Below are 142,688 nucleotides of genomic sequence, written 5' to 3' on the forward strand. Positions count from 1 at the left end.
ATGGCTTTGGAGAGCTGAAGGATCAGCTTTGCTTCTCTCTCCAAATGTAGGGTCTTGTGCTGCAGAGGACTTGGGGGCCTGTGGGGCAGCCTGGCACTGGCTAGAAACAGCATGGGAGAAGACAGGAGCTGAGAATCCTTTGGGGGCCTTAATTTCCTCCTCAGTAAAATGAGAGCTTAGATGCCTTTCGGCCTCCAAAAACAAGTCCTGTTGTGAATAATTCTGAGGCTGAACCTGAATCCTGGTGTTCAGGTGTACTTAGCACAGACTACCAAACCGGCATGAGGAAGAAGTGGTTCTCAGCCCTGGGTTCCATTGCTCCCTAGGCCAAATCCAGGTGGGACCAGACCAAGGGATTTTTTTCAGGCTCTGCAGGTGATCCCAGTATGCAGCCAATGCAGAGAAACACAAGGCTAGAAGGCTGAGGGAATGGGAAAGGCTGGGGTTGAAAGCTGCATTCCCAGATATCCCAATATTACATCTGTAGAATCATCATTCCTTGAGATATTCCTAAAATAGGTTTTGGGAAATGACACATGCAATATGTCCCTCTTGGAGGGTCCTACCATAGAGTAACCTCTTTTAATTCATTAAATTGAGATGTGAACTTGCCTGACTGGTTTGAACATGATAGCCTTCATCCAGTAGTTCCTTAACACTGTCCTATCACTGATCCAAGGTACACCAGGTGGGAAACTCTGGGTTAGAAATATGAAACCAAAAGTCTGGAATCCTTAAATGTCTTTTTGGAAAAAAAAGATCATTGAGCTGTAGGAACGTTTTTGATCCTCCTAAGGAAATGTGAGTTATTGCCAAGGCTTGGTGTGTGTATTTCTAAATTTAAGATTGGGACACTTGTCACTTTATTTCCTTGCAACAATAGTTGGAGGCTCGATGTTTGCCAAGAACTTGGAACTTAGGTGAAAAATATTGGTAGAAGAAGTTAAAACTATTACTACCAACTTAAAAAAATGTTTTCCTCCCAATTTTGGGGATATACATACAAGTTTTACAGGTACCATGATTATCATTTTGGCACTTTTTAAATTCTCTTTGAGTATTATTTAAAGAGTTGAGATTATACCAAACATGCAGTTTTGCAATCTGATTTGTTTTACTTCAGGTTATATCAAAGCATGTTTCCATATCTACATCTCTAGAAAAATCTTCCTAACCATACATTTCGTGTTCATTACCGTGATTTTGATAATCATATCCCCGTTTGTGGACATTTAGGTCATGTACAGTTTGGGGCTGTTTTCAGTGGCATGTGGCCAATCCCGATTATCTGTGGAAGTGGGTATCTGAGCGCTCAGCTAAGTGGAAATCAGACAAACTCACAAGAACAGCTGCTTCAGCCTCTTTCTCTAGCAAAGATTTTACTGTAACCCCCCTGTAGGGCCCAGAGAGTGTGTCATGGGGGCAGTTTCTTCCTGTCCGTCTTCTCTGTGTGCTGTGGGCATGTTCCCATGCAGACAGTGGTGGGGGTGAGGGGACCCAAGAGAACCCACCTGTGTGTCAGTCCTCTTTGTAAGCACCAAGATCTAAAATCCCTGGATGTTAAGACTCCAAGTGGAAGGAACTGAGGCCAGAGAAGAGCTGGAACCTCCTTAGGGTCACTCAGAGCTGGGCTAGAGCCCAGGTCTCTTAGTTCTTCCCTTCCACTGCCCACACAGGGCCAGTGACAGGCACTGCAGCCTCTTCATAGACTTGCAGGATTTGGTGTGGCTTGGGGCAGTAGAGGAAAGGCACAGGGTTCATGGTCAGAATGGGGTTTGTGCCAGGCCAGGCAGCAGGTGGCTCTGGGTAAGCACTGCCTCACTCTGAACCTCGGGCCCCGCATCTGTAAAAGGGGCTGTTATGAGGAGGAAATGGAATCACGGAGGGGAAAACACTTGTTGTCCCAAAGGTGCTGTAAGAGTGTAGCTTTTATGGTGAACCCACAAAAACACACACACGAAAAGGTTTTATTTTTGTCAGGACCTAAAACAAATTGTGAGGAAGTCACAGATGCCGTTCATTCAATACCAGTCAAGGGGACGCTTCTGGGACCCTTCTCTAAGTATGGATGATGTAGAGACAGATTTTATGCTAAAATAGTTTTCTTGCTCCTCTAAGTCTCTCTTCCCACCAGGCAGGAAAAACCCTGCCTGTAGGAAAAACCCAGTTCTGTCTCCCCTGGGCCATCTTGCTGAGCCCTGCTGCCAGAATGAAGATGTAGCCCCACAGGCCCCTGGGGTCTAATGCTGGGGTGCATTCTCCTGCCCAGAGAGTCCCCAGAGTTCCCAGGCTCAGCTGAGGAAGAGGTTAAACCAGTTTTGGAATCTGAATAAGGAACCTTGAAATCTGGCCCTTGGAGCCTGGGGAAATTTGACACCCTCTCTCTTGTGGGCACCTCCCTTACCTGCAGCCCCTGCTGCATCCAGGACCAGGGATGGGCAGGGATATGCAGGGAGCAGGGGGTTTTAACACATTAGCTGCCATGTGAGTTGTGTTTAACTCACGATAGTTTTGAGCCCAGGCCTCGTGAAGCATATGTGACTCGCAGGTCTCTACCTTGGGAGCCACAGGGTGCGCGGGCAACTGAGCTGCCATGCTATAGCATATGTGTTACGTCCGTGATGGGTGGCCCCCTGGGCAAAAGCCTGCTGTCGATTCATGAAAATCCTACTTGTTGATGTTCTTATTGTTACAATCCATACTGACAATTTAATTGCATGTAACAAGTGCACAGAAAACAATAAAAAATAATACATTTTTCATTAAATTAGAAAGGATCATTTTGTTTTCGAAGTTTTTATTCTATTTTCTCAATGAAACACTGTGGCCCCAAGGAAAAATTTTTTTTCTAGTGTGGCAATCGGTGTGTTAAACAATGAAGAAGCCCAACCAGACCAAGTGGGGGTTGGTCCAAAAAACAGTGTGGGGGGCGGGGGCAGAAATAGGCCCCACAAAGAGACCGGTTCTGCAGTTGTTTCAGGGGCCAGTGAGAGAACATGCTTGAGCTGGGCCCCAAGATGCTGGCAGCTCCTCAGTACAGGCCTGGGAGGCCCACCCCATGCCCTACCCGAAGTACCAAGGGGGGCACAGAGGGCATCAGTTTCCATTGAGGCGTGGTAGCTGCGAGCGACCTGGGGCTGCCTTTGCTTGGGTCCTCTAGTGATGAGACTGCTAAAGTCTTTCCCTCCGGGGAGTTTGGGGTACAATCCCTGTATCATCTGGATGTGTCTGCACAGGCTTGTGTGTGAAGGGCCACCTGGCCTGGGAGTGAGGGTGGGAGCAATGGTTGTGGGTTCCCTCCCAGGCTGGAATCCACCTCCCCCTCCCCACACACACACTCATGCTCTGGGGAGTGCCCGGGTTATGGCTCCAGAACTGCTGGCTGAGTGCAAGACTGGACTGGACGTGCTGCATGGTAGCAGCTGGGGAATCCAGGGGTCAAGGCAGGAAGAGTGGAAGGGAAGCGGGAGGGGATGTGGAAATGGAGGAAACAGTAGGGGCCTCCCTCTGGCCTCTAGGCCCTCACTGGTTCTGAAGGAACAGGTGTCTCCTGGGGAGGGGCTGAGTCTTATTCCCACGTGGCTTTGGAATGCCTGAGTGGCATATTAAGAAGACTGAGAAAGGGGACTTAACAATCTATGTGTAAATGTGTGTTAATGCCCCTTCCTCTCCCTGCCACCTTGCCATGCATTAATTCATAAAATGCCCGATTAAAGCCAGACACTGTGTAGGGCAGAAAATACAAAAATAAAAAGCACATCTCTTGGGCCTAGGGAGTCTGGTGAGGCTGCTTGTGTGTGCCTGTGTGTGGTGTGCGTGCATGCATGCGTGTGCCTCCGTGTCTGCGTATATGGGGCAGGAACAGGTAGGTTCAGGGGAGAGGGAAGCACAGAGAAATGCTTCGGTCCTGGGAGCTAAATGTTCTGTTGAGGATGCGGAGAAAGGGTGGACCCAGCCTGAGGAGTGAGGGGGGCATGGGGAGGCTCCAGGACGGGGAGTATCCGAGGAGGACCTGGATTTTGTCAAGAGGAGAAAGAAGCCACTACACATCTGTTAGAATAGTTAAAAAGTGAAAGGAAACACCCTGACAACATGGAGTGCTGGCCAGGATGCAGAGCAACTGGAACGCCCAGACACAAAGGGTGGAAGCACAGTGACGTGGCCACACTGGAAAACAGTTTCTCAGTTTTTTAGTAAAGTTACACATACACTTAGCACATAACTCAGCAATCCCATTCCTATGTGTTTATGCAAGAGAAATGAGAACGCGTGTCTACACACAAACCTGGATGCAAATGTTTATAATAGCTTCATTCATAATTGTCCCAAACTGGGAACAACCCAATGTCCCCTGAGTTGTAGATGAAATAAACAAACCGTGGTGTATCCATACCATGGACTACTCCTCGGGAATAAAAAAGAACAAACTATTGATCCATGCAGCAACATGGACGACTCTCAAAGGCATTTTGCTGAGTGGAAGAAATCAGTTTTAAAAGGTTACATACTGTGCAATTCCATTTCTATGACATTCTAGAAAGGGCAAACTGTAGGGATGGAGAGCAGGACTGTGGCTGCGGGGGTTGGGGGGGAGGCTGTGACTACGAAGGGGCAGCACGAGGGAGGTTTGTGGAGTGTGGCATGTTGTGTGCTGGTTGTGGTGGTGGTTACATGAATCTGTACATGTGTGGAACTCGTAGAACTGTACACAAAAAAATTCTAGTTTTACTGTATGTAAATTAAAAATAATATAACAAAAAGAAGAGGGAAAGGCATTCTAGCAGAAGGAACAGTATGTGCAAAGCCCTTGGAGGCAAGAGGCACTGTTACAAGTTGGCTGCGAGGCAGCTGGGTGGGGACGGCGAGGGGAACCTCTGGGCGATGGGGCTGGGGCAGAGCCTGTGTCATCGTCCTGAGGGCGGAGGGGGCAACAGAAGGGCTTTTGAGCTTGGAGAGGTGGGTTGTGTGTGCGAGTCAGAGAGCTGTTCTGGGGGCCAGGAGGAAGGCGGCTGGGGGAGGGGAGTAGAGTGTCTGGGGCGTCATTTAGGCGGGCAGGACAGAGGTCTGGGCCCTGTAGCTGCCCGGAGGGAGCAGGCAGGAGGGACATGTGGGCAGCAGGACCTCCAGCCCTTGGTGATCTCGAATGTGGAGCTCAAGAGCAGGTCGAGAGTGACTCTAGTGTCTTTTTCCAGTTTCTGGAGGTACAGGTCTCTGTGTGCCTTCCTCCTCTCTTCATCTTCATTTTTATATATCTTTTGCTGTCTCTTTACTAGTTACACTTTAATGTACTCATGATGTAGAAGTAACTTATTTAAAAGTGATACTAATTATTTTAATTCTATAGATTATTATGTTATATTCTTAAGAGCAATGGTGAAATGTTTGCTGTTTCTGTCTTAATCCTCTTAATTGGTTTTGTGCATGTTATAATCATAAAAGCAGCATAGAGATAATTCCCATAATAAATGAGTACATGTTATTTGTGTCACCTGGGCTGCCTTTCCTGTGGTCCTTGCTGCCCTCTGCCAGCCAGTGCAGCCACCTGGCCCCTTCCTCCCAGCCTCCATCATAGGTGATCACTCCTGCTGGGGGGTGGGCAGAGACTGCGGCTGCCACATCCCTCCTAGCCCAGCTCCTCCGCCTGCCGTGGGCTTGGCTTTCTGCTAAGTGGCCGCAGAAGGGGCTGTATCACATGCTGTTTACCTGTGGGTACTTTTTGTTTGGCTTTGAGGGTGTTTGCTTGCAATGAGCAAACAGCCTCTTCCAGGATCATCCGGAGAACTCACATCCTCCCATCTTGGCTGGGACGGCGGGTTCCTGGTTCTGTGTTTAGGAGCCAAGTCAGGTAGGGATTTTCCCAGAAATGCCATCCGCCAAAGAACTGGTCAAAGACAGCAGAGGGGATAAGACTAGAAGACAGAAAGGGAGAGAAAAAAGAGAAGAATCAGAGGCAGAGACGTAGGGGTGTGAGGTGAAGAGAGTAAGGTACAGAGACAAAGGAGACTGGCTCTGGAGAGCCTGTCACCCGTGGGTGCTGTGTGGGACCAGGTGGGCGCTCCCTGCAGCCCGTGAGCATGCCATGTGGCGGGGGCTCCTGGCTGGGCTGGGCATGCTCTTCTGAGCCGGGTTCCATCAGTGGTGTCGCCTGTTGGCAGAGCAGCACTGTTTTCCGCTGGCCTGGCTGGCGCACTTCACAGCTTCACAGGCCCCAGAGCCCTCCTGGTGTCAGCCTGTGCTCCTGCTGGGGAAGCGCTGGCAGCAGGACAACCCTGACTGTGTCCCACTGGCCGGTCTTGCCTCTGTCCAGACTGGTTTTGCGCCAGTGCTGTGAGGTGACATGCAGTGCACTGGGCACTAGGAAATTCTCAAGATACTCTGGCACAGATTTAACAAGTCGGTTTAGTATTTTTAAATGCTTGGTGACATGTTTGAGGTGGGAAGGGAAGTCCTAGATGCAGTCAAATTTGTAATGTCAGAGGGCCATAATCTCAAACAGTGCAGGATCTACAACCCTCTTCATCCTTTTCACCAAAGGAGGTGAAGGAACTGCATCCCCAGGGACATGTGATAACCTTTGCCAGCCAGGAGAGCGGAAGGAGGAGGGCTGGGAGACAGGGTTGGGGGAGAAGCAAAGAGCTTGTTTCCTGGGAATCCTCAGGGGAGGTGTTGGGCGGATGGGACGTGTCCTCAGGGTCACTTTCTGCCTCCTGCTCTGCAGGATCTCTTCCTTCTAGGGCTCCCATTCTGTCTGTCTGGGCTCTCCTTTTAGGGTTCAGATGCTGTTGATTCTTTTTGATGAATGTGGGGTTGAGGTAGGATTCTTAGAAGCTTATTCTTTTAAATATTGTTGCTGCTTCTCCTCCTGACCTAATTATAGAGGAACTTTTCATTGATTTTCCTTTTGGGCCTTATAGTGTTTTGAAATGCTCTTTTTGTATCTCCCTTTCTCTTTTTTAACTATAAGAGCAATACTTGCTTGTCGTGGAAAATCCCGCCTGCTTTTGGGTCTCTTTGGAGGGGTCTCTGGGCCGTGCTCCCTGTGTTAGAGCCGCAGCACAGTCAGCGGCACCTGCCAGGAGGGCTGCATGGTCAAGGTCCCTGTGCATTCGCCCTTGGAGGTCAACTGTGGACCGGCTTCCCAGAGTGCTGCTCTCTGGTTGCTCCTGGAGCAGCAGCGGTGACTGTCTATGGCAGAGGGAGGCAGGACAAAGGGAACCCAAATCTACTGAATTTGGTTAGCAGAGAGGCCTGCCATGTGCCCAGGCACCGTGTGAGCACTGGAGTGAGATGAGCACGCCCCAGGCGCCCTGGGGGAGGCTGGGGGAGCATGGGTGCAGGCCTACTCCATGACTGGCATCCCAGGTGTGATGTTCTGTGTCCCAGGCATGTTGTCCTGTGGGTCAGCTGTGTTGTTCTGCTGGCTAGGTACGACTCTACCTTTTTTGAATAAGGAAACTAGGGCTCAGAGGCGCCTAGGGCCTTGCCTGAGGTCTTGTGGCTGGGAAATGGGGTCAGGAGCTGCACCCAAACCTGAATGAGACCAGGCCAATATCTGGGACCAAGGGCGAGATGAACACGTATGTAAATGGTGGGGGCAGCTCTCTCATTCTTTTCACCCAGCCAGTTGGAGGAGGTCTGGGGATGCCTGGAAGGATACCTGAAGTCCCTTGGACATGACAAGGTAGAAGCAGTGGAGGCGGGGGACCATGCCTGCTATTCACACCCTCTACACAGAGTCACACGGACATACACGCACTCGCTCACACACATCCACTCACTCCGTGCACTTGCATACGTTATTCACATGCTCATACATGCAGCCACACCCTCACACAGACACAGACACCCACACTTTCTCACACACACTCACACACCCTTGCACATGTGCACACCCACAGAGAGGCTGCAGAGGTGCTGCCTGGGCTCACAGCGCCCAGCTCTGAAGCAGGAGTGTTTGGCAGGGTGGAAGGGCAGGAGCCAGCCTCGAGCTGTGCCCAGGCTGTGGTGGAGGCGCTGGTCCTGCTGCCTAGGTTCTTGGGCCCAGGGGAGGTGGAGGCTGCAAGGCAGTTTGAGGACTGGAGGCTGGGATGGCTGTTGAATGGCCACTTGGATGCCCATGCCTATGCTGGAAGCAGGGTGGGCGGGACACACGGGCCTCTTTCTGCAGGACAGAGTGGCTCTGTTGTCTGTGCACACAGAGGCTCAGTGTGTGCCTCCTGGGAGACCTAGACCCCAGGTCTGGGAGTGGCCACTGGCAGGGCTGCTTCCTGGGCAGCAAGGGCCCTTGCTCGCAGCCTGCCTGCCCATCTGGCTACTGTCTGCTCTCAGAGTCAGTTACCACGTTCTGACCCACCCCCCTCTCCTGGCGCTAAAGATCCTTTCACAACTACAAAGATACTATTGTACCCCTTTCTTTCAGAACATTCTGCCTTGAAACTCTAGCTAAAATCCTTTCATCTCCCTTTTGGCTGTCTGGGCAGGGACACCTGCACAGTCACTTCTCGAGGAGTCAGAAGAGGCCCCTGGCTCCTTGTTCACGCTCACTTATCCCCCTGGCAGTGGTCCAGGGTGACTGGTTTAGACTGTAATTGTCACAATACCTTACTTGGTGCCGTCTTAAAGCATGAAAGGTTCAGAGGGTGAGTTCTAATCAGAACTGAATTCAAACCCTGCTCACCACCTTGGGCAAGTCAGTGAACCTTTAACCTCTCAGCTTCAGTTTTGCTGGAAGATAAGAGGGGCCCCTCGAGGGCACGTATGTTCCATGCTGTAATGGGCATAAAGCATATTGCCTGATAGTCAGCACATAGTAAGTGCTCAGTTATTGGGAGCTAGGCTAACACGTTCCTTAGACAGCAGACAGGGCTGGAGACGCAGCAGGGCCTGGACTGCTGGGACCATCAATAGGATCCTTCAGTGCATCAGGAGGGGCAGGAGCGGGGAAGCCTCGGACTCTAGCTGCACGGAGGGTTTTGGGGTGGGCATGTGTGCTGCAAGGGGACTGCCTTTGTATCAGCCCTGCGGATCCATCTTGTGATGGGGAATTAGAGAAAGAGGGAATCAGAGGAAGGGGAAAGGTGTACCGAATCCAGGGGTTCTTGACCCCGGGTCCATGCATAGAATTTAGGGAAGCTCTAAACTTGGTTAAAGAAAGTTGCACCTTTATTTTCACTAGTCTCTAAGCGAAATTCAGTCTTTCTTCAATCATGAATGTAGACATTAATCACAGTAGTGTTAGTAAGAACTGTGACTGTCACCAAGAGAAGTCGCAGATATCTTATGTCATGCCAGTGGATGCATGTGCTATGAAATATGGTCTTTACTCATTGCTGCTTTGAAAGTGCATTTGTTTTTTTGTTTTTGCTTTTGAGACAGTCTCACTCTGTCACCCCACATAGAGTATGATGGTGTCATCATAGCTCACTGCAACCTCAAACTTTTGGGTTCAGGCGATCCTCCTGCCTCAAACTCCCGAGAAGCTGGGACTATAGGCATGCACCAGTGCACCTGGCTAGTTTTTCTATTTTTAGTAGAGATGGGGTCATGCTCTTTTAAGTAAGGCTGGTCTTGAACTCCTGAGGGAGTGAGTTCTCAAGGGATCCTCCTGCCTCGGCCTCCCAGAGTGCTAGAATTAAAGGCGTAAGCCACCGTGCCCAGCCTGCATTTGTTATTAGATATATGAATAGATGTTATTATTTAATGTGTTAATTAAGAAGCACATATATGATTATATCACAAATTTATTTTCTGGACTATTTTGATAATTGTATTTCTGTGTAATTGATTACCTTTGTAACCTGATGGGTTTCACTTTATACGTTAAACACAAGCATCATGAGAAGGTTCCACAGCTTTACCAGTGGCCAGAAGGGTCTTTGGAACCAAAAGCCTTGAGAACCCCTGGCTCTGTGCAGATATTCGTCAGTGTGACCTGAATTTTGGAGAGTACCAGAAGCCCACTTTGCCTGCAGATGTCTTTCCTCAGCCTCCACCACAGGGCCTTTAAAAAATAATCTTCAACAAACTTGTAATGTATGCGAGGCACTGTTCTGAATACTTTCCCCTCAATAGTAGTAACAGCATATTGTATTGTATCTACAACATACCATGTTGTTATGGTACAACAACATAACAACAATGCCAAAGCATTGGTCTTTGTAGCTTTCTTATTCATTGTCTCACCGAATCCTTAAGACCTTTCAGGATTGGGAGCCCATTAGACCCATTTTAGAGATGAATAAGTAGAGGCTCAGTGATGCTGAGTAATGGCCAACTCATGCAGATCATGGTATAAAGGACTTCAAGGTGGGCCGTCCCACCACAATGTGATGTTCTTTCTACTCAGCCACCCTGAAAGTTCTCATGCTGGGACTCAGCCTTTTCATTTTGATATCTAGTCTTTGCAGATTTTCTGTTGTTAATAAAAGTAAATGTCCTTGGAAATTAGCTTGTTGCGTAGAGTGTTGCCCTGAGGGTCTGGGCCCCAGGAGCATCTTGTGTAGACAGAGGAGAGAGAAGGGCAGGGCCGGAGTGGGAGGCCCTGGAAGGGGCTCTGGCTGGATTAGGGGAGGCCTGGGCAGGGGATAGCCCTAGGGGAGGTGCGAGGGCAGGAGAGTTGGTGGTGGGTGTTGGAGCCGGGTGGGAGGATTGGGAAGGCAAGTGCTGGGGAGGACGCACTGATATGGAGGGTGAGCTCTGAAGCCCAATTTGACTCTGTGCATTTTGCTCAGGGAGTCTCTAAAGTACATGTGGGGGGCTGAGGGAGCCCCCATTTCTGGAAGTGTGTGATGCAGTTCACTGCTTGGGACTGGGCCAAGAGGGCATGTCGTAGACAAACAGAGCATTTTCTCTCCGTCATGAACAGAGAGACCTCTCCTCTTCTCTGACTCTGAGAGCATCCGTGTGGTACTGCCAGGCACTGCCCATTGTCTCTTGTCTTGGACTGCAGCTTTCTCCCTAATTTCTAGAAGGCAGTAGCCCCAACGCACATCATATCACCCAGCAGCGCCCAGCGCAGTGTGGATGCAGAGGATGTGCGCAAGAAACATTTTGGTCAATTGGTAGCCTCCTAAATCTCTCCAGAGTGGTCCAACAGAACTTTCTAAGATGACGGAAATGTTCTGTCCTGTGCTGTCCAATATAGTAGCCACTACTCACAGGTGGCAATCGAGCACTTGAAATGTGGCTAGTGCAACCAGGAATGGAAGTTTTTAATTTTCATTAATTCAAATGCAAATAGTCACGCGTGGCTCTCATATTGGTTAGTGCAGCCCGGCCAAGAGATGCACAGGGAAGTGGTGAGGGAGCCCGGCTCCATGGTGATGGAGCCGGGTAAGTGACTGAAGTGGGCTGAGTGAAACGGAAACAGATCTGCCTGTGCTCTGTGTTCTCGAGTGTCACTGAGCTGTGGTCAGAGGAGTGTTCATCTCCTATGAGAAAAACAATAAGGCAAAGGCGATGCTGAAGGCAACTGTCCTTCCCCATAGATTCTGGGAGGCGACAGGGAGTGGTGGGGCTTGTGAGTGCAGGGAGCACGTCACTGGGCGAGAGCCACAGCCTACTCCAGCCACGTGGGAACATGGGCCCAAGGTGTGACTAGAACCTCCCCTTTTTCAGGGGAAGCTGAAATCTGGATTTTTATGTGAAATATCCTGGATTTCAAACATTGGCTCAAATTTATTCAAAATACTTCAGGCCAAACAGAGCACATCTGCTGGCCAGATTTGGCCTGTGGATCTCAGTTTATAAACTTCCCCCAGGTCTAACCCTGTGTGAGTCCGCACCACCTCCTGGAGACTGGGGTGCATCCAGGGCAGTTTGTCCCGATTGGCTCAGCCTCCCCTGTTGTCACGAGTTTGGTCAGAAGAAGGGGAGAAGTGTGTCTGGAAGACACAGACCCGCCCCTCTTGCCTTCATTGGGGCTGTCTTGGCCTCTGAGCAGCCAGAGAGTAGAAATTTCTGGAAGATTGGAGAGGAACAGCTCAGACAGAAACTTGCTTAATTTTTTCAGCAGCAATCCCCACCCCCTCCTGACCCAACCCTACTCCCAGGTCTGAGAGAAAAATGTGTGGCTGATAATACAAAAGCAGCCAGAGAAAATTTCCAGCAAATGACAGGGTCTCCGAATTCCATCCGCCTGTGGTGTTCCCACACTGGTGCTCTTGTGAGCTGGGACAAAATGCTAATTCAGCTGTGGATGTGGAGAGGGCTCCTGGGGCCAGCAGGGCAGAGAGGCCCCAACTGTAATCAGCATAGAGACTGTAGCAGCCACCAGCAAACAGGGAGGGGAGATAAGGGACCCTGTCTAACTAACTCCCTCCCATCTCGGGAGCAGGAGGAGGGTTCACACTCCCAGCTACAAGGCATTTGTTCTCAGCACCGGTCCCAGCATCCCTGCCACAGAAGCAACCCCACGGGCATGGCTGGAAAACTGAGATCATGGTCATAGCCACAGTACTAACGATAGCGAACACTGATCCAACTTAGCTGCCTTGCGTGTCAGACCTTGTTTTTAATGCTTTACCTGCAGCGCCTCATGTAACTCTCATGGTACTTAGAAGAATGATCTTTTTTTTTTTTTTTTGAGACAGAGTCTTACTCTGTTGCCTGGGCTAGAGTACCGTGGTATCAGCCTAGCTCACGGTAACCTCAAACTCCTGGGCTCAAGCAATCCTCCTGCTCAGGAAATATCTGCTCAATGAATTAATGAATGGTCCACCCCACGAGGGAGGTGCTGTTATGATCCCCATTGTACAGATCGAGGCCAAGGTCACACAGCAAGGACACCGTGGAGTTGGAATCAACACCCAGGCAGCCTGGCTCTGAGCCCATGTGTTGGTAACAGCTGCACTAGGCTGGGGATGGCAGGAGGCCCCAGGGCGATGCCTCCTTCCCTTCTGCACCCAGAGATGGAACCTATCAGACAGCTTGGGGACTGGAGAAAGGTCATGATCCTGTAGGCAGGGACTGAGTGGGGCTCCCTGGGACCATTTGGATATCAGATGCTCAGTTCCTGGCTCAGCCTGTGCCCCGTGGACCTTGAGCCATCCACATTGAGCCTGCTGACTTGCGCTCTCCCTGGAGAATGTGCACAAACTCTAAGAGGCCATTGGTCTTTCTAATGACAAGTAGGTCACTCCATCCTTGGAGCAGAGAGCTGGCAGCTGCATGTACCAAGGGCCCTGTGCAGAAATGCACATTCCATGCTCCCTTCGTAGGCTGAGCAGTAAATCAGAGCTGATGCTGGAACTTGGACTGGAATAATGTCCCCTCTCTGCTGGGGCTGAGGGGCCCTGGGATGGGCACCCCCACTAGCTGCTGTTCCTCAGTTGGGGCAGGAGGTGAAGAATTTTCCTTCCTGCCCACCCTCCACCCTCTGCAAGCCACACGTTAGGTGACATCTGCAACTCCTTTTCAGAGAGTCACAGCAAAGCAATTTTGTGTGTGAAGTGTCTGGGGATGGGAAGGGGGTCTGGGATCGAGTGGCTGGGTCTGAGGGTGGGAGACCTCAGCAAGTCTTGCTGCTCTCACCTCTGGCTTCTGTTCCCTGCTCCGTGTTGGCCTGACTTTGCTGTTTTTCAAGTGGAAGGTGTTACATGTGCAAGCTGCTATTTTGTGTGCATGAGAGAGAGGGAGAGAGAGATCTGGGATCCACAGAGACAGGGGCAATCTTCATATTTGGAAAGAACAGACTCTTTTCTAAAAACGTGTCTCCCAAGAGCCTCCTCTCATCCATGGACTGCTCTGACCCTCACTGGGTACAGAATCCCCTCCCCAGCTGTACCTCACATAACAGCTGTGCAGGGGAGCAATGCTCCTCTTCCTCCTCCTCATAGCTGACATTTATTGAGCATCTACTAGGAGTCTAGAATAATTGTAAGCATTTGACAGTTATCTCATTTAATTAGCATAATTGCCCGTATTGCTGTGTGTTAGGCTGGTTCTCCCAGGAGACCTTGAGACAAAGCTTCCAGTGCAAGCCGTTTATTTGGAAGGGGCTGCCAGAAGAGGGCAGTAAGGAGGGAGGGAAGGAGGGGAGGAGGGAGAAGGAAGGGATGAGATTGGCCAGGAATGAAGCCAGTTTGGAAGACAATGTGTGCGCTATCAAACTGCCACGCCTCCCTGCCAACATATACTCCAGGCTCTGGACCGAGGTGGTGCACGCCGGTGCTTCTCCTCCACAGGCACCTCCACGTGCAGCAGCCCCCTGGGTGGAAGTGCTCAGAAGCCTCGTCCTGGACCAGCTGTCACCCCAAGCCTGTCTCCCTGCTGCTCCTCCTGTGGCAGCAGCAGGGCTGGAGGAGGAGCTTGTCTGCCAGGGCTTCCTGGCTGGGTCCACAGCTGTCCCCTGACATCCACACTCCATTCCCGAGGTGGACATGCTGGACACGGCCCTCTTGGCACTCTTGCTGCCAGGGCCCCCTGCCCCCGTGGCCAGTCTCTGCAGCAGCGGGGGCAGGGGTTGCGTTAGTTTCCTATTGCTGCCGGAACTACCAAATTTAGTGGCTCAAAACAACACAAATTTGTTCTCTTATGGTTCTGGTTAGAAGTGCAAAATCAGTTTCACTGGGCTAAACTCAAGGTGTCAGCGGCTCTAGGGGAGGATCCTTTTTATGGCCTTTTCCAGCTTCTAGTAGCTGCCTGTATTCCTGGCTGGTGCCCCCTTCCTCCGCCTTCAGAGACCGTCATCTCAGTCTCTGCTTCCGTCGTCCCGTCACCTTCTCCTCCTCTGTATTTGTATGTGCCTCCACCTGCCTGTTATGAGGACACTTGTGATTAAACTTAGAGCCCACCCAGGTAATCCAGGACAGTCTCTTCCTCTAAAGACCCTTAACCTCACCACATCTGCAAAGCCCCTTTTCCACATACAGTAACATGCACAGGTCCCAGGGATTAGGACCTGGGTGTCTTTGGGAGGCATTACTCAGCTTTGCACAGGGGTAGTCCACCCTCTGCCTTGAGGACCAGAGTTCCTGGGAGTGAGGGTGGGCTGGGGCTCTGTGCTTCCGGGCCGAGTGAGACCAAAGTGACCTTTCAAATGCTTTCCCACTGCCATCTACCAAAACCAGGAAAAGCAAGCATTACTGGATATTTAGCAAGTAACTAGTGTGTTCTGCCACTTCCAGAGTTAGGTTTTCACTCTTCAATCAAATTCCTCCTTGAGTTCATGGAAAGACGGGGAGTCATGGAATCTCGGGAGGAGGAGGCACTTGGAGAGGGCGTATGAACAGGGGACACTCACCGTGGGGACCCCTGGGCCAAATCAACCAGATTCTCCAGACTTGGCCCTGGATGCTAAAGCGAGAGATGAAGGAATCTGGGGAATCTTCTCTCAAGTCTGCGAGACCATGCATTTTCACAGAATCCCACCTTGCATGTCAGGAGGGGAACATTCTGTGGTCTAACGCTGCATGTCTTTGTAGCACTCCTCCGTGACACTCCAGGGCAGGAGGATAAGATGAAGCTCAGGTCCTCAGGAAGGCAAACAGGAAAATCACACTAATACTTTGTTAGTACTATCCTTTCCTTAGTTGTTTGGAAGTGCTGCTCCCGTGGGATTAACTGTGCAGTCATTTGACAAGTGGCTGAGGTTGTGGCACTTCAGTTTTAGTTGTAGTTGGGGGCAGGATGGGGCATGGGGGACAGTGAAGACCAATTTCTCCTACTTGCTAGTTTTGCCTTTCAAAGTCTTGGCCTGCACTCATTTCTTTAATTAAATCTTACATTTTCTTGAAGACAGGGAAAATTTTGTTCTTTTGGGACCCTGGTGGCACCATCGTGATCTGGTGGAGATGCCCAGGTGCTTGTCACAGGGGGGAAGTGGGCGTGGAGCCCATTTTCCTGCCTAGGAGGAGCGCTCTGTCCTTGGCCACCCCTCTTCATCTCTGCCCCTCCCTGTCCACCAGGTTCACCAATCCAGATGTCCCAGTGCTGGGGACACCCAGTGCCGGAGCTTCCCCTTGGCACAGCTCTGTCTCCCCAGGCCCCGGCTCTGTGGACTAGTCCAGAAAGCCTGCCTGGGCCCCGTGCTGTAAGAAGCTGCATTTCAGGACACTGAGGGAGGAGCGAAACCCTTCCAGCTCGTGCTTTTCTTGGTGGAACTTGGTGATACATCATCCGGGAAAGCGATCATTCCTTCTAACACTGGATGCCACAAAATCCAAACAGCGCGTGGCCACATCCAGCCTGGAATGCGCTTGGCCTGGCCGCAGCCGGGCAGGAGGCCAGACCCAGGCGAAGGGCCCAGATGCTGTGAAATACTGGTCTGTGCTCAGCAGACTCGCGCAGGCGTCTGCAACACAGGCACAAGGACACAGCGCCCGCCGGACTGTTTGCAGCACAAAGCTGCAGATGGGAGCTGAGGGGGAAACACCGGCTGACTTTAATCCCTTTCAAACGAGGGGAACTGAAATCCACGGTGAGGGGCTATAGCTACTGACTTCCAGGAACACTCAGTGTTTCCAGGAACCTCAGTGAGAAATTGGAGGAGGTGAGGAAGGCAAAGGAGAAGTGGGACAGGGGGGCCTCTGGGGGTGTGGTTAGAGAGCTGGCATTGGGGCCTTGGGGGCAGCAATACGTTTCTGTTTGGTGGCCAGTGAGAGGCAGTGCAGCTGGCTTTGGAGAAAGGACTTTGAGGGCTGGGGAGGCTTCCTGTGGGTGGCATCCTTGTCTTGCCCTTCCCCTTCCCCGCAGGGTCTGGGGTCCGGCCTGCGGCCCTGTCTCCTCAACTGCCCTCCTCCCGCCTGGAATTATCTCCTCAGGGCTTCTTGGCACGAGGCAGGTCTCTGACCACCCCACCTGCGGCTGTCAGATGTGGTACTATGCGTGATTTCAGGCATCCACTGGAAGTCTTGGAACATATCCCCCACGGATAAGGGGGACTAGCGTATTACATTATGATCACTTTCCTTTCCTGGGTACATTTCTGTTTCTTTGTAGCTAATACTGTTACCTAAAGCTCTGCACTTGTCCTCGAGGCCTCGTCAGAAGAACCAGAACAAGTGGTTTGAGGAGAAGAAGAGAGAAGTTTATTACTTTGCTGGCAAAGGAGGACAAATGGATACTCTAATCTCAAAATCCAAGTTTCCTATACATAAGCAGAAATACTGAGCTTTTGAAGGGAGGGCCCTCAGTTCTAGGCTATTGTTGTTAATGATTCTAATCGTCCTATCTCCCATCTCTGCCTCTGTGGAAGACAAAGATGACAAAGCTGTGACCTCCGCCCACCTGGGAGGCTGGTCCAGACTTCCACCAGGCCTGCAGCTGGGCCTGGGATGGAGCCACAGGGCCTGGATGGGGCCCACAGTTCAGCTGAGCTATCTCCTGTAACACAAAGAACAAAAGACATTCCCCTGCCCTTCTCAACCACCTGCCTGAGACAGGGATGCAGGCTTCAGTTCTGAAAAACAGTGGGGGAAGTTTCAAAGAGACAGAAAACATCTTTTTGCAGTTTTATTTCCAGGCCATTGCCTCTGTTACATATTCCCCACTATCAATTTTACACTTCCATATCTATGGGAGGAAGGGGACTAATCTGTTACAATAGTTGTCTCTTTTTGTTTCCTTAGTTTTTTACATATACTTATCCCAAGTCAAATTCCTCCTAATAGACTTGAGCACACATCAATTTTACCTTCTTAGGAGACTCTGTGCCCCAGGGGCTTTGGCCTGTCCCCTTCTGAGCTGGCTGTGCTGGTTTGCTGCACAGCTGTGGCCTTAGGGGTGTCCCTTCACCAACATCCACAGTGTCGTGTCTTGTCTTTTGTGTTGGATCTCCCATTTCTGCATCCTGTGTCTTCCTCTTTGTTGGTTTTCCCCTTGGTTTTAATGGAGTAATTTATGCAATAGCTTATTAAAAATGACCCAGAAGGGGTAAACCAGTTGACACGTTATATGCCTGAAATTGCCTTTATTTTACCCTCACACCTTATTGATAGTTTGGCTGAGTATGGAATTCTAAGGCAGAAATCATTTTCTGTCTGATCTTGAAGGCTTTGCTCAATTGTGCTCTAGCCTCCAGTGCTGCAGTAAAGGAATCCAAAGCCTTTCTGATTTTGATTACTTTGTATCAAACTTGCTTTCGCTTCTCTCTGAAAACTTGTAGGGTATTTTCCCCAGCTTTCTGAAATTTCACAATGATGTGCCTTGGTCTCTCTTACCTTGGCTTCCCAAACAGAGCCCGAGGCAGAAGGCTTATGTGCTGTTTTCTTGCTAGGGTTGCGCAAGCTCAGGGAATACCCAAGGAGAAGCAGGGAAGCAGGAGAGGGGATGTGGGGATGCAGTATCAAGCTGGCTGCTGCTAAGTGCAATTGATTGCGTGTTCCTATGGACCTATCCAAGAAGCTGCATAAATTGAATTCAGGGCCACTTGAATTTACCTGTTGGCTTCTATCTCCCAGTGATCTGCTCAACATAAATTTTCCTGCTTCCGGGTTGTGCACCTCTCAGTGTCACACGCCTGTTAGTCATAGGGGAGCAGGTGGGAGGCACAGCACTGCCAAGTGGTGAAACTTTGTCAAGATGGGTGACCCCAAGTGGCCAATGCTATGGAAGCTTTTGCCCTTAATGGCTGCAGCAACCAGCCGTCTCCATGACTGTGGAAACATGACGTGGTGTTGCTAGGGGCTGATCCCACCAAAACGCAAGTGTGTGGGTGGGTCGTGGGAGGTTGCAGATAATTGAATTCAATGCCATTAGCGTCTCATTTTTAGCCATGGTGTTGGATACCTGGGGGACCCTTCCAATATTTCAATGTTCAGTTAATGTTCAATGTTCTCTTAAAACTCCTGTTTTCAGTGTAGTCCCCCTGCCCTCAGTTGTGCCAGGTGTCTCCCAGCACATAGATTCTCTGGCCTTCTCTCTGCATGGGAAAACCCTGGTCCCTTGCTGGGTGGAGGAGGGCAGTTGCCTGGCTCCCGGTGTGGAATAGGAGATCTGGGTGTCTAGCTTTTCTTAAGTAGATTCAACCAATCCTCTTGTTTTTTATTCACCTTCACCACCCCCTCCAGAGGTACCTGGTGGCACCAACTCGTGTCCTGTTGGGAGCTCTGCTGGCGTAAATCACGCTGAGTCCTGACCTTCTGCCTTCTGATCTAGGTTCAGCTTTCACAGGTCTGCTGAGGCCGTTGCCACTTGCTCGCCTGCTTTCCAGCTTCCTGGATCTTGCATATGGCTGCCTCCTCTTCTGTTCTCTTTGTCCTCGTGAGTTCTTTAAAAATAAGAATGCTTTACCGTCATTTTCATGAGGGTTCAGGAGGGAAGAGAGGGAATAGCAGGTGCCTAGTCCGCCATGTTTAGCGGAACAACAGCACTGCTTGTCTAAGTCAAACTGTCTGGCTCCGAGCCTGCCCTCGCCTAGGTAACCCAACATCAACCAGACAGCCCAGCTCAATTTGCCCCTAGAGACTCTGGTTGGCTTTCGAAAGCAAAAGCCTCCTTATTTTCTCCTGGGGCAGAAGGAGGTTGGCTTCCAGCTCTCCAGGTTTGCTTGCTTGCTTGGAGAAGGGAGGCAGAGAGGGACATGGCTCTCGTTGTTTGAGGCTTCCATAATAACAGGGACAAAACTGGGGTTAATAAACTGTGGAGGTAGCGAAACCTGTGTTGAATCCAGCTCTGCCACTTAGCTACGAGGCTGTGAGAAAGTGACATAAGCTGCCTATGCCTCAGTTTCCTCGGCTGCCCAGTGCGAGGGATGATGCCTCCCTTTAGGGAAGTCACAGGGGGCAGAGGAGCTGACATGCGTCAGGCACCCGGCACAGGGGACACTCCGTAATGCTGGCTACAGTCAGCGTCTTGGAACCCCCTGAGGGAGGACCTCCATGCCCAGCCGCGGGTGCCCACTTCTCCAGTCCTCTTCAGCCCAAGGCCACCCGGCTGGACGGAGCTCTGTGCCCATGGTTGTGAGGAACTGCGCCATGAGCCCCGCACTGCAGGGCCCCTTTATTCCCGTTCAGCCTGCAGGCTGCCCAGCTGATCAACTCACTGAAGGAAAAAGTAAAAATTCATTTTTCCATCTCAGATTCCAAGGGTAGCTTTGTTTTAACCTTCCCGAGGGCCAATCTTCCAGGCATTTTCTGGAGAGCCCTGCTGTCCGGCTGCCAGGCATCTGCCCAGGGGGACTTTAACCCTCTCCAGGGCTCTATTCTAATTTACAGAGCAGCCACTGTGCAGAAGTCTGCTGTGCTGGGCTGCAGGGCGAGGAGGCCGAGGTCACTCCTGTGGTCCCTGAGCAAGGGATGGCTCCGAGCAGGTGCCTTGGTATCAGTTCCTGAGACCTCCTCATGCTCGTTCCTCTCAACCGTGGTTGGCAAGTTCTCAGAGTGTGGTGGCCTTAACTCTTAACCAGCCAGTTCACAGAGGCAGAGAGTGAGGCCGGGGTAGTAACTTAAAGGAGGTGCTGGAGTTCCCAAGGATCTCGGGGGTTTAGTAACCGTGGGATTAAATGATGGCACTAAGTGGTAACTATACAAATACATGCAAGCCCTGTTCTTAGCACTTTACATATTAATGTATGAAAACTCATTGAATCCTCACAGCAACTCTTACCATTCTCATACCCATTTTTCAGATGGGGAAACTGATGTTAAGTGACATGCTTATTGGTGACAGAGCTGGGGTTTGGACCTAGACAGTCTAGCTCCTGTGTATACTTCAGTGTGTCCTTCCAGATACTGCCTTTCTGAAGTGGGTGTCTGTAGTTGTTGAAGGATCATGAACTGTGTTGTCTCCTGTGTCTCAGCTGGTTCCAGGTTCTCATCTCGTGTACTAAAGAGACAGATCCAGGTATTTCTCAGGTCTTCCAAAGCCGCCTGCCGGCACTGCTTCCCCAGGTCAGATGGGAGCACTGGAAATGCTTCTGGATAAGCCCCCAAGGGCCTGAGCTAATCCTTCCCCCGCAGGCCCCCGCGTCCCCTGGCCCAGAACTGGCTCTTGTGTGCTGGGAAGGGCTTGGTGTCTGCAGACTGAAGACCCGAGCTGGAATCCCAACTCTTCTACTTAGTTGGCGTGTCACCGTGAGCAAATTACTCAGTCTCTTTGACCCTCAAGTTCCTCATCCGTAAAGCAGGCATGATGAGAAGTCCTTCCTACCTGCCAGGGTCGTTGTGAAAATATCTGGAGGCAGCATTCCCGAAACAAGCATGCGCTGCTAGCAGACCTTGGTGTGGTCCTCCCCAGCGTTCCATGCTGTGCGAACCCTGTCCCTCAGTCTCGGAAAGAGAAATGGCCGGCATGCAGGCAAGGCTAGTCTGTGGGAGGCTTTGGAGTGGGCAGAACTGGTGTGGGGAAAATGACTGTATCGTCGATATCTTCTCTGTGGGCCTGTGGGTTGCTTGAGGGCACGGGCTAAGCGTCTTGCACACTGCTGTCGCTGCTTCCTGGTCCAGGGCGTGGCATGAGGGCACTGAGCAGAAGGACAGGATAACACTGACGCAGCAGGGTGTGTCGGGGGAGCAGCCTCGGTGCCACGCTGTCCCTGTGCAGAAGCTGCCTGCCTTCTGCCCCAGGTGCCTTGGATCCCCACACTGGTTCCCTGAGGGTCCCCAGAGGGCCTGGCGTCATATGCCTTTCCTAGTGTCCTTCACTCCACAGTGTCTGCCAGTCAGTGTTGGGTTCCAGGCAGCTGTAGGTGACAGCTCAGCCGCCAGTAACAGAAACCACGCGGTGAACGAGGGGGTCTGAGGGGTGAAGCCAGACGCAGCATCGCCCGGCCAGCGCCTTCTTCCTGCCAGGCGGGGACTAGAGCGATAAAGCTTTCAAGTGCTCCTGCTTGAGGCCTTCTCAAAGCCCCACATTTGAGAAACACCATTACGTAAAAACACCATTACAGCATTTTGTGTTCTCCCATAAAATGCAGGGAAGTGGGCTGAGAGAGTTAACATTTCAATATCTATTAATGTTCTTGAAAGATAATTTTTATCTTGGCCGACGCGCTGAAACAGCTTTATAAATTGCTTTCCTTATTTCATGAGGGTGTGGAGAATTCATTTGGATCACAGGTTTCTGCCATCTCTAAATTTGACCTTCCTCTCTGTATTGTTTTCAAAGCTGGTGTTACCTGGTTCGTGTCTCCCGGGCACCCCCACCCCGCCCACCTTGGCCCCGCCAGAACCGTCACTTGCTAAGAGTCCTTCTCTTGGTCTTCATTTCCATCCCCAGCACTAGCTTCTGCCGTTTGTTCACCAAGGAAGTCTCCATCACGTGACGAGGTCACTGCATCCCTGGTGTTAGGTCCTGGAAGCTGAGTGGCAGAACCTGCGGGACAGCCACCGTCAGGCCACGGATGGCTCCTCCTGCCACACTCGCTTGGGGTAAATGAGATTCAAATCTGAGCCTGGGGGGAGTTCATATTACCCCCTGCCAGGTACCTTTAGCCCACCCCCCAGGAAACCCCCTACAGTCAAATATCTATTGTGCTTTAACTGTTCACAATACTTTTCTTTAGGTGTATCAAAGGGGACATTTCCTTGGGCAGATTAAGGAATGGTGAGGAGTAGACCAAAGAGATTTGTAATGTCAGTAGGAACGTTTTCTGTCCTTAAGAACCCACTGTGTGGGCTGCCATGTACGAGGCTGGGCTGGCTTCTTGGACTTAGCACCCACCGAATTGCTGCAAGTCCAGGCAGTGGGAAGGCACAGGAGGGGCCAACGGGAACACAGGGGGAGAGGCAGTGTGAAGGCACAGAAGGTTGAAGGAAACTGCAACAGAAGCAGCAAAATCCTAGTTTCCTTTCCCGTGCTTGGCCCCTCCCAAAACTCACCTCAGTCTTCCAAGACCCTGGAGTCTGCCCTCATCATTGTGTGGCGAAGTGAAAAGCGCCTGCACGTTGGGAACAGTTCACATCCCGCCTGCCACTTACTGGCCGTGTGCCCTTGAGCAGGGCACTTTACTTCTCTAAATCTGAATTCCTGCAGTCGTAAAATTACCATACTGGCACGTGCCTGGTAGGGTCTGAGGGCGCCTGACACTGGTGTGTGCTCAGCACGGGGTCACTGTCACTGGGATCTGTCAGACTCGCTCACAAGTCAGACGTGCTCAGTGCCCTGGCGTGTGGTCTGGGGAATGCTTGAGCTGGGCCTGGGGCACCATCTGGGTCTGGAACGAGCAGGAGGCACAGACCCTGCCTAGAGTTAGGGTCCAGCCCTGGAGCTAATTTGGGAATAACAGATTATCGGAAAGCCGCCTCTGATGCTCTCTCTCAAATATGCCCAAATTTGAGAGTGTGAAATGGTGGCACTTTCTCAATGATATTCTATTTATAGAAATAAATAATAAAGTCAGACAAGAGACATAATAAAGTTATTTTCATTTTGAATGACAAACACATAGCCTGAAAACATTTTTATTTTCCCTCAACTACTTTGCCCTGATGCAAAAAGGTTGCCACGCACCTACGATCTCATTCAAATCTCATTTTACGGAAGAACTGACCCGTCCTGAACAGATAAGCCCCCCTCTGAGGGAAGGGCCCATCCCTACGACCCAGAGCAGTCTTTTGGAATGAGGGCTGGAGCAGGGGCCTTAGGTGGCAGCCCTTTCCCAGGGTGGCACAGCAGCTGGACCAGCTGGCTGTGGAGCCAGACTGCCTGGGGACATGCCCTGGTGCTGCCCTTGACAGTGGTGTGAGCCTTGGGCCATTCCGATGCTCTATGCCTTGTTTTCCTCACCTGTAAAATGGGCACGATAATAATACTCGTACCTACCTCATGAGACTGGCATGAGGAAGAAATGAGTTAATGTAAGTAAGGTTCTTCAAACATCTCAGGCACATCTGAGTGCTGAATAAACGTTAGCTATCATTCCTTTGGTTTTCTTTCTTTTTGCTGGAAATTGGCTGGGCCAGAAATCATAGGAGCAAAAGCACTTTCTTGTCGTGAAGTTGCTGATGTGGAAGGAAAATCACAGTCCTCCGATGGAGCTGAGCAAGGGAGGCTGGCTGGCTGGTGGCTTTGGAGACAGGCCGCCCGGGGCTCTGCCCACACTGGAACAAACAGCCCAGCTGCCCAGGGCCCAGCAGCTCTGATGGGGAGAGGGACGCTGTGTGCCTGATGGGCTGTGCCTGTTGCCTTTGTCCCCAGAGCATGTGTCAGTCCAGCTCCCCGACGTGGGGCCTGACTCTGGGAAACCAAGGCATGCAGGGCTCCGCCAGGTCCAGCCTGCAGTTACTCACAGGACTGTGACATGTGGTTTTCATCCAGCCCTCTGAAATCTGCCCCCGTATCCCCTCTCACCCCAGCCACCCCAGTGTTGTTATGACAATTATTAAATTACACTGTAAAAACATGGAACAGAAACTGCAAATTCCAAACTCTTTGCCAGTCTCACTTGGAGTCTGAGTGGTGATGAAGCAGTGATCAGTCAGAGGGCTGCTTAGAAGAGGGCAAAGGTCAGGGAAAAGACCTAAGGGGGTTGTCACAGTGACAACTCCAGGGCCAGAACAAACTCGATTTTTATTAAACACACACACACACACACACACACACACACACGCACACCGGTGACACATGGCTTCTCTCTGACCCTTCTCTCTCCCAGAAAACTCCTGAGAAACACGTCACACGTGCTTTGCACTTTTGTGTGCTCTGGCAGGGAGAAGAACATGTGATCTCTCTGTCTTCTGTCTTCTCTGCCCAGCTTGTTATCCCGTTGTCCGTGGCGTTTTGCTGGAGGACCAGATTTTTGTCAACTTTTCTGATGTCCGGTATTAATAGCCGGGGAAAGATGACTGGGCCTCTGGCTGCTCGGGGACTCCAGTTGGTCCTGTGCAGCCAGCCGGGGTCCTGTTGCAAGCACTGGCAGTGTCAGGGTGCAGATAGGGTGGTCTGGGGAGTGGAGAGCGAGGCAAGATCTCGACTGGGTTTCCCCAAAGTGGAAGAGCATTCCTGTCCCTGTGACCCCATAGAAATGAGAAAAAGTCTCCCGCTGGCTATTAGAGTAGAAACTGTAGTAAACTCCAAGTGCCTGTTTTTCAAACTGTCTCTGTGCAATGGCCACCAGCTTGAGTTGGAAGTTTTCAAAAAAGTCCTTCTCAGAATACCTCCATTTGACAGAAGGCTCCCTCCATGCCATCTGCCCGTGTCATGGGGAAACTGGTTCAAGGGATAGATCTGTAACCAGGTGGCACTGTCATCCTCATCACAGCCATTTGTAGTGACAGCACCGTGCTCTTATTAGGGAAGGGGGGATGCTACGCCTCATTGCTAAACTGTCTTCCTGTCATCTGACCAAGGGCACGCACTGAGCCCAACAGAGAGCATCAGAAGATCTGTATTGGTTGGGTTTTGCCCTGATAATGCTGCATAACACACAACCTCACCGTCTCAGTGGCTTATGAGAGCATCTGCATATATTGTGGCTACACGGGTGTGGGTAGGCTGGGCCCAGTGGGCACGGCTCGTTGGCTCCAGGCTGGGGTTGGGTTCACATCTGCTCCAGGTGCCTCACCTGGGGCAAGCTCCTTTCATGGTGACGACAGGTTTGCAAGGAGGCAAGCCGAGCCACACAAGCACGTATAAAGCCTCCAGTAGGACATGGCGTGTATGTCTGCTCACACCCCGTTGGCAAAAGTCAGTCGTGTGGCCAAGAGAGTAGGTGGGGAAAGCAGACTCCATCTGCTGTGAAACCATGGCAAGGTGGGGTGCAGGGAAAAATTGTGAACAAATAAGGCCATCAAGGACACTGCCCTTCACTTCGTGGTTGAGAGTGGTCTTCTACTCTCGTGGAGGCAATGGCGGGGAGTTTGGCACTCGGGCTGTCCCCTGTCCAGCGCAGGCCCCCAGCTTCTCAGTGGACTCCTTTGATCACGACTCTCCTGGCTTCCTTCTCACAGTTGCTGGGGCATCTCAAGCCACTTGGCTGGAGCCTCCTTTCCCTCCCTCCTGGCTCCCCCTCCTGGCTCCCCCTCCGGCTCCCCACCCTCCCACAAGCATTTCAGGCCCGGCCGTTCCTTCCTGTCCCATCCTGCTTGTCCTGGATGGAGCCTCCGTACAACAGTGAGACCTTTCTCACTGCCCAGGTGGCCTCCTCCTGGCTGACACTTGTGGTTTTACGATGAAACACCTTCTCTTTCTGCCCCTACCTTGAGTTGTACTCCCAAATATCCCTACTTTTTACTCGGACTTTATAATGTGCCAAACCCAGGAAGAGGACTGGGTATTTTTCAGACCCCAGAGAGTGTTCAGAAAGTGGAGGGAGAGAAACCCTGATCCCACCACTCATGCAAATGGGCCAAACCTTGCAGTGGGTCCTTTACATGCTTTGACTCGTTTATTTCTCATGCCAACGCTTGGAGGGAGGAAGTATCTCATTCTCCCCATTTTATAACTGCAGGAACAGGGCAGGGAGGTTTTGTGACTTTCCCATTGCAAACCAGCTCACAGGGCAGATGCAGAACTCAGTGGTGTCTTCCCCACAGCCTGGGCATCTGTGTTTCTGGCTACCTACCCCCGTGTCCACTCCTCCTCCTCTGCAGCTGAGGCACATGTGACTGTTGGGCCAGGGGCATCTTCTCTGAGAAGGGAAGGGGGAGTCTTGGGAAAGGGGTGGGCAATGGGGACTTGCGGGGAAGGAGAACTAGAGCAGATATAGGGCCAGACAGGGAAGGGGCTCCATCTCTTTCCCTCTTGCCACGATCATCAATCATCGCAGGGCAGAAAAGACAGGGTGTGCATATCGGATAGTGGGAACTGGGGAGGAGGCCGGCAGGCCCAGCTGGCAAGTGTGACGTGTCAGGGTCAGTTTGGGTCCCACCAGCAAACTTTCTAGTATATTCTGCATCTTTCCCCTTCTTTTTATTTTTTTTCTTCTAATTCACTCTTTATTATTCAGCTGAATATATTTCTTCAGAGGATGTTTTCTCAGTTTGATCAAAGCTGCTTTTCTTTCCCCAAAGCTTTGCTTGGGTGGCCCTGCCCGGGACATCTGCTCACGGCCATTTCGAATCTTTTTCTCTGCACAACTGCCAACTTTCCCCAGGTTTTCTGAAGCCAAGTAAGGCTGACAGAAAGATCAAAACAGCCTGTCTTCTTGAGACATTTTGAAAAGATGATTTATTTTTCCCTAGTGTTATCTAATACTTTGAGAATACAGTTTATGACTCCAACTTGAAAACACATTTTTCATTTTAGAAGGAAAAAAAAAAAACAAGCAAACTGGTCTATGGCCAGTTCTCCTTTTAGTATTGATTTAGAATATTAACATGATGGCGTTCATGCCAGGTGTGTGGCCCTGGCCAAACATTAGCTGGGCCTTTCCATTTTCTCAGCTGTGAAATACAGACCGTGTAATTCCTGTTTCCCTAGGTCGCTGTGAGGATCAAAGGAGACAGTGCCTGTGATACGATGGAAAGTTAAGGGCAATTAGAGGGAATAGGACCCAGCAACGTCCCTCTTGGTGTCTCTGTAGAAATCCTCAGATTTTTCCCAGAGGTGCATGTACTGGATGTTCAGTGCAACACTGTCTGCCATAATAAAAAATTGGAGACCATCTAAATATCCTTCTGTTGAGGAATGGGCACATTTCCACAGTGAAATATTACGCAGCAGTTAAAAAGCAAAGTATTATAACTATATATGGACAAATACGGAAAAAGCTTCAGAGCATATTGTTACATCAACTGTGATGAGGCACAGTAATCAGTATAGCTCTGTGAGCCACAGTGAGGCCATCTTGTATGCAGGCTAGTGCAGCCATCTTGTGTACGGACTCACTGTTGTGTAAAGTTAAAAAAATTTATACAGTGATTAATTTGTAAGTGATTGTTTAAAATCATTAGGTGTATAGTTACATTGTACTACACTTGGCAGTTCCTTGGGAACATGTTCCTTGGATGTTCCACAAGGAAATGTTCCTTGATTTGATGGATGCTCTTTGCTTCTGTAAGTCTGCTTGCTTATAAATTATTATAATCAACATGTTTTTTTAGCCATATGTGTATTGTTAGTGTTGTTAATGGTAAAGGTATATAACCCCTGCTCACTTTAAGCTTGGGGCCATTCTCTGTCTCTGGACTTTCCCAGAACAGGGGGTGGTCGCTGGCCAGCTAATAAAGACTCCTAATTTGGCTCAATTCGGTCTTTAGGTGGTCATTTCTCGCATCTTAGGCTACAACATTTGGAGGCCCCAGCGAGATCCGCCCTTATACAGGGCACCTGGTGACCACTGGTGTCTGGGACCTGGTGCGGATCGCGTGCCTAGCCTAGGGGAGAGCTCCTGAGAGACGTTCCTCAGCCCCAGGCAACAGCCAGACCACGGTCCGGCCGCTGACACCCCCAAATTAACAAATTCCCTTGGACGAGTCTTCTGGATTTACACCGGCGAGTGTCTGGTTTATCTGTCTCTGGTGAGCCCATTTTGGTGTTCTTTGGGAAGGCTGGACGCAGCTAAAATCCCAGGAACAAGCCCCAAGGAGTGAGACGTCACTCGGGGTTCTGGTCATTGTTTTCGGACTTGGAATGCTGTTTTGGCCGAGAGGCTGAATCAGCAACTATTTGGTACCATGCCAGATAGCTTGGTTTTTCCGAAAACTTCAGGATTTTGTTCTATGTTGGTTTGTTACTTGTGGTTGATTTGTTTTATGTTACTTGTTGTTTGGATACTAGTGTTGTCTTGTCTCCCCTCCTAACTGTCACCTGTATGAGAGATGTGAGAATGTTATAGCCCCACGGCTGAATAGCTACGGAGTTTGAGTGGGTCCTAACCTGCGGTTCTGTGGCGACGTCGTACGGCATAACGGTGACTCACCCTCTGAAAAGAGCGGTGACCTGCCCGGGCTTTATACGGGAGCACCTTCAGCCAAGACGCGCCTAAATCTCCGCGAGGGGAGCAGCCAGGCGGACACCTGAAAGTACACCCCACCCTATGTGAAAATCTGTCTCTGTGTCTTGTCTTTATAAAAACTTTATAGCATGAAAGAGTGTACAGAAAATCGTGCTCAAAATCCGTATGCTGCATAAGTTTAAACTGAAACCTGGTAAAGTGTGGCTCTTATTGTAACAAAAAGTAACTGTGAAAAACAAAAGAATTTTGCCGGTTGCCGCCTCGTCGGCACCTGTTTCACCTAGCAACAACTCTCATTTGTCTCCTTCTCCTCCTAGCCAGTAAATCTACTAATTTCTCCTTCTCTCTGTTGCCATTCCAGTCTGTTACCTATGGGTTATAAAGAATTCATTGTAAAAACTGCCCTCTATCCAAGGGGGGAACCACCTCCCGCTCCGGCGCTGAGTCACTGGTATTCTTTTAGCCCAGCTTATTGCCCAGATTGCCAGTTATATTTATTAACCACAGAACAGGGTCAAGGAGTGCCTTTGTGGGTTTCTCGACAGCAACTACTGTCCACCAAGTACGGGCGAGTGTTCTTGAAGAGTCTCCGGAAGCTGCCGACACCTGCTCTGGTACTGCTGTGAATTCTGTGGCTTCCTTTAGCCTTTCCTTGATTTTACTTTTTTCATGATAGGTTTAGTCTACTTGCTACCAGGCTTTTGGCCCTGGTGTTTGGTATAGGACTTTATGACATAGCTCCTAAGAAAATGGAACAGGTTCTGTTGATGCTGCTATACTAGACTATGATAGGCTCGGTCCTCCTTTTTAAAACTCTTTCTTGGTTACCCTGTTTAGACTTTTGCCCTCGATAGTCCTTGTTTTTCAGAAACACGGGATCAGGTTCCTGGCCTCTGTAAGGTAGCCACCAGGCGACAGGCCAGGACCAAGGATTCCTGAGATCTAAAGATTATTCCCTTTTTTCCTCAGAATGGGTCAATCAGGGTCATATAAAAATTACATGCCACTTAATGTGTTTTAAAAAACTTCGAGAAACTTTCAGGGTGATCATTTGTATGCTTTTAAATTATATCCATTCATTTGTACAGATGACAACCCCAGCCTCAGCCCCAGACACACGAGCTTTGGTGGCAGACTTTATAGGCTACAAGCTGAGACAAAAGGGTTATGTCTGTAAAACTGGCCCAGAGAAGGGCCCAGCGGCTGACCCACTGCACCTGGTTACATACAACACGTCTTTCCCTCCATGCGCCCAAAGTAGGACCCAAACGAGGAGCAAGGTAAGGGGGCTCTCGATCAGTATCGCCAGACCCTGCTCGGGGACATACAGGCCGCAGCTAACAGGCCAACTAATTTATCTACGGTAAGCAAAACCATACAGAGACCTAAGGAGTCTCTGGCGGTGTTCCTGGAATGCCTTTTTAAAGCTTACCGCCTGTATAGTCCCATAGATCCAGAGGCACCAGAAAATAGACATGCCATTAATATGCCTTTTCCCACTTCGTCGGCCCCTGATATTAGAGAAAGCTACAAAAAATAGAGATATTAAAAAGTGCTGTCTGAGTTAATAAAATTGCCCAGAAGAAAATAGACTGGTTACATACTTGTCTAACAGTTTGGACCTGTAGTATCTGGCTGGCCAGACTGCTTGTGGGCCATTGCTGCAACACCTGTCCTGGCAAAAAAAGCCTCTAAGCTCACTTTGGGGCAGGACTGTGTATCATAACCCCTCACTCAGTAGAGGCTCTAAAAAGCCCACCTGAAGAATAATGGCTTTCCAGCTCACGTATAACCAAGTGCTGTTGCTAGATTCCTCCGCCCAGGATTCACTTACTAAAGACAACTGCTCTTAACCCTGCCACTCTACTGCCGGAGGATAAACCGGCCGAGCCACTGCATAACTGCCATGAGATATTAGAGTCACTGGCCAATCTGAGAACAGATCTCACTGATCAGCCATGGCCAGACCCTGATAAAAGATTATACACAGATGGAAGCAGCTACGTGTCTGAAGGAGTCAGGTATGCAAGAGCAGCTGTGGTCACTGCTGACCAGGTTATCTGGGCACAAGCTTTGGGACATGGGACTTCAGCCCAGAGAACAAAACTTATAGCTTTGACCCAAGCCCTGAGGTGGGGAAAAGATAAGACTGTTAATATCTACACAAATAGTAGATATGCCTTTACTACAGCTCATGTGCATAAAGCACTCTATCGAGAGTGGGGCCTCTTAACCCCAGAAGGCAAGGAGATAAAAAATAAACTTGAAATATTGGCCCTATTAAAAGCAATCTGGTTACCAAAAAAGGTAGCTATTATTCATAATAAGGAGCATCAAACCACTGATTCCCCAGTGGCACGGGGAAATGCTTTTGCTGACACAACAGCCAAAGAGGTCGCACAAAAACCAGTGGGGCCCCTCCAGATTTTCCCTGTCTTGCCAGAACGGCTCTTACCACATTCACCAAGCTACACAAAAGAAGAAGTTAAAATTAAAAAAACTCTAAAGACTAAATCTGATGCAACAGGCTGGGAAATTCTCCCAGACAACAGGGTCTTGGTCCCTGAGAGCCTGGGGCAGAACTTAATTAAACAGATTCATCAAAGCACTCACCTTAGACGCACAAAACTGACTGAGCTTCTTCAAAAAAACTACTATATCCCCCAGCTTCATCAGATGGTTCGGCAAATAACGGCAAGATGCCCCACCTGTGCGCAGGTAAATCCAGGTAACGGCATTAATCTTCCCCTAGGAACTAGGTTACGGGGCCAAGCCCCAGGAAAACAATAAAAAATAGACTTCACCGAAGTAAAACCAGGTAACTATGAATACCGGTATTTGCTTGTGTTCGTCGACATTTTATGGATGGACAAAAGCTTTTCCTACCAAGTCAGAGACAGCACAAATGGTTGTGAAAAAGTTAATGACTAAAATTATTCCCAGATTTGGCCTCCCATTAGCATTGGGGTCCGACAATGGCCCGGCGTTTATCGCCAGAACAACTCAATTGTTGGCCCGGGTGCTAAAAATTGATTGGAAACTACATTGTGTCTATAGGCCTCAGAGTTCAGGACAGGTAGAAAGATGAATAAGACTTTAAAGAAAACACTAAATAAACTAAGGTTAGAAACTGGCGAAAACTGGATGAGCCTCCTTCCTTTTGCCCTACTAAGATCTAGATGTACCCCTTATGTAAAAGGACTAACACCCTATGAAATCATGTTTGGCCGGCCTCCCCCTCTCATCCCCAAATTAGGGGAGAAACAGGTCGCGGAACTAGGGGACTCAATACTCCTTAAATCCCTACAGGCTCTCCAGTCAAACATGAAACACAACCACAAAATGATAAAGGCAGCCCACCCCGGGCCTTCTAACCTTCCTCCTAAGCAAACTGTATTCCAGGTGCAGCCCGGGGACCTTGTGTAGATCAAAAAATTGCAACCAGCGACCTTGGAAGCAAGGTGGACCGGACGACTGCCAGTAATCCTTTCTACACCCACAGCCGTTAAAGTCGCCGGCAAGCGTCATTAAATTCATCATTCCCAAGTCTATTGGTTCCCTTGTAATTCATGGGACTATGAGATCACCACATCAACCTCTAAACTATACCTGGGTGCTCACCCAAACGGTTGATAAAACTATGGTAACTCACAATTCTACCATATCACAGCCAGTTCTTCATTTTGACCTTTGTCAGCTGTTTGGGTATAACTCTTTACAGATAGGGCGGAAAATCCAAAGCCTCCAATATTATGCTTGCCCCTCCACTGGGCCCCCACGTTGCCAAGTAAAAGGCCATTACTATTATGCCAAGTGGGGTTGTGAGACACTGGCCTCTTAAAAAAAAAAAAAAAAAAGATACAAAATGTTAAACTCATAATATTACACACCCATTATCACCATATGTATAAAAATAAATCAAAGATTTGATTTCACGTAAAAACCAGTGGGGAATGTGATGAGGCACAGTAATCAGTATAGCTCTGTGAGCCACAGTGAGGCCATCTTGTATGCAGGCTAGTGCAGCCATCTTGTGTACGGACTCACTGTTGTGTAAAGTTAAAAAAATTTATACAGTGATTAATTTGTAAGTGATTGTTTAAAATCATTAGGTGTATAGTTACATTGTACTACACTTGGCAGTTCCTTGGGAACATGTTCCTTGGATGTTCCACAAGGAAATGTTCCTTGATTTGATGGATGCTCTTTGCTTCTGTAAGTCTGCTTGCTTATAAATTATTATAATCAACATGTTTTTTTAGCCATATATATATTATTAATGTTGTTAATGATAAAAGTATATAACCCCTGCTCACTTTAAGCTCGGGGCCATTCTCTGTCTCTAGACTTTCCCAGAACAGGGGGTGGTCGCTGGCCAGCTAATAAAGACTCCTAATTTGGCTCAATTCAGTCTTTAAATAGTCATTTCTCACATCTTAGGCTACAACACAACCAAAGCAAGTTGTGGAATAGCCATCTCCTTTGTACTAAAGATAATGACCACATATAGTAGGCTGAGAAATCCCCCCCCCCAAGTGATATTCACATACTAATCCCTGAAGCCCGTGCATGTTATCTTATATGGAAAAGGAATCTTTGCAGACCTGATTAGGGCTCCTGAGGTAGGGAGCCTAGCCTGGATCCTCCAGGTGGGCCCTAAATGCCATCACACGTGTCCTTATCAGAAGGAGGCCGAGGGAGAGTTCACACCAATAGAAGAGGGACCACAGAGGCAGAGATTGGAGTGACGTGACTATAGGCCACGGAAGATGGAAGAGGCAGAGCACAGACCCTCACCTGTAGCCTTCGGAGGAAGCACAGCCCAGCTGACACTTTGATTTTGACCCAGTGAAACTGATGTGGAACTTCTGGCCTCCAGAACTGTGAGAGAACACATTTCTGTTGTTTTAAACCATCAAGTCTCTGCTCCTGGGTTAGGGCAGCTACAGGAACACAGCATATGCGTACGCTATAATGCAAAGCAAAGAAACAGGCCTGGGAAGATGCACACCCAAGTTGCTAACTGTGGCTCCTTCTGGGGAGAGGAAGGAAATGTTCACATTTTGCTTTGATTTTCTTAGTATCATCTGGGTTTTTAACAGTGCGTGCGTATCTATGCATGTATTACTTGTGTGTGTTTTTCAAAATATTAATAGTAATAAAGACCAAATTAGAATCATATATAATCAGGACAAAAATCTAGGATCTCACTTCAAAAGGATCACCAGATAAAGGCATAGGGTGACAAGGCATCATTTGTCTTACAGAAAAGGGGTTCAGTCCCACTGAGCACCCTCAACTGCACCGTGCAGAGAGCCCCTCTGCTGTCCCTTGGAAGGACAGAGGCTGGGCACTTCTCCCCTGCAGTGTGGCCCCTCTTGGTTGACGGTTGTCACCAGAGGTTTCAATCTCTCCGGTGCCTGCTGGCAGAGCAGGCAGGAAGGCAGAGAGTGACTCGGGCCCTTGAGGTGGGAACTGGTGTTGTGTGCAGGGGGATTGTCCACGTGGGGGCAGCTAGAGTTAGTCAGGGGCTGCGGGGCGATAACATGAGTGTATTTACTATAATTTTTTATTTTCTGTATTCTTGATTCTCTGGCATCTGGGGCCTTGTGGACTCAGGGAGGGACTGCCCCTCCCAGGGTTAGCTGATTCCTCGTGATAGGAAGTGCTCTGAGCATGCCTGTGGTGCGCAACCAACCTGAGTCCAGACCTCACCCGCCTCCTTTCATCGGGCTCCTGCAGTCGGTCCCCTGCCCTATCACACCTGTAGCCCAGAGCCCCCGAAATCATTCAAACTAGCCAATCCTATGCCTGCTTGGTGCCTGCCTTCCCTTGCCCATCCTCGCTGTGCAGACCACAGTCCGGGCTCCTGCCCATATGTCCACTCCCTCTGGCTGTTCAGCTCAGCTTGGCTGTGGCCCTGTGTGGCGTGCCATGCCTCCTGTTTCTAGGGGACTATAATTGTAATCAAAGCTTCTTCCATGGCAATCATTTTCATGTCTATGTGTCTTACCATACTTGCTTGCAACAAATCCTGGGTACATTTTAAAACAGTGGGGCACTGAAAACATCTGCTATAGGGGGGAGGGGGCCCTGGAGCCCCAACCAGGGAAGCACCTCAGAGATTGGAGGAGCTCTCCTCACCAGCAGCCGTGCCATGCCGTAGGCCGGGAACAGTGTTTGCACCTCCCTGCTAACCCCTGTTGTCTGAGGGCTTGTTTTCTAGAGAGCGTCCCATGTGCCAGGCACTGTGACAGTCTGGATGCAATGGCAAATGAGCCAGTGTCCCGCCTGCGTGGAACAACCGTTCACAGGGAGGGACGGACATTCACTGACTGAATACAGCATGGAGTGACAAGGCTGTGCTCAGGGAGGAACAGCGTGTTGCAGGAGCACACAGTGAGGGCATCCAACCCACTGGGGGGGTCCCAGGGAGGCTAAGCTGAGACCCGAGCATGAGAAACAGGAGGAGGGGACTATTCCAGGCAGAGGGAGCAGCGTGGGTTCTGGGGACAGAGAGGGTCTGGCCCTGTCCAGAATTGGAAGAGGCTCAGTGTGGCTGGTGCAGTTATGCATTCAGAGCATGTCAAAAGAGGGTGTGATGCAGCGCGTGCGAGGAGCAGGAACAGGGGTGAGCAGACAGGTAGGGGCTGGTGCAGGTGTGCGGGTAAAGGAGGGGGCGCCTGGGCTCAGGGAGTCGCTGAGGGGCCCGAGAGACGTTTACTAGGAAAAATCTGCAAGACTTGGATGTATGGGGCAGAGGAAAGGTGGAATGAAGGTCAGGCCTAGATGTCTGGCTTGGACAGCGCCCCCTTTTAGCCAGATTGGAAAAGGAGGGACATATTTGGGGGAGTGAGTGGGCTGGTGAATATATATAAAGTGGAGAACTTCTAGGTGACCTAGTGGTCCCTGCGCCTCTCCTGACTCTTAGAAATGGAACTGTGAGAGGTGGACCACCGCACTTCCTGCTCCCTGACACCCTTCAAAGGGCCTGAGGGTGTTCTCCCCAGAGGGGTGTTGCTGAGTGCTCAGTGCACCTGCAGACTGCACCCAAGTCATGCAAAGCCGGTGAACAGACCTGTGGAAATGGGTGGGGGGGCCAAGTCTCGGCATCCTCATCCTCAGGGTTGTCTGGGTGCTGTGGCTCCTGAGCACAGAAGCTGGAAAAAGCTGTTGCTCCGAGGGCTGCTCTAGTCACTGCGCTCGCCAAGGGCTTTCTTCTTAAAGGTGCGCCACTGAGTGCTGCTGGCATGCTCGCCTCGTCCTGGAAACCAGCCGAAAGCCACAAAGAGAATGGACAACAAAAGGCAAATTCCTTTTTCAGCAAACTCAGGAGGCAGACAGCAACATACTTGGGAAAGCAGTGTAAACAGCAGCCAGTTTCCTGCAGGAGCAATGTCGGAAAAAGTGAGAGCAGAGGAGAGAGCCCAGTGTGGCAGGGCCCAGAAAGCACCAGGAAATACACCTGAAGGTAAGCGACACACCTGAGGCGCAGAATCTCCACCTCTGCTTGTCTGCAGAAGAGGTGTGGAGATGGGGGTGAGTTGGCAGCCCAGTGGCCCCAGCGGGACTGTTAGGAGACGGATACATAAAGAACCATGCTGACAAGCCGTATTTGCAGGACACAGCCCTGCTGTGGGGTGGATGAGAAGAGAGCATCTGCACCATGAAAACCAGCTGATGCCAAATTCTACCCGGGTTCTGCAGGAGCACCTTTCAGTGGACTGGTCCAACTCATGCAGTGAAAGGAGTTCGGCACCCAGACAGAGACACGATAAGAAAAAAGGACACAGGCCGGGTGCGTTGGCTCACATCTGTAATCCTAGAACTCTGGGAAGCTGAGGTGGGAGGATCGCTTGAGGTCAGGAGTTTGAGACCAGCCTCACCAAGAGTGAGACCCCGTCTCTCCTAAAAAAAAATAGAAATTAGCCAGGCAACTAAAAATATAAAATGTTGGCTGGGTGTGGTGGTGCATGCCTGTAGTCCCAGCTACTCGGGAGGCTAAGGCAGTAGGATCACTTGAGCCCAGGAGTTTGAGGTTGCTGTGAACTAAGCTGATGCCACTGCACTCCAGACTGGGCAACAGTGAGAATCTCTTTCAGAAGAATCTCTTTCAGAATCTCTTTTGCTTCTGAGTGAGGCCTTTACTTTGGAAATCTGTTTTCTGAGCTCCATCATAGGGAATTAAGAGCGAAAGAACCAGACCACCAAGGGCACACAATCATGAAGGTAATCATTAGGACCAAAATGAAAATTTCCTAAATACTACAAGAGATATACACCATAACAAAAAGTGAAAAGAAAACATAGTGAAAAACTTCAAAAATTATAAATACAGAAAACATACCATCAAATATTATGAAAGAACTGAGACTAAACATAAATGGCGCTGTATCAAGTAACATAAACGGGCTAAACCCACCTAGTGAAAGAACATGGGGCTATTTGGGTAGAAGTGTGTGTGTATGTGTTTCTGTGTAGCGGGTGTGGAGCACACAAAGTCCTCTCCTAAACCCCCGCCCCAGGGTGGACCATGAAGGAAGACCCCAGGCAGGTTTGAAAACCATTTCTCCAGCCCATCCCCAGTAAGCAGGAGAAAGAGTCTAGATGAAATCCAGGTGTGGGGAACACAGGTTGTCCAGGAGACCACACAACTAACAAGGACAATATTCTCCAGGCTTTGTCTCCCTGGAAGCCCTGGCTGGAGTCCGGGAAATCAGAACCTGCCCCCACCCGCTCTCCCCACTGCTTATTCGGCTTGCTGGTTCCCAGCTTCCCCAAGCAGGGTGTCCAGGCTGGGGGCTATGTACCCTGGGACATAGATGCACCTGCTGGCTTCACAGCAGCAAAGTGCCTTGGATGTCACGTGAGGGGGGAACAGGTCAGCACGTGGGTGCAGAGACCAGAGGGGATTTTCCCCGTGGCCTCCTGCCCCCAGGTGCAGGGGTGGGAGGCAGTTAGCTTAGGTGGTCCTTCTAAGACAGCTTCAGGTCTTAGAACCAGGTGAGTGGAAGGCACTTACTGGCCTTCACACATCACCCTGGTGTTGACACATCAGGCTGGGTCTTGGGGGACCAGCCCAGAGCTGCAAGGGAACCTTTGGTTTTCACGGTCTCACTGCTCAGGCCAAGGTACATGACTGGGTCTCCTGCTGGTGACTGGGCAGTGGCAGAAAACCTCACTCATGTCAACCCTCTTCTCCAAGAGCCACCCTCGAGGGCCAGACTGACGCATGGGGTGGTGGTGTTCCTCTCGTGCAACTCTGCCCCCCGTAGATGCTCGTCTTGAGTGGGTGGGGCAGGAGGGGATTCAGGGGAGCCCTCAGGTGGGTCAGTCCACCTCCAACTGCCCACCGAGAGCTAGAATCCCCGGATACTGGGGGAAATGAGGCCTTAAACTCGCCCCTTGTAGATGAGGAAGCTTGTCTGAGAATGAGGTCGCACGGCCGACACAGACTGCAGCCTGCTGACTCCTCGTCCAGTGCTCTTTCCACCACCACACACTGGCTCCTGGCGGCTGAGGTGCTGGATGCAGAGTGGCCAAGAGCCATTAGTGCACCAGGCATGGAGGCGCTAAGAGGGAGATGATGGCCTCGTTTCCAGCAGACGAGAGGGGCTGCGAAAGGGAAGAATCAGCGTGGAGGACCTGCAGGTGGGAGGGGCCGTGGGATCCTTCTAGGCACCGCTGTAACTGAGTCTTCCCCCTGCCTTGTGATTGTCTTCTGATATCCAATGTGCTGAGAAGAGACATGTGTTGGTTCCTGCAGAAACTGCCACTGGCTCGTAAGGGACAGCAGACACAGACAGATGAGGAAATGCCCAAGGGGCCATTCCTCCAGGCCAGTGGTTGCAAGGAAGGAGCTGTCTAACAGGGACTGAGGAGGCTGAGAAAGCTCTTTTAGTTGCGTAGGGAAGGGAACTCGGAGATGATCTTAATTAGGCCTCTGGCTGCACGTAGCAGGGGCACCCGCGATCCACAGCTCACGTGTCGATGGAGCTCGGGTTTACGTGGATGCTGCAGAGTCCCATGGAGCCCCAGGCAGTGGCTGCCGCTGCCCCTGGGCCTGGCTCGGGACTGGAATCGGCAGCTTGAGGAAGCCGGGCAAAGTGCTCCCTCCTGTTTCCAAATCTGGTTTCTCTGTGTGACTGTCTCCTTCTCTCTCCCTGCAGACCGGCTCTCATCAGAATGTGACCCATGCCGCAGTCTTTAGCTGAGTGGCCATGGGCTCCTGCTCTCGAGCTCTTGAGCAGAATAAGTCACCTTGGCTGAGTTATCACAGCCCATGTCCCCAGGGCTGGGGTGGGCAGGGAGGGTCTACTGGCCCAGTGTGGGCCAGGGGTCAGGGTATCTGCACAAGTGTGGCTGCTGGGAACGGTTGCAGGGGAGAGAGGTGGCACTTTTGAGAGAAGCTGGGGGCTACTCCTCACCCACAGGTGTCCACTACAGAACTCATCCTGGACAGTCCCCTTTTGTCACCTACAAGGGATCTTTTCAGAATAGCAAGCCCCTGTGAGAAAAAGGAACTCTGATTTGTTTTGTTGGCCTGGTTTCCTTGATACCTTTTACAATCCTGTTCACCTGTGTGCCTTTTCTACGTATCCCAGCAACTTGCCTCCCACTGCACAGAGTATTAAAAATCTCTGAGAAATATTTGGCAAGTTCAGTAAGCTTAATCTGGGGAGAGTTTTGTGATGTGCCCTGCATTTCCCATTCGTTGATTCTCATTTCATGCCAGTGCTGTGCTGGTGGGTCTGTCAGAGTAAAGGCGCCCAGGGAAGAGACGCTAAACCACAGAGGCTTAATCTGCTCCTGGCAGCTCTGTTCCCACCTGGCCACGCAGGCACCCACCCTCCTTCCTTCTCGTGGCTCCGCGGTGCCCTAGAGCTGCGGCTGTCCAGCGTGAGCCCACGTCAGAACCAGCTGGAGAGCTTGTGACAACACAGGCTGCCGGGCCCCTGTTTCTGATTCAGTAGTTCTGGGGTGGGGGCCGGAGAATTTGAATTTCTAACAGTCCCAGGTGATACTGATGCTGCTGGACCAGGGACCATGTGTTGATAAATCACTGCCCCTAGGGCAGAGCTGGTGCTGCCACACGTGTGTGCCAACCTGCAGGGAAGTGATGGTTGCCAGGGCAGCCAACTTCCCCTTAAGCGTGCGGGGCAGACAAAAGTGGGGGACACTCGTGCTAGTCAGAGACCTGGTCACATGGTCACACTTGGCTGCAAGGGAGGCTGGGCAAAGTCATCCTTAACTGGGTGGCCATGTGCCCTGGAAAAGGGGAAAGGGCATGTTTGTGGGGGACAACTAGAGGTCTGCCATAGTGGGTGCCCAGAATCAAGGGAGATGGAAAGAGAGGCACCAGCACGTGGTGGTGCGGGGACAGATGTGGAAAGAGTCCCGTGGTGCATGGTGACAGTGTCATAATGGCAGGTTTTTCAAAGGGAGAGTGGGGAGAAGCCGAATTCTGTCTGCAGGTGACCAGCCCGGGAGGCAGAGCACGCCAAGCTTTGAGGCACGAACGCAGTTGGCCGTGGTTGCCCATTTCCTCTCTTGAAGGCAGCCAGTGGTCACTCCACCTGGGCTGTGCCCTTCCCACTCTCTCCTGCACCCGGGACAGTCCTATGTTCACTGTCCCTGTTGTTTTGTGGGTTGGGGCTGATGTCTCTCCCAGGTCTCAAACTTTCTTTTTCCACCCCGTCCCCTAGGCGTCTTGGCTCTGGAGAAGGCTGCGTGGCAAGAGGCGGCCAGTGATGGCATTCTGCCTCCTGATGACCCTGTCTGCAGTGGCTGTCACCCGCTTCCCTCCACAGCATCCATCTGGCAACCCAGCCCCTGGTCCCCTGGAGCTCCAGGAGGTGACGGATGTCCCTGCCCCCCATGTCCGGCAGGCTTTGAGCTCCAGCCGGAGGCAGCGGGCAAGAAACCTGGGATTCTGGAGAGGCCGGGCTTCGCCCAGGAATTCCGTCTCGGTCTGTGCTGAGGAGCAAGGCCACAGAGCGAGAGTGGACAGAAGCAGGCAGTCCCCAGGAGGGGACAGTGGGCCTCCAGGGAGGGTCAGGAGGGACATTACTTTGGCAGGAGATCCAAGACTCAGTACCCAGCATCTTGTGCTCCTGAGGGAGAAGGAGGTCAGAGATCCAGGAGTCAAAGACCTGGGCCACCCCTGGCACGGTGGTCCCATCCAGGAGACGCAGAATACCATGGGCACCCAGGTCGGCGCACTTCTAGGGAGAGACGTGGCAGCCTCACCGGCCTCGACAGCTGCTGCTGGGCTGCCCCCTGGGCGCTACCCAGAGAAAGGCAGGGGTCTGCCGGGAGGTGAGGACAGACCATCGCCTGGTGGGCGACAAGCAGAGCACCCCACCCTGGCCTCAGGGACTCGTCAGTGGCCTGGCTCTGTGGGGGAGCTGCAAGGGTCTGTATGGTGTGACGATGAGACCCCTGGACTGTTGACCAGCTCGAGGACTGGCAGGCAGGTTCCCCCATGGCTCACAGAACTCGACGTGCAGACCCTCCGGCTGTTGGCCCAGGGGGAGGTGGTGGGCAAAGCCAGGGTCCCCGCCCACGGGCAGGTGCTGCAGGTCGGCTTCTCCACTGAGGGTGCCCATCAGGACCTGTCTCCTCCCAGGCTCAGCCGACTCTGCTCCCAGGGCCTCTGTGGCCTGATCAAGAGGCCTGGGGACCTGCCCGAGGTGCTGTCCTTTCACGTGGACCGTGTGCTGGGGCTGCGCCGGAGCCTGCCTGCTGTGGCCCGGCGCTTCCACAGCTCCCTGCTGCCCTACCGCTACACGGATGGTGGCGTAAGGCCTGTCATCTGGTGGGCACCTGATGTGCAGCACCTGGGTGACCCGGATGAGGATCAGAACTCTCTGGCCTTGGGCTGGCTGCAGTACCAGAGCCTGCTGGCACATGGCTGCCACCAGCCCAGCCAGGCCCCGTGCCTGGGCATCCGCCACACCGAGTGGGGACGCTTGGCACTCTTTGACTTCCTGCTGCAGGTAGGTGGGTTTGGGTATCGGGGTGGAGAGGCCTGAATTGCTCATCAGAGGTTGGATGGTGACTGTCCCCCAGTCCCGGTCTGTTGCCCACCCAGCACCTGTTTTTGTAATTTTTCTGCCTCTGTTTATTTATCCAGTGGTGTGCTAGAGCCAGCCTACGACAGCTCACAGGAGCTGATTGCTAAAATTTTCAGGAATTTTGTGACCTGGTTGCAAAACGTGGGCATTACTAAAAATTAAATTATGTAAGCTAACCAATAAATTATATCAGAAATAGGGGCAATAAATACTCAGAACCCATTACTTCCTAATTAGTTTACTACGTTTTTACTTATTTACTTACTGATTGATTGAGGCAGAATCAGGCTCTGTCGCCCAATCTGGAGTGCAGTGCAGTGCATAGCTCACTGCAGCCTCCAACTCCTGGGCTCAAGCGATCCTTCTGCCTCAGCCTCCTGAATAGCTGTGACTACAGGCACGCGCCACCATGTGGTAGAGATGGGGTCTTGCTCTTGCTCAGGCTGGTCTCCTGAGCTCAAGTGATCCTCCCACCTTGGCCTCCCAAAGTGCAGGGATTATAGGCGTGAGCCACCGCACAGGCCTATTTTACTATGTTTTGCTAGTATCTGTGCTCTTGCAGTTACTTCCATACATTGTATCTATGCAGTGAATACTGTATAAGGCTGTGCTCCTGCCCACGTCTTGCCAACTCCACATTCAGTCATGTTGGTAGGTTAAAATTGATAGCTCGCTTGATACCTTGCTGCACAGAAATCAGCAAATGCTACAAATCAGGACTCCCCTCTACCCCCAGAAAGCCGATTATTAGACATTTACTAGCACATTGCTATTTACAACTTTATCTCTTTCAATCAACAAGGATTCAAGATGGTTGTATAATTTAAAAAAGAAAGGAGAGAGGGAAAGAGAATGGGAGGGGGAGAGAGGGAGAGGGAGTATGCCTGGGAGCTGTCTGGGGCTGAGGTCCCAGAGGCAGGAGTTAACCCTGCAGTTGCTGGGTGAAGGGGAAGCGTGGGATCCTACAGAAGGGGCTGGGCTGTCAGGACACAGGGCCTGACTGGGGGTCTGCAGGCATCGGCCATTCACTGACGCGCCTGTGAACAGTCAGTGTGGCGGTTCCAGTGTGTGTGAGCTGCATGTCGGCCGTGGGTACACATGTGTGGAAACATGGCCAGAAAGAAACAAAGACAAAAAATGAAGAGAGCTCAGCAGGGGCGGATACGCACACTAAGTGCACAAGGAGCCCGTTACTGAAGGAAAAGTCAACGTTAGCTCCTAGGCTCACCTGCGCAGGTGAGTGGACAGGCCACAGGACAAGATTCAGGGCCGCCACCAGGCAGCCAGGAGCTGATATGCTGTGTTTGGTCCACATAGGGTTGGTTCCCAATGTATTTCAGAAAATTCTTAGACAACATATAATACTTCGGAGTTTTCCCGTCAAAGTGCAGCGTTGAATAATCGGGTGGTTTGGTAACACTGAGCCTTCATCCCCACACACAGTCGCCAGCCTGCACTGGGCAGCCGCTGCCCCCTTAGAGGCGGCTGTACTCACCTTTCGGCCACAAACCCTACCTCCTTGTTGTCCGACACCCACCTACTCTCCCCCACCCCTCGAATGTCACCCCGTCTGCCTGCAGATACGTTTGTTTCCAGTCCCGGGACGAGCGGATGTCCTGCAGTCCTGCCAGCTCCTCCCGTCTGCGTCCTGCGGCTGCCTTGTGGAAGGAGCCGTGGCGCCTGGTGGTCTGGAGTGTGGGCTGTGGCTTCGGACAGACCTGGGTTTGAACCCCCCACCCCCAGGCCACTTCCCACTACGTGCTTCTCAGCAGGTTACTTGGCCTCTCTCAGCCTCACTTTTCTGACCTCTGACATGGGACCGGGCGTCCCAGCCTCATCTCCCGGGGCCTGACCATTTTAGTGCTCGGTAGCTCCTGACTGCTGGCACCTGCACCCGCAGGCTTGCCCGTGGCCTTGTAGCCTGCTCCGCCCTGCGTGGGACATGCTGGAAGTGCAGGGGCATTAACACCCTCCAGGTAGGGTGACCAACCGTCCAGGTTGGGAAGGAGGGTTTCCCAGATCATGGGGAAACTTTCAGTGCTGAAACTGGGACAGTCGTGGGCAAACAGGGAAGGTTGTTCATGCCGCACGGGGAGCAGCCCTCAGCCAGGACCGGTGGGAGTCGGTGTGTAAACGCCCCATACACACACTCTACACGCCTGCCAGAGGTCCCTGAAGGTCCTGAAGCCCAGTCATCCGTAGTGGTCACTGCTGGCCTTTCCTGTCTCACCATGTTTCTTGGAGTTAGCTCCCATATACACTGCTGTCATTAAATCCTTGTCTCAAGATCTGTCTCTGGGGGGCCCAGCCTATGTCAGACGATGACACTGACCTTGGGTGGTTTCTGCACATGAGATCGTTCATGTAATACCCTTAGTACAGTGCCTGGCGGGTAGCACGCACCCAGTAATAAGCAAGCACTGTCCCCAATACTTCACAGGAATTAACTCATCCAGGCCTCACGGCAAAATGCGAGATACTGCACTTATCCCTATTTTAAAGTTGAGAAATTGAGGCCCAGAGAGGATAAGGTATTTACTCAAGGTCACAGCTGGTGGACCGATGGGCAGCCTGGATGATCTGACTCCAGAGCTCACTCTCTGAATCAGGGTCACTGTCCAGCTGGCTGTGAATGAGGGCAGGGAAAGGGGGTGCTTGCAGGGACACCCGGGGCCCTGAGATCTGAGGCGCAGCCCCTTGCAAAGCCCCAGTCTAGCCGATGTGCTCGCATCTGCTGTCTGCTCCACACAGAGCCCCTCTGTTCATCTCTGGGGTTGCAGCATGGGGCTCTTCCTCAGCTGCCAAGCCCTGCTGTGGGACAGAAGTTTCTGCAGCCAAGGCACACACAGGTTGGTAGTGTGGTCAGACCAGACTCAGCTGGGCTCATGCCACCTCTTCCCTGGTTTGCTGAACGCCAGTCAAGTCAAACACCCCTGTCTGGCTAAGGCCACCTTCCTAGAAACCACTGGCAAGTTGGAGAGAGGCAGGGCCTTAGAATGTGGGTTTCCCTGCACAGGAACCTGAGATTCCTTCTGGTGCGGCGCTGGGTACAAACTCTGTATACAGCCCACTTGGGTAGGTATGCTTGCTCCTTGGTTTGGTTCTACCCTACACAAACCCTTGTTTTTCTCTGTTTGTGCATCACAGTATTCCATTTACCCAGATACAAAACACACAAGCACCATGCACACATCACTTATAGCCCCATAAATCATACTCATGCTTCACAAATCCCACATAATGCTTTGTATGGGTCAGTGATTGCTGAAATAATGCTGTGTAACAAACCTCCTGAAAACACAATGAATGGCTGAAAGCACCAGCTCTTGCTCCAGCATCTGCAGGTGCCCCGTGCTGTCTGCGCTGGGCTCAGGGCTGCTCTCCATTTCTTGTTCAGGGCCCAGGCTGCAGGGGCATCAGTACCCGGGCAAATTCTTCTTATGGGGAATGGAGGAAGCCCAGGAGTTCCACCAAACCGCAGAGCGCATTTAAGTCCTCTGCCAGCGCCACGTCTGTTGATGTCCCATTGGCCAAAGCACGTCAATGGCCAAGCCCAGGGGCAAGGAAGGGAAGTACACTCTGGCCAGAGTGGAAGCAGGAGAGGAGTGAGTATGTGTTGGACAGTAATCAGATCAATCATCCCCCACCAAAACACACATTGTGTGCTTATACATGAGCCTTTCATGCCCACACGTGCTGTAGCCACCTACACACGGACACCATTCCCATGAACCACACACCCACATGCCCTCCATGTGGTGCCCAGACCCTGTTGGGGCCTCTGGGGGAGTGTGCAGATGTCTCAGAGTTGTCACACGCAAAGGGCAAGGAAGCTGGGCTGTTCACCCCCTAACTCCCAGTTGTCATTGGTTGAGGCCACTCCCAAGGGCGCTGACTTCCTGGCATTCAGCATCCTCCTGTGGTCAGGAAGGGGCTATGGCAGAGAGCCAGGGTTTGTTGTAGAAAGCCATTGGCATGTGTGGGGATATGGGTGGGACACCAGCACTATCTGCTAGTCATAATGGGTGCAAAGTCAAAGATACATGTCAACTGGTTGATATGACCAGGATAGTGTTATAATTAATAAACTAGATTTCTGAGAAAGATGAAGTACTAATAGTGAGTAGGATATCATCCCACCTCAACCCTGGCTCTGTCACAGGAAGAAGTAAGACCCAGGGGGAGCCCATCACTGCTGGATGGATCAGCAAGAAGTTCTTTCCACTCTAATGGACAAAAAGCATGTGTGTGTGTGTGTGTGTGTGTGTGTATGTGTGTGTGTGTGTGCGTGCGTGTGTGTATGTGTATGTGTATGTGTGTGTGTGTGTATGTGTGTGTGTGCGTGCGTGTGTGTGTGTGTGTGTGTGTGTATGTGTATGTGTGTGTGTGCGTGCGTGTGTGTGTGTGTATGTGTATGTGTGTGTGTGTGTGTGTGTGTATGTGTGTGTGTTTGGGGGAGGAAAGGGCTCGAGAAGCCCTATTCTGCTTAATGTCAGGGGCCACCTGCAGCCAGAGTTGTGCTCATTCTGGTAAAAGGTACAAAGTCCTTCTCCCTTGGGACAGTGAAGATGGTGATGCACAGCCCGGCTGTGGCTGGGAGGAGCTGTGACCAGCAATCTGCTCCTGGGGGGCTGTGCCTGGACCCCAGAGGGCCTTCTACCCAGAGGCCAGCATGGGGGAGGAAGTGCTTGGGCATTTGGCACATTTCTTTCCTCTCTTTTCAAGGGGTGTCTTTTCTCTCAGGGGCGTGTGATTGGCTGGCCTGGGTGGGTGGGCCGTGGAGCTTTCAGACTGTGAGTTGGTAACGTCAGCTCACAGAAGTAAATCGTCTGCAACTTCTTCACATACCTGAAAGCTGGGACCCCAGACAGCCTCAGCTGCCACTATCCTGGTCCCAGCAGTGAAGTGTCCTTTCTTACCTGGACTAACGCAACAGCGCCTTGTCTCCCTGCCTCTACCTACGTCCCTCCAATCCAGTCTCCTTACACAATTGCAAGTGATTGTGTTGGTTTGGGTTCCCCGGAGACAGAGGCTGAGACCAGCTTCCAGCCAGGGATAGTTTACCTGGGGATCCCAGGAACACCTGCAGGGGACACTGGGGAAGTGAGGCGGGAGGGAAGGGGCCAATAAAGGGTGTGCTGTCAAGCTGGTCACTGCTGTGGGCCACTGGGGCTTACTCCCACAGGACAATTCTGGGAAACGGTATAAAACACGCGTTCAGAGTTAGGCCACCAAGAAGTGAGGGCCTGGGGTGTTTGCAGCCAAACCCCGTCCACCTTTGGTTGAGGCTGCTTCTGGAGGTGTTAGGTGCCCAACATTTGCAGGCCTGTGGGTTTGCCTCGGCTTGGAGGAAGTGCCCAGGCAAAGCCATACAGCAGCCGGAAGTTAGAGGGAGAGCTCTGAGTTCACACACACTGGTCAGTGCAGGGAGCACACCTCTTTTGTAAATCAAATCATGTCACTTCCCTGTTGAAATAAGGACAGGCCTTCTCAGTGCCTGCAAGACCAGGTTCTTCGAGTGCCCACGTTCCTGAAGGACCCGTGTGACCCAGCTCCATCTCTTGGCACCAGTTCCTTCATACACCCAGCTCCTTGCAGGTGCAGGGCCTCTGTCCCTGCCTGGAGCCCCTGCTCTGACCTGCCTGTGACCCCTCCTCAGGCCTCTACTCTCCTGACCTGCCCTCCCCCAGTACTGTCCTTTCTCTTTCATGGCGCCCTGTTTCTTTCTGATTCCCTTACAATATGTAAATATTCATTTGTTCACATATTTACCCCGCCCCCTCTTTTGCTCACTACCACATCCCCAGCACCAGCCAAACCCTTGGTTGCTTCTAGATAAGCACTTGTTGAATGAATGAATGAATGAAGGAGTCAATACATGAGCTTCCGGGGTCTTTGTATGATTTTTCTTCTAGGTGCTGCTGTGTTCTGCTTCCTGAAACAGTACTTCCTCCTCTAGACCAAAAAGAATCCCAAGACCTTCTACATTTCTTTCAGAGTCCACTGTAAAATCATAGAGGGAAAAAACATGACAATCATTTGTTGAGCCCCTGCCTCTGGCAGGTAATTAACTTGGGCATCCAGAACAGAGGACAACGTCTATCAATGCCCAACACTATTGCAGCACTTTGCACGTGTTATTGTACAACAGCCACAGGAGGCAGGCAATATTTTTAGTTCCATTACACAGATGGGAAACTGAGGCTCAGAGGGCTAAGGAACCTGCCTACAGTTACAAAGTCTTAAGTGTGGGAGGTGGGATCTATTTGCAATTTGGCCTCTTTGCTGCACCTAACTGACTCCAGAAAAGTTATTTCTTGAGTCTCTTCTGTGAGACTGGCCCATTTAAGTCATTTGTGATACCATGTATGTTCCTTGTGTTGAGTCCAAATCTACGGCTTCAGTTCTTGCGTGTCTCTTCTGGTTTGGTCTTCTGGAATGTCAGATGCTCTGTCAGTTAGAAAGGAGCCCAGATCGGAGACCACTGCCAACCTCTGGGGCTTCTAACTGGAGACAGGACATATAATAGTAGCTAATATTAATATTTGCAAAGTACATACACCTGCCTGGCAATGTCACTGAAGTCCCACAGCAGGCCCCAAACATGAGTGCCACACTCCTCCCCCTTGTACAGACAGGGCAGCCAAGTATGGAGTGAAGCCACCTGCCTGGGCAACTGCCTTTAAAGGTGACATTGAGCATCTTTTCATATGTCTAAAAGCAGGACCTAGAGTATGGTGAGGTGCGATAGACAGGATTCCATGATGGCCCCTGGCTTTCCCACCTGTCTGGCATAAAGCCTCTCCCCTTGAGTATGGGCGAGACCTGTGAATATGAGGGAATGTTACTCCAGGGATTAGGTTACTGATTAGTGAACTTTGAGTTAATCAAAAGGGAGATCATCCTGGGTGGGCCTGACTTGGTCTTTAAAGAAGGTGAAGCATGTGAGAGTCTCCTGCCAGCCTCAGGGAAGAAAGTAAACAGACATATTAGTCATTGCTTATGGGGAGGGGAGATGAGGACCCCAACCTCCCTGAGGACCTCAGTTTTACAGCTGCAAGGAACGGTGTCTGCTGGCAACCTGCACGAGCTTAGGAGAGGCCCTGAGCGACTGTGAGATGTGGCCTCGGTCTACACCTTGATGTTAGCCTGGTGACACCCTGAGCAGAGAACCCAGCACAAATGTGACTCCTGACTCACAGAGACTGCGCAATAGTAAACGTGTTCTTTTAAGCCACTAAGCTCGTGGTAATTTCTTATGCAGCAACAGAAAATTCTTTCATGATGCAAGGGAGGTGCCCAAGGTGCAAAAATTTAAGAAGGTGCTCACTCAGGTGCTGACCATGCATGTGCACAACCCTGAACGTGAGTGCCTCCGATGTTTTCTCACCCTGGTCTTGTTTCTATTTAAAAGCCTTTTAAAACTAAAACAAAAATACTGTCTATATTCTTTACCCAATTTTCTGTTAAGTTGTTGGTCTTTTTCTTAATGATTTTAAGAGCTTTTGATAGACTAAGGAAATTAGCCTTTTGTTTTCAGTGTAGTGTAATATTTCTCTTAGATTCAATTGTCATTAAGCTTCGTTTATAGTCCTTTTGCTGTGCAGAACTTCTAAAAAAATTTTACATTGTTAATATGATCAAGCTTTACGTTATATTTTAAAAGGCTAGCCTCACTTAAGGATGATTTAAGCAATTCTCTCATGTTTTTCATATATCTTTGATCCATCTGGCAGTTATTTGGGGGTGATAGGTGTGAAACAACTATTTTTTTAATATGGCAACCCAAATTTCCCAGCACCATTTGTTGAATAATCAATCTTTCCCCCAATTTGAAAGGCAACCTTTACCCTATAGCCAATTTCCATCTGTATATAGATAGGTCTATTTCTGGACTCATGTCTGTTCCAGGAAAGGGTCTATCTATATGCCAGATTCACATTGTTTTAATTACTGAGCTTGATATTTTTTGCTAATAACTAGCAAGGTTTGGTCCTTCTCCTTGCTCATTTTTAGAATTTTCATGATATTATTGTATAGTTTTTTTCATATGACACTTAGAGTCAGCTTGTTACTTCCTTCCTCTTCCCAAATCATTTTGGGAATTTATTGAAATCAAATTAAATTTTTGTGGACTAACATAGAGAGAATTTGCATCCTAAAGTATAGAGCCATTCTAGCCGAGAACAGGCTGTGTTTCTCCATTGATTCACGCTCCTCGGAAGACCTCGATGTTTTCTTCAACTGGATCTTCACTTTCATGCAGCGTTATTCCTGGGTATTTCATCTTCTGGCTGCCATTGAAAATCGGATCTTTTCTTCTGGCTGGTAGTTCTTCATATGGAGGCTGTTATTTCTGTGTATTAATTTCGTTGCTGGCCACCTGCTAAGTTCGCCTTGCTTTCAGCAGTCGCTCAGTTTATCCTCTCGGGCTTCCCCCGTGTGCCATCGCCTCGTCTGTAAGGAATGGCCTTGTCTTGTCATGTCCTCTTCCTTCTGATTCTCACTTCATTACATGTGCTGGTGCCTCAGGAGCAGTGGTAAATATTAATGGGATGAGGGACACGACATGTGTCTTGCAGGCTTGGGACGATTTCTAGTGTTTCCCCATTAAACGTCATGCCAGCTTTTGACTGACGCCGTGATGGAGAACCGTTCATTATTCCTGCTTTGTGAAGAGTTGTCATTGCCAGGAATGGATGTGTTAATGTCATTTTATCAAACGCCGTTCAGGGACCCATGGAGGAGATCATATTTCCCCTCTGACTATTGATGTGGGGGCTGTCTGTGAAAGGTGTGCTCACGGTGCCTCACCCTAGATTTCTTGGTTGGAACCTCCATTGCTGTGGTGGATTCATCATTAATGGCTGCTGGGCTTTGTGCTGACGTTAAAACGCAGAGGGACCTACGGATGTCTTTTTAGATAAGCTGCAGTTCTCAGTCCGGCTCCTCCAAGCCCATCAGCTGGTGTATTCACCTGCTTCCCAAGCTGCTGCCCAGACTTGCGGCCCCTGGCTTGGGTAGATGAGGCCGTCCAGATGGTCTTTCCCTGAAGCCTCCAGGGAAGATGTTCAGAAACATAGGGAGCACAGCAGGGTGAGTCCTCAGACTCCTCAGCCCTCCTCCCCCATGCTCTGGCCTCCCCAGAGCTTCACTGAGTTCTTTAACAGCCAGCCAGTGTGGGCCAGCTGCCCTCCATGGAGAGAAGTGTTGGGCTGTGAGAAGGGGGCTTGGCTGTCCTCCTGCCTCCAGCCACCCTACAACTCTCTGACCCCCAGGCAGCAAGCCTGCCCAGCCAAGAGCCTCCCTTTCCACCCTGAAAATCCCAGGCCTGTGACTTCTTCCAGGTTGGGGAAGTGTCCCCTGGGGGCATGGGCCACTGTACAGCATGTGTTACTGCAGGCTGTTCTGGAATCTACCAGACCCAGATTGGGCACTGGCTAAGGAACCCCAGTCTTGACCAGGAGCCTGGGAGGTCTGGGTAGAGAACTTGGGCCCCCTCATGCCCTGTGCTGGGCTCCCCCTGGCCCCTCCCTCCCCCACGGCTGGGCCTGGTGCCCCTCCTCGGCAGATTGCAGCATCTTGTCCCACCCAGATGTCCTGTTGGTGGGTCACGGAGGCTGGCCTCGCCTGACACCTCCCTAGGCAGGGATGCAGGCTGTGGTGCTCAGGCTTTCGGTGACCAGAGTCCTCATATGAAGACTCTGCTATGTCCTTCGTGCTGTCACTCAGGCATGTGCTTTGTTCATTGTTCATTCTCGCATTCAAAAAACTTCAACCATGTCTCTGGTTGTGTTAACCGTGTGCTGGGTGCTCGGATCAGATTGAACCAGGTCTTCATCTTTGCTGTCCGGGAGCGTGTAGTCTCTGACGCCAGAGAACATGTGCCTGCCGCACTGTCTGACTTGGTGGTCATGGGTTCGACTGCCAGGTTCAAATCCAGGTGCCACTACTTCCTAGCTATGTGACCTTAGGCACAGTACTGGGCCTCCGTGACTCGGTTTCCTCATCTTTGAAATGGGGATAACGATGGTGTCTACCTCCTGGCTGCTGGGAGGGGCCAAATGGGTTATGACATGTAAAGAGACGGCCCCTGGCACAGAGTAAGGGCTGTACAGTGGCTCAGCTAACAGTAAACAAGACCTGCAGTTCACAGGGTTATGCCAGGCTGCCAGGCTGGCTCAGAAACCAAAACTACAAGGATTATCATTTTTTTCTTGGTAAATCTCATTTTCTCAAAAAGCGGAAGAAAACGAAATCCTGAAGAAACATGGAAATGAAAGTTAAGCTTGGTCTTGATGGGCTGCTGGTCTGTTGCTGTTCAAACTTAATTTCTCTTCCGTAGAAGAAAACCAACCAGACAGCGTGGCAAGATAATCAAAGCGGCCAGTGTGCCGGCCACGTCCTTCCTGTTAAACATTCACATGGGAGCAGCTTTGGGGAAGCCAGCGCTGCACGTAGCATAGGAGCCAATATTCCTTGCAGTTTCCTTTGCAGATAAACGCTGCCGCGAGTCGAAATCTGCACAGAACGGCCTTGAGAGGAGATCCAGGAGGGTTTGGCGGGAGCCAGGGGTTTGGCTGGCTCTGCAGCAGGCACGAAGCGAGATCCAGAGCAGGGACTGGTCTCCAGTCTTGCTGGAGCTGCCCTGACATTAACTCTCCCAGCCAAGGAGAGCTCAGCAGGTGGGTTCCTGTCTGTCTCACAGACACGTCCATGCTGCAAACACTGGGCTTGCACGTGGAAGAGAGGGGCCAGGCCGTCATAACTCGTACTTCATGCCAGGCTCTGGTTCTCAGGTCTTCAGGGCTAGATGGGCCAGGGTGAGGCCAGCAGTTCCCGGGAGGGAACCTCTGACCTGCTCCTCTTGGGGCCAGCGACAACTGAGAACTCTCCATAGCAACCACCCCTATCTCACAGACATCATCATCCCCTGTGGGCCTCAGCACAGCCCCATGGGAATATCACTGCCCCATTTTCTTGATCATAAAACTGAGGCATAGCATGATTAATACCTTCCTCAGGTCACATAGTTAGGATGACAGAGGAGCCAGGATGCAGCCCTAGATTCATCTGGACTCCAAACCAGCACTCACAAGCCAAACCATTACCTACAGTGTGGCCAATTCACCCCAACCTGTTTTTAGAATGGTTTGGAATGGCTTTAGCATTTTTAAGTGATTGAAAAAGATTGAAAGAATAATAATAATTTTGGACATCTAAAAATTGTATGAAATTCAAATGTCAGTGTACATAAAGTGTTATCGGGGCAAAGCCACACCCACTTGTTTATGTATTGCTGTGATGCATACGATAGGTACTACAGTGGCTTGGGTAGTCATGGCAGAGACCATGTGGCCTCAGAAGCCTAAAATATTCACTCTCTGGTCCTTTCTAGAGAAGTTTGCTGACCTCTGCACCAAACCACTGTGTGGGCAGCCTCTGCAGTGGTCTTGCTGAGGATGGGTGTATATGAAAGCAGGGAGTCGGATCTCCCTAAGTTCAAGGACAATATGGAGAAATATGGGTGGTGTGATACTGGCTTTAGTGGATTTACAGTGAACTGGAGGGCCGGGAGGTCTCTGGTGCTGCAGGGCTCTGTCTTCAGCCCGGTCCTGGCAACGTGTGCAGGAGCAGCCTGAATGAGGGCATCTGCGCTGTATGGGCCCCAGCCAGGTGCTCTGTGCTCCTTCCTCACAGAGCCCTGATTTGAGTCCCCTTCCACGCACGCCTGGTCAGAGGCCCTGGGTTTGGGAGTCAGCGCATCACCATCTTCCACTGGCTGCTATGAGTTCAGGGATGAGCGTGTGTCCTCATTAGGCTGAAGGGAAGGACTTCTAGTTCACCATTTTTGGGAAAGATTCCTTCTCTGTCTCCAGCCTCCCACCCCCTTCTTCTCTCTCCTGCTGGACACAAACAAGGCAGCGGCCACGTGAAGGCTTCCTAATACGGTACCGAGATGTTGCTGCCATTGTGAGTGTGAAGTGCAGAGTGAGAAGCAGCAACACAGAGCTGCTCGGTGCCCCCTGCCTGCCTTTCCCCAGGCCTTCCCGCTGGAGATGACCTCCGTTTTCCTTACATTTTAAGCCATTTGAGTCAGGTCTTTCTGTTACTTGTGGCTGAAAACTCTCCCACGATATAGTGGCTTACTGGCCTGGATGACAGGGGACCTAAAACTGGCAGGGGCAGGGGAAGCAAATGCCTGGGACAGCAAAGCAATCTGAAAAGGATTCAATAGGCTGCAAAGAGAGATCAGAGGGAAGATGGCGTCATGTCAAATGTAGAGTCCTCCACTAAGGGCCTGCGAGTCAGAGCTATGAATGCACAGTGATGAGGTTCTGGCTGGATGGCCGTATAGGAGACGGAGACTCAGGTGTGTTGGTTTGGGGCACGCGCAAGAGGTGGCAACAGTGCCATGGGGTCGGCAAAGACTTCTGCGCTGCTCTGACCCGACCCCCAGCTGGAGTGCCATCTGGTACTAGGTGCTAAGGTACAATAAGAATGTTGAGCAACAAAAGCCTGGACACGTGACAGCAATAAGACGGTGCAGGGTTTCTGTGTAGGTTTGGGGTCCCTGAAACGCAGACCCTGAGACAAGGATTTGGGTGCAGCAGTTTGGGAGGTGTCCTAGGAACCTGGTGAGCAGATGGGGAAGTGAGGGAGGGAAGGAAGAAAAGCCAGTGAAGGGTTTAGTGATGAGCAGGCTGCCTCTGTGGGTGGTGGGCTCCACCCAGACGAGGGCCCCTGGGAGATTGAGTAGAACACTCACTACTGCAGGACGCCCTTCCCCTGGGGGCGGGGCTGGGATATTTGATATTTGTACACTGACTCTCCTAAGTCATTATTTGAAGTTTGCTCCTGCAGGCACCAATTTCCTGGCACTTTCAGCCTATTGCATGGGTGGGCTGAGCCTGTTCAGGGGCCAGAGAGCACCAATAGATGTGGGGACTGTATGATGGGGACCTTGTGCAGGCGAGCCACAGGTTCACGGTATCAGAACCTAAGCATGTTTAGCCTGGAAGGGAACAAATTCAGGGGGTGCATCACGTGGAGGGAATTTGATTCCAAGCAACAGACTAACTTTGGTTGATTTAAGAAAGAAATAGTTTATTTTTGGTAAAACATTAAGGGCTTCAGAGAATCGGGGGAAAAAGCCCCAGGAAGCCTGGGGAGTCAAGGGCAGGATGGAGGCAGCTTTGCTGAAGGCTGGAAGCTTCCAGGAGGGCACATCTCAGACCCTCAGACTCCTGCTGCTCCGAGCTTCCCTTCACGCTCTCCCATGCGAGGCAAGTCTTCCCGCACCTGGACGTCTGGAGCTCTCACCTTATACCCTAAGCACTCATCAAGGTGCTGTATCTAGCAGGTTTCCTTGCTAAGAGGGAAAAAGAGGGAGTCTTCCCAGCTCGCCCTTTCTGTTCCTGGCGGCCACTCCCTGCTGCTCACCACCCTCCTTCCTTTCTCCCCAACTTCCTCGCACCTCCCAGGCCTTTGCCACGCTACCTCCCTTTCCTGTCCTTCTGGACACAGCAAACGCGCCCGGCTCCATCCCCAGAGGACTCTGCCACTCCTGCACTTAGTCCTCTCCATTCTCAGCCTCTGTGCCTGATGCTCACAGCAAATGATATCCCCGGGGGTCAGCTCTAGGGGCAGACCCACGAGTTGTAATTCCTGACTTGCAGGCTGTGCGCCTGCCTTCTAAGAAGGCAGCGGGCAGGGGATTCCAGGAGTGCTCAGGTCCACTCTGAAGTGCCGTCTGTGTGTCTGTGCAGGGCATGGTGGTGAAGCGCCTCAGAACTGACCCCCACACACTGAGGATGCCTCCTCCCTCCCCGCTGGCTCGGGCTACTGCAGGGTGAAAGATCTGTCTGCTTGGAGCTGTTGAGAAGGTCACGAAAGAACTCACACCTCCCAAAATGGGAGGAATCCCTGATGCATATTTGCTGCCAGAAGAAAAGTGGAGCCGTGTGCAGGGCTCCCTGGGTAGAGGGACAGATGGCCAGCACTCTGTGGCCTGTGAGTGCCAGACCAGCGTTGAGGAGCAGCGGTTTAGGTTAGGCAGTGGCACCGGGTGGGAATCCTCGCTGGCCCACGGCCTGTGCAGACAGCTCCCAGCGCGCAGAGCTGGCCAGAGGGGAGAGCAGAGGCCCCACTGCTGGCTGGAGGCCGGCAGCAGAGCTGACCAGCGCAGAGAGCCTCCCGGTCACACAGGGAGCAGCAGGTCAGGTGGCCTAAATGTTGGGCGTGGTGGGGGCAGGTGCCAGGCCACCCCCCTCAGAGGCTGGGTGTCTCCACAGGTCCACGATCGCCTGGATCGCTACTGCTGTGGCTTCGAGCCTGAGCCCTCGGACCCCTGTGTGCAAGAGAGACTCCGAGAGAAATGCCGGAACCCGGCCGAGCTGCGGCTGGTCCACATCCTGGTACATCTCCTCCCCTCATCTCCCTGTCACCTCAGACCTGGGTCTCCCTGTCACCTTCAGAAGATGCTGTGAACAAGTTTCAGAGACCATCTGATGCTGGGGTTCCCCAGCTCTGTTCTTGTTAGCAGCGGAACCCCTTGCTTGAATAATATGGCCAAGAAGCCACAACATATAAAACTGACAAAATGGACCTTTAGGAATATGGTTAGGTGGAGTGTGGGGTGGGGGCTAGAGCCCTGTTTTCACTGTCCCCACTGCCCCCTAGAGACCCCGGGGAGCCCCTAGGGCTCCTGGAAGCAGAGTTTGAGAACTGTGTGTCTGGTCAGTGTCCTCATTGTGCCAGTAGATGAGGAACCCTGGCCTGCCTGGGAGGGAAGGGAATTTCCAAGGCCACATGGCTGGTTGGGGGCAGCATTTGGGCATGAAACCGAATGACAGCTCCCGGGCTGGTGCTGGTCAGAGAAACACTGTGCAGCCGCCTGATAAAACTAGCGCCCAGGGTGGGGAGCGATGTGCTGTGGCCAGCAGACAGGGCGGGCAGGGCAGAGTGGCCACTGCTCTTGCACAAGAGGCGAGGTGCTCCCTGGGGGGAAGGGCTTGGCTCTCTCCCCCCGCAGTGAGCCCTGTGTGCCCCCAGCCTCACACTGGCAGTTGCTCTTGGACAGCAGCTGTCAGCCTGGGGCCCAGGGCTGAGCTTGCAGCAGGCCACACCACCCAGAGGCCAGGGCTGTCTGGTGGCAGGTCCTGGTAATTCTCATCCCTTGTCACCAGAGCCATGTCTCCTTTTCCCTGGTCACAGGCAAATATTCCAGGAGAGGTAAAGCCTTTCTCTCCACCGTTACCCCTGGAGGGCAGGCATTTCACAGATGCATAGGACGGCAGTTTTCAGAAGGAAGAGTTATCAGGGTTGGAGAAAGGACATTCCTGATGTGTGGAGGGGCGAGGAGGGAGGAGAGGCAGAGACAGTGGAAGCCGGCATCCTGGAGACAGAAGTTCACAGTCTCAGCCTCGGTCACCGGTGGGGGCTGTGGGGAATTCCCACGGACTGTCGGAGAATCCGTGGCAATGGCGTGTGAATGGGGAGGGGGCCAGAAGCCACAGCCTCCCGTTCCCAGCCACACCGTGTTCTTTAAGGAACTGAAGAACTCTCTGTGGCTGATTTTAGTTTTGACAGGGTTTAGGAGACTCTCTCTCTCCGGTGGAGACAGAGTGTGGTCAGGGCTCGCTGAGCGTAAAGGACAGTGTTGTGTGTTCTGGGTGATGCCAGGGGATACCCAGGTGTGCAGGCAGAGGGGGCACAAGGGGTGGCGTGTGTGTGCACGTGTGTGGGCCGACAGCCCTGAGGAGCAGGCCACCTCGCATCTGAGGATTCCTTCTGTGCTCCTCGCCCCTTCAGCCCCCAGAGCAGGAAGGTCCCTCTGCCTTGCAGTTCAGCAGGCGGTGCTGTGGCTCAGCCCTGGGGGTCGAGGATTGAACTAGCCCAGCTACTTCTCAGCTGTGTGATCTCGTGCAAATCGTTTGACTTCTTTGTGCCTCTGTCTCTGAAATGGGGCTAATACTAGTGCCCACCTCCTAAGGCTGGTGGGAGGATTAATTGACATGATGCCTGGACGCACTTTGCACAGGACCCGGCACGGGGTAAGCGCTCAGCCGTGGGGACTGTTTGTGGGGTGGATTGTGGGACCGACAGCTCAGGACCTCCAGCCCCTTCACCCTGCCTGGCCAAAGGCGCCTACTGTGCTGCACCCTCACCCACCTCTGTCTCTGCCCATCTTCCCCCGAGGTCCGGAGCAGCGACCCGTCTCATCTGGTCTACATCGATAACGCCGGCAACCTTCAGCACCCCGAGGACAAGCTGAACTTTCGGCTGCTGGAGGGCATCGATGGGTGAGGGTCAGAAGGGTTGGGTGGAGGTTCACGGGCTTGATGGCCCTGCTGCAGACCGTGGGAACTTGAAGCATGGCTCCCAAGCAGCCCACCGTCCATCGGACAAAAGTTGTTGGATCTGTGCTTCAGGTAGCAGGGGAGGCCAGAAAGCTGAGAGGGGATACAGTTGGCAGCTCCCCCAAAATCCAGAGGGTTTCCTGTGCCTGCAGAGCACCAGCTGCACTGCTGGGGGGTGGGAAGTGTAGCCCTTCTTTCGCTCTGGGTGGGAGCGCTAGCCTGGGAGCGGGCACCTCCCTGCTCCCTCTGGGCGGGCAGCTCAGCCTTCCTAGGGCTCCTCTGGCCCTGCATTTCCCCAGTGGAGCCCGGGAGCAGGACTGATTTGCCCCGCGTCTCTGTGGGACGGGACCCATCTGGCAGCTCTCCCCTGCTTTCACAGCACAGCCCGTGGAAAGGTCCTCGGGGAATGAGCTAGCAGGTGCGGGCCTAGGGAGAGGCAGGCCAGCTTTGCCAGGGTTCCTCAGCTGTGCTCTGGCCACGTGGCTTGGCCTTTCACTGAAACTGTGAGATCCCTGAGAGTGCTTTTCCTTCCTGTCGTGGGGACTTTGCTCCAGGTTTCCCGAGTCTGCTGTGAAGGTTCTTACATCAGGGTGTCTCCGGAATATGCTGCTCAAGTCGCTGCAGATGGACCCGGTGTTCTGGGAGAGCCAAGGCGGGGAGCAGGGGCTGAAGCGGGTCCTCCAGACCCTGGAGCGGCGAGGACAGGTGCTGCTGGGACACATTCGGAAGCACAACCTCACAGTCTTCAGGGACGAGGACCCGTGAGCCCCCCCACAGCCCAGGCAGGGCTCTCACCTCACCGGTGGGGCGCCCCACAACACAGCCCTGGGTCGATGAGTGTCTGTCCTGATGACCACGTGTTCTTGGGGTCTTCACCCATCTTGTGCACAAATGGGAAAAGCCAGAAACCAGAGGGGCACATGGATGTTTCACCTGGTTGGGATGGTGGAGGTGGCGTTGGGTTTTTAATCTCAGTGAGTTCCTTTCTGCTGCCTTAGCTCTGGCTGTTCCTCCCTTGCACCAATAAAGACGTTAAAGCGTGCTCTGTGCACTGCTTCAGATACTGTAAAATTGTGCCTTGCACGTGCACATGGACAGCTGGGCAACGCTGTCTGTGCAGAGGTGTGCAGATGTGTGTGGCACGCATGCACGCCCACACGCGACACATGAGACACACCTCATAAAGAATCTTCATAGAATTGTACTTGTGGCCCAGAACCGCTCTGGCTTAAAGTAGACTCAGGTCTAAGAAATGAAACATGGAGCATTTGGCTTTACAGGCTTTAAATTTTTAATTCTTACTCGTTGTTTTTTGGTTTAAAAATTATAAAAGTAAGACATGATCACTAAAAATAAATTCATAAATAACAGAAGCATATAAAACAAAAAGTGAAAGTCCCAGGAACTCCCTAGAGGTGTGTATGTGTGTATGTTATTTACACTCACACTACATGCAAATTAAAAAATAATAAAAGTGGGGTCATGCTCTGTCAACTCATTATGTTTACTTTATTTCCTACACTCTGCACCAGCTGTCTGAATGCACCTAATTTTTATTGATGAAGGCATGGAATTCCAGGGCATATTTTATTTAGCTGTTCCCATAATAATGAACACTTAAGAGGCTCCAGTTTTTCACTAATTATAAACAGTGCTGCCAGGAACGTCATTGCATGGCATGCAAGTACTTCTGCAAGCTAGATTCCCATAGTGGATTTCTGGGTCAAAGGGATGGACATTCTTTATTGTGAGAGAAACTGCCAAACTGCTCTCTGAAATGATGGTGTCCATTTACATGTCTACCAGGAGGGTAGGGGACTGACCATTTCCCTACACCCTCACCAACAATTGATATTCTCGGATTTTTTTGTTTTTTATCCATCTGATAAGGGAAACCTATTTTAAAAACTGCATTTCCAATACACATAACCTAAACATCTGTACCCTTGTAATATGCTGAGATAAAAAAAATTAAAAAATTAAAATAAATAAAAATAAAAACTGCATTGCCTTAATCACTAATGAAGGTATCTTTCCACTTATTTACCAGTCATTTGTATTTTCTTTTCTTTTAAGATGTTTGTCCTTTCCTTGTTAATTTATTGGTGATCTTTAAATCTAATGCGTGTAATCAGTCTTTTCTCTGTTAGACATGTTGTAAATGTTTTCTTCCAGTCTGTGATTTGTCTCTTAACTTTGTTCATGAAGCCTTTTGCCAAGTAGAAAATGTTAATTTTCATGTAGTCAAATTTGTTTATCTTTCCCTTTAAATCTTCCAAGTTTCACGGCTTCTTAGACAGGCTGTCACTACTTGAAGGTTATTGAAATAATCTCCTATGTTTTATTCTAGTACTTATACAGTATTTATTTTAAAGTCACTCTAAATCCATATAAAATTTATCTTTGAGAATGGTGTGAGTCAGAGATCTAACGTAAGTTTCATGTCTCCCCAAATGGATAGTCAGTCGTTCCAGCATCATTATTCAATAGTCTGTTCTTTCTCTACTGCTCTGAAAATATGCTCTCATCATATACTAAGTTCTCATATGTACAGGGGTCCATTTGCAAACTTCTGTTTTTTTTTTTTTTTTTTTGAGACAGAGTCTCACTCTGTTGCCCGGGCTAGAGTGAGTGCCGTGGCTTCAGCCTAGCTCACAGCAACCTCAAACTCCTGGGCTCAAGCGATCCTCCTGCCTCAGCCTCCCGAGTAGCTGGGACTACAGGCATGTGCCACCATGCCCGGCTAATTTTTTGTATATATATATTTTAGTTGTCCATATAATTTCTTTCTATTTTTAGTAGAGACGGGGTCTCACTCTTGCTCAGGCTGGTCTCGAACTCCTGACCTCGAGCGATCCACCCGCCTCGGCCTCCCAGAGTGCTAGGATTACAGGCGTGAGCCACCGCGTCCGGCCGCAAACTTCTGTTTTGATATATTTTTTCAGTTCCTGCATGAATAGAACACTATCTTAATTAAAGTTACTTTATTCTTTTGCTATCTGGTAGGGTGAATTCCCACCATTTTATTCTACTTTCGTTTTGTTTTTCTTTGCTATTTTTGTGCATTTGTCTTTAATATGACAATGCCAGTCCATGAAGCATGCCACCCCTCTCCCAGTGTCCTCAAAATCCCATTGGAGCTCTGATTGGGATTGTGTTGGATTTATAGATTAATTAGTGGGAAGCTGACATTTGAATATTGAGTGCTCCTCTAATTCAGCGACTTGGTTTATCGATCCACCTATTTATTCTTTGATAATCTCTAGTAACATTTTAAAGTTCTCTTCAACAAATAAGCTCATTTAAAAGATATTTCATAATTTTTACTGCTATTGAGAATGAGTTCTTTACTTCATTAGATTTTTTTCTAGATAGATTTTTAAATGCATATCTTAGAGTTTTTAAGTAGAAAATGATACATCCCAATAATGATGATTTTACATTTTTATTTTACAAATGCGTGGGGGGTGTGTGTGTATGGACACCTCTCATTTATTTCTGTTGTCTTCTTATTTTGGTTGGAATCTCTCTGGAGGAAAGTTGACTAATAGCAATAATAGCAACCATCTGCATCTTCGTCACCATTGATTGTTATGAGGTTTAAAGAAATCATTTCAGATAAATATCTTTGGCTGAAAACTGCTCTGGGGACCTGGTGGAAGAGGAGAGGGCACTGTAGAATAAGTTCAGAAGCTGCCTACAGGGTCACCTGGAGTAGGGACTGTCCGTGAGGGGTGGCGGTGGGGAGAGGAGCAGCAGGAAAGGCTTGGCGGTGCAACCCAGACTGAAGCTTGGCACGGGGACTCCAGGTGTGGGGTAGGAGGGCCAGCAACGATGGCGAATGAGGTGGGACCAAGCCATCCCATAGGGTTTGGACACCAGACTCAGGGGGTTTGCTTGCCAGGGGATTTGTCAGTGGGATTTAATCAGGGGAGACAGGATGTAGGAAGACAATCAAATTTTCTGCACACACAGAAATTTGCTATGTCTCCAGCATTATCATCGGCAAAGGAATGGTGATTTCCTGCCCTGTGCTCCTGGGGATGGCTGCATTCCTTTCTGCATTCTCTGCAGCCTAGTGGGGAGGACTGATAATCCAATTCCACACAAAATGAGGAAGGATAAGGTGCTGGGCCACAAGCAGAGGGAGGGGACATGAGGGAGGCCCTCAGAGGAGGGGACTTGGGAGCCGTGGCTTGATGGATGTGGCACTAACCGATAGTGCATCTCATAAGAGCTTCCCAGGTGTGGGCCAAGCCTGTCATGCACATTGGTTTACTTAATCCTCCAAACAAACTTAGGAGGCAGGAATTTTATTATTCCCATATTACAAATGAGGAAACTGAGGCCTTGAAAGGTGAATTAACTCACCCAAGATCCTGCGGCCGGGAAGACAACCCAGGCTCCCGCCCCTGCTCTCCTTGCACACTCCGTTCTCGGTCTGATAAAGCGGACAGTCGCCTTTCAGCTGCCACAGCCTGCCAGAGTGACTGCCTGCTGCACCCTGGAGTCATTTGATCCCTGGGTCCCCATGGGGTGTCCAGAGGCCACATCCACAGCTCAGCTCTGTGTCTGGGCAAGTCAGACCTTTCTTTGCATTTCAGTTTCTTCAACTGTCCATGGAGGTAAATGAAGACCTCTATGCCTTACCTCGGAGCCTCATGTAAAAAACTCTTACTACAGTCATCAATTATTAATAAAAAAAATTATAGAAACTCTAGTATTTGGGGCCACTTTCTCATGCCAATCTCTTAGCTAAGTGGTTTACCATTGTTAATTCTTTCTAGTCCTCTCAACCAGCCTAATAAAGTGGATACTGTTGTCACCTCATTTTACAGTGGAGGAACTGAAGCACAGAGAGGTTAGTTGACTCACCCAAGGTCACACAGCTAGAAAGCAGTGGAACAGAGACTTCTCCCCCCTCTCCAGCTGATTGTTCTTTTTGCTGATGTCCTTGAGGATCTAATTTTGATGTTGGCTGTCTCCCCTGGTGCTTTGTTTTGTACAGTGGATACTCTGGCATGTGAGCTGGTACCCTGGGTGGAGGCGCCTTTCTCTTTGTTCCTTTGTGGTCTCAGGAATCACTAGATGGGGTGAGTCTTCCTGATTGCCTGGAGCCCTTGGCGCATGCAGCGGGGTAAACTCGAGCCTCAAATCTGTGCAAACGCAGGAATGTCGCTACCGATTTCCAGGAGATCTTGGATTCCCCCCAACCCGGCAGCCCCCCAGCTCCTGCTCTGGCTGCAACAGACCTGCTTGCTTGTTGTCTAGCTTTGCTGGGAGGTGAGGGTGCAGATTTTTCTCATCTGCCCTTTCCTTGGGGGTCTATCCATCAAGTTCTATCTCTTTTCCAATGTCTTGCCTCAGCAGGGCTCAAGGCCTGGTGTCCTGTCCCCTCATGCCCTTAATCTGAAAGCTCCCTCCTTTGCAGAGCCCAACGGCACAAGGACGGCCACATTCCATTCCTCCTTGCCCTGCTGTCAGCTCTGTCTTCAACATGTGGCCTAGAGAGTTTCCCTTGTCCTCCCGTGGCCCAGCCCAGCATTGGCAGACCTTACACAGCATATCTTCATTTCACATGATAAAAGCATTGTTGGGTTCTACAGCTGGACCAGAAATCGTGCCTGTGTGCGTGCTGTCCGTGGATCCCCCATCCCTGCTCTGTGCCAGGCACTCTGACAGGCACGTGGTACTCAGAGATATTAAAACTCACCTAGCCCAAACCAAACTTCCGATCTGTCCCCCTCAAACTCACTCCTGCCTTCATCCCCCTCCCCTGGTTCAGTAAACAATGGCTCCATCCTTCCAGTTGTGTTGGTCAAAATGTTGGCCTTGGCCTTGACTATTCTCCTTCTTTCACACCCCACATGCAATATGTCAGTTCTACATACAACATCTATCCAGCATCTGTCCCTTATGCCAGCCTGCACCCCAAATCCCACAGTTAAAGCCACCATCCTCTCTTCCCTGCAGTGGTACAGCCACTCCCTACCCCGGCGCCTATCCACCAGCATCCTTTCCCTGCAGTAGCGCAGAGGTCTCCGTACTTGGCCCCTGCAGTCTTTTCAAATGTGGGTTCACTCTTGTACCCCACTGCTCATAACCTCACAATGGCTCCCTTCTTTCTCAGAGTAGAAGCCCAAGTGGCCAACAGGGCCATGTGTGACCTGAGTCCCCGTGCCCCTTCTCCTTCCCATTCACTCACTGTCCCACCCATACGGGTCTCCTCACTGTTTTTCACACACACTGGCTGTGTCCCTGCCTCAGGGCCTTTGCACTTGCCATTCCCTCTGCCTGGATGCTCTCCTCGTAGACATTCACTCCTCACCTCCTCAAGTCTGTACTCCATCATCATAGAGTAATAAATGCTACGATGAAAAGATAAAGCAAGATGAGAGGGCAGAGATGGCAGGAGGTGGGTGGTCAGGAGAGGCCTCTCTGAGAAGGTGAGTTGTGAACAAGCAGTGAGGAAGAGGCCATCTGGGGAATTGTGACTGAGTCGAAGGGAATAGCTAGTTCAAGAGCCCAGAGGCAAAGAGGCCAGTCTGGCTCTCAGGGAGGAGACGAGGTCACAGACAGGTGTGTTGGGGAGTGGAGAGTTTGAGTTTGGCTGTGTCCTGAACACTGATGATGGACATTGAACCCGGGCTGATCTGCCTTTGGAAAAGCCCCACCTCCCTGCACCCCCTCGATGGGGATGGGCTCCTGGGCCTGATCCCTCCCGGCTGCTTCACAAATGGGAGGCTGTCAGCATTTTAATTACAGCTCCCAGCTCTCAATGGTTTACAACTGAACCATAACACAGGCCCTGGGCAACATGTGGCCCCTCTGAGTGGTTTGCTTGCTCACCATTTCTATATTTAGTGCTATTAATGCCTGTTGGCCAAGTTTTCAGAGAGAAAAAGAAGGAGGAATTGCAGGGAGGTGGTTAAGGTTTCTGTTTTGGTTTTGGTTTTAAACACACAGACCTATTTTTCAGTTGTTTTCTGAGATTATTTCCCAGCCCTTAAAGACTAAAGGGCAGCTGTTGGTGTATTCTGTGATAGTGCTCACTTCTAAGCAAGAGAGCCTAATCCCTTGCAAAGCTGCCCTCTTCTCTTTAAAGTGTGTGGGTGCTTCCTGGTGAGAGAGTTGGGTTTAAAGGACACCCCGGGCTGAGTGTGTGGCTAAGGGACAAAGGCATCAATTACTTCATATTTCACATGATACGGGCTGGGCTTCAGGCCAGGTGTTCCCACCCCCTCTGCCTGAAGATGGGATCCCCTCTGGGACCTCCAGCCAAGGGCTCTGCAGGGCTTCTCAAACTTCAGTGTGTCCGTGAACCACGTGGGGAGTGTGTGGAAATGCAGCTTCGGATTCCGTGTGTGGGGCTGGGGCGGGACCTGAGATTCTGCATTTCCAATCAGTTCCCAGGTGATGCGGATGCTGCCGGTCCAGGAACCACACTCTGAGCAGCAAGGATTTCAACCAGCGCTGTCCAACTGAAATATTATATAATACAAGCCACACGTGTAATATAACATTTCCTAGTTGCCACATCCAAAAGGTAAAAAGAGGTGACATTAAATTTAATAAGATATTTTATTTAATCTAATTTATCCCCAATACTATCATTTCAATATGTAATCAATATAAAATACTGAGATAGTTTACATTTTTTTTCTGTAATAAATCTTTGAAATCTGGCGTTTGTTTCACACTTACAGCACATTGCAGTTTAAACTAGTGTCATTTCATGCACTCATGTGGCTGGTGGCTCCTGGTTTGGAGGGTGCACATCTAAATATGGCTTGAATTACCTCTGGTGATGGGAAGCTCACTACCTTCTGGGAAGTCTACTTCATACCTGCATGATCTGAGTTGGGAGTTGACCGTAGGACTAGCTGGGGAGACCCAGCTTCACTCTCTGGGTCCCGACGCCAATTGGCATTCTCTGTGAGTCCAGAACCTCACATCTCCTGTCCTCAGGTAGGACCCAGCAGCCCTGAGATGGCTTCTGTGGTTGTTCTTTTAAAAAAATTTTTTTTTTTTTTAAAATTTCAGCATATTACAGGGGTAAAAAATGTTTAGGTTACATGTATTGCCTTTCCCCACCCGAGTCAGAGCTTCAAGCCATGTCCATCCCCCAGACGGTGCACACTGCACTCATTAGGTGAGATCTTAATCTTTGCTTTTCTTTTTGAAGAATGTGGCTCGGAGATTCTGAGTGATATCCTCAGGGAGACCCAGCCAGGAGGTGGCAGAGCTGGGACTAGAAGTCAGAACTCTGAAACTTCTTCTCCCTCTGCTGTAAGAGGCTGTGGTTCCTCCAGTGTGACATGGTTTCAGGGGACCTTCCAGGTCCACTCATGCTCCTGCACACACATTTCTATTTGTGGGGTAAATTACATTTATAGATTTGCATATGTTGAACCATCCTTGCATCTCTGGGATGAAGCCCACTTAGTCATGGTTATTTTTTTAGTAAGCACCTGAATTTGGTTTGCTAGGATTTTATTGAACATTTTTGCATCTGTATTCATAACAGATATTGCTCTGTAGTTTTCTTTTTTTGTTGAGTCCTTTTCTGGCTTTAGTACCAGGATGATATTGGCATTGTAAAACATGCTGGGCAGGATTCCTACATTCTCCATGTTGTGGAATAACTTCTGCAGGAGAGGCACCAGGGAGTTTTTATAAGTCTGCTAGAATTCAGGTGTGAAACCATATGGTCAAGGACTTTTTTTTCTAGGAAGGTTTTGTTATTGCTGCTTCAATTTGAGATTGTGCTTTCAATACCTTTGGGTATATACCCAGAGGTGGGATTGCTGGATCACACAGTAATTCTCTTTACTTTTCTGAGAAACAACCGTACTATTTTGAACAGCAGTGACACCATTGTACATTCCTTCCACCAATGCACAGGAGTTCCAATTTCTCCACATCTTCGCCAACACTTTTTTTTTTTTTTTCCCCCCAGACAGAGTCACATTCTTTTGCCCGGGCTAGAGGATTGCCCTGGCCTCAGCCTACCTCACAGCAAGTTCAAACTCCTGGGTTCCAGTGATCCTCCTGCCTCAGCCTCCCAAGTAGCTGGGACTACAAGCACTTGCCACCATGCTCAGCTATTTTTTTTTTTTCCGCATTGAGCTTTTTAATTCATGGAATTTATGTTAGTCCTTTAGAACCCAATGCCCATGTTTCAGTTCAGAACTGTCAAGCTATTCAAACCGTCTTCTTGGTGGAAGTTCCTTGGAGGTCTTGTAAATTTATCTTTGACCTGTTGTGAATCACGTGACTTTTGACTAGATGTCCTGCTGCCAGTGCTGCCATCAGTGACCACTCTCCAGCCATTACTGTGCCACACACAACTCGGGCAAGCTGCCGGGCATTTTCCCCAGGATTGTCTTTGCATGTTCCTTGAACACCCAGCATCTGCAAACAGGCTTGCTGAGGTAGCAGGTTGGTCCCACCACCCACAGTTCCTATTTCTATAGATGGCATGGCGCAACTGATACACAAATCTTCATTTGTGGGACCGTTCAGTTTGAACTACCAACATTCTGTGCTGCATCCTGTCCACAGGCAATGTAGATAGCAGCGACAATGTTGGCCGCATGCGCGTTGTAGCCTCCGATGCTCCCGGCCATGGCAGAGCCCACCAGATTCTTATTAATGTTTACCTCAATCATAGCTTCTGTGGTAGTCTTTAATATTTCTCTGACAACCTTGGCTGGAATGACAGCTTCACAAACAACAGACTTTCCTCTTCCTTCGATCCAGTTTATAGCAGCAGGTTTCTTGTCAGTACAGTAGTTACCATTAACGGCTAGAATCTGCATTTCGGGGAAATACTCATGAAGTTTTGAAAGTGCTTTCTCTGTACCCTTTGAAATCATGTTCACCCCCATTGCTTCCCTGGACCTGGACTGGAAACAGATATAAAGGTTGCGCCCAGCTATACTCATATGAAGTTTCTGTAGATGTGCAAATCTACTGGTGCTGCCGAATGCCTCCTTTATCACCGTGAACCCTTCAGGGGTTTCAAGCCAGGCCTTCACTTCTGCAGAGTCACAAGCCCGAGGAAAACGCACTACTGGGCCACGAGTCATACCATCGGCAAGGACTCGGCTGCTGGCACCTCCACCAAAACCGATTGCTCTGCAGCCTCTGTTAGTGCTGGCCACAAGACAACCTTCTGTTGTTGCCATTGGAACTTGAAATTCATTTCCATCCAAGCACAGACGTCCTGCCACTCCAACAGGGATGGGCATATATCCGATAACATTCTCACAACAAGCTCGCATCACCAGAGAGTAATTATAATCCCTGTAAGGTAGGTGCTGGAGAGAAGAAAGTTCTGAAAGCTTTTTGGAAAGTAACTGTCAGCGAATAGATACACCTTGTTCATGGGTTTCCATCAGGGTTTCCAATTTGTAAGCTGGGATCTGCTTAGCATTGATTAACTGGATGATCTCAGCATCGCTAAGAAATTTTGCACCTTTCTCTGGATTCCCAAGTATCTGTATACATTCATCATTAGGCCAAGCCTCCTTGGGAAGTTCAATTTCAGGTTCCTGTGTTGCCAGTTCTGATGAAGTATTGAGTAAGGCAGAGTCACCAACCACAAATGTAGCTCTGTTTGAGGTGTCAGTTTCAGCCACTAAGGTTTTTATAACCTCAACTTTTTTTTCTTGGTTTACCCCTGTCTCTTCCTCCACTGAATGGAATTTCTGGTTCTTTCTGACCAGTACAGGTTCGAGTCTACAACAATTGTCTGGGACTTTCTTTTGGGTCACTACAGGAGATGTGATAGGGTTTTTTAATGAGAGTGTAGATTCTGTCTCTGCTTGTTTGAAAAAAATGTACTTGACAGCCAGAAGGAGAGCTAAACTTAGGGTAATAACCTGTTCAACGTCCATGCTGATCATTTTAGAGAGAATTGCCATAGGGAAACACTTGGTTCAATTCTCTTGGACACATTTTCATCCAGTCCTAAAGAAACTTTAGAATTTTCTGCCGTACTGTTTTGAGGAGAAGGATCAGCTATCCAGCGACTGTGACTATGAACAAGAACCAAGCTTTTGGATGATTTTACAGTGGTCTTTATTGTGCTGATCCATATGTAACACTGTTCTGAATACTTCCTGGAGGGCAGGTCTTGTCTTGATGAATTCCCTCAGACTTTGCTTGTCTTAGAAAGTCTTTATTTCTCCTCATATAAGAAACTTTGTTTCGCAGGATACAAGATTCTAGGCTGGACAGTATTCTGTTTGAGAAGAGTGAGAATGGAGCCCCAGTCTTTTCTGGCCTGTAAGGTGTCAGTTGAGAAGTCTGCAGTTAGTCTGATGGGTTTTCCTTTGTAGACAACCTGCTACTTTCATCTTACAGCTCGTAGGAGGGCCTCTTTCATGGCTATTTTGGTCAATCTATCATGACCGTGTGTCGTGGTGTCTTCCTGTTTGGAATGAATCTCCGAGGAGTCCTTTGAGCTTCTTGTATCTGGATATCTCGATTTCTAGCAAAGCAAGGAAAATTTGCTCTATTATATCCTCAAAAAGTTTATCCAACGCTTGTGTATTTTTTTCTTCACCCTCAAGGATGCCTATAATTCTCATGTGAGGCCTCTTCACATCATCCCACATTTCTCATAGGCTTTGCTCTTTTCTGTTATTTCTCTGTTCCATCTCTGCAACTGATGACTTGTTTAATTGAAAGGTGTTATCTTCAATCCCTGAGATTCTTTCTTCTGTTTGATCTACCCTATTCTTGAGGCTTCCCATTGTCTTTTGTAATTCTTGAATACATTTTTTATTTCCAGAACTTGTTTGATTTTTCTTTAATATTTCAATTTCTTTAGTGAATTTTTCTTCCAAGCCCTAGTTGGTTTTTTTTCTGTGGTTTCTTTTGTGTTGGGTATACATTTTCTCTTGCATATCATTGAGTTTTCTTACAATCCATATTTGAAATTCTTCTGTCATTATAGTGTTCTGAACTTGGTTGATATCTATTGCTAGAGAGCTGGTGTACCCCTTTGGGGGTGTCCTTTCAGTTTGATTCTTCATACTTCCAGAGTTCTTTTGCTAATTCCTTCGCATCTGGAGCAGCTATTGCTTCTTATCTTTGGATTTTTGTTTAGATAATGAAATGCCCAGTTTAGTCTCTGAGCCAGTAGGTGGTGTTTGTGCGTGAGATTCAGTCACACCCTGTGTGGTGAGTCAGCAAATGCAGTAAAAGGCCATGCAAATCAACTTCCCTGTCAGTAGGTGGTGCTTGCTGGGAGGAGGAAGCCGCAAGTTTTTGGGGTCCCCTAACCAGTTCTTATTCCTCTGGAGAGGCACTCTAGTGCCTCAGGTGGTGGGTGGAGTCCTGGGACTTCCAGGTGTGTCCTTATTCTCCAGCTCAGCAGGGGGAGATAAGGGAGTGAGGCTGGGTGGGGCTGAGTTGGAAGAGTCTGTGGTCAAGCTCCACAAATGCTGTTAGCAGGGGTCAAAGGTCTGTTCTCTGCTTCTGGGCAAAGCTGCCAGGAGGGGCTGAAATGGCCCCACTAAGCCACAAGGTCTGTGTGTGGGGATGGGGCTATCTGAGACCTGCAGTCTGGAGCAGGCCTTGGCCCTTTCCAGCCTCCCCTATTCCTGGGTTTCTGCCAGGTCTCTGCTGGCAGGCAGGAGCTCAAGCCAGCGGAGCTCCCTGACTATGATATGAGGTGGGAGGTTCCCTCCCCAGGATCGTGGCCTGAGCTGGGAGCATGGCCCTTTTGTGGCATAAGGGTTGCCTCTTGAGCAGGATGCAGCTTGGACTCACTCTGATCTGCCCCTGAAGGCACATGTACCTCAGGAGACTACTGCTTCACAAGTACTCCTTCAGTGCCCCTGGGCAATTCAATTGGGACTTGGTTGTACGGGATCTGGCCTGCAGACCTGTCTTCCAGGCCCTGGAGATCAATCACGGACCCTGCCAAGGAGAAGAATGCTGGTCTCAAGTGACCCATGGGGTACCCAAGCTGGATCAATGTCTCTCTCTCTCAGGGTTTATCCCATTCTACTGGAGTCACCAGGCAGGCAGCACCAGGAAGGGCCAGTGTAGGGAGCTCACAGTCCGAGTACCCCTCAGTCTGCTGCAGGGCCCCAAAAGGAAAGGTCCCATTCTCTGTGGATGCCGCTGGGTGGTGGCTAATTCATCTCTTTTGGCAGCCACAGGTAGGAGAGGAAAAGGGGAGAATGAATTAATATGGCGTCTGGTGATCGGCTCGGGTCTGTGGAGTGGGATGTGTCCTGAGGGAACTGGGACCCCCCCCCCCCCCCGCCCTCCCCTCCCCCCGGCTGTCCCCAAGAGGCTCACTGGCAGAAGCCGTTTCTGGGCTGGTGTCAGCAGGTTTTTCCAGCAGCTCAGGACCCCAGCAGCAGTTCAAGATGCAAGGGAGGGGAAATTTAATGACTCCACCTACCCTTGCCGTTGGTCTCCAAGCCTCTCGGGGTTACCCCTGCCGATGCCTTTTTCCTTCCAGTTCTGCTCGGCAACATCTTCCCGTGGAGTCTCCTGTAGCTTCAGGGACTCTTCCTTCTGACCCTCATCCGATCTATGATTATCTGGCTGTTTGTGTTTTTCACTTTCATCTAAAATATTTCCTTCTTGCAGAGACACTCCGGCTGCAGGTGTTTCTCGTCCAACATCCTGTCTCTTTCCCCGCCCCCGCCTTTGAGGTTTTTGATGACAAATCTGATGATGATTGTGTGGGGAAATTATGATGACAGTTATCCTCCTGGCAGCTCTATAGATGTTAATAATGGAGCTTATTGTGTATCACATGCCGCAGAACACATTTTGATAGTGTCATGATGTCAGCTATGTTTCAGCATCACTCTGACACCAATCAGAATTTAAAGTAAAAGAAATGGAATATTTCAAGTATAGACATTATGAGGTCTTTAGGAGCCTAAAGATATTACAGATTTTCAAACTGCAAGGAAGACCTTGCTAAAATAACAGAAAAATATCCAATCCCCTAATTTTGTTATGACAGCTAAAGATCAATCCTGTGAGCTCTCTCTCCTGGCAGGCAACCTGCTGGGACTCTGTTTTCACAAACTTCAGAAAAGAGCCAAAAGAAAGGAAATGTACATCTTTCTGTCCATATTCACCAGCTCCCAGCCTTTAGAATTTGTTTCTATAGCCTGAGGTGTTGTTGAGAACCTCCCTGACCAGAGGGCAGGGGGTAACCTCCAGGCCTTCATTTCCTGCCCAAAACCATATCTCAGGGCAAAACTCACATGCCCTATAATAAACCTGACTACATTTCAGAGATTACCAAGTCTCCAGGAACAGAAGAAACAAGAAAGACAGACAACTTGATGTCTTTCCACTGCCTGCTAATTACTCCCCAACAATTACTATTTTTCTTTTTGTCCCCATAAAAGCAGAAAGCCGCTTGGCCTTGCTGCTGGCATCTCCCTTCTCTTTCTTCGGGATGCCACTTCATCTCCCTGCTCTCTCTCCCCTTCTCTCTTTCATTCTCTCTGTCTATTAAATTAATAGCTCTTAAAATTGCTATATATATGTATTAAGGAAAACAATTTCATATTTCTAAGTTATACATGGTATTAAATTTATAGGTACAGTTGCATGAAGTATCATTCACTTTTATTAACTTCAGTGTTTTAGAGGGTTTTCATACCGGTCTATGAATGCTCTGAATGCTGCAGGGAAAAAGAAGCACAATCAGTATTTTATTTTTTTTAGATTTCTCAATTGAGTTAGCCTGTCCTGTCCACACACATAATAGCATTAGCATTTCATCTTATGCTTTGTTGAAATACTTTTAATCCAAACTCTCAGTAGAAGTTAAAGCATATGCGTAAGTGGTTAAGTCTTGTCTAGTCTCATTCATCTGCCTCAACATGCTTTATTTCATTATATTTGCATACAAAATGTTTTGATTTCAGTTTTGTAAAGAGGATACGATTTAGCATACTCGTGTTTGTTCAGCTGTCCATCTTGCACCGTTAATGCAATGCCTTTCTCTCCCATTTCATGTATTTGTATCAGTGTCCCCAAATCTGCTGCATTTTAACTCCATAAAAAGAAAATGTGATTTCGTATTAATATTTTTGCTGATGAACTCAATATTTCTGCACCAATCAGCATACTTATATGCATGTAGTTGTCTGTACAATTGTTCAACATCAAATTACTTGTTTACTTTATGTCAAAATGTCTATAAAATTGCCGGCATTGTTCTCCATTTCAGTCTGGTAGAATAAGCGAGATAGAAAATAAATGTGTAAATGAAAAAAAAAAAAGCTATTAATTTAATAGCTTCAGGAAGAGTTGGAAGAAGAGGCAGGCAGAGAAGGCAAGGTTAGAGAATTTTTGCTTCTGAAGCCTTTATTTTAGGGTAGTTTCTTAGCCCCATGAACATGATATTACTTTACATTAGACTGAAAACAAAACAAAACAAAACAAAAAAAAACACAAAACACCAAACTTCAGCACCAATCCTTAACACCTCATATGTCACAGAAAGCTGTAACATCCTTTTTTTTTTTTTCATGAGGATCAAGATTAAGCTCTTGGCCGGGCGCGGTGGCTCACGCCTGTAATCCTAGCACTCTGGGAGGCCGAGGTGGGCAGATCGTTTGAGCTCAGGAGTTCGAGACCAGCCTGAGCAAGAGTGAGACCCCATCTCTACTAAAAATAGAAAGAAATTATATGGACAGCTAAAAATATATATAGAAAAAATTAGCCGGGCATGGTGGCACATGCCTGTAGTCCCAGCTACTCGGGAGGCTGAGACAGGAGGATCACTTGAGCTCAGAAGTTTGAGGTTGCTGTGAGCTAGGCTGACGCCACGGCACTCACTCTAGCCTGGGCAACAGAGTGAGACTCTGTCTCAAAAAAAAAAAAAAAAAAAAAAGATTAAGCTCTTTAAACACAATCTAAATAGTATCAAAAGATTTTTTCTGAATTTGGGTATAAACTTAAGTACATGTATTTCTAAAGGAAACCCTGTTTTGAGATTCTCTTTGGATTTTAACAATCATTCACTTTTTACCTTAAAATAAATTACTATATAACAAGTAACAGTTTAGGAATTTTTTAGGCAAAAACTTTGTTATAGCAACATACTGTACACATAACTGGCTAGCCTGTAAAGAGTAAGACAAAAATGGACAAGATCAAGGGAAAACTAAAGCTTCCAATTTAAGATCTTCTAACTACAACTTCTAGGACAACTTTGAATCCCTAACAGTACTGTTGATGTGACATGACAGTGAGTTAGAAACCTGTTTTGTGTACCTTTCTACAGACATTGTATCAGTGGAAAGAAATACTATCTGCAGTTAGGACTAAAAGACCAAATCCAAACATTTTCATAAGCCTTTGACCATAAGTTTGTTTTTGTGCTCTACTTGGTGTTTTATTTACTGTAATTTACTGACAGTTAGGCATGTTTACATTGTTAATCACATATGTATTTTTTGTTGGTAACTCAGATTTAGTGGTTATGATTGGACCAAATATTAAATTTACCTTATCAAGAATCATACAAACACAGATCATTTTGTCTTTGGCTGAGTTTATAGTATTATAACCTTAATTTCAAATGCTGACATCTCAAGAACATAAAAAATATCCAGTAAAACCCAGGCAAAAACAAATGTATGCTGAAAAATTGAAAACATTTTTACTTTTACTTTACTTATACCTTTTTATTTTTAAAAATAATCCAGCTTACTTAGCAAAGATTACTAAATTCATGTGAACCATTTGGGTTTGTTCAATTAATTTATGAGTGCTCCCTTATATTTAAGCCAGTCCAGAACCATGTAAGCACGAACATGTAATTCACGGACATACACAAAACATACCTAAACATATACACTCACACACAAAAAGCTCTAATAGATTTTACCCTAGAACTCTAGCCATGAGATGGTAACACAACTTACCAGTCTGTAAAAGACAGTTGGATCCAAATTTCTTCCCATAAAACTGGAACTTGTTCACATGGCAAATTTTAGTTGCCCTGATTAGTAACCTAGTTAGGCCTGGGAATCAAAGTTTTTGGAAAAGTAGTTTCCATGGCAGTTTAATTTTTTAAAAAACCTCTTTTACCCTTTTTGTTCTTCAGTTCAAAATTAGTTTTGAATGTTTGCATTTGAACTACAACTGGCAGCAGGATCTCCAGGTAGACTTCCAATTGTAAATACCATAAACGATGAGTTATCTTAACATGAACAGAAAAAGTTAGCAGGTTTTAGAGTAGCCAGAAAAGAGAAATAGCTTGAGAGACATTTTGATTTTATAGTGATAGGTAGATCATTTGAGTTCTGAATTTTCCTTGATGTGTTTTGCCCGTCCATAAACACTTGTGCACAGGGTTGGCTATAACCAGCTGGAGCCCTAGAAAACCTGGCATGCCTTTGAACCTTTTCATTTACAAAAATACTTGCAAGAAGAGGTGCCACAAACCAACTGGGGTGCCTGAAGGGGGTCATTCTGCATGTCTTTCCTCATTTTTAAAGGATTTTTTTGCATTTTTCTTTAAAAGAAGCAACCAAACTATAGTCTAGGGTTAGGTGTCATGGATCAGAGTGTGCTGATTGTGGGTGGGGTAATCAGTGTTTCACCACTGAGTTGGTCCCACCCTCTTACATGTCTCAGTTTCTCTCTTCTGGAGTCTAGTACCTAAGGGAGGGCTCAAAATGTGGAATGATGAGTTCTTATATGTGTTTCCTGGATGAGTCTTCTTTTAATTAATTGATTTGGGGTTCCCTATAGGGCCACTCATGCCTCGGGGAATCACTCCAGGCAACTCCCACTCAGGATCCAGGTGACCCAGGGCTGCCTTTTGGCTGGGAGGAGTAAAATGTCTTCGGAGGTGAGAAATTCAGTCTCTCATTTATCTACACACAAGACAGTTCAGTTTCTTCTTTCACAAATGCACAGAAAAGCCAATTGAGATTAAATTTTGGCAGGAAAGACAATGCAGAAGACCCTTTAGAATGCACCTCCAAGTCTTAAATTGGGATCCCAAACAAGAATTCCTAGGAAAAGAACCAGCTCAGAGTAAACGAAGACCATCAACTAAAAACAAGAGGTCCGGAGCTCAGGAGGACTTACCAGTTCCACCAATGAAGCAGCTCAGAGCTGCAGGGCCCAGGAGGGCCATGCCAGTACCTGGCACCGAGTACAGGCTACTCCTGTGGACATCCTGAGTCTTCTCTGAGCCCCACGTCTGGGCACCAGTCTTGTCAATGGAAAAAAAGCCAAAGTCTGTAGAATAATTTTAGAGATTTATTCTGAGCCATTTGAGGACCATGACCCAGAGCCACGCCCAAGAAGCCTTAAGCAAGGGGACTCACTGTGGTTGGGTTACAGTTTGGTTTTATACAGTTCAGGGAGACAGGGGTTACAGGTAAAGTCATAAATCAATACATAGAAGGCATACATTGGTTTGGCCCCAAAAGGTGGGCCATCTAGAGCGGTGACGGGGCATGGCTAATAGGTTATAGATGGGTTTAAAGATTCTTTGACGTGTAATTGATTAAAGACATGCAGCTTTGTCTAAAGGCTTGGAATGTTTTAAGATAAGGAAGTTTGTTAATCAGAGACAAGTTACTGGATATATATCTGTTGTGTAAATTGAAGACCTACAGGTGTGTCTTGCTTACACTTAGGCCTGTTAATGGGTTACAAAGGGTGTCTCCAGGAAGGCAGGGGGGCATGATGAGGCACATATGACCTCCTTCTCATGACAGGCAATGTAGTTATAGGACACCCCCTTGGCCAAGAGGGCGTCCATTGAGTCAGCCGGTGGAGGGGGTGGGGGGAGCCTTAAGATTTTATTTTAGTTCACAGCAGTTTTGCAGCGATCACTGAATTTTTGTCCTCAAAAGATACAGGATCTGTGTGCCTGTGGGACCAAGTGCACTTTCGTGGATGCAACTGTCTCCAGTGTCAGGACATACAGAGTGATTGCTAAGGGAAGCAAGAAAAACTTCAAATTAAACCCTTGCTTCCTAACAAAGCCAATGTGAAAAAGAAAACAGAAGCCACCTAGAAAATGAGATGTGTCCAAAACAAAATTATGTGGAGGCGGAGGAAGAAAACACTACGAAGTTGTCTCACACACATTTCATCTGACTTTTATCACCATTTGTAATCAATTTCCAAGGCTTCATAATACCTTTTAACTTTAGTTATTCAACCTACTAAACAAGTCATGGCTGTGTTGCCCCATTAGAAGGAAGAGTGGAGACTCTTTTGATGTTGATAAGAGAAAGAAAAAGGAGTCACCTCAGGAGAGGAAAGTGTTCTGAGGAAACACCTGGAGCCTAATGGTAAGAAGTAGTGGTGATACTTTGTCACTTGCCTTAACCCTTTGAAAGGTTCATCAAACCAGAACATAGAAATTCATGTAATTAATGAATATGACTTTTCTCTTTAAAAAACCAGAAATTTTTCTTTACACAAAAAGAACAGAAATCAGTGATGTTTTATTATTCACCCATTTAGGTCTGCCTCTTGGCCATCATTCTCCAGTGGCTTCTGCTTTCTGCAAGATGAAAAACGAAGTCATTATAGTTTCCTACCTGACATTATTTTTAAGTGCAGCACTACAGGACACGTTTCAAGTAACAACATTCTGGTTTGCAGATGAGGTATCTAGATTATTTTAACAACCTCTTTCTCCCTAAGGTTCATCTCCTACATTTTTGAGTAGATTCTTCTTCCCTATTTTTTTTCACTCATGATGTAAAGAGCTGTCTATGCAACCTCTGGGCCAAAAAGACTCCCCTGGAGAGATCTGATCTGAAATGCATGAAAATGCTTTTTAAAAGCTATTTTGCTTTCATTTCTGTAAATAATAAAAAGAGGGTCACCACATGCCATTATTACATAAATTAGTATTTTGGGAAATTAATGTTTTTCAAATGATCAAGATTTCCTTTCCATTTCACAACTCAAGGTACAAAAATTAATGTTGGTATATTGCTTTTCACTTTACAAAGCACTTGTAACCTATATTGGCAGCCAAAAGCAAGTCTAAAGGTAAAAACGAATACAGAAGCTTTCTATTAATAATTTCAAATACAAAAATTTGCACACTTTTACTTGGTCAATTTCCTGTCTCTTGCCAAAAACAATCACCTATCAATCAGTTGACGTAAAGCAGAAGAAAAAAAAAGTTGGCAGAAATCATCAGTGCTCCTTCAAGTGTTGGAAACTGTGTTTAAAATATTATAATTAACTTAAAATATACATTAACTACAATTTCACAGTCATCACAGACCTGACATGAATATATTCCCAATAATCATGAGAATTTGTTTTATTGCTTTACTTCACAGATTTTTCTGATAGCACAGTTGTTTTTCCATTTTGAATCAAAGTTTAACATTATCTATCAAATATTAATGATTAGCTTTCCCCTTTTTTCATTCCTACTCCAATCCATCAACACAACAAAAACACATGAACACCCCCTCCCCCATATATACCTTCTAGGGGAACATGTGTTTATACTTTTCAGGATAAAGAAAACTTAGTCCATATTGTTCTGTTATGAGAATCTTCCCAAGGCTACAGCAACGCAAAGTAACCTGAGCCAGGATAACTTGCTTTGCCTTTTACTTCTGTTATCTGGGTTAGCAGCCAGTGGGTACTTGGTACAGGGACACTACAATGATATGTGTTAAGTGTCTACATGCCAAATGAAACTTTCCTCTTTCTCTCTTCCATCTGCCTAGTAAAAAAATAGATTGATATAGATGATAGTTGATAGACAGGTAGAAAATAGGTACAATAAGCCACAAGATTTCTCACCAAATAACATCTTCCTAATCAGGCATTACTATGTGTCAGGTCCCATGAATTAACACAAAGTCTATAAGGTTGTAATGTTAGCTCACATTTTTTGAGCATTAAAAAGAGCCCAGGCACTGGGCTAAGTCACTCATGTGTGACTTTGATCCTCACAGCAGCCTTATAAAATGGGTATAGCTATTTCTCTTGTTTTGAAGGTGAACAAGTAAGTTTTATGTAGGTTACATATGTAACTCACTCAAGTCACACACCAGAATGAAGACCACAATGCCTATGTCAGAGGATTAAAGGAGCTAATATATATATGTAAATTGGCTGACAAAAGCAATGGCATTTAGTAGGTTAGTCCAAAGTTAAGTTCTTCTCTCTCCCCTTATTTTAAAATGCTACCCTGAGAAAGAATACCTACCACTTTTGCAAGTTTCTGTAGTGATTTTCCAATCATTATCTTACTGCAGTAGGGCAGCTTTTACTTCTCCTGTTTCAGAAACAGGAGATGAAGCAACCTGCTCATGTTCACAGGTAGTACAACCGAGACCCAATCTAATTTCAAGGCAGCAAAGGGTCTGTTCTTCAGGAAGGTATTCCCACACAGAATAAAATTGCCATGGGAAAATTTAAAATACAAAATATAAGCTCCTGGGGTGAAAATCAAGTTATTAGTTAGAAGTAAATTATTGCCAATTTTCCTATAAACACATGGATAAGAGCAGAGGTTGAGAACCAGGAGAATATTTCAATTCTGACTTCAGGGACAAATTTGGATGGCTACTAATTGTTTGCTATTATAACTATTCTCACTATATTGTACATGTATTGTGATAAATGTTATTAATGATGGATACAGCCAGAACTCTCCTACTCCAAATCAATCATGCATCTGTAGAAAAAATGAGCAAAAAAAATATTTCAATGTCATGGCTCCTGTTTTATTTTGATTTTTTTAAAGACTTAGACCTGCAGAACCTAAGAATCTATAGTGCTCAATATTCAAAGTCTAGAATGTCACATTTTATTGGTTTCAGTTGCTCTTTAAAAAAAATATAAACAGAATAAATCAATCTGCATTGGCATCATTATCAACAGGCCTAATCTATCAGACTAAGGAAATTAGCTTTGAGGAAATTCTCATTTTACCTTTTTGATAATCCCCTTCTTTAGGTTTCCTGATTTTAAGTACAACACTTTTAATCTTAAAAAATGTTATATTTTGCTATCACCATAAATTTTTCAACAGGAAACATAAGTAAATCCCATGATCCATTGTAGTTCTTTCTTATTTTACCCAAGGAAGCCCTATTGTCAACTTCTATGTCATTATTTTGCACATGCTTATCTTCTCATATACAAATACTAAATTAACCCAAAGGCAAAGCAACAGAAAAAGATATCATTTTCAAAATTTAGCATTCTCCTCCTCCTCCAAATCTTCTTTTTGCCTCTTTTGTGATCAGAAAAATCAATAGCAATAATACAAGGTTTCACAGGGATCCCCTCCTCGACAAAAGAGAATGCTCACATTACCTAGCACTAAATCAAATAGAATATGCCCTTAACAATTGTTCAGTATATTAAAGCAATATAAAATAAATGAACAGACTAAACTACAGTCAGTTCTCCACTCATCTTTTCCTCCTGGTTGGCACAACAAGGATTCATAACTAGAAACTTCAGAATCTAGAACAGTGCAATTTAGTTTCCACCTTGTGTCTTCTGCTCTGCAAACTTCAGAAAGTCAACTAACAAGACAGGTTTGAATGATCCTTCTACATCCATCTATTCTCAAGAAAGAACTGAAAGGCAATAGAATACCAATCCGGAACGTTCTATCTCCTTAACAAAATGATCTATTGAGACCGTGGGGTAAAAATGAGGCAGGAACACAGGTCAGCCAACCTAATAAGGCCAGAAGAGCTCAGAAGGACGAAAGCTTCCAGAGAATTGGAACTGTGGGCCCTACAAATAAAGTTACTTCACAAAATAATTCAAATGTATTTGAATCTCCCATATTTGGATCATAATATGTGATGACATAACAACAACAAAAAAAAAATTTAAAAAGGCATTGCTGAAGGGGTGAGAGCCAGGGCTGGATTTTAGGGACAGCAGCACTGGGTGACCGCTCACTGGGCTGTTAAGCATAAAGAAAATCCACACTGGGGAAGAAAGGGATCCGGTGGAGGTGAAGGGCCCCTCTTGTCTCCAAGGCTCCAGGCCCTGCTGCAGCTCACTCTACTGTGGCTCGGATGCCTCTGAAGGCCGCGGGCTGCTTCTTGCCGGCTCCCACCTGGACCTGTGAGTCCACCACTGGCTGACCTCCCACTTTGTGTTGACAGGATCTGGGGAGCTCTGGGTCTTCTTGCTCTCCACTGTAAAGGCAAGGACACATTTGAAGGGGACTCTCAGGTATTTTGAAATGTGCAGGACATTCTCGTTGACGCTTGCCACCCTGCTGTGCGGCAGATGTCCAGGCTTCTTCCTCCTGTCTGTCTGAAACTCTGTGCCCCGTGACCAACTGCCCATGCCCTCCCTCTGCCATCCCCCAGCCTCTCATCACCATCTAGCTACTGTACTTCTATGAGGTCAGCTTTGCAGATTCAATACGTAAGTAAACTTCACATTGTACCCCATACATGCAACTATGACTTCTTTATTCAAACTAATATCAATAAAACCATAACAAATAAAATAGATTCAGGAAGGGTGGCTGGACTGCCCCACTTACTTGCTCTTGCTGCTTCAGCTGTCCACATTCCCTGGCACCACCTTGTTTACCTGTCTGCAGCAGATCTTTTGGGCTGGCAGATACAGCACATTCTCAACATAAAGCTGGGAAATCTAGTGAGCCCTTTCTGGCCCTGGCACTCCTAAGAGGGAGAGTTTGAGGTCTTCCCTTCTGGCTGCCCAGCCTGGAGACTAGTGGCTTTCTTGGATGTTTCCTGGGGAGAGGTGTCTCCTCCTTGCTCTTCCCCATGGCTGCTGGTGCTGTGGGTGGAGGGGAGGCCATGGGGCCATGCTGGGGGGCTTTTCTGGGTTCAGGACTCATCTGCAGTCTGGATAGAAGACTGGCAGTCACTGTGGCTTTCCCGGTCACCTCTGGCATCTCCTACTCCTTGATCCAAATGCCCCTCATAATTTCAGGAAGCGTGGGCCTCTCCCAGGTCAGGAACTTCTTCAACAATGTTTTCAATTCTTTAGAAAAGAAAACAGGTGTCTCATACCTTCCATGGGTGATGTTACTTTTAAGTTCTTCCCAGTTGTCGCCATAGAATGAAATACTCCAGGCTGTCATGGTGTAGAGGACAATACCCAGGTTCCACATGTGCAACTCCCATCCCGTGTATTCCTCACCCAGGAACATTCCTGGGGCACAAAACAAGGAGTTCCACAGAAGGTGTCCAGCTTCTTCCCCTCACTGAATGTCACGGCAAAGCCAGAGTCAGCTACTTTGATGTTCTCCTTCTCATCAAGAAGAATGTTGGTGGCTTCAGGTCCCAGTGAACGATGTGGTTCTTATGGCAGTACTGCACGGCAGCCAGGATCTGTGGGAATTTGGCCCAGGCCTCCTCTTCCTTCAGGTGGCAGTGTCTCGCTATATGCCATAAAAGATCCCTGTCACTGGCATACTCTGTGACTAAGCAGAGGGTGTCTTCATTCCCCACGACATCCAGAAGCTTAAGGATGCTCGGATGAGTCAGGGCCCTTGTGGCTTTGACCTCCACTTCCCAGACTGGGGACGGTCCGTTTGGACACGATTTTTATGGCCACCTGGGTCTCAGCAGGAACATGCTGGGCCAGCATCACCTTGCCAAAGGTGCCCGAGCCAATTCTCTTGAGGAGCTTATAATTGTTAAGCTCCTCAGTGGATGAACTGGAGGCCACGACCTGCTCCATGGTCACCTCTAACTAACTAATGAACACTACCAACTACACTAACTAGGCTAACAGTACTAGCAGTACTAACTATACTAACTACTCTGACAATACTAACTATATGAACTACACTAACAATACTAATAAATAATCTAAATGGGCTAACAATACTCATTATACTAGCACTACAAAGAAACAATACTAAGTAAACTCTCCTAACACTAATAAAAAACAATATTAACCATGGCATGCTAACGCTACTAACAAACAATACTAACTATAGCATGGCAGCAAGACTAACAAACAGTACTAACTATCCTACGCTAACACAACTAACACACAATGCTAACTATACTGACTACACTAACAATGCTAACTAACAAGGAAAAAGCAGTCTCGCTACAGTCAAACTCCACAGGTCACCAAAAAGCAGCTTCCTGGGCAATAAGGCCCAGCCAGGGGCTCACACAGGTGTTGCTAGTTGGATAACAACGGCTCTTTATGAGGTCAAAGCAAGAAATGGGCCAATCACGGCTGGGTATAACCCACAGTGGTTTTTTTTTCCTTTTTTGGTTGCAAGAACATTTTCCTTTTAAAGAAAACAAGTGTTTTTTGTTGACTTGGTTATAGAGATTGATATTTAGTTTATTAGAAATTGAAACCTATAAAAGGCTTCAGGGACCTTTCCATTTATAGTTTGAAAATCTGTAATAACTTTAGGCTTTTAAAGACCTTATAATGTCTATACTTGAAATATTCAATTTCTTTTTCTTTAAATTCTGATTGGTGTCAGGGTGATGTTACAACATAGCTGACATTATGATTTTCCTTTAATTGTCACTGCTGGGGCAGAAGGAAATGTGTCAGGGCCAGCTCTGCATCTCTGGACCCAGCCAGCCTGACCCAGAATGAGGGAGAATAAATGGCAGATGCCACAACCCAACCCTGGGCTGTAGGTCGAGCAGGGCTGACTCGGGATGGCTCCGACCCCAGGTGCAGCGAGAGGTTCCATGAAGGCACGGACTGTAACTGTTTTGGTTCCGAGGGATAACACTGCACCCCATCCTGGGGCAGATTTAGGGATGAAGTAGGGCCCAGGACCACCAACTGAGGGCCTCCCAGAGTGCTAGGATTACAGGCATGAGCCGCCACACCCAGTGTCAAAATTTGGGTGTGAAACCATGTGGTCTGGGATTTTCTTTTTTATTGCTGCTTCAGTTTCAATATTTGATATTGCTCTGTTCGGGAATTCTATTTCTTTCTTTTTGAGCCTAGGGAGGCTGTGTGTTTCTACCAGGTTCTCCATTTCCTCCACATTTTCACATTTATGCACATAGAGGTTTTCATAGTACTCATAGATGATATTTTGTATCCATGGTATCATTTGTAATTTCTCCTTTTTCATTCCTGATTGAGCTTAGTAGAGTCCTTTCTTTTCTGCTTCTCATTAATCTAGCAAGAGGCTAGACATGTAAGAGGGAAACATGTAAAAAAAAAATGCTCCAGATCTCTAATCATTAGGGAAATGCAAATTAAAACCACAATGAGATGTCACCTAACTCCAGTAAGATTGCCTTTATCAAAAAATCCCAAAGCAACAAATGCTGGCGAGGATGTGGAGAGATAGGAACACTCTTATACTGCTGGTGGGACTGCAAATTAGTGCAACCTCCGTGGAAAAGAATTTGGAGATACCACAAAGAGCTACAAGTAGAACTACCATTTGATCCAGCAATAGCACTATTAGGCATCTACCCAAAGGAACAAAAGTCATTCTATAATAAAGACATCTGTACTTGAATGCTTGTGGCAGCACAATTCAGCACAGCAAGGATGTGGAAACAACCCAGTGCCTGTCAATCCATGAGTAGATTAATAAAATTTGGCATATATATATATATATATAATACACACACACACACACACAATGGAATACTACTCAATTATAAAAAAACGATAGTGATCTAGCACCTCTTATATTTTCCTGGACAGAGCTTGAGCCCATCCTCGGAAGCGAGGTATCACAAGAATGGAAGAATAAACACCACATGTACTCGCCATCAAACTGGCACTGACTGATCAACACCAAGGTGCTCACACAGTAGTAATATTCTTCGGGGGTGGGGGTGTTGGGGGTGGGTAAACTCACAACTAATGGACGCGGTGAGCGTTGTAGGTGGGGAAGGGCACGTCTCAAATCATGGCTGGGATGTGGCAAAGTCATAACATGTAACCAAAATGTTTGTACCCCCATAATTTCCTGAAATAAAAAAAAAAAAAAAAAAAAAAAAGAAGAAGAAGCGGCCCGGGGCTCCAGGGTCCGCGCAGAGAGGGCTGCAGAAAAGGTTGCTCCCACGCCAGGCGGCTGAGCTGCTGCGGCCCAGACCGCCGCTCTCACACCCGCACCGCCACCCGGCGGCCCACTCTGGAAACGGCGGGCGAGCCCCTTGGAAACGAAAAAATTGACGGAATCCAGATAAAGTCTGGGGCTGAGTTAATAATAATGTACCAATGTCAGCCTAGTTTTGACAAATATAACATAGCAACGTAGGATGGTAACGATGGGAGAAGCTGGATGAGGGTGGATGGGGAATCTCTGAATGACCTTTGCAACTTTACTGTAAAATTGTGTCAAAATAAAAGGTTTATTTTTAAAAATGGGTGTTTAGGGGCAGGTAAATTCTCCTTTCTAAGCCTCAGTGTTCTGAGGGGAATAGACTCTTCCAGGCCAGGATGAAGAAATGTCTCTGGGGTCAACAGATGCTGACCTGTGCATGTTGAGATGGGGGGGGGAAGTAGAGGGGGAGCAGAGCTTGCCCCTCTGCAGGGTACCTTGGTCCTACCCGGGGGGGCTGAGCTGCACTTTTTCTACCCCCTCCAGGTGGGCCTTGCGGGACTTGTGGCCCAGAAAGCACCCACAGCAAGTCCTCTCTGGGCCTTCCAGCTCAGACTCCTGCAATCCTAATTTGGGAGCAGGGTGAGTCCTCAGACTATTTTAGCGGCACAAGCAGAGTTGTGGGAGCCCAAACACCTGCGCTCAGTCCTTTCCCTTCCAGAAGGCAGCCGACCTCCTTCTCCCCTCACCTCTCTGTCTTTCTTTTTTCAGGGGCTGCCAGGCTGAGGAAGATTCCGAGGAAGGTTCTCTGGGACACTCTCTCTTTTAGGTTCCTTCCTGAGCCCTGTCCTGGGGGAGCGTGGAGATGGCAGTGCTGGTGCCTAGCTCACCAGAGTCCTCCCAGCTGTAATTCAGTCTGCTGCCTCAGTTCCCTGCTCTGGGAGGAGGCGCAGTCCCTGATGTCGTCTGGAGCCTGCCTCACGCCTCTTCACAACGGGGAAGCTCCTCACACAGGGGCCGCAGCACAGATCCTGACGGGCCCGGGGAGGCCGCGGCCTGAGCCATGGCTGATGGACAGTGGACCTGGCTGGGACTTGGTCTCTATGACTAGAAAGTGGTGGCAATAATGAATGTACATTAACTGCTTGCATTGTTGTTACAGCAAAATTGACCGGGAACGGAGCGAGAGGCAGACTGAAGTACAGCAAAACAGGTTTTATTACGCCGGCGGGCTCAGAGGGGACTCGCCACCAAATTCTGAGCCCCGAACAAGAGTGTAACGGTCTTTTATACATTTTGTTTTTAGGGAGGGAACGGGTCGCGGTGGACAGTTGCAACATAGTTATCTTCAGCGGGCCAGGGTCAGCCGCCTTGGTTCCTGGTACGGAGTTGCTGCAAGCAGTTTACAGAAGCGAGAGAGTGAGAGCTGCCAAGGGAGATGGCAGGGTGGGGGCTTGTCAGTGGGTTTTCTACTTCATTATGGCAACAAATCCTGACCCCAAAGCTTGGAGAAAGATGACTTTATGGGTGTGAATGTCAACACCTGTGGGAAGCGAAGGAGCCAATCAAAGTGGGTAAGTTCTTTAAGAGAGGGTTGGGCACGGGCGAGGGTTTGACTTGAGGGCCTCCTCGGGCTGGGGCACCTCCTGCAGCCTCCTTCTCCGAGGAGGGCCCATGACTCTCCCTAGGAGCCACGTTTGGCCCTCTTCCCCTGCCCCCTCCCAATTCCTGCACCCAGCCCTGGCCTGTGACCTCAGCGTTGTGATTGGCATTAAAGCCAGCCTCCCTTGCCACCAGCAGCTGTCACAGAATTGTGGGTGGACGCCCGCCTACAGGGCTCCCTCTTTCCCACCAGTTCTCTTTCCTGGCCGGTCAGAAGAACTCCTACCTTCTCTCCCCCGGCCATGTGGGAGTGCCCACAACAGCTTCATTCCTGCCCACCCCTGCTCCCCGCAGGGAGCTCTGCCTCGCCCCCAGTGGACAATGCCTGTAGCCCTCCCATCTGGCCTGGGCCAGAGCCCAGATGGCACCGAGGAGGATGAAGCTTGGGGCCTAGCCAGCAGACCTTATTATCACCTCTGGCCACCTGCCTCTGGCTTGGCCAGGCTGCCCCCTGAGCTTTCTGCTACCAGCTTCCCGGATCCCTGGAACTCTCTTAGGGGCCCTGGACTGCCGTCTGATGTGGTCCAGAATTTAATCAGAGCAAGGAATGGGAGAAGGCTCTATTCCCCTGGCCCTGGCAGGGGAGGAGGAAGGAGGAGCTGGCTGTGTCCTGAGAGCAGCTGGGCCCCAGAGAGGGTCGGAAGGCAGGGCCAGGCCTGGGAGGGGCATCGCCCTAGGGCCAGGCCCCTGTGTGCTGTGACTCCCCCAACAGTGCGGAAGAGTTGACCTCTCTGCCCCGAGGCAGTGGGTAGGGGCGTGAGTGAGACAGATTGTGCAGCCTTGGCTCTCAGCACCCATTGGGAATGTTTGACCTGAGTTTTCGTTTGTTTCCTTATTCCTCCTCTGGACACCTTCAATGTTCCTGCTTTATCAACCATAGCTAATTTTGATTGATAGCAATATGCTGGGGCCCCCGGATCATAAGGGCTCAGTTCCAGTATGGGAGGAGGGTGGATATTGGCAGAACATTCTGGGCCTTTCTTGGCCCTGTCTTCCCAGCAGGAACATGCAGATTTCTAGGGGAGCGTGGTAGGGTGTGGCGAGGAGGGCACAGCCCCTGGGGCTTATGGCTTCCTGGACGATGCTCCGGCTTCACCTGGCTCCTGAGCCTCAGTCTCCTGCTCTGTGAGGTGGGCGGGATGGTCACAGGACTTGTCCCCCGGGGTGGCTGAGGATAGAACAGTGTTCAGAACAGCGCCCAGCCAGGGCCGGTGCTCAGGTGTTTACCAATGTCTGCCAAGCAACTTTGCTCCTTCTTTTCTTTCTTCTCCAGAGCCCAGGGCCCAGCCTCACACACCTATCCAGCTGTGACTTCGGTGACCATGAGACTGTCCAGTTACAAATATCCATCCCTCTTCTCTCTTCCCTCCCTCCTTCCCTCTTCAGCCATTGACAAGGGTTGACGTTTGAGGGAGGAGGGCATATTTCCAAGAAAGCTTTGCTCTGCAGGGTCCGGGGGGTCTCCCACGGGGGCATCTCTGACATATCCCAAGCAAGGACAGTAGCTTTGGGGAACGGTAAGGAGATTTTTCACAAGGCTGAAGTCATCTGTATGCCTTCCAGTCAGTGGCTTTTAAAAATAAACTTTTTATTAATGCACAACATACATATAGAAACCTACACAGTTAATATTCAGACAGCTAGATGAGTTGTCACAATATGAACACGCCCATGAAATCACCACCAAGTCAAGGAAAAGAAACATTACCAGCTCGTGAAGCCCCACTCCTGCCCCTGTCAGTCACTTTCCTGTCCCTCCTCTCCGAGGTTAACACTCTATCTTATGACATCACAGGCACTAATTTTACCTGTTCTTGAGCTTTACATAAATGCAGCCCGGTGGCAGGTGCGCTTTTGTGTCCGACCTCTTTTGCTCAACATTGTATTTGTGAAATTCAGCCAGGCTGTTGGGGTAGCAGCAGTTGGCTCATTCTCTTTCCAGGGTCCCCAACCTATGATGAGGTGTATCATTATTTCATTATATATTATGATGCAATAATAATAGAAATAAAGTGCACAATAAATGTAATGTGTTTGAATCATCCTGAAACCATCCCCCCTACTTCCCTGGTCTGTGGAAAAATTGTCTTCCATGAAAATGGTCCCTGGTGCTAAAAAGGTTGGGGACCGCTGCATTACATCTACCACACATGGACATTTGAGATGTTTATGGATAATGCCCCTATGAATGTTCCTGTTTATGTTTTTGTGTGCACGTGGATGCATTTGTGCTGGGCGTACATCTAGGAGAGGATGAGTCTAGGCAGTGCTGTGCTGGGGCCGGCTCATTCTGGCTCACGAGAGCGGGCTGTTAAATTGTCAGGAATTTGCAAAATTTTGACGCAGTCTGAACTTCCCTCCCTTGCATGCTTGTGGCTCGTGACGTTGCCTATGTCTATTGTACCTACACGGTGGGAGCGTTATTATATGGTACTGCCCACCTCTTCCCAACTCCACATTCACTGACATCTATCCAAGTCGGTAGCTTGAAATTGGCCATATGGGGAGTTTTTACACCACAGAAATTGGCAAATGCTACAAATTAGGGCTTAATAGATTTATTGTTTTATTGATTGTCTAAAGTTAGACTTAGAAAGTGATAGAGAAAATGCTAATAATGCAGATTAAACTTATAAGTGTGTCATCTCTATAGCTGTGACATTGTGAATAGTACCAAAAAACTGAGAAAGTGATTCTCCATTATCAGAAAACTATCACCTGATTCAGGAAAAAAAGTTGCTCATGTCACTAGTGAATGAATGAAGTTCTGATGTATGTGTGTTGTTTCTCCTTCATCTTACTCCTTCATATAAACAAAAATATCAATTTTTAAAAATTTTAATCAATATTTTTCCAGTATTCATGCTGGAGATATATTCTCAGAGATGGTTATCAAGCACCTAACAGCCCACGCTAGTCATAGGGCACATTCTGCTTTAACTGATACTGTCAAAAGGTTCTCCAAAGTGGTTGCACTGATTTTCACATCTGTTGGTAGGTTTTTAAACAAAGTTCAGCTGTATGTTGTACTCCTGTCTCAGGACCAGCAGTTTCCTAGCCACTAAGGCTAAGGCTAATGGAACAAGCTGACACGGGCTGGCTGGTGATTATCAGCAAAGCCTCCCATAAGCAAGCGCTACCTTCCATAGAACCACTTGTTGAGGTGTGATCTGGGCAGGGCAGTGAGCTGCAGGAAGGAAGAGGTTACGAGGGTGCGGCCGCTCAACTTTGTGGAGGGGGCTGCACCCAGATGGCCCTGAGAGTTGGAGTGGGCAAGGGAGGTGCCAGTACCAGGGTGGGGACAGTCTGTGAGCGCTGGGGGGCAAGGAGTGTGGCTGGTCAGCAATGGCCGTCAGCAGTGGCGGAGGACAGAGGCTGGGGCACTCCCACTGTCCAGGGCTCCTGTCCTTTATGCATCAGCCCCACGACCACCTGGAAAGGGAGCCTGCATGGGCTGTCCTGGGGCGGTTCCTTCATTTGAGGAAGCTGTGCTCCCTACTTACGGCTTCTGTCGTAGGTTTAATTCTCATGTCTTGTATGCCACTGCTCAGATATAGTCTCAATAAATTCTTTTGTGCACTGACACCTGTGGGCAATGCAGAGTGGCCCGTAAGATAATGAATCAACATTGTCTAAAACTGCACACCAACCCTTCTGAGGCCCGTGAATATGCCATTGTCCTCATAGCCAGGACACACATTTCCTGCTCTTTCTCTCAGGTAGAGGCCATGATGAGGTCAATAATCAACTACAAATAAGCTTTAGTTATAAAATTCCCAGAGCCAGGCCCAGTGCCAGAAGGGGGTTGCACAGAGAAAAGCTTCAGCCCCCCTCTGAGTCCACGAGCCAGGAAGGAACCAAAGGGCAAGAAACAGGGCAGGGGAGTGGCAGGTTCCTGTAGCCGACAGCTTGAAAGGCGGGCTGGCTGCACATTCCACACCACAGGCACTTGGTGGGGGGCAGCAGAAAGGGCAGAGTCGGGCGATGAGGAAAGCTGTGGAGTCCAGACTCCCAAAATGTGAGAACAGCCACAGACATGCTACAGAGTGCTCTAGAACCCTGGGAGCTGGACACAGCGTTTTGTGTGAAGGGACACCTGCATTGTCCTGGGGAGAAAATGGGCTCATGGTCCAAAAATTAAAGCATGAACCTTCCATCTAAAACATCGCCCCAGTTCATCAGGAAGTAGCTTGATGGCTACGTTGCCCTTCCTCCCGTAGGTACAGAAGGGTAATACTGACAGTGGGGATAGGTTACAGAGGGAACCGCCTAATAAAAAACACTGGCAAAAATGTTTTCTATCTCTTTAAAACCTTCTCAGCCTTTTGGAAAACTAAAACCTGCATCCCTGCCTCAGGGCAGGGGAATGTCTCTCGTTCTTTGTGCTACAGGAGATGGCTCAATGGAGCTGTCCTGGCAGAGGTCACAGGATTGTCTTCTGCAGAGATGGAATGATCAGAATCATTACTCACAGTTGAACGACAACAGCCTAGAACTGAAAGCAGTCCCTTCAAAAGCTCTGTATTTCTATTTATTATTAGAATGATGGCATTTTTAGACAGGAGTCTTCATTCTCCACATTTGCCAGCAAATTAATAAACTCCTCTTTCCTCCTCCTCCAGATAAAAGTTCTAGACCCCTGCCTTTACCTTTCGTAGCACCAGTGCCAGTCTGAACAGTGATCTCGCCGTGATCAGAATGGAGCTTCCGCCCCCCCCCCAACTCTGGCTCACCTGCAGTCTTCTCCTCTCAGTTAACGCTTCTCAGGCCGAACACCTCGGCACCATCCCCAACTGCTCTCCTTCCTACCCCACACCCTCGTAATGCAGGCAAACCCCACGACCTCCACCTTTGAGAAATGTCTGGAACCAACCATCTCACCACTTCCCCACTGCCACACCCTAGTCTAAGCCACTCCATCTCTCTCCTCGGTCACTGCCGAAGCCCCACAGTCATGTCCCTGCACCCCCTTCCCTCCCTCTCCATCCATTCTGAGCCCCTGCACGGCTCCTGCCTCCACAGAGCAGAAGCAGACGTTCTTCTGCACCCACAGGGCCCCACGGTTCCTGGTCCCTATACTTTCCCAAGTCACTTGGTTCCAGCCAGGCCCACATTGTGGAAGCTGCTGGAAGATGCCAGAGCGGGGCAGTGTGCGACTTTCCCCACCTGCCGCAGGCCAGGCTGCCTGATTGAAGGGAACCTACTAAGTACAAGGAGACAGGAAACCTGATTCTACCTGGCCCCACCAGGGCAGATCTGGGCAGGCCACATGCTCCTTCTGGGCTCAGAGAACCCATTTGTAAAATGGTGTCAAAGGAAATATTCTTTTCTGAGAGCGTCTGATTTTCTTGGTCAAATTATTTCATAGGAGGAACCTCAAGCCAGAGTATTTCCAAATATCCTGGAAATTGCTCATTTCCCTGACTCTTTCCTCTATTTCCAAATAGCCACCAGGTTCTGCTTCATCTCAGGCCCCCGGGCTTGCTCCCTAGTTCCTCATTCTGTCAGTCACCTTCTGCCCTTATGTCCTCACCTCAGCCCTCTAGCATCCATCTTGCGTCCTGCTGCTGTCTCCTTTTCAGGCTGCGCCTTCTGGGATGACAGGGAATGTGGTGAAGAAGCAGGTGGTTCTGGACTCACCCCTTGGTGCTGGCACCCTCCAGGGAGAGGCAAAACTCGTTGCCCGCCCTTGTCACCAACATGGTGATCTTCAGCTCCTGGGGGAATGAGCGAGTGGCCACATGGGTTCTGGGAAGTCTTCCCTTGCAGCCCAGAGAACCCTGGAGTGGGGAGAGAGAAGGTGTTGTGCAGCAGAGGCAGGGCTGAGAGTCGGGAGGGAGCCGGCGGGGAGACAGGTGAGCGATCGTGCCAAGAGGAGCCATTGAAGCTACAGGGAGGGGCCCTCAGGAAAGTCTATGGGGCCCAGGGAGGGGCGGGGTGGTGAGAGACACAGAGAGATACAGAGAGAGGATGACGGGCAGAGAGAGATTGAGAAAGGGGGGGGGTTCATAAAAGAGAGAGAAGGAGAGAACCACAGTCACAGACAACAGGACAGAATGCGGAGGGGGGCCAGGTGGGGCTGGGCACCTAAGGACGGCAAAGACAGATGACCAGAGTCAAGGACTGGAGCAGACTGCTCAGTTCAGCTTCAAGAAGGAGACTGTAGGGACAGTGGCTCCTGCTCTGCCCCCAAGTCCACCCTGCAGGGTGACTTGCCTCTGCTAACACCTTCCTCGTGCTGGATCATCATGCACCTTGAGCCTGTGGAAAGGGACCCCCTCGCAGATCCTCAGGGCTCTGCATGGTCTGGCTCACAGTGGGGATCAGAAACATCTGGAAACAATAACAATGATAGTTAATATTTACTGAGTTTTCAAAATATGGCTTGCCTTTGCACTGAGCGTCTTATGTAAGTTACTTTGTTAAATCCTAATAATCTCATGAGGAAGGTACTTTTACTATTCCTATTTTCACATGGGGAAACTGAGGCTCTGACAGGTTGAATGATATGCCTAGATCTGGGAGGTGAGGAAGAAGTGGAGCTGGTTTCAAACCAGTCCCATCACTGTCCCTGTCTTTCAGGCTCCAGGCTACCTAGTCCATGAAGAAGAGGTGAGGGAATCCCCTGGGATGCAGGTGTTGCACTGGGACGTGCTCAGAAGAGCCGGGCTTAGAAGAGCTGAGGGAGGGGAGTGCTGGGCTCACGGAGGGCAGGGGAGGGAGACCGTGACTCTGGAGAATACAGAACTCTTATCGCCAGTAAGAAAAAGACAGAGATGAGCCAACTGATCAAAAAATGGACAAAAGACATTCCCCAACAGAACGGCTAAAATGAAAAAGACAGAGACAGGATGTGAAGCAACTGGAATTCTCAAATATGTTGATGGGAATGTGAATTATTACAACTAATTTTGGAAAACTGGTAGAATTTTCTAAAGCAGAACACATGCATATGCTGTGAAATTCCATTCCTAGGTATATGCCCAGCAGAAATGAATACATATGTTCACCTCAGCACTATTGTAACAACCCCAAGTTAGAAATGATCCAGGCTAGGCACAGTGGCCCACATCTGTAACCCTAGCACTCTGGGAAGCCGAGTCCAGCCTCAGCAAGAGTGAGATCCTGTCTCTACTAAAAATGGAAAGAAATTAGCTGGGCAACTAAAAATAGAAAAAATTAACCAGGTGTGGTGGTACACACCTGTAGTCCCAGCTACTCAGGAGGTTGAGGCAGGAGGATCGCTTGCGGCCAGGAGTTTGAGGTTGCTGTGAGCTAGGCTGACACCACTGCACTCCAACCCTGGGAAAGACTCTGTCTCAAAAAAAAAAAAAAAAAAAAAGAAATGACCCAAATGTCTATTACCAATAGAATAGACAGATAATTCTGGTACATTCACATAAACAAAGACTATACAACAATGAGAATATAAGAATCGTTTCTTCATGGAATAGCATAGGAGAATCTCATGAAATTTTAAACAAAAGAACTCAGGCACAGTCCATACAATTCCATTTATAAAAATTTCAAACACAGTAGAAATTAATATATTGTGTTAGACATCAGGATAGTGATTCCCTTTAGGGTAGTGATTGGAAAGAGGCATGTTGAGGGTTTCTGGGGGCTGGTGATGTTCTAGTCCTTGAATTGAGGTCTGTTTCATAGGGAGGTGTTCACATTTTAAAACTTCATCAAATTATACATTTATGACTTATGTATTTGTTGTGTTATGTATGCATATGCTTGTTATACTTCAATTAAAAGTTTGCTTTGAAAAGCCAGATATTACCATATACAAACTCGATGAGCAATGTAAGTTTGACTTGGCATTTGGAAATATAATAAATTGGTACAATTCATCACAAAAGAGAAAAATCCAAATGATTATCTCAATAGATGCTGAAATTCAACATCCATTTATGTTTAAAACTAGGTATCTAAGGGAACTTCCCTAATCTACAAGTCTACAAAAAAACCTACAGCAAGCAGACGTCATATTTAAGGAGGGAAACGTTGAAAGCTTTCCGTCTGAGATCAGGAATGAGACCCGGATATTGTTATCTTCATATCTACTCAACATTGTACTGAAAGTCCCATCCAGTGCAAAACGATTGGAAAGGAAGTAATTGTTTTGGAATTACTGTTTTGGAACAATTGTTTCCAAAACAATTGTTTTGGAAACAAAGCTTCCATTGTTATGTTTGTGGAAATTCCCAAGTAATTAGAATTTGTAAGTGAATTTAACAAAGTTGCCAAACATAAGGATGATACACAAAAATAGATTATATTTCTAATACTAGCAGATATTATAAAATGAAATAAAAATTAGAAAACAAAAAAAGAATGATCTCACAAACAATGTTGAATGAAAGAAATCAGATACAAAATAATATATATTGTATGATTGATTCTATTTATATAAAATTCAAAACTAGGCAAAAAGTAGACTAGTAGTTTAGTAGCTAGTAGGATAGTAGCTAGCTTTGGGGCAGGGGGAGGCTGTGAGATTGGGTGGAGGGATAAGGGGGCTTCTGGACATTGGTAATGTTTTCTTTCTTGACCTGGATGGTGGTTACACGAGTGTTCTCTCTGGGATAATTTGCTCAATTGTACATTTATGTTTTTACATTTTTCTACCTGAGAGTTTTTTTTTTAAAAGTTAAAAAAGATTACTTGGCCAGCTTGAGTTACTGATCTTGATCTCTAATGGTCAGTTCGCTGTAGCCAGATCAAAAGAGCCATGTGCTTCATAGGGTAGCCTTGTGCAGGGCAGTAGGGCAGAGAGAGGTGGTGTGTGTGTGTGTGTGTGTGTGTGTGTGTGTGTAGGGGAGGGCAGGAGAAAATGATTGACATTTCATAGGCAGTTTCCCCGAAGAATCATAGCGTTCTCTCTCTCTCTCTAACAAACAGGCCTCATATGAGTTAGAGAGTATTTCCTCTTATAGTTTTTGGAAGAGGTTGTGTAGAATGGGTGATAATTTTTTAAACATTTGATAGAATTCAACAGTGAAACTGTCGGAGTCTGAAGATTTATGTTTTGGGAGTTTAAAAACTACAAATTCAATTTATTAAATAGTTATACAGCTATTCAAATGATCTATTTCGTATTGGGTAAGTTACAGTAGTTCATTCCTTTGGAGGAATTGGTCTTTTTCATATAAATTGTCAACTTTATGCGTGTAAAGATGTTTTCATAGTCCTTGAATTATCCTGTTGTTGTCTTCAGGATCTGTACTGATAGCTCTTGTTTCATTCTTGATATTGGTAATTTCTCTCTTTTTTTGTTTTTGTTTTTGTCTTACTAGAGATCCAAGGAATGTGGTCAGCCCCTTGAAGCTGAAAAAGGAAAAAAAAAAAAAAATTCTCCCAGAGCTTCCAGAAGGAAATCAGCCCTGTGTTCTTAGTCCAGTGAGACTGATTTCGAAACTCTGACCTTGAGAATTATCAGATAACAAATCTGTGTTGTTGTAAGACCCTATATCTATAATCTCTGGGTTTTAATGTGGTACTTAGTGGGAGGAATGGGAAAAGATGTGTCCACTCCATCTTGATCCAGAACCAGGAGTGGGACATGCTGCTTTTAGGTGCTGCTGGGCTCCCAGGCTGCGGCTCTGTTCGGTGGAGTGCACCGCTGCAGAGCAGAGCACAGCCCAGCCGTGTTCAGCACAGAGAGGGCATTAATCCAAAGGGGGAAAGAGGATGCGCTTCCCCAGGGACAGACCATAGCGAGAAGAGAGGAGAAGCAAGGGGGACCGCTGTCCGCTGTGCGTTTCTGAGAGTTCCCTCAGGGGTGGGCTGCAGTGGGGAGGCGAGGGACAGGGAGACAGGTCAGAAGCCGAGGCCGGAGCCCAAGGTCATCTCATAACCAGGGAATGGAAAGCAGCAGGTGGCACAGAGGCAGGATGATGGGCCCCAGGTGACACAGAGTGACTGGAAGAGAAGAGGGAATGGGTGAGGACACACAAGTATGGGACTAGAGAGACTGAGCGTCCGCCCCCCGCCTTCCCTGAATGCAGTGAGGAGAAGGCCACGGGAGGGGTCCAGGAGGGAGGAGGAAGACATGGAGAAAGAGCAGGAGGGACAGGTCCAAGCAGAGAGAAGCTCTTTGATTGCTGAGTTTCCTTTACAGATGGGGCAACATTGGGCAACATCATTGGCTCAGAAGCATTGCTCTCCTGTGCCCCCAGCTCCCCACACCCTCAGCTTCCTCCTCATCCCCCAACAGCACTCGCTCCAGGAGGACAGAGGCCAATTAGGTGGCTGAACTTCAAGAGCCTTTTCCAAAATTGATTTTTCTGGAAATTAATGCTCTCTGGAGGAAGTCTTTGCACAGTCAGGACCAAGATTTGCTCAGTGGATCAACAAAAGGGAGTGTCTTGTTCCCCGCTCTGCCCCTTCTCTGTCTTTTGGCTGGAACCCACAGGAGGTGACCACGAGAGGACAGGATGCCCTGGAGAGAACTCTGGACTAGAACTCTTCGCAGCACGCCTGCCATATGCCTTGGGAGGGTGTAACTTCAGTAAAGACACACACTTATGGTTATAAATGTCACAGCTCATGGCAAACACCTCCTAAAGTCATCTGAGTTTGTGCTCATTTCACTTCTGGTTTCAGCTGAACCAGAGTAGAGGGAGGAGTGGGGAGGGTAGAATCTAGAACTGGGAGGGAGAGGGAAGGGAGGGGAGGGGTGGAAGCGAGTGTCCCTGGAGACTTGTGCCAGGAAGGAGCAACACGGAGAGGTCCCGAGCTGCCAAGGACCCCCTGAAGACTCCAACAAGCCTCTGATTGCAAAAGTAATCAACTAAGGTGACAGCATCTCTGGCCTTGAAAGGGGGACATGTTAGGGTTTGGGTCTGTCCCCAAGGCCTCCAGCCTCCAGAGTTCTCCCAGCTCATCACTGGCACTGCTCTGGTACTCTCCTGGCACCCTCACTCCTTGTCCTTGGAAGCTGATGGGGCTATAGAAGAGGAGGCCCTTCAGTAGGAGAAGTAGGTCCTAGCTTCCCTGCAGGAGGGTGCTGAGTGCTGGGTGACAGAGAAATCTCCTCTAGCCTTTCCATCCTCAGGACATGACAGGCAGACGCTGCACAGCTCTCCAGCTTCTACTTAACTCTCCATGTGCCTTCACGCAGAGCTTGTCCTACTCCACTCTCCATGCTCACCTGGTCCGCAAGCCCTGGGGGAGGCTCTCCCTGGGGCCAGACCTTACAGAGATGCATCAGCCACAGTCCTTCCCTCCTGAGCTCAGAGAGAGAGGACGGGCATGGGGACAGGGGCAGTAGTCACAAGTGCTGTGCTAGAGCAAGGCCAGCCAGGGTCGGAGCCCTTCCAGTGGAGAACATCCACGGCACCTGCAGACACACATGTTTACGGGAGCGAGCACGAGAGAGGGAGCCAGGGATGAAGAAAGAAGCCAAAGAGAGGGAGAGAGACAGAGGAGAGGGAGAAGGCAGGGATTAGGGCAGAGACACAAACAGAGAGCAGGACAGCGTAAGACTCAGAACACTCTCGAAAAAGTGGGCCCTGGTGGCAGCATGTGCTCTGTTAGAATGAGGGGCACGTGGGAAAAATGACTCCGCCACTCTCGCCTCCAACGCCCCAAGCTCCTGGCAGCCTGGTCAACATGCTCTGCACACTGGACGGCAACTCCCTGGGTCCACATAGACCCTCCTGCTGTACCAGATGCCCCTAGGGTGGGGCCACTTCCCTGGACCCTTAAGCTTGGCTGAGGATTTTGCGCACAATGGAGGCTCATGGGTGTCTGCAAATATCGACAACGCGCCTATACTGAGCATTGTGTAAGCATCTCAACAGCAGGAGGACGGTGCCTGTGAGGAGCGAGCCCAGAGGGGCGCGGGGTCCAGGTGAGGAGGAGGGGCAGGAGGGGCTGGGAGGCGGAAGAGGAAGAAGAGGCTGATCCGAGAGGACCTCTGTGGGTCCTTTGTAAGTTGGGCAACATTTGGCAACCATGCATATTGGTTAACAAGGCCGCTGTTTTCCTGGGGCTGCCCTTCAGCTGAGCTGCCCTCCTGATGACAGGTCCCGCCAGCGACAGAGACACGCCCAGACTCTCCAGGGCCTTCGGTTCTGTTCAAGAGGCCAATGTGGGGCCGAGCGTCAAGGCCTTTCTCTGGAAGTCATTGTCCCTGTGATGGAGTCCTGCAGGGACTTGGCTTGGTAGAGACGCAGGCAGCTCTGCATTTCTTTCTCATTCTTGCTCATTTTCTGCCCCCTCTCCAGGGCGATCAGCAAAGGAATGGTCAATACCAAGACACCAAGGGCCCTAAGGGGTCACTGGATGGGGTCTGGGTGGATTTCTAGACCAGCTGGTGAGGGTGGGCAGTCACATTGCCTTAATCCACTCATCTGGGGAGAGCTCTGATGAGGCGCCTCATGGCAGAAGGGGCTGGACAGTGCCTGGTTCACCGAGGGGTTCAGCCCTTGCTAGCTTTCCTTCCGCTGAGATTCACAAGAGCAGGCACATCCCTGGGCCCCAGTATCTGCATCCGGAGCTCCCAGAGGGCTCCTGGGTCCCGTGGAGAGAAAGCTCCTGGCCGCGGGCCTAAGGGGAGACTTGGGGCAGTTCCATCTCTATAGCTCACTCACTGTGTGTCCACAGGCAACCCTCAGAGTACCGGTTTTTAGAATGGGAACAGCGACTGTCTTAACCACAGGGCTGCCATTAGAGTCACATGAGACAAAGTCACTGACAGCTCTCTTTAGAGTTAAAAGTGCCATCCAAATGCTAAGGATCATTATCTTACCTCTCTGCTGGGGATGGCACAGCCAGCACACACAAACAGGCCCACACTAACATGGGCACTGCATGGCACCAAACAGTGACCAACACAGGCGGTGGTGTGCTGGTACACTGGCCCTCTGCTGGTGGTGGTGGCGTTTACTAATTTCTGTGGTGTAAATACATCATGACTGATACCAAGCTACCATCAGTTCTTCCGCCACAAAATCCTTAAATACTTAACAAATGGCTCTCTCCCAGGTCAGCAACCTCATACCACTGGCAGGGACAAGAAACAAGGTCTGGGGTTTCCTGTTGGCCAGGCTTGTGTCCAGATGTGATGGATGTCTTGGGAACTTCTTTTCTCCTTTTTGGCATCTAGAGCCGGTTCTGCCCAGATCGCACACTTCCTTACCAACACTCCTCTTGGGGTTTGAGGGTAAAGGATTCATAGAGGGTGCAGTATGGGGTTTACTAGTGTGTGGCTTGGCCAGAGACTGTTGCCCTGCTGATGGAGCTTGGGCCCGGTCACAGCCTGCTATCTGCAAAGGCTCTCTGTGCAAGTTTTGAGGGTGGGGGTGGAGTGGAGGAAGAGAAGGCAGTCAGCCCCCACACCTGCCTGTTAAACACCAGCTCTTGCCACTGCAAGGCCGTTTGCACAGCAGCTACCTTCTTTGTGCTCCTTGTATTCATGCCACTGTCCCAGCATCTGAAAACCTTCATTCTACCTTCTTGCAGGCTCTTCAAAATCTGGCCAAGCTCCAGGCACGTTGGAGATGCCCTGTAGATCAGTGTTAAATGAATGAATAAATTAACGAGTCCATGTACACAGGTTCTGGGGTGGCCTGGCTTAACCAGGTCTGCCCTTCACTGCCCTTCAGACCCGACACATTGCAAACAGGATCCTTTGTCCCCCTCCTAGCGTGTTCCTCCCCTCATTCATTCATTCCTTCAACTGATATTGATCATCAAGAGCCCATAACATGCACAGAGCTAGCTGGTCAGCGAATTTGAGGATGCTTCTGTTGCTCTTTGTCTGGTGAGTTTGGTGGAATGTAGTAGGAAATATGAGAGAAGGTGCAGGGCTGAAGGGAGCCGGTGACTTGCATTTTAGATACATTAAATTTAGGTGCCTCCAGGACCTGCAAGAGGACCTGTCCAGAGACAGATGGACATAAGATATGGAGCTCAGCATGGAGAAGGAGGACTTTGTTGATCCTTCTTCCATCAAGAGGTCCAGGCCAGAAAGCCCAGAGTGAACTTTTGTTGTCTCGGGTGCTCAGGTAATTGGTCACTGGGTACATGCTCCCAAGCTTTTACTTGGCTGTTTACTGAGTACTCTACCTGCATAAGTCCTACTCTTCATTCAGGTACCCAGGTCAAAAGCTCTTCCTCACACTCCTCTGGGGCCCTTGTGATGGGATTTGGTCATTCCTCCTCTGTGCCCCCACCCTCACTTGGTTTATGCTGCTTGGCCTAGGTGGCTTGTGTGATAGAAGTGTGTGGCTGTGCCTGTGTCTCCTCCATTGTGCTGTGAGCTCCCAAGGGCAAGGAGACTCTTCTTCTCTGTGTCTCTCGTGGCTTCCGCCAGTACTGGCATGAATGAATGAATGAATGAATAAATGTTGGTATAGGTCAGTTGAACCTCATTTGTTTTTCTGGGCAGACCCATCTCCTACATCAGCTTCCTCTGCAGATGGCCTTGGGGACTGCTCTGCCTGGGTCTAGATGCACACATTCCTGCCCTGGGGCTGCGCCATTCCCAGAAGGCACAGCAGGGAAACATTCTGCCCTGTTGCTTTACTGTTCTGCCTCCAGGACACCCCTTAAGCTGAGCCTCTTGGTTGTGGCCCTGGGTTCTCTGTGTTCTTGCCAACACTGTAATGTACTTAAGAGGGTCTAAGACCCTCTGACCTCCCCAGCCATCCTTTTTCTAATTTGCACTCAGAGATAGAGACATGGGTTGTGGTGTTTTGTAATTGTTTTATAATTATGAAAAAGCAAAGCCTAGTTGCTAATTTAGGTACGAAGAAGCTTCAGCACTCCTGAGAATTAGTCAATTTTGTATTTCTTCAGTACTTTTGAAATAGTTTATTGCAATTATTGATGAAGACAACTTTTAGTGTTGCAACATTGTGTTTCCAAACAATGAGAGAGACCCTGACTCTGTTACCCCAAAACCCAGCTGGTGATTCCAGCACCAAACCCCAGACCCCGCTCTTGTGCCAGGCAAGTAGGATCCCTGATCAGCCCCGACCCGTGTGCTTTGGCAGGATCCGTGCCCAGGGATGGAGGGGCCCTGCAGCCTCCTCGATGACCCCCAGGCTCAGGCTGGGTCTGCTTCCTGGCTGAGTGCCTGCTGCATGCTCGCCCTTGGCAGAGCTGGCTCCCTGCGGTACTGCCCACCTACTCCAGGAAATGCTTTTTAGTACCAAGTAGTCTAAACAAAGAGCCAAGACCAGTCTTTCAGGACAAGCAGATTTCAGTGTCACATATTGGCCAGGCTGACCTGCCAAGAGAGGTGTCCAGGTGACCTGGACTTCCCTCATGGTTCGGACCTTACTTCCCAATAACTCTTGGGCTAAGTTCACATCCGTACACACAGGATTGCCTTGTTCTTTCTGAGGCCCCAGCATATCCCAGTGCATGCATGGGCACCACACTCTGTATGACACCCTCCAGAGATGGCTTAGTGACATGCAGTGGTGCCCTGGAGACTCTCGTACCTGAGCTGTCGTGCATGGGAGTGTATTTACAAGATAAATTCTTAGAAGCAGTGTTCTAGCTTTTGAATTGAAAAATGGCTTCCCCCCAAATATGACATTTATGCCATATTTATTTATTTATTCATTTATTTTTTATTTTTTTTTATTTCAGGAAATTATGGGGGTACAAACATTTTGGTTACATATGATGACTTTGCCAACATCCCAGCCATGATTTGAGACGTGCCCTTTCCCCCCTTACAACGCTCACCGCGTCCATTAGTTTTGAGTTTACCCACCCACAAACCCCCGCCCCCAAATTATATCACTACTGTGTGAGCGCCGTAGTGCTGATCAGTCAGTGCCAGTTTGATGGTGGGTACATGTGGTGCCTATTCTTCCATTCTTGTGATACCTCGCTTCGGAGGATAGCATTTATGCCATTTATTAAAATGAGGTTCCCATTTCCCACCTCATACCACCAACACTGGAAAACAAAATCACCCAAAATAAAACAAGCTTTAGGGCATCTTTCCCACTGGCAAATGAGAGGACATGGAGCCAGGACTGGGTGGCAGTCATTCCCCTCAGAGGGCCCTGACTCTGTTTCCTGGAAGCTGTATCTCCTGTCTCAGCAGGGCAGGAAGAGACCTCATGGGCATGGGACTGGACAGCCTCTGTTACCCCTGTCAGTTGTCCCCAGGCTGCTGCCAGGCGTAGTTGAGTCCTTTCTAGAACTCCCAGCTCTCTGCTGAGCCAAGGTGGAAGTGGACCCACCTGCCCTAGCTGGCTCCTAAGCACTTACACACTTTCAACACTTTCTGCTAAAGAAAACAGCCTCACAGGTCAAGGCGATCCACCAATAAAGACACTGCTGTGTCCTGCCCTCTAGAAGGCACTGAGATCAGAGCAGGGACAAGACTCAGGGGCTGTGACTCCCCACGGGCTTGCAGACTAGAGAAAGAAGGCAGACGCAGGGTAACGCCCAGGTACAGGTCCTCCCTACCCTGCCCCTCACGAGATTTTCGGAGCTGGAGCCTCAAGGAACAAGTAGACCTGGCCGCGGGGCGGGGCGGGGGGAGGGAAGGGGGCGCGTTGGGCAACAGGGCGGGGCATACCCGGTGAGATCACCAAGCGCCGAATAAAGGGGCGCAGGGCGGGCGCAGGTGGCAGAGCCTTCGTTTGCAGAGTCGCCTCAGGACTGCAGACATGAAGCTTGTCTTCCCCGCTCTGCTGTTCCTCGGGGCCCTTGGTGAGTGCTGGTGCCTCGGCGCGCGCCCCGCCCAGCGGGCGTCTCTGGTCCCTGCACCCCGCCTAGTAGGCACCTTGGTCCCTGCGTCCGCAGCCTGCAGCCGGGGAGGCGTGGGGCCGGTCTCGCCAGCCCGCCTGGGGAGGAGCAGGAGCAGAGCTCTTCTAAGCCCAGGGACACTGTCCCATTGTGTCCTGCCTATGGATTGGGCACCCATTGTACCCTTACATGTGTTTTACGTGGAAGGAAAGTGAGGCTCAGAGAGGGTGAGCCCCTTGCTCAAGACACACAGGAGACCCGAGTTCAGATACTGGCTCCTGCAAGGACTGTGTGACCTGGGCAAGATAGAGCCTCTCTGAGACTTAGTTTTTTCATGTTAAAAACGGCCTAAACATGGGTCCGCAGGGTGTGGGAGGAGGTGGGGTGCCTGCTCAGTACCAGGCACAGGTGTATGCACACCTCCCATGGCAGAGGGGTGCAGACCCTCCTGGTGGGACCCTTGTATCAGAGTGTATGAGGGGGAAATGACTGAGTTCCCCTGTGAAATATGCCTTTGAAATAGAAGGGACTGAATAGAAGGGACTAAACAATCGTTAGTTCCATACCTAGGTAACTGAAGTGATTTCTGGGGTGCTCGGAGGGCATTCCCCAGTGGGACATTAGTGCTGTAACCGTGTTGAGTGCGGAGCTTCCTGCGGTGTGGGTGGGAGGAGGGTCTCAGGCAGCAGCGCAAAGGGCTGCCTTGGGCATTAGAAGCCAGGCAGTGGGAGGGGCTGAGTGGAAGCCCAGTGTCACACCTCTGTCTAGGGCATCTGCTCAGGGCTGGGAGCTTCCTGGGAGGGGGCCGGTGGTGGGAGAGCAGTGGTGATCTCACAACCCCAAACCCAGGGAGTATGATCCTATCCCTGTCCCTGCCCCTCTGATCCCCTTCTCCAAGTCCCTTCCCAGGTCTGCTGCACAGGGCTGGGGCCACCTGGGAGGCGCTGGAGAGGTGGAAAGCCTTGCTTTCCTGGAAGTGGTCATGGGCTGTGGTCCAGGAATCTCACTCAGAGTGGCACTGCTTGGACCTTTGGTTGTCTTGGCCCTTACAGAGATCTGCAGTTTAAATCCCACAGTCAATAGGATGGTGGTCTTCACCACAAAGTGCCACTAAAACCCTTGTCCTACCCTGAGGAAAGGGTGGCACTGCCCCATGAGATTCCTGCCCTGCTCCCACGGGTGCCCAGACGGCAGGGGTTGGGCAGGAGCCGTGGGAGCAGGTCGGGGAGTCAGTCGGCTCAGCCCCTGGAGTCATGGTTGGCAGGCACTCGTGAGGCTTCCCATTAGACTGGGCAGTCTGCCTGGGCCCTCCCGCGAGCCGTGGGTGGGTGGGAATTCCTGTCCTGGGCCCTGCCTTTGAGGCCAGGGCACTGCATGTCTGCAGGGAATTAGTGCTTTAGCAAGAGTCCAGCAGGCTTGGGTGGGCAGCATCTGAGTGGTCGATGCTGGGTGCAGGCGCTGGGTTGGGGATTTGGGAGGGGCCAGGCCCAGATCTGCTGTAGGGAACACTTGGTCCTGAGGGGCATACTCAGCTCCAGAGCTGGTAGGGGGGGGCCTAGGCGGGGATTTCTGCATCCAGCATCCAGTGTTTCAGGGGCTGGGGACGGGGATCCTGGAAGGGTGCTCAGTGGTCCTTTAGTCACTCTGGTTCAGCCCCTGCAGGGGAAGAAGCAAGCTCTGCCCCCAAGTTCTCACCCCCACTCACCCCTACTCTGGGCTTGAGGCATGGTCCTCTGTTTTGCTCTCTCTACCTTCACCCCCAACACCCACCCCTTAAGGCCAAGCTGATTTCTGACACCACCTCTGTGTTTCTGCATGCTCTCCCTTGGCATGCATGCTCATCCTTCTCCATTCTTCATGCTGTCCCCACTCCCCACTCAGACCATCCCTTCCCTCGTGCCTTCCTTGGCCACAGCCTCCCTGCCTGTTCCCAGGTTTCAGTCCACTCTGCCTGTCCTGGTCAGAGCCCCAGTCTCCACCCTCTTCCATGAGTCACAGCTTCCCTGCATCCCGAATAAGACCTCTCTGGAGCAGCACTGGAGATGGTCCATGACCTGACCCCAGACCCTTTACCAGCCCCATCGCCACTGCAGCCTGTCTCTCACCTAGCCGAGCTCAATAGGCAGGCTAGCCCAGTGGTAAGAGCAGGGGGGTTTGGTGCCTGACCACTTAGGTTCAAATCCTAGATCCCACACGTGTTAGCTGTGGGAACTTCCATAAGGCACGGAACCAGTGAGAGCTGCAATGCCTTTCCCTAGAGAATGGGGATGTTGGCAGATCTCTCAATGAAGAGCAGCTGGGGGGATTAACGGAGAGATAGCACCTGGCACAGAACATGCTTGTGACATTAGCTGTGCACATGGGCCCATTGTTCTCACCTCCTGGAATGCCCCCGCCCTAATTACTAGCTGAGGACATGGGGACCTCTTTCCTGGTTTAGTGTTTGTTCTCTTTTAGTGCATTCACCATCCTTAGCTTCCTCCTTTTGGCTTTTTGCCTCTCCAGTGAGAGGTGAGATCTGGTCCTGCCTGCTTACACATTCCTCTGCATGACATGTGTATACAGCAGGCATCCAGTGAATGTTCACTGGGTCACAAATGGCTGCATCCGATTGGGTTAATTCTCATTGTGGGACAATTCCCTGAGCTTCCAAGGCCAGGTTACATCCTCTGGGATTTCCCTGGGATGAGGGGGGTGGTGGAGGAGTGTGGCAGCCACGTGCCCTGCACCCCTGCACACTCAGCCTGGGAGCCACAGGCCTCCTGCCCAAAGCCTCCCAGGGCTCCTCACGTGCCGTGGGTGGCGCTCACCGAGGGGATGGCTCAGAAATAGGAAGAGGCAGAGGCTGCACTTTCTACCCCGAAGTACATCCAAGGAGGGAGGAGGCTTTTGCAACCATGTGTTATTTTATTTTATTTTGTTTTTGGTGACAGCTTTACTGAGGCATATTTTCTATGTCACAAACATTCACCCATTTGTGTACGATTCAATGATTTTTTAGTAACCTTCCCGAACGGTGCAATCATCACTATAAAATCACCATAAGTCAATTTTGGAACACTTTCATACCCCAGTAAAGATCTCTTATGTCTGTTTATAGTTAATCCTGATTGTCACCCCAGCATCAGGCAACCACTAATAGACTTTCTTGTCACTATAAATTTGCCTTTTCTGGACATTTCATACAAATGGCATCATACAATATGTGGTCTCTTGTATCTGGCTTCTTTCACTTAGCATAAATGAGGCTCATTCAGGTTGTAGTGCATGCCAGTAGTTCTTTCCTTTCTATTGCTGAATAATATTCCCTTGTGGAGGTACCACATTTTGACCAGTTACTGGACATTTAGGTTGTTTCCAATGTTTTACTATTGTGAATAATGCTGCTATGAATATTCATGCCCAAGTCTTTATGTGGACATAGGTTTTTATTTCTCTTGCATATATGCCTAGAAGTACAATTGCAGGGTCATATGATAACTCCATGTTTAACATTTTGAGAAACTGCCAACCTGTTTCACAAAGTGGCTGCACCGTTTTATATACTCAGCAATGTATGAGGGCTCCCATTTCTCCACATCCCTGCCAACATGTGTTATTGTCTGTTTTACATGTTATAACTATGCCAGTGGGTGTGAAATGATATTTTATTGCATTTGTAAATTGCATTTTTTCTAATGACTAATGATGTTGAACATCTTTTCATGTGCTTATTAGCCACTCATGTATCTTCCTTGGCACAATGTCTGCCCATACGATTTACCCATTAAGTATTTGACTCTTTTTGATGTTATTATATATAGAATTATGTCTTTAATTTTATTTTTAGGTTGTTCCATACTTGTACGCAGAAATATGATTGGGTTTTATATGTTGACCTTGTATCCTGTGACCTGGTTGTACTTGTTTATTAGTTCTAATAGTACCAATAGTAGTGGATTCTTTAGGATTTTCTACATAGAGGATCATGCCATCTGCAAATAAAGGCAGTTTTACTTCTTCCTTTTCAATGTGGGTGTCTTTTATTTCTTTTTCTTCCTTTACTGGCTTGATTAAAACCTCTGGTTTTATGTTGAATAGAAGAGGTGAGAGTGGACACCCTTACATTATTCCTAATCTTAGGGGGAAAACATTCAGTCTTTTACCAGTTTAGTATGATGTTCACTGTAGGTTTTTTTGTAGATGCCTTTTATTGGGCAACCAGGCGAGCAAATGATTCAGCCTCCTCCCTAATTGTGTAGATCCTAGCAACAAAGCCACGCTCAACAGGAGAACCAGTCTTCCTGTGCAGGGTGAATGGTGGTAACTCGGGAACACTGACCCTTTGGTTCCTCCCCACCCCCGCCCCCTGCCACTGACTGCAGCTCCTGGCAGAATCAGGAGTATTTTCTCTTGTTCCCTGGCACCCTCTGGGGAGATGCTTCTAGACACAACAATTTAGACAGACCTAGATCTTGGGCTGAACTTTGCACCGCTGAGCAGCAACTCACTTAGTCTCCTTAGGAGCCAGTTCCCATATCAGCAAAACAAGAGCAATGATCCCCTTCTTGCCTGCCTCCCAGGTTCAAATGGGATTAAGCAGGCAGAAGAATTCCATAAACAGATTTGAGGAATTGTCATCATTTTTTAAGGGGTGGGAATCATGTCAAAATCAAAGGAAGGAAAAGAATCTAGAGGCTCTGTCTCCTCTGATTTATTGGGAATCACAGAGATCCCCTTAGTCCATCAAGACGCCTCTTCAGGTGAATGGCTGGACTTAGCCATGGAATGCAGAGGGAAGGGGGACTGCTGAGAGTGGGGGAGGAGTCTGGAAAACTCCATCACAGGGGGAGGCAGTCACTTTACGGACAGTGGTTGAATCCTCCCTCCTTGGCTTCTCTCTCCCAGGACTATGTCTGGCTGCCCGTCCGGAAAGAGTTCGATGGTGCACCACATCACAAGCCGAGGCAGCAAAATGCTTCAAATTCCAAAGGAATTTGAGAAAAGTGAATGGCCCTCCTATTTCCTGCATAAGGAAGGACGACTCCCGCGGATGTATCCAGGCCATTGCGGTAAGTCAACGCCATGTGTTGGGTGGGACGAAACTGAATGGGAGGGAAAGGAATGGAGTGAGGGAGAAGACGTGCTCTCCCCTGCTGCCTCGGCTTTCCTTCTCAGGCGGGTGGGAGCAGTCCTCTCTCACAGGAAACGGTGCTGCTTTGAGAGCAGCAAGAAACGGGCCTAAGTCCACGTGTGGGGAAACTGGGGCCTCAACATAAATTGTTAATAACAACTATTCAAAAATGAAACCTAGGCAGTCATATTTGACAACTGTGTGACGTGGGCAAAAGTCAAGCTTGCTCTGAAAGGTGAAACCTTCGAAGAATCATGACTTCTAAGCCCTGTGAGGAGTAAGCTCATGCCAGTCACAGACACCACATCACGTAGCAGGGGCAGGACCCGCCTGGGCACCGGGCAGCAGACAGACTTTTGTCCCAGACACTTTCAGAGACAGAGAAAAAGGGATCGTGACTTGTACGTGATTTCTGATTCCTTTTGTTGGTTGAGATATAAGATCTACTGAAATAATTTTTACTCCACAAGTATGTTCTATGTACCTGCCATGCATGTGCCAAGGTTGTGTGTACTTGACTCCAGCACGGAGTGGGTACTTTGTGTAAAAGCTTCCAAGGCAAGCTTGAAGGGCTATTTTGTAAACATGATAGAGTTATTAGGGAAGTACTTAGGGAAAAAATCTAGTCTGATCAATGGTTTGGGCTACTGTTTTACAATGGCTTGGCGCCAGCATCTCCTGCTTGTTTAAAATGCAGATTCCCAGGCCCTGTGCTAACCTACTCATTCTAAATATATAGGAAGGAAGCCACAAAATCTGCCTTTTAAATAAGATCCCCATTTGAAATCAGTACCGCATACTGTTAGCCCAAATAAAGTTGAGATAGATTAAATGGTTACAAACAAAACTAATGTTATCAAAAACTAGGGGACAGGCTAACTAGCAGAACTGTAGAGAGAATAGAAATCTCTCAGCTTTAAGCCATGAGCTAAGTCATGAAACAAACTGACATTTTAAAATATAGAAAACGTAATTCATAGCCAAATAGAAAATATTTAAATAAGAAATTTATAAAGCACCGGAATGAATGAATATGCACCAGCTCTGACAAGTGATTGTTGTCATACTTACACTTTGTAAAGAACTAATTCAAATTGGAAAAAATGTAGAATCATATAAGAAAAATGATGTGAACAGGATATTAGTAAGAGGGAATTCATAATTAATAAAAATACTTGTGAAATGTTCCCCTTAACAATCAGACCCTAGCTATTTGTTAGTTCTCAAATTTTCTACAGTAATAACAGTTAAAATAATAGAATGACAGCCTGTCCTGCTGGTGACTTTATAGTGAAACTGGTCCTCACGGTCAGGGCCATTCTAAATTGGTGCTATGAATCTTCTAGAAGGCAGAACGGCAACAGCAGCCAGGGCCCTAAAGAGAAACGTGCTCCTTGTCTCTAGGGTTCCCCAGGGGCCCATCCCACGGACACAGACACCCGAAGAAAATACGCTAAGGGCAAAGACACCCACGAAAGCAGAGTCTTAACAGCCCAAAGTTAGAAATACCCACCTTGCTGACCATTGGGGGAATTATTTAATACATTATGGAACATCTACATTATAATAAAACACTGTGCAGTCAATGAAATCAGTGAAGGCTCTGCAGAAGTAAGAAACTGTGCAGTTTTAGATGCATAAAGCAGTCCACAAACTATGATCCGGACCACACTGCAAACATAAGAAACACAGGCACGTGGAATGCAATATGCCAAAGTGGAAGAACATGGTTTCTTGTGATAATTTTAAAATCCCTCGATAGATATATTTTCTAGTCAATACAAAAGAACTTAAAAGAAATGAATGTGGAGCAAGAATGGGGGGAAAGCATCTAGAACAAACAACTTGAAATGTAGACGTGACCCGTGACCCGGAAAGCACAGGAAAAAGAGGGCACGGGCCCAGCTCGGGAGTGAAAGGGCTGGGGCTTGTGGCCCCCAAAGAGGGGCCCTTGGCTCCCACCATCTCTCACAGGACATGATGAAAAGCTGACCCTTTTGAAGACCCTTCCAACCACGGAGACTTTCTGACGTCCTGAAATCGCACTTACCTGGGGTTGGGTGAGTTTCCTCCTGAAGCCGGGCTGGCCTCTTTTCTTTCAGGGAAATAAGGCAGACGCTGTGACCCTTGATGGTGGTTTGGTGTTTGAGGCAGGACTGGCACCCTACAAACTGCGCCCTGTGGTGGCGGAAGTCTATGGGACGGAAGCGCGTGAGTTCTGCCTGGGGACCCAGAAGCTGTGGTGGCCTTGGCCTGGGCCCAGGGCTCTGTGGAGTGAGAGTGGATGAACGCGTGGAGGTGGGGGCTTGGTCGCATCCCACATGCAGGCGGTGGAGTCGCTGGGCTCTTTGGGCTGGAGGAAGGTCGTTTCTCCTGATGCCGACCCGTGAGAGGGGGACATGCGTGCTCCCTGGGGAACAGAACAGGCTCCACATTGGGTCAAACTGCAGCACATGGGTTCCCCTTTGACTGGAGGTTTCTCAGGGTGGGTTGTTTTTCTCCCTCTGGTCCAGCTAAGAGCTTTCATTTCTCTCCGGCCCTTTGCAGAGCCACGAACCCACTATTATGCTGTGGCTGTGGTGAAGAAAGGCAGTGGCTTTCAGCTGAACCAACTACGAGGTCGAAAGTCCTGCCACACAGGTCTTGGCAGGACGGCCGGGTGGAATGTCCCCATAGGGACACTTCGTCCATTCTTGGACTGGGCAGGGCCACCTGAGCCCCTTCAGGCAGGTAAGATGGCCAGGGGATAGATCTCAGGAGGGGTCTCTACTCCAGCTGCACGCACAGGCCACACAGATCACATGGGTGAACGTGTGGGATGAATACAAGAGGGGCAGGGGGATGAGGTTAGCCAGCGCGACCCATGTGCCGGCAGGGTCCATTACACCTGCAGCCCTTGGGAGGTGGCAGCTGAGTCTGCCCTCAGCAAAGGTGCGTGTCTCTGAGCTCCCAGCCCCACGACAGAGGCTGTCCTGCAGGGGTGGAGGAGAGGGCTCTCTGCCCTGGGGAGCACATGCTGGGAAGCATCACTGGTGTGACCAGGGCTGGCTCACACTCTGTGGTCCATTTCTCTGTGTTCAACAGCTGTGGCCAGGTTCTTCTCAGCCAGCTGTGTTCCTGGTGCAGACGGAGGACAGTTCCCCAACCTGTGTCGCCTATGTACAGGGACAGGGGAAAATAAATGTGCCTTCTCCTCCCAGGAACCTTACTTTGGCTACTCTGGTGCCTTCAAGTGAGTGATACTGTTGTCTTCCCAGTGGCCACCTTAGCTGTGGTCCCTTCTGTCTCCCCAGAGAACCCTGAATCTGATTTTGCTCCTCTGTTGTCCTGGGCTCCTCCTGCTAATTTCTGCCTCCTCCCTAACCAAGTGGGACAGAAGGAATCTTGTCATGAGACGTCCAGTCCTGGCTCCCAGTGGGGCAGGTCAGCCACAGTGTCCAGGCTGATGTCATTCTGCCCCATCTGGGCTTCTCCCCAGAGCTCAAGGACGGTGAGCCCTGGCTGACCCTGGTCTCTGCCCCCTGCGGAGGATGCGCTCCCCTTTTCCTGTTCCACCTGCTGGGGCTCAGGCGTTTTTGCAGAAGGAGGCCTCCCTGCTTCCCCACTAGCCAGGGCACGTTTACCCACTCAGTTCTGAGAGGAAGAGCCACATGGCCAGGGATACCAAGCTTTACGCCCTTGGGTAGAGGCTTCAAAACTCTCTTTTAATAGTGAGTACATGTGGTGTTTGTTTTTCCATTCTTGAGATACTTTATCTTAGGAGGATGGTCTCCAGTTCCATCCAGATTGTTGCAAAAGGTGTTAATTCATCTTAACAGAGACAAGTAAAACTCAGTGAAATCAACCAGGGGAAGGAGGGGGAAGGGGAGGGGCAAAAACCTACCTAACAGGTACAGTGAACACTATTTGGGTGACAGACACACCTACAGCCCAGACTCAAGCATTACAAAAGCGATCCATGTAACCTCAAACATTTATACCCCCTTAATATTTTGAAATTAAAGAAAAAAAACCAAACCTCTCTTTTACACAGAAAAAAAAGTTTTTCTCCCTTGGCCCTCAGAGCAGAAGGTGGGGGCCTCTGGCCGGCACCTGAGCCCTTCTTCAGAACCTACCTGGAGGGGTCCTGCCGCCTTCCCAGCCAAGAGGCCCCAGAGCCTCAGAGCCCTGCCCTGGGGGCAGACACTTGCGGGGGTGGGAGGGGGGCGAGTGCCAGGGCCCCCACAGGAGTGCCAGGGCCGCTGTTCCAAGGGAAGGGGGCGGGGAGGGGCTGCCTGCGCTCACCCTCTGCTGCTTTCTCATTTCAGGTGTCTGAAAGACGGGGCTGGAGATGTGGCTTTTATCAGGGAGAGCACCGTGTTTGGTAAGAGCCGGGGGAGGAGCCATGGGAATGCCCCTTTTATCTCAGTTCATCCGGACTCTGACTGTTGAGCTAATTAGGGTCCTCCGTTCCCAGCACACTGTCATCCAGATTCCCTGCAGGGCGCAGCTCTTATTTTATATTCTCTTACATTTTAAATAAGTTTCCTTTAAATTTCCCATGCTCACTGCCTTTCCCTGTGCCCTGATAGCCACCCACACCCAGGCGCTCCATAGCGTGTCTTCTGAGATGTGTGTGGTCAGCAGAATGGGTAGCGCTGGTCTGTGTTTCTGGGGTCTAACTTCACAGACGTTTTACTGAGCATTCAGAACCAGGCTGCTCCTAAGGTTTTCCACTGAACACTTTGTTTTAGAGACTTATCGGTATTGTTGTGTTCACGTCTAGTTTGTGGTCCTAACAGCTGAGGAATGTTTCATGGAATGCGCCTACCACATGTGACTTCTCTGTCACTGTAGTGAGGGACAGCCAGGTTGTGCTTTCCCTCCTTCAACCACGCATAGCTACATGACCGATACTCTCGCCTGTGTTCCTTTACTGTCCTTCTGGACGATGTCCCTCAGGGACTTACACGAAAGCACAACTGATGGGTGTGTGTAGGCTGAACACATTGCATGCAGGATCAGTGGAGACAAGCCCACCATATTCCATGCAAGACCACTAGACACAGGCTACCATATTCCACCCAGGACCCCCAGAGACAGGCCCCACCACATTCGACCAAGGATGACCAGGGACAGCCCCACCAAATGCACCCAGGACCACTGAGATAGGCCCACCACATCCACCTGGGACCACCGGAAAGAGGCCCCCACGTCACCCAAGACTATTAGGCCATTGTCTGGAATGACAGTCTGCAGGTTCTCATTTTCCTACAATTTCAGTTTGGAGTGTTTTTGACTTTCATATTTTTTTTGTCCAAATGATGTCTGTAATGCAACAGATATTTCATTGTTGGTTTATTTTTTATTTCTCTGACATCTAGTGAGTTAGATCATCTCAATATATTTGCTAGTAACTTAGGCTTCCTTTCTTATTTTGTAACATTTGACTATTTTTGTTAGGTGTCATGCCTTGTTTCTGTATGATTTTGATTCAAGGACAGGTGTTCCTTCTATCTAGGTATCAAACTGTTGTGTGTTTTAAAATTTAGTAAGATCTTTTCTTAGTCAAAAATCTGACAATATCACCCTCTGTTGATAAGAAATCTTTAATATTGATAGGGTCAAGTCTATCCATTTTGCCCTGTTGGTTTGAGTTTTGGAGTCTTTTAAAGATGCCCTTCCTCACACCAAAATCATAATGATTTCCTACAACAAGGTTTGAAGACCCTCTCCTCCTTGCACATTTATCTGTATGTACTCTACCTAGGAAATCAGGTATGGGTTTGGCTTTAGCATTTTGACCCCATTGCAGTGAGGCAATTTTCCCTACGAAGACAGCTATAAAAAAATCCATTTTTCTAGTGATACATGAAGCCAATTCTACACCAACTTGGTATATATCCAAGTGGATCAGTTTCTGAGCTATTTTGTTTCATTGGCATATTTGTATTTTTCTGCTTTTATTACCCTGGCTTACAGTGGGTCTTACTATCTGGTAGAGAGAGAGAGACAGAGCGAGAGAGAGAGAGAGAGAAAGAGAGAGAGAGAAAGAGACCCTGTTCTTCTCACTTTGCTATTTTCAAATATTCTTAGTGAAAATTTTACAATTATTTTGTTGACTTTCTAAAAAAAAAATCATAGTATAATTTTGATTGGAATTGTGTTGAATTTAAATTGACCCACAAAAAATTGACATATTTATAATATTGAGTTGTCTGATTCAAAACTCCCTATTTGATCACACCTTTTTATAGCCTTTGATAGAACTTAACACTTTTTTTCTTTATGGGTCTCATGCATCTTTGTGTGAGGCTAACTAATGGCTACTAATGGTTTTAGTTGCTATTGTAACATCTTACATTCTGTATTGTTTTCTGTTTGGCTGTTGCTTATGATGATAACACTTGATTTTTGTAGATTGACTTGCAACTCGTTACCCTTTTGAACACTCTTGTTAGTTTTAGTAATTTCTGTTGGTTTTGTTAGCTTTTCTCTATAGATGATTATATCATCTTTTTGTCTTTTTCCTTCCAGTGTTTATATGTCTTATTTCTTTTGTAAATTGTGTAATGCAGATATCTAGTCTTGTGTTGGTAATGTGATAGTGGGCATCTTTGCCTTGTTTCTGAGTTTGCAGTGAATGTCTAAATATTTATTATTTAATATGATTTTGGTGTAGATATTATGACTAAGGACACTTATCAAGTTCTGTAACTTTACCAATACTATTTTTCCAAAACTAAAAAAAATCACAAATAGACGTTGAGCACATAAATCATTTTTCTGCACCTATTAGGATTAAGATAATCTCATGATTTTCTCCTTTAATCCATTAATGTGGTGGATTAATTTAGCTTTTTTTTTTTGTACTTATAATGATTTATTTATTTGCATATGAGTTTTTTCACTACAATATTTATTTTTCCAAGCCATTTTGCTGCTCTAGAGGCAATTTCGCATGCCATTTCTTTTGGACTGCCAAACTTTATCAGAAAAACACATGAAACATGCTAAAATAGAATCTTATGCACTTAGATGCATACAATATGCACTTTCACATACAGGCACATTCACTCTGTCAAGTATTAAAGCCAGTTTGTGCTACAAAACTCATGAACACTGATGATTTCTATTTTATACAATTCCCAAATACTACCCATCCATCCATCCATCCATCCATTCATCTGGTACAACAACAAAAATTGAATTATAGGTCTACTCAGACAAGAATTGAGCACTACAAAATTGAGCACTACAGCTACAATTTATGCATCTTACAATTAGAGCAATTTTTCACAAAATAACTTTTGGATCCATATGTTTATTTCTTTTCTTCTGTGCTACCCACATAATTCCAGACACTAGAGCTGCAGATTACATTTGTATGGCATTTTTTGTTTGACTCTTTATCATGATGCTGGGCAAGTCAGTACAATCAAGGGTAATTCCTAAAATGTAGATGGCCGGCCATACTCTGCCAAGTCCTAGAAATACATTCCACCAAACCAAAAGTAAAAGATTCCCCTACGTAATGTTTCCTCAATTGGACTAAAAGGTGCCCATGCTTTGTCCAATATCAGCCAGAATGGCAGGAAACATGACAGATGGCAATGTAAACCAGTAAGAGGTGGTAGTTTTTAGCAATTGCATTTAAAAATCTTACTTTGGCAAATTTTACAAAAATATAGGACTGTATTAATTAACAAATATCCAGAACCTTTTCCTGGGCTTTGGAAGAACCCAATGAAAGTGAAAGCCCCAAAGTTTGACGTTTCTTAGCTTCTCTGTAGCATGGCAAAAAGTTTGCTAATTACTACTTGGAATTCGTAATGAAGATACTACCAGAATAAAATCTTAAGAGCTTTCACACTTATCTTCAAGCAGTGGACAGAAACTTAGAGAGTCAAAATATAGATTGGTTTCACTGATCCATGGAAAGCAGAGCATAATTTAGCTTTTTTGACATTCAGCCATTCTCTTGTGAAATGAATAAATCGATAAGCTTTAATCCTGATCAGTTTTTTTTAAATACTCTGTTAGATCAAGTTAGCTAATATGTTATTTTTAATTTTTGTATTTAAGTAAAATAGGCCCTGAATTCTTCCCTCCTATACTGCTTTCTCTGCTTTTGACATCAAGGTGGTACTAATCTCATAAAGTGACTTGGGCAGGTTTCTGTCACTTTACACTTTCTGAAGCAATTTGTATATAATATAAATAAATAGTTCCAAATTTGACTCAACTCACTCATAAAAACATTCTTTTCCCTTCCTTTGATATACCCGGTGTTGGAAGGTGACTCAACTGTATTTCCTGCCTTACCATTTTTGTCATTTTTAATCTTTCCAGAGATGTGGGTAAGGCAGCAACTTTTGGAGGCCCTGGACTTGTCTCTACAAAGTGACTCTTTTCTAGAGTTGCCATGGAAACAGAGAGGGTCTGACTGGGACTCTTTGGCTTGCCAAATAGCAGCTGCATCAGAATCCCAGGTGGCCTATGTGATTTTGTCAGAGGATCACCCTGAGGCTTTTGGTGCACTAGCTTTACCTTTCTGAGTGTTCTGGAGCAATTCATTGCCTTTTGACCCTCAGTTTTGTCAAAGGTGTAAGATGTCTCCCCTAGCTCAAAATTCTGTGGGGAGAAGGGGAACTACAGCTCATGGTTACTGCTTGGAGTCAGCCCAGCTGGGCTCCCTTCCACCTCCCCCTTTCCCCAGAGGACCTGCCAGACGAGGCGGAAAGAGACCAGTATGAGCTGCTCTGCCCAGACAATACCCGGAAGCCCGTGGACAAGTTCCAGGAGTGCAACATGGCCCGGGTCCCTTCTCATGCTGTTGTGGCACGAAGTGTGGACAGCAAGGAGGATGCTATCTGGGAGCTTCTCCGCCAGGCACAGGTATCCTCACCCACAGTCCTCCCATCTGCCTAGATTGGGGTTGGGGGCAAGTTTCCTTCCTTCCATCACTTCTGCCGCTGTAGAAGTCCTTCTGTAGCCTTGCTGCAGGAGCACTCACTAAGGCACTGGGCTGCTCGTCCGGGCTGTGCTCTGGGTAGCAGAGGCCACGAAACTCCTTGAGCATCGCTGACTGACAGTACCACATGGCTGGAGCAGAAGCAGAGGGCGGATGATGCAATATTCTCAGCACCCTAAGGTGCTTGGACCCCAGCAACTTTCCCAAGCATGAGCCATAGCTGAGCTTGTGTCTCAGGGGTGGCATGAGTCCTTCTGCTGCAAGATGTTAATCAAAGTTTCTGCTCTCACAATCATCCAAAAGTTCCAGATACTCTTGTTTAACATCGATTTTTTGTTTCCCACCGATTTCCCACCAACACCATTAATTCTGTTTTTTCTCAATTAGGAGAAGTTTGGAAAGAACAAATCACCGGCGTTCCAGCTCTTTGGCTCCCCTCCTGGGAAGAGGGATCTGCTGTTCAAGGACTCTGCAATCGGGTTTTCGAGGATCCCCTCAAACATAGATGCTAGGCTGTACCTCGGCTTCGAGTACTTCACTGCCATCCAGAACCAGAAGGAAAGTGAGTGAGGCCAGGCAGGGTCCTGAGGCCGCCTGGTGTGGGTGGGGCGTGTGCACCAGGCCGCCTAGTTCAGGGTAGTGTGGCCCTGCTCTGCGGCGGTCACTCCTCTGTCTCTTGGCCACTGCAGGGCCTTCATCATGGCAGATTTGATGCAGGTGCAAGTGTTTTCTGTTGACCAAGTCAGGGCAATTGTGAGAGGTGTCTCCAAAAGAATGTCCTGGTCACCTGATCAATGCTTCCTTATGCCTCTGTGTCCATCAGGCTCCCCAGCCCTGACAGAAATCAACTTGCCTCCTTCCTACTAAGTGAGCAATATGAACATCAACTAAGAAAGCCAGGCCCCCTGCTGGGATGAATCCAGAAGCCTGATGGAATACCTCCTTGTGCCCCGGCCCTGAACTTAGCTGGGGCCACCACAGTGGCTCTTCCCCTACTGGGGGGCCTGGGGTGGGCGTCTGGGTGAACCAGGAGGATGCAAGACTTGTCAGGGGGAGGTCAGGGCTGAGCTGAAGTTCCCCTAGGCCATCTTTTGGGGCTGCCACTGATCTCTGTGTCATAGAACTTTTATCTCCAGAGACAGAGACAATAGGCAGGTCCGTACACTAAGGACTGATGGATGATCAGAAGCCAGGGAAGGTCTCCAAAGGAAGGGAAATGAGGAACGGAGGGCGCTTTGGAGGCCTGAGGACGGGGCTGGGAGCAGAGAGGAGGAGAGGACATGGGCCGCACACCACCCGCAGCTCCCGACCGAGGGAGGGTCTAAGCAGGAAGCGGCTCCGGGGAGGTCGCATGACCTGGCCAGGCTCGGGGTGCCCCAGCAACCCGCTGTCATCCCTTCCTGCAGGCGAGGCGGAGGCCAAGGCCCGCCGCGACCGGGTCTTGTGGTGCGCTGTGGGCGACCAGGAACTGAAGAAATGCAGACAGTGGAGCAGCGCGAGCCGCGGCAACGTGACCTGCGCCTCGGCGCCCAGCACCGACGACTGCATCGCCCTGGTCCTGGTAGGGGCCTTTGGCACGGGGGCAGCGGCACGGGTTCCTTGGGAGACCCGGCTCACCGGGTCTGTTTAAGCCAAGTCTGGCGCCGGGGAGGCCACTGCAGCGCTGGGAGGCAGAGGTGCGGAGACGGTGCGTTACGGTAAACCCGCTGTTGAAAAAGCAGTTTGCCGCCGCTTTCCCACTCCTCTGGTTACCAGAACAACTCAAAATTATTGTAGGTAGTTTGGAAAACATGGAAAGATATGTTGTTAAATAATTAAGTAAACCCACCAAACTAAGAAAACCACTTCTGATCTCACACAGAGAGGCACAGGTAAGGTTTTGATAGTTTGCGATTCCAGGATTTCTCTGTGCACCTGCAGTTTTGCATGACACGATACTACGTGGTATCAGTTATGTAGTTTTTAAGCCCTATTCACTAAACAGGGCATTCTCTCACATGAATACTTACTCTTGGAAAACTTAAAAAAAAATTATTTCAGAGTATCTCTTAGGTGGATGTGGCTCAGTTTAGTCATGACCCTATTCCTCCTTGTCCCCTTACTTTGCTATTATCAATAACCCTGTGATGTCCGTTTTTGAATAGAAGTCTTTGTCCACATCTCTAATTATTTCTAATGTAGTTGTAAAAAAATTATTACTGGGCCGAAGAGGGAATTCTGCAGTCTTTCCGAGTCCGTGTTCCTGTGTTGGAGCGAGGGCTCGGTCATTCAAATGGCGAGCCAGTTCTCCTTTGTTGGACAACTTCTGGGTGGCACTTTGAGTGTAGTACCAGTGAGCTCAGATTAGACAAGGCCAGCTGTTCCCATCTGTGTCTTCAGTTAGTGAGGCTGGCAGGAAGCTGGCCCAAGAGCGCCTGGGACACAGAAAGGATTTTGTTCAGAGGACACAGGGCTAGTGCAACCTGTGCCTGGTCTTTCCAGTTGAATCGACAGCACAAAAGGCAGGTGGGGCTGGTTTCACTGGGATGCCTGACATAAAGCCATTCTCCCGGAGAGCTGTAAAGACAGGCAGGACAGGAAGCAGCCCCACTGTGGTGCTGAGATCTGCTCTGTCTTTGCAGAAAGGAGAAGCTGATGCCATGAGTTTGGATGGAGGATATATCTACACTGCGGGCAAATGCGGTTTGGTGCCTGTCCTGGCGGAGAACTCCCGTAAGTGGAGTTAGTGTCCTGTCTGGTTTATCCCCTCTGGACCATGGGGGTGGGGGCAGTAACCCCACTCAGTGGATCCAGGTGAAGACAGTAAGATGGGTGGACACATTCACACGGGAGAATCAGGAGAAAGAATAAATGCAGGGGGCCGTGTTACCCATAGAGCCTATTGTGTTGAAAACTGACAAAGCACAGATTGGTTTCATTTTCTTAATTTTAAAAAAGATTTTAGTGAAGTATAACATACACGCAGGAAAGTGCGCTTCAGCAACTGTACACCTCATGCGCTTGTGGAGATGATGAAGACAGCAAATTTCGGAAGTTCCCTGTGTCCTCCTGTCATTCTTGCAAGGCAGCCACTCTCCTGACTTCTAAGGGCACAGATCATTCCTGCCTATTTTTGAACTTTACATTAAAGGAATTACAAAGCACTTGCTTTTTTTTTTTTTTTTTTTTTTTTTTTTTTTTTTGAGACAGAGTCTCACTTTGTTGCCCAGGCTAGAGTGAGTGCCGTGGCGTCAGCCTAGCTCACAGCAACCTCAAACTCCTGAGCTCAAGCGATCCTCCTGTCTCAGCCTCCCGAGTAGCTGGGACTACAGGCATGCACCACCATGCCCGGCTAATTTTTTCTATATATATTTTTAGCTGTCCATATAATTTCTTTCTATTTTTAGTAGAGATGGGGTCTCGCTCTTGCTCAGGCTGGTCTCGAACTCCTGAGCTCAAACGATCCGCCCACCTCGGCCTCCCAGAGAGCTAGGATTACAGGCGTGAGCCACCGCGCCCGGCCAGCACTTGCTTTTTATGTCTGGTTTCTCTTGCTCAGCTTCACGCTAGTGGTATCCATCCATCTAGATGTGCAGTTGTAGACCGTTCAATTTTGTTGCTGTATAGCATTCTATGGTGTGAGTCTACCACAGTTATGTAGCCATTCAACTGTGCATGGCCATTTGGGTCATTTTCAGTTGGTGGCTGTTGTGAACAGTGCTGCTGTTGAATACCCGTGTCCATGTTTTTTGGTGAACACTTATATACATTTCTGCTGCACGGAACTCAGGGAACAGTCCCTTTGGATTTGATTCTCCATTGTTGAGATTTAAAAGTTTGTTTCTTCTCAGTACATCTGAGTGTTTAATGATGTCTTGCTTGCTTTATTCTTTCAGAACCCCAAGAAAGCAGCAACCTTGCTTGTGTGGATAGACCAGTGGAAGGTGAGTTGGCATTAGTCACTTTCAGGGATGAGGCTAAGTTCTTGTTGCTGGAGGAGGAGGTGGCAGGAACTTTTAAAAACTTACAGAAAAAACTGCAGCCACAGAAGCCATAGGTACTTTTAAAGATGCAAATAATTCATAGTAGAAGAATAATTATAATTCATGTTTATATTGACCTTCATGCTTGGCAGAGAACATTCATGTGGTTCCTCATTGTGTCCTGGTCACATGGAAGGAGGGGTGCTTCCCATTTTATATGTATGAAGAAACAGTGGCCTGGAGAGTCCCCAAGTGCCCAGGATCTCACACACAGCCTTAGTTAATACTATGGCAGAGCCTGGCCTTGAACCAGGGTCTCTTGTGCCAAATCCACCTGTCCACTAGAGCTGGTGCTCACACAGCTTTGGAAGGGACTTGGCACTTGCCCTCAGTGGGCATCTGTCAGGTGCACTCTATCAGGAGGAGGATGGCCACCATGTTAACGCTGTCACAGTGCAGGGCTGGTTCACACTCAGCTCAGGCCGGTCCTTGCAGATACCCTCTCCTGCATCCACACAGCAGTTAATCTTTCCTGATGCATATTGTAGTTGGAGACTTGTGCAATTTTGGGGTCAGTCTTGTTGTTCAGGTGTTTGTTGCTTTAGTAGCCCACATCGAAAAGTGAATTGCTGGTTTGTAACTGGGGGACATTGTATGGCTAGTGGAGGACAGTCTCCTGCAATCACTTAAAGAATCAGCTTTTCTTACTATTTTATTTCATAGTTCAGATCAGTCTCACCTTAATGTAGGGAAGCAGCTTATGCTTTTTTGGTCTCCCTAACATTGGCCAGCTACTTGGGGGAATTGTTGCCTAGAGATGCTTCTTGATCTATTGTGGCCGAGTTGCAGATAGCTGTACTAGAATCCATATGCCAGGTCTCCGGGAGGTTGAGACTTTCTCTTCTGTCATCTGTTGTGCAAGGATATCTTGCTGTGGCAGCGGTTAGGAAATCAAATGCTGGCATCACCTGGAACTCTCTGAAAGGCAAGAAGTCCTGCCACACAGCGGTGGACAGGACTGCAGGCTGGAACATCCCCATAGGCCTGCTCTTCAGCCAGACAGACTCCTGCAAATTTGGTAAGGGGTCCTGAGGGTGTCATGGGTGGGCCATCCTGGAGGGCTAGGCACATTGTGCTGTGGAACCTTAAGGAAGGGAGGGGAACAGGGGATTTGCAGGCTGATTATGGCTCACAGGTCTCTTTTGGCATAAGCAAGTTCTCCCTGTGGCTGCCTCCTGCAGTCTTGGATGCACTGGGAGGTTCTCTGCACGACACTTTCCATGTTCCATCCACCCTACCCCAGGATAAAAGATTCGAATGTTTGCCTGTTTCTCTGCACCCTAGGAATGGATGCAGGTTCCAAGAAGTACATTTTTTTTTTTTTTAAACCTCACAGAGCTCCAGATCTAAATTCATCATAGCCCTGGCTTCTCAACTTGGGGAAAGGCACCTGCCTGCCTCATGAAAGGTGACTTCTGTTACTGAACAGAAGTGACTGCTTATTCCATATTGCAAAAGAACCTGAGCAAGACCTCCGGGGTCTGGCTCATCCTGCTTCTGGGCCTTCTCTTTCTACCACACTCCAGCCTCACCTTGGTCAGCATGAGCCCTGTCCTCCCCGCCTGCTGTGGGCCCGGTGACGTGGAAGTGGGTGGCGTGTTTTCACTGTGGCTCCCCTCTTGTGCAGGCAGCTCCTGGAGCAGGGGCCCCGCTGCGTTGTGAATGGGTTTTGGTGCTGGCTGGGCAGGTTCCACGTGGTTCTGCTCCTCACCGCTGCTCTCGCCAGCCCCACGGCAGCCTCCACGCCGTAGGGAAGCTGTCAGGATGTGGTGGGAGCCCCCAGCCTTTCCTGAGGCACGTAGTGTGGCTCTTCCAGCGGCAGAGGCTGCAGGAGCCTGAGGACGGGTGGCACTTGCTCCATGGGGCAAGGGCAAGCCTTTCTTGTCACCTTTATTTCCTCTTTCTTGGGTTAAATATCACAATAAGTTAATTCAGATTAGGTTCAATTGCAAGGAAGAAAAAACCCCTGAAATTACAGAGGTTTAAAGAAGACAAAAGTTAGTTTCTCCATCATGTAAGTGAAGTCCAGAGGTGGGTTGTCCAGAGCTAGTATAATGAGATCTTGGTGTCAGGGACCAGGGCTTCAAACATCTGGCTATTCTGCCATTTGTGGCTTCCATGCTCAAGGTCACTTCATGGCCCACATCACAGCTGGAGGTCCACTCCCTGCTTCTGCATTCCACATGCAGGACCAGGATGAAGAACGGGAATGAGAAGGGCAAAAAGCATGTGCCAACTGTCCATTAAGGGTGTTCCCAAGAAGCTGACATCCAACACTCCTACTCATATTTCACTGGCCAGTACCTTGCCACATGGCTATACCAGCCCCAGGGCACCTGATGAGTCCAGTCTTTATACCAAAGGGCCAGGTGCCCAGGGAAAAAGTAGGGTTTCCATTCCTGAGCAAAAGAGAAGGCAGATCCTGGAGTAGGCAGCTAACTAGCAGCTCTGCAGCTAATGGCCATACTGTCACCAGAGGAGTCCCCAGCTCAAGGCAGTGATGATGGGACCCTCTGTGCAGCTCTTGTTCCCAGCCTCAGTCGGGTTTTCTGTCAATGCCTACAGTCTGCAGCTCTTCTGATTTCTGGTGGGTCCTGTGTTGGTGGTAGACTGTCACTCTGTGATAGCATGTTCTATGTGTCCTGGGCAATACAATGAACTGAAAACAAGCTGCATCACCTGTTAGGTAAAAGCCATTTACATTGACTCAGGTCGGAAGAGCTGACTTCCCATGTTCCTTCTGCCCAGACGAATTCTTCAGTGAAAGCTGTGCCCCTGGGTCTGCCCCGGGATCCAGTCTCTGTGCTCTGTGTGTTGGCAACGACAGGGGAGAGGACAAGTGTGTGCCCAACAGCAACGAGAGGTACTACGGCTACACCGGGGCCTTCAGGTGAGTCTGTGACTGAGCTCCATCAGGACAGGGCCTCGTCCCTCATCCTCCCGCATGTGGGAACTGTAGTTCTAAGGGGTCAGATGTGGCCTGGCACAGCAGAGCCGGGGGCACCCTGTGAGTTTGCTGCTGGGCAGCACCAGTGAGGCCTCCCCCACCACACCAGAGAGTGGAGGCTGGCACTGGGGCTGTCTGACCTCAGTTCTGCTGTGCTCCTCCCCGCGGCTTTGAGCCAAGTCAGCCGCAGTGGGCCTCCCTATCTTCATTCCCAAATGGCTAGAGTATGTGGTGTCCTACCTGCTTTCTGCAATTCAGTTTTACCGGGAAGAATTCTTTTTCCCATAGCCACCGCTCTCTCCCCGCCCGTAGATCCCCATCATGTCTTATATTTTTCGCTTTTCTCTTTGACTTTGACCTTAGAAGTGGCAAAAAGAAAGCACAATAATGAATAGTGGTGTTATTCTCCAGTAGTGAAGTGAAAAATAAACCAAAAATAAATTTTTAGAGTTCACTTAGTGACTATAACCACTTAGTGATTCATAAAAACTATCCACACCCCACATTTTACAGTTTCATTCTTTTGGGCACTGCTTCTCAGTGGTACTATTTAGGCCTTTTTCTCCATTCACCAAGAGTATATTTCATCACTAGATGGCGTCATGTATCTGACAAACTATATGGCCTTTGAATTTTGAAATATAAATTCAGTAGCCTTATGCTCCTGACTTTATGATGGAATGATATAAAAGTAGCTTTGGCTATACTCGTAGTGACTTGTAAAAATTCCCCAAAAAACAAAAACAAAAAATTTTGTGAATGTACAAAAATATCTTTAAGGGACTAAGGATTTGCGAATGGACAAGTTGTGATGTGATTCCATTGAAAAATGTTCAATAGACTCATCTGGTAAGAATCCAGAGGAATCATGTGGTCCTCTTTTTTTCCAGACCTGCAGAAAGGTATTATTTCACTGAAAACAGCTACATTTTAGTATTCTTATTTATGCTAAACATTATACTTTGTCTGTTGTTCAAATTATATCTAGAATCTAGATTGGGGAAATTTATAGCAAAATAATTGAAAGCTGAAACCCAAAGTCTTATTCACCCCTGTATTTCTAACTAACATCCTTATACCTCTGGTTTTTAATTTTTAACTTTCAGCTATTTTTTGCTAACTTTCAACTATGGAAGAAGATTCAGCCCCTCACACTGTTCCCTGTGCTGCTTCCACCCCACATCAGCTCTCTTTAGCACCCGACAAGATTATGTCATATTCAGTGCTTACCTTTATTAGGATTATGTAAGCATTATTCTCATACGAAACATGTGGTATAATAGGATATTTCCCGTATTGCACAAACTTTTTGTTTACTCTGGAGTTCATAGATTTCTTTTTTTTTTTACTTCTTATTTTTTGTGCTTTTTTTCCTTTAACACTAAGTCATCTCAAAACTCTCTCCCAGTAGTGTGAATCTCCTAACTACATGTATACACACCCCCTGGGTACTTTCTCAGTTTCATCATTTACAGGGAAATGTCGCTCCTGAGGCCTCCATCCCTCTGCTCCAGTCTGTGCTGGCTGCCCTCTAGGCCTCCTGCACTTCTGTGGTCTTGTGGGTCCTGCTGACCATCATTCTGGGATTCCTGTGACCTTACTTCATGTCAGGTTGCCTGTTTCCTAGGTCCTACATCTTTAGCTTTCTTGATTTTTTTGGGACAGAACACATCCCCCAGCACCTCCTTGAGAAAGGGTGAATGAGAGTTGCTATTTTTTATGTATATTTACATGTCTGGACACATCTGAACCTTTGAAACGATTTGTAGTTTGGCTAGATAACCAAGTCTAGGTTGGGAAAGATTTTCCCTAGGAATTTTGACAGGATTTCTACATCTGGGAAATGGCAGCATTAAGCTATTTTGATCAACTTGCCCACTAAAAACAAGTGAAAATGCTGGATTAATACACATACACACACATTCACAGTACACATCTTAAAAGCATTAAATAGCCGGGCGCGGTGGCTCACGCCTGTAATCCTAGCACTCTGGGAGGCCGAGGCAAGTGGATTGTTTGAGCTCAGGAGTTCGAGACCAGCCTGAGCAAGAGCGAGACCCCCGTCTCTACTAAAAAATAGAAAGAACTTAGCTGGACAACTAAAAATATATAGAAAAAAATAGCCGGGCATGGTGGTGCATGCCTGTACTCCCAGCTACTCGGGAGGCTGAGGCAGGAGGATCACTTGAGCCCAGGAGTTTGAGGTTGCCGTGAGCTAGGCTGATGCCAGGGCACTCTAGCCTGGGCAACAGAGTGAGACTCTGTCTCAAAAAAAAAAAAATTAAAATTAAAAAGCATTAAATAACTGACAAAATGATAAGGAATTATTTAGACTAAAATCTAAGGGAGAATAGGAATTCAGAGAGCTAACTGGAGCCACTTTGTCCTGGGGACATTTACCTATTCTGACAAATTTGACCCCAAGAGGTTACATATGCTCTTAAGGTAAGAGTGAACTCTTCTAGTAACTTCTGTGCCCACTCCCAGGAGGCTTCAAGTTGCCTGTGTGTTGAGGAAAACAGGGAAGAACACCATTCCTGAGAAATAGAAACCATAGACTAATTCTTGCATGGATTTGTAATTCAAACTCATCTCCCTTAGGTCCGAAAATTCTCAACTCATACATATTTTTTAAAGTGGTCCCAGACTTAATGGTCCCTCCATGAACATGTCTAGAAGATAGTGTCTTCAGATTAGTGTTCAAAGACTACTCAAAAGTATTCTTTCAGTGACAATGAGCAGTACACAGTTAAAAGTAATTATAATAATATTAACAAACACACAGGAGAAAAAAGTTGCCAGAAGCAAAATCCAACAGAAAAAACAAGTCAATATTTTTAAAAAGGACTAAACAGAACTTTTAGAAAGGAAAAAACCTACAGCAATTGAAGTAACTATGCAACTGACCAGTGTAGCAGATTAGACATAGCTAAAAAGTAAATTAGTGAAGTGAAAGATATGTGAAAAAAATTATCCAGAATGTAGCATGGAAAATGTAGAAAATTCAAAAATTTAAAAACATTCATCCATTGTCTTCTAGTTTCTAGATTTGTTGAGAAATCTGATATCATTTTTGCTTCCTGATTCTTCATAAATGACTTTCTTTCTTCTCAAAAACTTTTCGAGCCATTTTTATCTCCAGTGTTCTAAAACTTTATAATAATTTTTTTATGGGACTCTTCTGTTAATTCATTGGATTGGGCACTTGATGGGCTTTTTTCATCTGGAAACTCAAGTTATTCTATTCTGTTAAATTTTATGTTATTATTTCTTTGATAATTTCCATCCTTGTATTTTCTCTGATTTCTCTTTAAACTTTACAGAGCCTTAAAGAACTTTAAAAGCTGACTGTTAGCTCTGTGTCAGTTGCCAAGCTTTTGTGAGTACTGAGCCTCGCTGTAGAGCGATTGGTTTGTGTCATTTCATTGTAGGCATCCAAATATAGGAATCTATAGGTGTTTTTCTTCAGTTGAACAGATTCCCCAGAGAAGAAATCCTGCTGTCTGCTTCTTGGGGGATATAACCCTGACAGCCAGCTTTCTGGAAGCTGACTGGGGAAAAGCAGCTGTGATTTAACTTTCCAGGATTTAGATTTTTCACTCCATTCTGTTTTTAGTGTTGCACCTCTGCCCTCAGCTGTATTTGATTCTCTAATCCACGGTGTTGTTCAGGTTCAATCTCCCCAGGGAACAAACCTTCACTCTTCTGCCAGAGGGAGGGAGGAGCAATCTCCCAGCTGCTTGGGATATTAGGGTACCTAAGCTGCATCGTATATAGGCTCTATTCATTTTTCCTGTTTCCAGCCACTTTTAATAGTACCTAGCACCTCTCATTGCTGAGCCTTTCTGGAATTCTGTGGTACACATCCACTTTCTGCTTAGCATCTCTCACTTCCAATTTAACTTACATCTTTCTTTGCTCTGTTGGGTCAATCACTGCTTATCAATTTGCTGTGTAACTTCCAAACATTGTCGTTATTCTCTCACTCTCTTTTCTGGGTTTATAGCTTTTAAAAAATCTTAATAATATCATCTTATTGGCACTTTAGAAGGAGGGAAGTTCCAGATATGTGTTCAATCTGTCATTTTAAACTATAAGTTCCTGGAAATATTTGTCTTTATATTTTGCATGTTTACTTCCATGTTTCCATTTTTTTGGAATGTAGATTACAAATATTTATGAAAATCCTAATAGTTCCTCTTCTCCAGTGACGTGTTTATTTTCTGGAACATTTTAGGTGCCTGGCTGAGAATGCTGGAGACGTTGCATTTTTGAAAGATGTAACTATCTTGCAGAACACTGATGGTAGGTGGAGATGTTTCCTTTTCTCCTTCAAAGTAGAGTCTTTGGCATCACAACACATCTTAGTATTCATATTTGCAGTTGGGAAGTTGTTATAACATTTTCTGGACTTTTGATTAAAAGAATTCCAAAATTCTTTACCACAGCAGGCAACATGGTAACATCTGTAGGCATTACGTTGATTTGAAAACAGAATGCACACACACACACACACACACACACACACAGAGATACTAGTCATACTCAGTAGCAAATGTCTCCCTGGCTTTGTCTAGTCAACTGCAGAAACACTCCATCTCCCGGCACCAGATGGCACATGCCTATGGGAAACAGTGTGGATGATACTAAGAAACTGAACGTATGCCAATAAAGTTTCCCTTTTTAAAAAAGGAAGTAGAGACCATCATTCAGCCCCATGTGAGCCCTCGGTTTGCAAACTCCTTGGGAGTTAGTGGGGACAAAATCACAGGTGGTTGCAGATGATAGAAGATAATCTACCAGCCAGGGTTTGAAAAATCATTCTCTCTTCCGATCTCCAGATGAAAAAAATAATGACCAAATTCAGGACTCCTCAGCCATTTGCTACCTTCCAAGCTGAATCCCTCTCTGTAGGCCCCACCGGCACCCCCAGCCCTCAACCGCGGCAGATGGCTGGCTGTCTTGTTCCCTGAGAAAGAACTGCCTCCGCCTTCTGCCTCTCTCTTTCAGTGATGTCTGCAGTCACAGCCACTTCTCCCTTCTCCTCCCGCCCCTCCCCATGGCACTCAGGACAGGGATTAAAGCCAGACATACACGTTTAAAATTGTTTCAATATCAAATAGAGGAACCCAAGGGAAGGTTTTCTCATGGGGAGAGAGCAGAGAGACAAGCAGAGGCTGAGCCGTGCACCGTGCCCATTTCACACACGTGGACACGCATCCAGTTACATTTACAGTCTATGGACCCTTCCATCCAAGCCATCTCCAGGGATCTGACTGATGTGCAATTTAACTTTAAGGTTCTCTGATACTTTACAACTGTATTTTATTGGAATCAATGAAACGTATTTGATAAACCCATGGAGGTTCCTGTCCTTTCTCTGGTTGCACTAAGAGCATTTGAATATGAAAAAAAGGAGAAAACAATTTCTCCTTGAATATAAACCAGCTATTCTTTTTCCGGAACTCGCTGGGAAATATGGCATAGGTAGAGGGTTTTCTTTTTTAAAACATTAAAAGAGAACTTTTAACAGCTTTATTGGGATAGAATTCACTTACAATAAAATCCACCATTCAAAGTATACAACTCAATGGTCTGAGCATATTCACAGATTGTGCAATCACAGTCCAACTCTGGAATGCTCATGTCCCCCCATAAAGAAACCCCTGCACCTATAGGCGTCACTATCCCCTGCCCTGCTGCTCCCTTAAGTGCTGGCAGCCATCAGTTCACTTTCTGTCTGTAGGTTTGCCTGTTCTGGACATTTTACATAAATGGACTCATACAATATGTGATCTTTTGTGACCAGCTGCTTCTTTCACTTAGCATCATGTTTTTGAGGTTCACCTATATTACAGCATGTATCAGTACTTTGCTCCCTTATATTGCCAAATAATATTCCACTGTATGGACATAGCGCTAATTTTTTTTAATTTCAAAATATTAAGGGGATACAAATGTTTTTGGTAATGGGATCGCTTTAGTAATGCTTGAGTCTCAGCTATAAGTGTGTCTATCACCTAAATAGTGTTCATCATACCCGTTAGGTAGGTTTTCACCCCTCCCCCCCCCACTTGATTTCCACTGAATTTTACTTCCCTCTGTGCTCATGAGTGCTCATCGGTTAGTTCCAATTTAATAGTGAGTACATGTGGTATTTGTTTTTCCATTGTTTAGGTACTTAGGATAATGGTTTGTAGTTCCATCCAAATTGTTGCAAAAGACATTAATTCATTCTTTTTTATGGCTGAGTAGTAGTCTGTGACATACATATATACCACATTTTGTTAATCCACTTCTGAATTGATGGGCACTTGGATTGATTCCACATCTTTGCAACTGTGAATTGTGCTGCAATAAACATTGGAGTACAGGTGTCTTTTTGATAAAGTGACTTCTTTTCTTTTGGGTGGATACCCAGTAGTGGGATTGCTGGATCGAATGGTAGGTCTACTTTTAGTTCTTTGGGGAGTCTCCGTACTGTTTTCCATAGAGGTTGTACTAATTTACAGTCCCACCAACAGTGTATAAGTGTTCCTTTCTCTCTGCATCCATGCCAGCATCTATTGTTTTTGGACATTTTAACAAAAGCCATTCTAACAGGGTAAGGTGATATCTATCTCATTGTGATTTTGATTTGCATTTCCCTGATGATTAGAGACATTACTGACATTAGTGACATTAACTTGCATTTCCCTGATGATTGCTGACATTACAGTAATGTCCTGCTCCCTCCTGTTTTTCTTCAGGCAAATGAGGGAGGAGACTGAGCCTCCCTCCTGCAGGCCTAGGCAAGGGTGGTTTACTCTGGTGGTATTTCCCAGACCTGGGCTGACTGAGCAATGTTCTAGGTGAGGCTTCTGAAACCACAAACCCAGAACAATTTGCTCCATAGATTTAGGGCTATGTGAATGTGATTTTTCATTAGTTTTGATTTTGCATTTTTTCATGTTTATTGGCTATTTGTCTATCATCTTTTGAAAAGCTTCTGTTCATGTCTTTTGCCTACTTTCTAATGGGGTTGTTTGTTTTTTTCTTGCTGATTTGCTTGAGTTCTTTGTAGATTCTAGTTATTAGCACTAATGTTTTATATATGTGAAGTTCGTGTAGCTTGTGCAGGACAAAGCTTCCTTCTCTCCATCACATCACCACAACCCCGGCGTGTGCATCTGAGAGGCCAGTGGGATGGCCACACCCACGCAGAAAGGACTATTTGGCTAAGCAGGGCATCGAGGCTGATGCTACCTTTTTCTTCTCCCCAGGAAAGAATACTGAAGCATGGGCTAAGGATTTGAAGTTGGAGGACTTTGAACTGCTCTGCCTTGATGGCACCCGGAAGCCTGTGACTGAAGCTCAGAGCTGCCACCTGGCCGTAGCCCCAAATCATGCTGTGGTATCTCGGAAAGATAAGGTGGAACGCCTTCAAGAAGTGCTATTCGAACAGCAGGTGTGGACCTTCAGGGCCTCTAGCTCTTTCTTAACTGTGTGGGCTCCTGTTAGGTGGGGAGATCACAGAGCTAGGTGAACCAGCCCACTCAGGCCTTTCTTTCTAGTCCCTCTGCTTAGAGCCGGTGGTGACAGTGTTTGCTCCATGCTGTGGGGCTGCCAAGAGTCTCAACAAAAACCACAGAGGCTTTGACTCTGGGCTTTCTGGAATTCAGTTTCTGCCCTGTGTCTCTGTGCCCCTGGGCTTGTGCACTCACTGCCTGGCTCAGAGACTGTCACTGTCTTCTCCCTCCTGTTGTTCTTCAGACAAATGAGCCTCCCTCCTGCAGGCCTTGGCAGGAGTGGTTCACTCTGGTGGTGTTTCCCCGCCCCTGGGCTGGAGCAATGTCCTGGGCAAGGCCTCTGAAACCACAGACGCAGAGCAACCTGCTCTGTAGATTTAGAGCTATGTGAATGTGATTTGAAGGAAATCCTAAAATTTCCTTAAGATCTGGGATTCTCTATTAGAACTTCCATTTTATATTACAACATCATGTCTCTAAGTGTGCTATTAAAGACAATGGCCTTGGGATAGTCATGGCCATAATAACTGCCTTTATGGAGTCCTTGTTGCGCACACTCCCTGGTGTGGAGGGGCTCTGCCATCACTGGGACGTTTGGCTGCCTCAGCTCCAGGTGGGAGCCCTGGGCATGGAGGAGGAAATGTGGCTGAGGGAGGCAGAGGGACCTGCCTGGTTAGTGGCGAAAACTGGGTTTTCCTATGCAGTCTGCATTTCTGGGAGAGCTGCATCCTAGAATGTTCTAGGCAATCAGCTTTTGGGGAGGCAGATCTCAAAAATTCTTGGCTGTCATCTAGTCACCCATAAGAAGCTGTATGGGAAGAGGTCACCAATTGAGAAGGAAGGAAAGATGGCAGGAGATGAAATCAGAAGTGGTGGGGGCCTTGGGCACTGCCCAGGGTGGGCCTGCCACCATGAACGTGGCAGGGCAAGAGTCCGCCATGGAGGCAGAACCACTCCAGAACTCAGCTCCTTTTGCCCCACCTGGGTTTTCCCAGGGCTGGTCCTGGATGGAAGAAATACCCTTGACCTCCCCTAATTCATGAGCCTTCCTTGTTTCCTTGGCTACACACTTACCATCTGTCCTTTCAACTCAGGCTCAGTTTGGAAAAGGTGGATCTGGCTGCCCAGGCGAATTTTGCTTATTCAAGTCCGAAACCAAAAACCTTCTGTTTAATGACAACACTGAGTGTCTGGCCAAGCTCCAAGGCAAAACAACATATGAAAAATATCTGGGACCACAGTATGTCACAGCCACTGCTAAGCTGAGACGATGTTCAACCTCTGGTAAGTAGACCCCAGCTAGCATCCCTGAGAAACCACCGGGCGGGAAGGTCAAGGCTTGAGGGTCAAACAGCATTCTGGGAGTGAAGATGGGTATAAAAATGTTAAGGCAATATAATATCTCTATACTTCAGGAAATTATAATCTCATTGACAGGGTGAAAGAATTAGAGAACAAAATAAAGCAGTATATAATATGTTAAATTTTTATAATGCTGATAATGATTGTCACGAAGTTTTTGGAAACTGATAAATCCATTTTATTCAGTAAAATGAAATGTATCTATATACATGTGCATTGAGAAATGACAAAAACTGGTTTCTAGACAGTTACCATAGATACCAATCATGGAGAATATGAATTCTCAAAAATTCAAATGTAGGAAAAAATATCTTAACCAGGAAAATGTCCTGATAATAATTTAATCCTTTAAGTAACACAGAGTGTTGTAAGGCTCCCGGTGACAATTCTGAGATTCAGTGTGCACCAACTCCCCTGTGCACAGTGATCATCCAGATTCACACTCCTGATCCCCCAGCCAGAGAGCCGGGGGCATTGGGGTGCTGTTGGTCCAGGGATGGGGATAGGGCCAGGAGTCTCTTCATCAGCGACTCCCAATTAGGGCCAATTTTGCCCCCAAGAGGACATTTGGCCATGCCTGGAAGCACTTCTGATTCTCACAGCTTAGGTGGTATTGCTGCTGTCCAGTAGACGGAGGCCAGGCATGCCACTGAACGCCGCACAGGATGGCCCCACAGCAAAGAATTATCATCAGGGCCCAAATGTCAATAGTGCCAAGGTTCAGGTCACTGTGATGTGGGTAAGGACCCCACTTTGAGAAATAGGGCTACAGGACCGTTCTTGTGAGCAGCCAGCTCAGGACGGCACGGACTGCATGCCTCTTGAGGGCGGGACCTGTCTGTCCAGCTGTGTCCCCAGCACTTAGCACAGTGACTGACACAGAGCAGGTGCTCAGCCAGTACTTGTGAATGAATGAGTAAATGAGTAGATGAACACTACTGCAGGCAGATTTGCATGAAGATGACATCCTTAATTGTTCACGTTCCAGAAGAAGTTAGAGGACTACCAATGTCATATGAACTTGAGTGTGACCTTGATTCAGTTAGAGACAAGTGGGGTGGGGTGGCTGTGTCCCTCCGACCAGAGCAGTGAAGACCCTGGCTGGCGAGGGCCAGACCTGTGCTCCCTTGGACACCGAGGCTGCAATAATAGGACTAGGCGAGTGGGGAAAACATGAGTGGGGCAGAGAAAACTGTCTCGGTATCCTCCTTGATTTATTGATTTTAAAAACCGATTTGTCGATTTAAAGTAAAGAAATCAGTTTCTGAGTCTCCTGCTCTGTTGTGTCCCACAGCACTCCTGGAAGCCTGCGCTTTCCTCAGGAAGTAAAAGCCAAGAAGAAGAAGAAGAAGACAGCCTCCCCAGGGAGCCTGCAGCCACTGTGCGCTCAGCCTTGTCCCCGTGCTGGGGCCTTGCCCTCCCTGGTGAGGGCAGCGTTTGCCAAGCCATCTGTTTTCACAATTCCCTGCTTTCATCTCAGCAAGAAATAAAATTAGAAAAATTGTTGACTTTCTCTCCTTATAAAGTGCCTTCATCTTTTCTAGAATTTTATGTTGAAATCCCGTGTCTGAGCAAGCACCTGTGCAGTTGGACCTTTCCTCCCAGGTGTTCCGGGCCCAGCTCCTCCTCTCTCCTGTAGTCCCGGGTGCCCAGTGGTCTGGAATCGAAGGCCAGGCCGGCCTGAGCAACTGTTCTTCCCAAGGGGATCTGGTTGGTTATTCACATAGTTGTCTCAGTGTGTGTGCATGAGTGTGCCTGGGAGTGTGTGCGTGTGTGTGTGTTTCCAGGGCAGGGCAGAAATAGCCTAGGAATCAAAGGGTTAATGAAAGAAACTGAATGTCAGGAAGATATGTGATTACTTGGTATTTTAAATAAATATCATCCGGTATAGTAACTGTACAGATTTGGACAAAATAGGAAAATGTGTGAAATACTTCTGTCCCTCAGCCTGAGTGGTCCTCAATTTCTGTTAACCTCTAGTCACTGGTTTTTTACCTACTTTTCTCCACCACACTCTTCGAAACACAGTCTAAGCTGACTGCGCTTTCTTCCTTTTTGTTCTCTCTTCCCCCCACTGCAGTTTGACTCTAACCTATTCACTCTCCTGAAAGGTTCTGGAAAAGGACACTCTGCCCTCCTGGTCACCAAGCTCACAGGGCTTTTCGGCTGTCTCCCCGAGGGGCCGTTTGGCACCGTCTGTCCCGCTGACGATGCTCTCCTTGAAACCTGTTCCCTTACCTTCCATGGTACCCTTCCCCCTTTCTGGGGCCTTCCTTCCCCTGCCTTTAAAAAAATTTTAATTGATACATCATCATAATTGTGCATATTTATGGGGTATGTGTGATATTTTGATACGTGCCTAGAATGTGTAACGATCAAATCAGGTTGTTTAGGATATCCACCACCTCAAACATTTATCATTATTTGTGTGAGAACATTTCAAATCCTCTCTTCTAACTATTTGGAAATATGCACTCTATTGTTGTCAACTGTAGTCACCCTACTGTGCTATCAAACACTAGAACTCACTCCTCCTCTCTAACTGTATGTTTGTTCCCATTAACCAACAACTCTCTTCACCCTCTCACCCTTCCCGGCCTCCATTATCTGTCATGCTACCCTCTCCCTCCATGAGATCCACTGTTTTAGCTCCCACATGTGAGGGAAAACATGACATTTGTGTCTCTGTGCTTGGCTGATTTCACTTAGCATAACGGCCTCCAGCTCCATCCATGTTGCTGCAAATGCCAAGATTTCATTCTTTTTATGGCTTAATAGAATTCCGCCTCTGCCTTTTTGACAGTTCATGCTTTGTCCTTTAAACACGTCCCCCCATGGTTTTCTTCTCCAGAGTCATGTTTCTGACCCACTGTCTAGACACAGGGAGGGGAGTTAAGACAGAACCACATGGCCGGTTTTAGCTACTACTGTGCGGAGTCCCTGCACCAGTAGAAGGGGCCCGGTGGTGTCCAGGTATCTGCTCTCTCAGATTCACAACCGTGAATAGCTTTTCTATCAGCTCATCAGAGCCAACAGTCAGAACTCCACCAACCGGGGTCAGACTGTCCCTTCGCAGGCAGAAGTCAGACGAGGGCCCCGAAATCCTGCCTCCAGCAAGGGGTGAGCACTTGGCCACCGTTTCCCACTGTCAGTGAGATAGGTAGGTCTGAAACCTATCAGGAAAGGACAGTAGGTAAGAGCTCATAATCCTAGGATGAAAATTCACTTTCTTTTCTATTTGCTACTTTGAATTATGGCCAGATATATTGTCCATCCTCACTGGTCTGAGACTATTCAGTGAGCAGCATTTGACGGTGTAGCCATAGCAGTTATGATGCCAGCATTGTGAAACACAATATTGGAACAGGATGAACCTTCTTGTGTAAATAAGATACTGAAATAAAATTAAAGCCCCACCAGTGAAGTCCCCTTTTCGTGGTTGAAATGAAATCTACCATCACCGTATCTGTCTGCTCATGTGAAGTTATATTGCCATACCAAACGGCCCCCAGATCAAAATCTTAGTGGGTTACATGATGAAACTTACTTTCTCTCTTGTGTGCCTGTCCACGTGGGTCTGTGGTGGCTCTGTGTCCTGTCTCTTCATTCTGAAACCCAAGCTGAACTGGCAGCACCCAGTTTGGAGTATGTTGGGTTTAAGATGGGGGAAATGACTCTTAAAACTTCTGCTTGCGAGAGGCCATATCATCTCTATTATTTCCTTGGCCGAAGCCATCCATGTGGCTGCAACTTCAACGAGGTTGAAGGCCCAGTAGGAAGCAGCAGTGAATATCTGGGCAATAGGACACTCTACTTCCCTTTCACCTCTAAATCCGAGGCAGTTCTTTCAGTGACCTCAACCCCACAGCTCCTGTGTGTCCCTCTTTCTAACATTCACTGGGGTCAACAGAATTCATGGGAACGTCTGCACCGCAGGCCCACCACATCCATGAACGCAGGGAGCATAGGCACTCAGCAGGCGCTGTGGCAGCCGTGGGCCCGAGCACCTCCTGCTCCTTCCCTTGACAGTGACAGCCCTATTGGGCTAGGAGCTCCCCGTCCCAAAGCAGGTTGTTACTACTATTTGAGCAGAAATGAAAATAACACCAGAAGCTGCATCTGAATTTTAGGGTAGAACCAGAGAGTCCATCTTAAAGAAGTCTGATAGGAAAGCGTGTGTGAGGCCATTTCAGTGGAGCAAAGTGAGCCCTCTACCCCCGTGGTGACAGGTTCGAGCCTAAGAGAGCCGACCTGCTCTACTAAATGAACAGGGAACTCACCGCTGACCACAGGTGGGAGAGGCAAGGAGGCGGCAGAAAAGCCTGCTTGGAGAGGACGAGTGGGCCCCAGGGACACAACAACTAGAAAACTGCCGTCGCGGAGGCAGTTCCTGCCCACTGTAGACAGGGAGCTTCATCGTGGACACCTAGAACAGATCGACGACTGGCCTTTGTCGGCTGTGGTGCCCCTTTGGGGAACACCCAGGTCACCCAGGCCAGTGTCTGCCTGTGGGGCAAGCATGTGGACAGAGGACAGCGGCCCGAGAGGAGAGAGTGGGGGGACGACAGCTGAGGGGAGGGGGCAGCGGGGACGCGGAGGTGAGAGGCGGCAGGGAAGGTGAGGCCTCGGAGCCCTATAGTATCTGGATTTTAAAAGAGAATTTCACCCCCGAATTTTAGAGGATGTGGAGACTCTTGGGGAAGGCAGGGACAGGCGGATAAAAGGAAGAGAAAGCATGTTTCCTCAGCCTCAGCTTTGCCAGAGCGACAGTCCGAGCTTTCTAGTCACTGAGAGGAACCAGCGTGTGAACTTTGACGTAGCAGAGAGATTTTCTGTTCCCCTCTGCTGAGCCGAGAGAGAGCCCGAGTGTGTCATTTCCTGGTCACCCTCTAATACTGTATTTCAAGTTATTGAACTGTTGGGTTGCGTGTGCTCCTGCACTCTCTACCCCCCAGGGACGTGGGGAGAAGGGAGAGGAGGCACCGAGGACGCTGCCTGCAGTGGTGAGACGCTGTTGTTGCAGGCTCTCCTCCCGGGAACAGGCACGCCCCCCACAGACCGGAGCCCCCTGGGGCCAGGCGAGCCTTTCTCAGCCCTCCCCTGCCCCTCCCCTACCGCCTTCCGGGCTTGGGCTCGGTGGTCTAACTCTATTTCGCAGAACTGTGAGAGGAAAGCCAAAAATGGTACATCAGGCTCTTTTTTGAGCCTGACCTTTTCAAGAGGAAGTCATGGTTTCTCATCTCCCCTAAGTGGAATTAACCTGCTACACGTGTGACGTTTCTAAGCAAACGGAATCACTGGCAGGGCCAGCTTTACAGGAAAAGACGCGGGCACACACGTGCAGACACGTGCAGACACGTGGCACGGGCTGCAGTGTGCTAGCACAGGGACATATGCCCAGGAGGCACAGGGATGCCCTGCCCGCTGCCCAGGCCTCCGTGCGGTCTTAGGAGGTGCCCTTTGCCCGAGGATGTCCCGTCCCTTGCGGGGAGCACAGCCTGATGAGCACAGTGGCTGGATCTCAGTCCCATGTGCCCCTGGTCAGGAGGCCGCTGTCAGGGCTCTGCCTGCCTGCTGCACAGGCCACCCCAAAACAGAAGACTGACCAGGTACAGGATGCCCGAGCCCCTTCCTCAGCGCTTCCTGTGACCTTTCACAATTTATCCTGCACTGATGACACTTCCCCAGAGAGCGCTGTGGTGGCTTCCAAGACGGGGCTCCCTGCAGGGGAATCATTCACATTTGATTGCAGAAACCCTCCCTCCATTGCCAAACCTAGCAATGTTAGCCCACGGCCAAACCCAGCTGTAACACCAGACACACTCAGCCGCCCAGTAATGGCTTCATGTCCCCCCACTCCGGGCCACAACTCTAAGACTGGTTTGGGCACACCCTCTTATCATTTTTATATCGGTCTCCTGGGCCTCTAAGGGCCAGAGCTTTCTCAAAAGAAGTTGTTCCCTCTTCCAGCTTATTTGCCATGCCTTCCTTTGTTTGCTTTTCTCGTTCCCATGTTTCTGTGCATTCTATAAAATAGCCTGTGGGTTTAGAGTAATCTAATTCCTATTGAATGGAAAAAAGAATTTTATTTAATCCTTGAATTTTCAAGCAATTCCAATGAATGTTTTTTTTTTCCACCAGGGTTTGAACCCCTTCACCCCTGCCCCATGTAATAAAATCCCCTATTTCTTTTTACCTTCTTTTTCCAGTCATGGAATCCAACTCACCATTTTCCATTGAAGCTGAGTCTTTGTTACTTATACATATGCAAATTGTTGGACTTACCTAATGCACAAACCAGGGAGGCTGAGGAGCCTGTGGTTGGGGTCATTGAGGGCCTCGGGGTGGCTGCAGACAAGCGCCAAGCAGCCCTGGGTCAGTCCCCATCGGTTCCCTGCCTCGTGCTCAGTGTGCTTCTAAACGTGTGAAGAACAATGAAAACCGGGCCAGATGTTCTATTGATAATTATACACATATAGAATGTACATAAAATATGATAAGTGAAAATTCTACATCAGAAGAAGGAATATTGATGTTATATAACCTTTTAAAAAGATACCCAACTCACTAGTAATAAGGTAATCACTCTTCTTTGGTTAGATTAGCACAATTTAAAACTGAAGTTATTAACGATGAGGATGTGATGAAGCAGGTAGTACTGGCAGGACTGTATATTCACACAGAGCTTTAGGGGGACGCTTTAGCAGCATCTGTCGACATTTTGCGTGAGAACATTCTCTGCTGCCGGTGCCTCAGCACTGATGCCCAGGGGTGCTAGTGAGATCAGAGAGGCAGTGGGCTCCAAGCTGGCACCTGTGCCCGCCGCAGGGCCCCCGCGGTGTGCTCTGATGCAGGCCTCTTCACCCGTAGCGTGGGTTCGCTTTGGACAAGTCACGTACTCTGTGGTGCTGTGACCCTCCCACCACGTCACACCAGAAGAAATGCCATGTGCTCCTAGGTCTTGGGAAAGCCGCCTGAGGGCCTGAGGTGGTACATACTTCTTTTTCACAGAGTTGGCTTTTATCCATAAAGGGCAACAGACTCGTTTGGCAGATCATTGTGTTCAGAAATAAGCACAGCCCAGGCCTGAGTGGGAGAAAGAAGTGGCCCGTGCAGCAGGACATCTGAAGCCCAGTCCCAGCTTTGCTGCTGCATCATGGCTGTGTGACCTTGGGTAAGTCCCTTAACTTCTCTGGGCTCAGCTTCCTTTGTGGGTAAAATCATGTGCTTGGGCTTGTTCTCTCCACAGTGCTCCTATAGAGTCTGACTGCAACAGTGAGGGACAGAGGAGGAGGGGACTTTTAAAATTTGTCCTTGTGGGGGCCAGGCGCGGTGGCTCATACCTGTAATCCTAGCACTCTGGGAGGCCGAGGCGGGAGGATTGCTAGAGGTCAGGAGTTCGAGACCAGCCTGAGCAAGAGCGAGACCCTGTCTCTACTAAAAAATAGAAATAAATTAACCGGACAACTAAAAATATATATAGAAAAAATTAGCCGGGCATGGTGGCACATGCCTGTGGTCCCAGCTACTCAGGAGGCTGAGGCAGGAGGATTGCTTGAGCCCAGGAGTTTGAGGTTGCTGTGAGCTAGGCTGACACCACGACACTCAAGCCTGGGCAACAGAGTGAGACTAGTCTCAAAAAAAAGAAAAAGAAAGAAACCATAATTAAAATTTGTCCTTGTGGTCACCTGCTATAGACTGAATGTTTATGTCGCCTCGGCCACCTACTCTTTGGAACACAACCTGGAGCTGTTCTCTAGGTGGGACCCTTTCAGAGAGTCTGTGAGGTCAAACTATTTTCATCATGATACTAAGAACTTATTCCTCTCTCATTATCTCATGAGTGGCATTTTCCAGAGGCTATTTGGCATTTGATATTCCAACAGATTGGAGGAAGAAGGAGATAGACAATCCAACTTCTTTTATTAAGTCAGACATTAAAAGGAATTTGCAAAAATGTAAAACAATACCTCTCTTGTCACTAAAGTTTTTTCTTTTGAAAAATACAGATATTTTTCATAATAATATGTATGTTAGTGTGTAATGGGCTTATTATTGTTTAAAAAATCAATTAATGATATCAATATTTAAAATTTTTGTGTTTAAATTTCTAATACTGTAACTAGCCCACATAAACAGAAGCTCTATGGTATCCTCAAGTTTTAAGCACATAAAAGGTTTCTGATATCCAAAAAGTTTAGAACCACTGCCCTGAAATTCTCTCTGGGTGCACAAGGAGATTTATGTAAGAATGTCCAGTCGGGACATAATAAGAAACCAGAAATAGTGGAAATCTCAATGCCTATCATCAGGAGAGAAGACAGATAATTTGTGGCCTATTTCTATAGTAGGTGCCATACGGGAGTGAATGGGTCAGTGCCTATCATAGATACTGCAAAATGAGCTAGTAGGAGAAGGACTAGATTATGAGACTATTTGCATAATTTTAAAAGCATGGTAAACCACATTGTGTTCTGCTTATGAGTACCTGAGCTAAAAACAAAAATACATAACTCAGAGGGAGTGAGCAGGTGTATAAAGTGCTGGGCAGGTGCTTTCTTGCTCAAAGGACAAAATGTGCAGGCCCCCTCTGGGAGCAGCTCCTGGGCTAAGCCTTGGCTGGGAACAGTGAGGGGGCCAGTCCCTGTCCTTCCCCAGGCATCTGGTGTGATGGGAGACTGGGACTGCTCTCTCCTTAGGGTATATTGCTGGCCTTGCCTGCTGCAAACAAGCGGCTTCTGATGTTCTTTACTAACAGGATTAGAGAAAAGATTTGCCAGCTGCAAACCAGGTGCAAGGGGAAGTGCTGATTTGCCCCAACAATGAAACCACACCTGACTCTGCAGCTGCAATGGCAGCCCCCACTTGATTAAGTTTGCGGTGATCCACTTTCGTTCTCCAAGATGCCTTTGTCTCCTGCACAGGACAAATAGGCAAGCTGAATGGGGGTGTGGTGGGAATCTTCACCCTTCGTCTTTCAAGTTGCTGCTGCAATTCCTCCAGACCTGCGGTATTGCCTTAGGTATTTGGCTGGTAGAGGCAGTTCCAAAGGCTTCCACTTGGCCCTCACTCTGTGAGTCAGAGAACCAGTGTGGGGACTCTGCCAGTTGCTGAGCATCTCTATTCCAATTATCCATCCTGAAACTGGGGAGATAACTATAGG

General features: G+C 48.4%; 2 protein-coding genes and 1 pseudogene across 3 annotated transcripts; 2 read left to right on the forward strand and 1 right to left on the reverse strand.

Annotated features, from left to right (window-relative positions):
* Positions 1–36,169: 36,169 nt before the first annotated feature.
* On the forward strand, positions 36,170–59,419 carry GASK1A (golgi associated kinase 1A). The gene is made up of 6 exons (XM_069472030.1): positions 36,170–36,245; positions 39,615–39,673; positions 40,480–41,772; positions 56,145–56,267; positions 58,051–58,154; positions 58,766–59,419. The coding sequence occupies exons 1-6, from the start codon at positions 36,170–36,172 to the stop codon at positions 58,974–58,976; spliced, it is 1,866 nt and encodes a 621-aa protein (XP_069328131.1). The 3' UTR covers positions 58,977–59,419.
* A 7,943-nt stretch (positions 59,420–67,362) lies between these two features.
* LOC138385823 (3-hydroxy-3-methylglutaryl-coenzyme A reductase pseudogene) lies at positions 67,363–82,913 on the reverse strand (annotated as a pseudogene).
* A 20,618-nt stretch (positions 82,914–103,531) lies between these two features.
* Positions 103,532–134,868, forward strand: LTF (lactotransferrin). 2 transcript variants are annotated; one of them, XM_069473503.1, is made up of 17 exons: positions 103,532–103,584; positions 108,508–108,671; positions 110,836–110,944; positions 111,281–111,463; positions 111,818–111,965; positions 113,041–113,096; positions 117,432–117,610; positions 118,074–118,248; positions 119,093–119,247; positions 120,308–120,398; positions 121,562–121,609; positions 122,571–122,726; positions 124,457–124,598; positions 128,893–128,960; positions 131,918–132,102; positions 133,258–133,447; positions 134,820–134,868. In XM_069473503.1, exons 1-17 carry the CDS (start codon positions 103,542–103,544, stop codon positions 134,852–134,854), a joined length of 2,127 nt encoding a protein of 708 aa, XP_069329604.1. In that variant the 5' UTR covers positions 103,532–103,541; the 3' UTR covers positions 134,855–134,868. The 2 variants fall into 2 exon arrangements, with proteins under 2 accessions (XP_069329604.1, XP_069329605.1); XM_069473504.1 differs by having other exon boundaries at positions 119,093–119,241.
* The last annotated feature ends 7,820 nt before the right edge of the window (positions 134,869–142,688 follow it).

The sequence above is a fragment of the Eulemur rufifrons genome, chromosome 7, assembly GCF_041146395.1.
Source record: "Eulemur rufifrons isolate Redbay chromosome 7, OSU_ERuf_1, whole genome shotgun sequence".
Taxonomy (NCBI): Eukaryota; Metazoa; Chordata; class Mammalia; order Primates; family Lemuridae; genus Eulemur; species Eulemur rufifrons.

Bases quoted from the DNA above. Each gene is read 5' to 3' on its own strand.
- GASK1A (XM_069472030.1), top strand. From the start codon at position 36,170: ATGTCGGAAAAAGTGAGAGCAGAGGAGAGAGCCCAGTGTGGCAGGGCC. The intron at 36,246-39,614 runs GTAAGCGACACA...CTGGCCACGCAG, and splicing joins ACCAGGAAATACACCTGAAG to GCACCCACCCTCCTTCCTTC. The intron at 56,268-58,050 runs GTACATCTCCTC...TCTTCCCCCGAG, and splicing joins TGCGGCTGGTCCACATCCTG to GTCCGGAGCAGCGACCCGTC.
- LTF (XM_069473503.1), top strand. From the start codon at position 103,542: ATGAAGCTTGTCTTCCCCGCTCTGCTGTTCCTCGGGGCCCTTG. The intron at 124,599-128,892 runs GTGAGTCTGTGA...GGAACATTTTAG, and splicing joins GGCTACACCGGGGCCTTCAG to GTGCCTGGCTGAGAATGCTG. The intron at 132,103-133,257 runs GTGTGGACCTTC...CTTTCAACTCAG, and splicing joins AAGTGCTATTCGAACAGCAG to GCTCAGTTTGGAAAAGGTGG.